We start from the raw sequence: 128,994 nt of genomic DNA, 5'->3' as shown, positions 1-128,994 counted from the left end.
CACATATAGTGATATTACTAGTAGAATATTATCCAATTGATGAGGTTCATTCCACACTTTTGGTCAAATCATTCGGGTCTGTAATCAGGCTCCAGTGACACCTGTCCAATTAATAAAGATTTATTTTAGTTTTAAACGTCTAAAATAAGCCATAACATTTATAAGTGGCTCAATAAGATACATTTTGTGGGAGAAATGCAAGGCCGAATACAGTTGTGGTGATATAGAAATTAAAAGATATTAAAATTAGAAAGGCAAAGTCATTATTGTTATCCCCAAATCCAAAATTGTCTCTCTTTTTAAAGCAGCTCTCTGGTTTCAGGACTAGGCAGTTATCTTACCTACTGTTGGTCTTATGTACGGATGCCCCTCTGACCTGCTGGTTATGGGGCCCACTTACAGCCATCAAAGTTGGCCAACGCAATCTTCAGACTACCTAAACCCACAGTGAATTGGTAGTTATAGACTACCAAGGCACTATAACTGCTCTCTGGTTTGCCAGTATTGCCCACATGACCAGCGCTGGCCAACTAGTGAGCAACGCACAGTGTGCATTAAGTAGCTAGAAAATTGTGGAAGTCAATCTTGGACAGCTGATAATATACCCCACCTTCGGTCCATGGACAGAATTTTGTCCCCAAACCGGGAGGGTAGCTTTAAGTGCTAGTTCCTATAGATGAATAATAGCTCTGTATAACCTCTATGTTGTATGGAGCCATATTATGGCACCCATGGCACTCTATTGGCCATACTGTATCTAAGTATTATCTAAGTTCTATCAGATGTCTTATATTCTATACCACTATACTAGCCAATGCAGCACAATACATGTCAGCTTCACTCTCGCAAGAAATGATTACTCATCATGATCTGTGTTCTCATCACCTTTCCTCGACATAGGAGATTGCTCACCTTTACTCTACTGCAGTTGCATAATCTTGCTTCCTCCTCCATGTATAAACACACAGTCACTAATCCTTCACTTATTTACATAGACTTCTTAACCTGACCGCACTAAGAGATGTTCTATTAGAAGACCTGAACACATAAACATAACTTTTAGTATTTTTGGGGGGTGGGGCAAATGAAAAAAAGAAGAAATTTTTAAATAAAGCAATCACAGCAGTATTTTGTTTTTTTTTTAATTTTAGTTTTTTTAAATTATATATTACTATTTATTACAAAAGTGTGCAAACTTTATTCTTTAATTTGTTACATTTAAATATACAAAATATGTGCATTTTTATCTTTGTTTTCTTTCTGCAAGTGCTATTTTTTGGGAAGAAATGTTTATACCCTGGTCATTATTACAAAAACTAAGTTATAAATGTCGGAATGTGGTGAGGAAAATGGAAAAGTACCCTGTGTCCATAAGACCAACATTAGCTGCATCCATCAAAGTTAATAAATCTTGCCACATCTTTTCCAAATACCCAATTATGATGTTAAAAAATAACACACCAGATACATCCTTCCCTTTTGGTGAGTCTGCATAGCCATTCAATAGAGCACTTCAAAGTTGCCTTGGTTATAAGTAATGGAATTGTCCCTTAAAAGGCTGCGAAGAGTTCATGTCTTATTTGGTCTAGCTGACGTGTTTGTGGATGCAGTTCTGCTTCTTATAGTTTAGCATTTTTTTGTACCATAGTCTATCATTTGCAAAGGTAGCATCTTTGTAAAGGGGGTACAGTTTATCGCTATTTAATAGTATGTTCTTGCTTTCTTTGTAATGGTACTGTCACTTAAAAAGAGGGCAGGAACAGAGCTGAGAAGGAAGAAGAGACAGGAAGTCATTGAGAGAGGTTCTCAGTGCGGGACAGAGGTTGAAGCAGGATTCTCTCCTGGCATATGGCAGTGCCCCAGATACAGTCCTAAGGACTGTTCCCTCTGGGAGAAAGGGATACAGCTATTGAGAAGCTTGAAAAGTGTGTATAGAGCTGCTAAGCCGTGGATAGAAGAAGGAAGTCTCTCCCGGTTTGTGCTACAGGGCTGTAGCAATTATCTTAGCGACTGATTTCCTCTCATGAACAGGAACAGGAGTGCTGAATAGTGAAGTCAGTGCCAAGTGCCTTCTCTATTCCCTCTCCTCCGATGACACTGAACCAGCGTCAGTGGGCCTGGAAGAGAGTCAGCATCGGTCATCTGGGCATAGATTTGTTACAGGAATCCTACGCTATCCTAGACCTAAAGACTATTTTGTAAGACAATTGTCATCTATTGCTGATCCTAGTTAATAGTGCTAGAACTCTGATTAACAACTGTTCATATGGATTCTCACCCCCAAAACTAACTTAACAAGAAAGTTGGTTTTGCGGTGAGTGTGTGGTGACAGATTCTCTATAAGAGATACATTGACTCATTGTTACACAACACCAGCTCTCCATCTTATATTCTGTTGTCTATAACTGAGAACTAGAGATGAGCGAGCACCAAAATGCTCGGGTGCTCGTTACTCGGGACGAACTTTTCGCGATGCTCGAGGGTTCGTTTCGAGTAACGAACCCCATTGAAGTCAATGGGCGACCCGAGCATTTTTGTATATCACCGATGCTCGCTAAGGTTTTCGTTTGTGAAAATCTGGGCAATTCAAGAAAGTGATGGGAACGACACAGCAACAGATAGGGCAGGTGAGGGGCTACATGTTGGGCTGCATCTCAAGTTCCCAGGTCCCACTATTAAGCCACAATAGCGGCAAGAGTGGGCCCCCCCCCCCCGCACTGTCAGCATAAAGATCGTTCTCCTCTGCCATAGCTGTAACAGCTGTGGCAGAGAACAACAATGTTTGCCCATTGAATTCAATGGAGGCAGCAATACAGCAGGTTCCACTGAAAGCAATGGGCTGCCGGCGATCGCAGGATGAATTGTCGGGAAGGGCTTAAATATATAAGCCTTTCCCTGCAATTCATCCAGAAATGTGTTACAATAAAAATATATACCGGCGTATAAGGCGACGGGGCGTATAAGACGACCCCCCAACTGTCACCTTATACGCCGGGAATACAGCGGAGCAAAGAGTAAAAATCATTACTCACTTCTCCTGGCGTTCTGCGGTGCTGCTGCAGGCTGTTGCTCCCTCCTGGTCCCCGGCAGAGCATTGCTTTCTGGACGCAGTGGTTGAAATCCCCACCTCCAGAAACACACGTGCCTTCAGCCAATCACAGCCATTCAATGACATCATTGTCATTGGCTGTGATTGGCTGAAGGCACGTGTGTTTCTGGAGGCGGGGATTTAAAGCCCTTCGTAGAGAAAGCAATGCTCTGCCGGGGACCAGGAGGGAGCGACAGCCTGCAGGAGCGGCACAGAACGCCAGGAGAAGTGAGTAATGATTTTTATTCTTTGCTCCACTGTATTCCTGGCGTATAAGGTGACAGTTGGGGGGTCGTCTTATACGCCCCGTCGCCTTATACGCCGGTATATATTTTTATTGTAACACATTTCTGGATGAATTGCAGGGAAGGGCTTATATATTTAAGCCCTTCCCGACAATTCATCCCGCGATCGCCGGCAGCCCATTGCTTTCAGTTGAACCGGCTGTATTGCCGGCTCCATTGAATTCAATGGGCAAACATCGTTCTTCTCTGCCACAGCTGTTACAGCTGTGGCAGAGAAGAATGATTTGTCTTCTATATGTTCTCAGTGGGGTCGGCGCTGCTGCCGCCGGCCCCATTGAGCGCATATAGAGAAGGGCAGATTTTAATACTCGGGTGACACCTAATCTCGCCAGCCACTCACTGCAGGGGGTTGGTATAGGGCTTGAACGTTGCAGGGGGAAGTTGTAATGCCTTCCCTGCCTTTCTATTGGCCAGAAAAGCGCGCAAATTTCTCAGGGAAGAAAATGAAAGTAACCCGAACACCGCGTGGTACTCGTTACGAGTAACGAGCATCTCGTACACCCTAATACTCGAACGAGTATCAAGCTCGGACGAGTATGCTCGCTCATCTCTACTGAGAACCTAAATGTTTTTTATTATAATTCAGGCTTTATAGCAGGTGTGCTGCTTGTTTTAAAAGCAATGCCGTAAATTTTTCAAAGAACAAATTCTACCAGGTTAACAGAATACCCAAGCTCAGGCCTCCTCCAAGGAAAAGCTATAGAGATACAATTGTCACTTGTGTTTTAGAAAATATTGGTTTAGAAAAATTTAGGAGAAGGAGGAGGAGGTGGATGAGGAAGAAAAATAGGCAGAGTGTGCTCGTCATGGAAACATGAGAGCTATAGCCCCATATTACCATATTGACAGATTTTTCATTTAGGAGGGGGAATAAGAGAACGAAACATAGTGGAAGTAGTAGAACAGCAGCACTGCCACCACTGTCAGCAACAGCACCTTGAGGACATAGTGTTGTCTTTCATATAAATCTATACTCAGTCATATGTGAGTAAAAATTGCCAGCGTGCTAACTAATCAGTGGAATCTGCTATGTGGGTGCACAAATCCATGCCAGGTTCATTTTCATAAACATTAGGAGACCCTCATTGTCTGTGGACAGGCCGATGCCTTATCACATCCCAGCTGTGTTGAACACTCTTTCTGTTAGCACCCTGGTTGCGGGACAGGCAAGCACCTCTAAAGCATGTTGTGCAAGCTCTAGCCACTCAACCAGTTTAAATACCCAGGAGTCAATAGAGCCATGTTTGAGTATATCCATGTGGGAGCCAACGAACTCTTGGACCATCATCTCTAAGTGCTGCCTGTGACTGTCAGTCCTATCCAGAGATTTTACTGTAGCTGCGACGGGCTGATATACCTCAAAGTTGCAAAGGATGACGGCCTACATTCCTTGGTGTCAAGCTTAACATTTTCCTTTAGCTAGTCCCACCATCTACGTAGAATAGATTAAGCTAATGATAAATGGAAACCAAAGTGACCAAGGTGTACCAATCTTCCAGCTGTCTGGCCAGTCCACCATGATTCAACACTGCAGGCACGGTGACTTTGGGCAGGAAAAGTGACGTCTTCTCCAACATGTTTCTCAACCAATGGGAGAAGTATAGAGGAGGAATAAGAGGAGGGGATAATATAGGTCCATAGGCAGGAAAGAGTGCTACACATAGGAAGGAAAGGGGGGTACACAATGTTCGTGTAGCCCCCTTCGCTGCCTATGGACATATATTATCCCCTCCTCTTTTTCCTCCTCTATACTTCTCTGAGTCAGTCAGTCAGTCAGTCAGTGAGGGCTTTCACCTTTATATATACAGGTAGGCACAGTGTAACCAGCAGCAATTTTACAGTTGATCACAGGACAGAGCAGCTGCATCCCGTTTATATGTCTATATAGCCCGTGGCATGTTGTTAACAGGGATAGATATACTACAAAGGATATATTGCTGCTGGATTCAAAGCTTGATTACTGGGGATATATTGCAGGGAACAGAGAAAGCTGAATCATGTTTATATGCCTACTAGAGATGAGCAAGCACCCGCGTTATTCGAGTCGAGCTTTTCGTAAAATTCAAGAGCTCTACTCGAGTAACAAACCCTATTGACTACAATGGGAGACTCAAGCATTTTTGTATGTGGGACGCTGGGTGCCGACCCATTTTTATTTTCCTAGGTCTCTCTCTCGACAAAAAATTTGCCAATGACGTGCCCCGAGGGTGGGGTCGAACACAGTTTGATGCTCGTTCGAGTAACGAGCAGCATCAAGTACGCTAGTATTCGAACGAGCATCAAGCTCAGCAGAGTATGTTCACTCAACTCTAATGCCTACATAACACAAGATCGGTACATTGGGAGAGAGTATATTTTTGCTGCTGTCCACCTGTATAGCAGCAAAGCAGGCAGACAAAATCTGCTTTGGTGCGGGGAATATTGCAGTTCTCTGTTTGTGGCCTCAGATGTCATTCAAAGTCGCCAGTCCAGCCTCTATAAATTATTTTCAAACTCACGCAGTTAGCAGTGGGGTTTCTGGAATTCTGTTATGCTGCGCCAAACAGGGACGGCTCACAAGGATCCAAGAAATACTATGTGGCCTTCTGTTCTCACATATTGCGCCTCCCAGGGACTGCAGCTTATTTACTTGTTGGTGCTTATTTTGTTAACATAAAGCAAAAAGAAAACCAAAAAGAAACCCACTGTGTGGATTCACTGTTTGTCAGCAGCCTCAGACATCATTCAAAGTTGCCAGTCTGCCCATTACAAATTATTTGCAGAGCTCGCCCAGCTAGCAGTGGTTTTCTGCAAAGTACAAAATTAGCTGGCATAAAACTACACCAAAAAGTGGACCAAAAAATATATTTAAAAAAGAAACATGATGAAAGCAAGGGGAAGGAGACGTGTTGGTGATGGTAGAAAAGGGGTCCAGATGGAACATCAAATAGCTCCCACTGAATAAACAGATCCATATTCTGCAGGAGGCGAGGCAAGCTCACTGACATTCCATAAAAGTGGCTCTGCACATGCGTTACATCTGTAGCATGCAGAACAGGTTGTAGAGTGGATGACACAGCATGCCTCAAGTACCACCACCAACTCTTCCTCCCAGTCGCAGGCACATATCATTCAGTCTGTACCAGTTGGCCATGAACATCTTCTCTCTACTTTGCCCTGTGCTAAATCCTCTGCACATTCTGAAGTAGATCGTACAGATCAGGAGCAGTTAGATCATTTGGAGTCATAGATGTCAATGGGGCAGTCCAAACAACCAGAGGGAGATGACCAAGACATTGAATGCACTGATGCTCAACCATTTTTTTTCTCTGAAGAAGAAGATGAGGGTGGGTCAGTGGATGCGGTCAGACCTCCACAGGCAATGTGTACTCGGAGGGCATGCGGAAATAGAGGCGCCAGCTCTTGATGCTCATTGTGACAGAGTCCACTTAAGAAGAGAAGGACAATGAAGAGGAGGTGAAAGGTGCTTGACCCAACATGGAGAAACAGAGATTCCTTATAGCAGCTCGCAGGAGGGAGGGAAGCGGATGTTATGGGGCAGCACCCTGCCAAGGCAGTGAACACGGTGCTTTTCCTTCTACCTCTGTGACTACTATCAAAACTCTCTCCATTAGGCCAAGTACCTCATCCTTTTCCAACTGTCCGTCGTTCTCCTCCTCAATGGACTCTATGTTACAGTGAACACTGGGAGCTGGCACTTCAATTTCCACATCCCTCTGCGTACACATTGCCTGTGGAGACCTGACTTTGTGCACTGGCCCACCCTCATCTTCGTCTGCTGGGAATTTGGCATGGGTTGAAGTAGAGGAAGGATGCTTATGGCCGACTGGTGTAGACTGAAGGCTGTGTGCACTGTGCATTTAAGTGAACTCTATGGGAGACAGAAGATGTGGTGGTATTTGAGGCATGCTGTGTCATCCACTCTTATGATCTGTTCAGCATGCTGCGGATGTAAGGCACGGGCAAAACTACTTCTAAGGAATGGCAGTGGATTTACCTCACCCCCTGCAATTTGTGAAGGAGTTGCTTCAGTGGGTGGAGCTTCCAAATGCCAACTTGGCCCATCCTCTAATACCTCCAACACAAATCACTACTGAAAAATCCTGTTCCCCTTGCTTTCTTCATGTTTTTTTTTATGTAGTTCGTTTTTGTTTACTTTTTTGTTTAGTTTTACGAAACTTTTCAGCTAACACTAACTTGTCGAAAATCACAGGCAGCTGCATAATATTTGCAAATAGTTTGTAGTGACCGGACTTTGAATGTCTGCGGCCACAACACACAATATGTCATTGTGCTGCTTTTCTGTTTGGGTTTCTTTTTCTTTTATATACAGAAAAAAAACACCTACTAACTAAGCCACAATCCCGTAATGAAATGTGAGAACAGAAGGACACACAGTGTATATGGCATATATTTAACTGTCTGTTGTGAACAGCGCAATTTTTTGCTTTACTATGTCCGCTGACAGCAGCAGAAATAGTCAGCAGACCATGTTTTGTGTAGATGCATAAAGTTAACGCAGCTTCTTTTTCTGGTCCCACCACTACTACCAATTTTACCTTCTGTGCCTATGCAGAATTTTTCACACCAGCAGCAATATATCCTATGCACAGTATCTCTCCCAAAGTGCAGACCACGTTTTGTATAGGCATATAAGCTTGATGCAGCTACTTTGTCCTGTGCTCAGATGTAAAATGGGCACTGATAACACTGAGCCTATGTTATATATGGCGAGGTCATGTGATGCAGGCAGCTAATGAAATTGCTGACCATATGCAAAATGAAGGACACATTTAGTGACATCATCAAGGTGCGCTGGCTGCTGACTGGCTGCACTCTGACTTCACTAGGCTTTTGGGGAAATTTAATTTTCCAGCAATTTTCGTCAAAAAATCGGGTTAAACTCACCAGATCTGATTTGGCAAAAATCAGTGCAATTTCACCACCTGGCCGATCATGACGAGCAATACTAATCTGGATTTGAATACAATAGATATGTAACTTTTGTAATGTAAGGCTCAAAAACATATTCTTTTATTAGTCTTGTATTTATTATTTCACTTTTTTTACAAAATTGTGAAGTAGTTCACAGTCACTAAGAAAAATGTCAACATGGACGGATGTGACACAACAGTGTAACAATATGAATAGCTAAAATTACCATATGCAAAATTACAGCATGGGGAAGGTTATTGATGCTATACAGTTGTGCTCAACATTATTGACTCCACCCGCATTCCCTGAATATTAAATCCACCATATCAAATATCTCCTAAAATAAAGTGCTCAGTGAAACTGCTTGGATACATAAAAACTCAGATGTCAGATACAGAACAAGGTCCCAACATAGCAAAATAAAAACTTGGCTAGAAAAAAAAAGAATACAAAATTGAAAACAATGTCAGGACACGATTATCGGCCATGGAGGACAAAACTAGACTAAACTATGATTAATTAGACTTACCGGTCACCACCTTGTCAGTGCTCACATGACTGTAATCAGCCTATCAATGGTGAATTTGATGCTTAAAAAGACCAGTTTTATTCTATGTTCACAACGGCAAACACAAGAGAACTGTTTGATGAGGGCAGAAATCCTACTATTGGGAGCACAAGCAGTCTGAAGGGTACTAACCTATCTCCTAAGACCTCAACATCTCAACTTCAGCAGTTATCAAGAAGCTTGCAATTCGTGGAACAGTAAAAGAACTTTTCAGGATGTGATGGAAAGAGAAGAATTCATGAGAGTCCTATAAAAGTTGACTAAAAATCTGGCAAAGAACCTGCGTCCAACATCTAAAGAACTTCAAGCTGAACTGGAGGCATCTGAAGTGATGGTTTCAATCTGTACCATATGCTGCACACTGAACAAAACAAGGCTTTTTGGGCAAAGACAGACATAGACACAGTACTTAAAGAAAGGCATAGAATGAGCGACTAAGCTTTGCAAAAAAGTTACATAGACAAACCTCAATCCTGCAGAAAATATTCTATGTACAGATGAAACCAAACTAGAGCTCTTTGGCAATGCATTCCAGTGTTAAAGATGAGAAAATGAAGCCTATAAAGAAGAGCGCCCCCTACCTACAGTCAGACATGGTGGGGGAGCCATAACATTGAAGGGCAGCTACGGTGTCTCGGGGATTGGAGGCTTTGTACATGTTACAGGAACAATGAAATCAGAACAGTTTGGAGCAAAATGTCCTCGAAGTGTAAGAAACGTACAGCAGTATAATGTCCCAAAGCACATCCAAAAGTACACAAGAATAGTTAAGAAGGAAAAAACATAGATAACTGGCAGCAATGAATCATGACCTCAATCCAACTGAAAATCTTTGGAGAGTTGAATCTGCTATTGGGAAAATGAACCTGCAAACTTATAAGAGCTTAGAGCATTGTAGTGGAAGAGACAACCAGCAGACGGGTGCAAGAAGCTCACAGATGGCTCCAAAAAATGTTTGGAGGTGTGATTCAACCTGTCCATGTCATATACTAGGTTTGTTCTTTAGTTCTCTTTAGACCGCATGTGACTTTTTTGGTGAATGTATTCTAACAATGCAAAATTAGTACACGTCCAATTAAAATATTTCTGAAGAGATTGGCTTTTTATACTAAACAATTAAAGGTGGCAATAATGCTGACCACAACTGTATATTCACTAGTTGTATGTGTTATTTGCGAGGCATTGCACATATTTCATGAGGTAATGGGGCATTGGTAAATCCTGGGGCGGGGTTGAGCACCAATTCTGCACCAGGCGGAGCCTGGAATATGAAGTTCTGTAGCAGGCTCGTGAAGAAAAGGAAGAGCTCCATTTTTGCCAAGTTCTCTCCGGCACAACTTCTTTTACCTGAATAACATATAAAAAGGTGGCATGAAAAGCTAGACACCCAGTGCGAGCTGTATCTGCTATATTGTTCATGATGGATTATAAAGAAATCAGCTGTGAAACTGGCACCAAATGTCTCTGCAAAATTATATATAATATATATATTATATATAAAGTAAAAGGGTCACAACTCAATTATTCAATGCTAATTGCAAAAGTAAGTGCACCCCTATGTAATGTAACTTCCCAGTGTTGTACAAGTGTGAAATTTGGCACAACAATCTAACTGACCTCTGTGTGCATATACTGAGAAGAATCTACCTCACCTCTATGTGTATATACTGAGAACAATCTAACTGACCCCTTTGTGTATATACTGAGGAGAATATAACTGACCTCTCTGTAAATTCTGAAAGGCCTTAAGTACATAAGGAAGTGCATTTAAGGCTAAGAAAGGTCTGCAACCTCCAGTCTGGTTACATTTGAATAAAAAGGGTGTTACCTTTAAGGGTAAAAAGTGAGGAGAATGGGAGGGATGGCACATTCTGCAGAAGGACATCTGTACATGCAGTCTGAGGAGAATCTAATGCTCCTCTGTGAGTATACATATTTTATTCCTCGGTTCATCAAAAGTAACCAGGACTTCATGAGAATTTTCCATGCGAACAGCAGGTAATCACCTGTACCAAATTAACTCGGGCGATGCCGAGTGTATCAGCTAGTATTCCTATATAGGATATCTGCTTCATGGTAATTTAAAGGAGATTATTTTTACCTAATGAGAAGGGTATGAAGGCCTCATTCTTCTTAAACTTTCCATCTGAATCAAGAAAGTGTTCTGGATAAAACTCTTCTGGCTTCTCAAAATAAGCCTTATCTTTCAGAGCAGAGTGCAGTAATGGGATGACAGTTGTGCCCTAAGGATAATATATAATGTAGAGAGATGAAAAAGGATCAGATTCCACCAGTTATTCCATAGAGCCTTCATAGAGGTACAAGTAAAGGTGTCAGTTGAAGCTTCTGTGCCCCGGTGCAAAACCTGTAACATGGTCCCCAACTATAATGCTTTATTCATAGTACTGGGCTCCCTATATAGAGAAGAGAAGCACTGTGAAATCCCTAAGGCTCCTGGGCTAGGGTGCAACTGCATCCTCTGCATCCCCTATAGCTACGTCCCTGGGTACAAGCAATCCCTGCACTACGGAGTCATAGGCACTTTGTGTGCTGCCATATGGTGCTGCCACACAGATTTATATTCTGGAGTTGTTCCAGACCAGGCATTGTATTAAAATCTTTCAATTCCATATTGCTACATCCATAAAATCAAGCAAACTGATAATACAGCAGGGATGTAAAAGTCATACAGGCAGATTTCAAGGAGAGTCCTGATCAATACGTTTCAGGCCATCTCCTTATTTATGACCATGGCCTGAAATGCACTGACCAGAATTCTCCTTGAATTCTGCAGGTTTTACATCACTGCTGTATTATCAGTTTCCTTGATTTCTTGAATGAAGCAATAAAGAAATGAAAGATTTTAACACAATACCTGGTTCATAATTTCCTTGTTTTCTTTGTTTCTGCTGAGGAGTATTTCATTCCTGGACACCTCTTGGGTGAGCAGGTTACCTGTTTGCGCTGTATTCTGGAGTTGTTCACATGGAACATGACCCCCCCCCCCCCCCCACAAAAAAAAAAAACAAAAAAAAACTAAAACTCTCTATGGTTCCAAAAGTGTGGATCTTAAATATTCTAGGCATCAAATCAAAATCTCTACAAGCTTTTACTTAACAAGTGTAATTCATAGTACTTATCTCCTCATATGGGGCAGAAGGATGTTTTGGCCTCCTTAGGCTTCACTTCCCAGATTTAACTGCTTCTATAGCTACATCGCTGTGCTTATATATGAAATCAAAGGCATATTAAAGGAACAGTAATCCCCCAAAGAGTTCTATATGTACTATATTATGGCTGCAGGTTGTACGAAGCTGTAAGAAATTCAAATTCAGTGATGAATGGGGTCCGACCACTTTCTGCCCAGCTGCCTGGCCTTTGGACCATGCAGCGCTTTTTCTTTTGGCATTTTCAGCTGGGTCTGTGATGGAACCTCTGGAGGGAGGTTCTGACACAGATGTAAAACCAACCCCAAGCAATTCCAAGGCTATTCATTTTATCTTACAACAAAAGTCCTTGTGAAGCAATTAAAAGGGTATACAATTTAAGGCACAGAAAGGTAGCATAACGTTAAAAAGTCAATATAAATGTTGCTAATTTTTGTACAGAACATGATGTTTTTATATCACTTTCTATTGATGAAGCCCCTATATGACACCATGGATGTTTTTAAGGTTATCCTGGACCAGAACCAGGCTGGACTGTAAATGTGACTGCCAACCCCAGAAGGAAATGGTCATTAACATGAAATTGCATAATAGAAATAACAGTCTCTAACTATTATAGTGTAGAAACTAGACTGTACCCGTGAAGACAGGCACACAAGGACTTTAGAGTATACAATACACAAAGACTAACAATCAATAGGTTACAAATAATTCTTAATTTTTTTTAACAAATATCCAAATCCTAAAGACAGTATTGGACTAATGTTCAGCAGAACAAAGCAACTCGTCTCACCTTTGGAAGAAAATAGCCCCTGAATGTGATGTCCTTAGTTGTTGCATGTGGGAGGCTTCCAGGTACAATGTCACCAAACCTCTGAATTTCATGAATGACAGCGTCAGTATACGGCATTTGCTTCCTATGTTCTACTTGTGGCTGAGCAGATCCAATAACACTTTCAATTTCACATTGCACTTTTTCTATTAGGTAAAATGAGACAGATTAGAGGTTATAATTCAGTAATGAGGAAATCACAGTAGAGGTAGTAATAATTAAAGCTAGAACTTTGGCTACAACGCATTTGAAAAACATTTGGATTTAGATTATACTGTGTTATTATGGGGCACTTGTGGTGCCCTTTACGGTACCACAAACTATTGAGTAGTCATTTTCCTATATATTTAGTAATTTAAGTAAACTACTGCCTAGTAGATATATTTTTTTATTTAGAACTGAACTTTGACTATAATGCATTTGGAAAACAGATTTGGATTTATTACTGTAATATATTCTTATGGGGTGCTTAACGTGTTCATTATTGAGTATTCTTTTTTTTTTCTTTACTTCATATTTAGCAATTTATGTACACACATCTAAGCTTTAGTAGGTATATTTTTCTTTTGTTCAGCATGACGTAAAACACATGAACCAAGTACATGATAATGACAAACTTTCTAGAAACATTAAAATAACTTAATACACTCTATGTATGTCACAATTACATCAGTAAAAGCCCATCAGGCTACAAACTGTATAATGTATATGTATATTACAGTTGTGTATAGAAATATGACTGACATGACAAGATGGAATTTAGCAGACCGAGGTCTTACTTTGGATTTCAGGATATTTCATCATTAACAATAGGCCCCATCGCAGTGTGCTTGAGGTGGTCTCCATTCCAGCAGCGAACAGGTTGCTGACCAGGACGCCTAGGTTTTTATTATGGTAATATAGTTCAGATTCTGGTTTTCCCTTTAGGAGATAAATAGAAAATAATTTTAAAGAATACAATTTATCTCTATCACCCAGCTCAATAAAATGCCTATAATTTAAGTAATTATTAGATAGAGGGAACTTTGACACAAGTAATGGTTGTCCAAACGGGACAAACTATTTGAGCGTCTATCATAAAGGCTGCTTATATTCAATGTAATATATAGTGAATGGTCAGTTTATTATAGACACCAGCTATTCCACGGTTGTAGCTTCGCTGTGTATAAATTAGGGTTGTGACCCTGAAGTATAGCATAAAATGATGTGCCAAATTTTCTGTGGATCAGTTTCAGTGCAAATCCATGTAAGATGGGAAAATTCAGTGGTTTTCGTGACTTCCAACGAGGCCTGGTCATCGGTGCTAGACCAGCCGGGGCCAGAATTTCACTGCCAACCTTGTGGTTTTTTTTCATGTAATGTTCTGGAGAGTATACCAAGAATGGTGTGATCAAGGAAAACATCCAGCAAAAGGGGATCCTGCGCACAAAAACAACTAGTCAACGAAAGACTCAGAGTGGCTTGTTAAGAATCCTTCTGACAAACAGGTGCTGCACATTCAAGCAAACTGCAGCACAATACAACATTGGTGCTCCAACTAATGAGCCCAAATTCCCAACTCATTTCTTAACACGGATGGGCTATAACAGCAGGCGACCAGTTCCAGCGCCATTGCTATCTAAGAAGAGCAGAAACAATCTCTACACCCAATGGAACAACGCATTGCTGCAATTCTGAAGGCCAAAGCAGGTCTACGTGCTACTAGATGTTGGTCTCTAATACAGTTACCATTCAGTATATAACATGGGAATACTCTACCTCTTGTTGTTTAGCAAGAAAGGTATCAATGAGGTTCCTCTGATTGTTTATGTCCAATTCTTTCTCCTTTCTTGTGAATGTGTCTCTTACAAAGCTTTGCATCTCTTTATGGTTTTCAAAAATCTTATTGTGTTTTCCTGGTAGCCATCCGATCACCGATGGAAAACTGTTATACAGCTTAATAGAAGAGAAGTAAATTCAAAGTTAATTCAAATTCAGGCAAATGTAAATATACTAACTGAGGAACTAGATATATCAGATGATAGTAATGTAGTTTTATTGTACAGGAATTATGAAAAAAATAAAGGAAAATAAAAATATGTCATAGATATAAATAAAAATAGTAGTGTAATGGTGAAAAAGGAACACAGTTTTTGACTATGTGGTCAAAGTAGGGCCCTTGCTCGCTTTGTCAAAGTTAGCTTTTTTCTTGTAATTCCTAAATCCCTGATTGTTTAGGGGAGTGAAAAGATTAATTTTACAATTCTTCATGGTCTAGGGCAGTGGTGGCGAACCTATGGCACGCGTGCCAGAGACAGCACTCAGAGCCTTCCCAGCTGGCACTCGCCGCCGTCGGCCGCTCACCACATTAGTAAATACCGACAGGGGTGCCGCAGCTGGTATTCACTCAGCAGCGCTGCTAGAGGCGCTAATCCCGGCACACACTGTGATGTCAGTGTGCAGCCGGGATCCTCCTCCCCCCTCCTCTGACGTCTCCTACTTGGGGAGGGGAGGAGGTGTCTGGCAGCACATCACAGTATGCTCCTGGGATCAGTGGCAGCAACAGCGCCAAGCAGAGGAGGGAGGGGGGGCTCTATTACTACAGGGGCCACTGTGGGATGTCGCTATTACTACTGGGGGCCACTGTGGGATGTCACTATTACTACCGGGGATGCTGTGAAGTGTCACTATTACTACTGGGGACCACTGTGGGGTGTCACTATTACCGCTGGGACCACTGAGGGATGTCACTATTACTACTGGGGCCATTGTGGGATGTCACTATTACCACCGAGACCACTATTACTACGGGGGGGGGCCACTGTGGGATGTCACTATTACGACTGAAGCCACGGTGCGGTATCACTATTACTGATGGGGCCGCTGTGCGGGGTGACTATAACCACAAAAGCCGCTCTGGGGGAGTCACTATTGGCGCTGGGGCTGCTCTGGGGGGGGGGGGGGGGTGTTACCCTTACTGCTGGGGCCGCTTTGAAGGGGTGGAGGTCAATATCACTGCTGGGATATGTTTGCACGAGGTGGAAATGCTACAGAATGTCCTCAGCGGAAATTTCCATGGCAAATTCCACAGCATTTCCGCATCCAAAAGAAGTCAAAATCTGCACCCAGTCTATTTTGAAACAGCCTTGTCCTTTTAAGAACGACGGAGGTAAAAATCATACGTCGTGATAAGCCCCGCCCCCTGACATGTTGGCATTTTACAATAAATAAGTGGGTTTTGAGTTGCAGTTTGGGCACTCGGTCTCTAAAAGGTTCGCCATCACTGGTCTAGGGCATAGACACTTCAGTTTGCCTCTGGGTGTCCAGTCCTCAAGGGACCTCCTAAGAAATGGGGACCTTGTGTGACTGACCAGATTGCCACTCCCTAAAAGTGCCTGTGACAAAGGCAGGTGTCAATTCTCTTGACATGTCTAGCTTTGTAAATACTTATATTCTTCGTGAAATAACAAATCTAGAACATCTTTTCTTAAGACTTTGTGTTGTGCCATTTCCCTGCTATTCTCCTGGAAATGTATCAATAAAGGTACAACTGGGTGTTACCATTCCCTTTGCCAGTGTGACATTATCAGACTGTTTAGGACAATACCCTACTGACAACAGGAATGGTGACATCCATTTGTTCAGTTATTCATAAAATTCCACGTGAAATAACGGAGGCATGGCACGATGATGTTGTGGCATTGACAGTCATTGTCCGTGTGTCCTGAGGTACCTGAGATTTGACTGTTCTACCTCAAAGGGGTTGTCCCATTTCTAACTGTTTAGCTGCAGGCCACAGACAATCCCATATATTGCACTGCCCCATTGAAGTGAATCGAACTCACCTGCAGTACCAATTTGAGACACTGCACAATGTACAGCGCTGTCTGCCTCCCGCAGCAAAACAGCTAGATATTGGACAACCCCTTTAATATCTCGTCAAAAAAAAACAACTTACCCTGACCATAATACTTCCTACACTCTTGATATTTTCATTGACTAATCTCATAAGCTTTAGTATTGTAGGATCATCATAGTCAAATCTATGATCCAGCAGGATGGACATGATGATGTTGGCTGCGGCTGCATTCATGATAAATTGATTATCAAAGGGTTTTCCTGAAATAGAAGAAAGATATACGGTATAAGGATATGATTAATACATGAAAACTTACCGACTGTTGGTAAGTTACGTAAATGGGATTAGTGCACCACAGGACAGGCCTATATGTGTATATAGTGGGCTGCATGTGAGCAATTCCTTAACCACTCAAAGACCAAGTACAACTTAGCACTCTTTTTTTAATCAAAAGTGTTTTTGGAAATGAAGACTTTTTGTAGTTGGTTTGTATTAAAAGTTTCTGATTGTTTGATTTCTATGCTTTTATTGTTTTCCATAGCACTATAGGCTGGAGGACTGAAAACTTATGGCCCGTTTACACATAATGATTGTTGCTCAAAATTTGTTCAAATGACCCAAAATGAACGATTATCGTTACGTCTACACACAAGCTAACGACTGAATGACTAAGGAAAATTGTCAACTTCTTGCAAGGTGTTCAGTTTCAGCCAGCATAAACATCATCGTTGGCTTGTTCACTACTCGTTACATTTAAACACTCCCTGCTCAGTGTTTCACATAGAATGTGAAGCACTGAACCAGAAGTGAACGATTCTGAATGATGATCTGCCTGACTAAACAGGCTGCATGGGCGCATACAAATTAGTGGTGATGTCACTCGCTCGTGCACTCGTTCAATCGAGAATCGGTGAGTAAAAGGGGCATTATTATAATCAGTTACAGTAAACTAGCAACTGTTTCTCAGTCCCACCCCTACCCTGCTTTCCTCAACATGCTCTGAGGGGGGCAATTTACACAATGAGGGATTTCTGACAAACGACCACTCAGGGTTTTCTGCAGTGACAGGAAGAAAGCAGCACCATCACCAAACTATACTCCGCTAGTAAATAGTAAAGGAGACAGAATTATAACATTGTGTATTATTAACGGGTGTGGTTATGCTTTACAGCCTTTGAAAGAGGGAAGGAGGAGATGAGCTCATACTCCTTTATGAGAAAGACCAGCTGAGCAGTGCTGGGAACACCCCTCAGCCAGAAACTTGAATGTAAGAGAGTCTGCAACCCAAGTATAAGTCTTTCTAAATGCATGGAAAGGAAAATTCAGTGCAAAAAATAGATGTGCATCATTTTATCTGCAGTAAGTTAGTAAGATATTTGTGTATTGCTTTTTCATGCACAAAGGTTTCCGTAACTCACTAAACTGTCAGGGTCTCCCAATCAACCCCACCGACTGCCTTAACTATATTAACAGAAACAGGACAAAGGGAACCCCTCCCTTCATCCTCACTGCGATTAGTAATGATTGCAGTGCTTTATAGGTTAAACAGCCAAGATTGTAGAATGGATGTTGTACAGGTATATTGGAAACCAATGTCATGCAGGAGATACATTTCTCTGATGACTAACGTACAGGCGCATCAATTTGCAAGGGGTTGACCTTATATACTTCAGTTAGGAAAATGCAATATAAACTAAATTACCTCCGTGGGATCTAAATCTCTGCATTAAGCATTCGCATTCTTCAGTGATCTTATTTTCTATACTCTTCTTCCCCATTCCATAGTCTCGTAATGTTGACAGAGTGAATCTTCTCATCACTTTCCAGTTCTCACCATTTGCACCTAAAATTCCTGCATCAAATCAACACAGGATACGACACCCAAATTGGGTTTTAATTAAAGTTTTTAGTAAAAGTCGACAAAATCACAGCAGTTACAAGCAAAGCAGAAGTCTCCATCATATCCACCCTTCAACCCTGTTTTATCGTAGTCACATGGTTAATTATCCCCTTCCTGCAGCAACCCTGTTTCTGGTTTTTCACTATAATTTTTCCTCACCATTTCCAAATAATCTTAACTTTATTTCTCTGGTGATGTATAGGTACAGGAGGGCTTATTTTTTGTGACACTAGTTACACTTTTCAATGGCATCATCTAATGTATCTTATAGTTTATTGGAAAACGCTTGAAGATTTCTAAGTGGGGTGAAATGTCAAAAAATGCCATTCTTGTCATTTTGTGAGGGGGAAGTGGAGGCAGTTTTTGTTTTACGGTTTCCGATATGGTAGAAATGACGTTATGCTTATTCTACGGGTCAGTACAATTATGTCTATAGTAAATTTAGACAGTTTTGTCGCAAAAAAAAACTTTTAAAAAATGTGTTTTTCTTGCCATCTTTTGACTGCACAACCTTTGCTTTTCTGTTGCTGCAGTTGTGTGGGGGCTTTTTTTAGTGGGGTGACCTATAGTTTTTAGTGGTACATACAAGATTTGATGCCTTTTATTCATTTGTTTTTTTGCCTTGAGACGGGGTGACCAAAAAGTGCAGAATAAATAACGTGATATTTTTATAAACTGGACTTTTGTGGACACAATGCTACCAGCTTTTTAATGTATTTAATTTTTGTTTATGGGATGACTATGAAGGTTTTTTTTGTAATTTTTCATATTTTTACATTTGCTAACAATGGAATAAAACTTTAATTTGGGCCATAGGCAGGACCCTATGACAGGGAGAGCCCCATCCCTCTGTCAGGCAATTTAAAAGCTGCTGTCAGAACTGATAACGGCATCTAAATGGTTAACAGCGGGGATCAGAGTTATGTTAGAACTCTAGTAGTCAGATGTTTGCACAGAGCCCCTGTCTATCAGGTCTACTTAATAGTATGGGCCTTAAAGGGACCAAGTTGTGAAGGTAATCCCATGTTGACACAGTCGGAAGGTAGGTTAGAGCTCTCATCCTATCATATATTTATTTCATAATAACCCCCAAGGAATAAATCGAACACTTACCATACCCCTGTGTTGTTCTGGCACCCATTGCTGTAACCGGCCTTCCAGAAAATTCCTCGGCGTAGTTGATAAGAGCATCTTTTACTGTGTCATAACCACATAGGACAACAAGCTTTTGGGTGCCTAACTGGATGCTGAACACTGTGCCGTAAGTCTTGGCTATCTGAAAGCAGAATACACAGAAGGACCCTCCTCATCACATCATCTTGTTTTTAGGTCTGAGATTCTAAGTAGCATAAGTTTATTATAGAACTTTATAGAGTTCTGAGCTCCATTCTCAAATACAGAGTTATGGCCCCGACCGGCACTTCAATCAGCAGTCGCAGTTGTGGTCGGTGACTATGATTGGAGACATTCTATTCAGTTCTGCTGTTACCGCATCCAGTTCATTCTGCTGTTGGTCTGTAAAGGGAACCTGTCACCTGCCTAAAGTACTATAACTTATGGTGCTGAGTGATGTTAGGTGAGCTGACAGGGAGCTGGGTGATGTATTTTTTATACTCAACTACTTCCCAGTTCCCACTTGTATGGATTGCACTCTGGACGAAAATCTAACTCTTTTCCTATAGACTTGTAGGCAATGCATGTGACTCTAAAAAGAGTCAGATTTTGGCCGGTGCGCAGAGTTTCCACGCAGATACCGCGAATATGAAAGATACAGCACCTGGCTCCCTATCACCTGTGCTAAGAGCACCATAAGTTATTTTATGGCATTTTAGGCAGGTGACCGGTTCCCATTAACTATATTTTCTGGATATATACAGTAGCTTTGGCTATATGCCAGTTTTTGTTTCTTGCCTGTCGTCTTTGGTGCATTATATGCTGATTATCTTCTTGAATTCCTCACCTGACTTGCATTACATTCTTATTCTGGATTTCCCTGGCTTTATCTATATGGATTCTCACTCCAGTTGATTGACTTAGTTGCTGTTATATTGTACTTGTCCTCCTGCAGGTTCTGATCCTGCTCTATATCTGATTTCAGTTCCAGTTTCTCCTTTGGTATTGACATTTTGTCCTGCCTTCCTGGAACTAAAACCTAGCTTGTTCCCTGGCTTTCTTTCCGGTTCATGCCCTCTCTGCTTACTAGGTCAGTAGTCCCTTTGTGGACATAATCAGGAGGCTACATACATCTAAATCCAACCACCCATGCGGGAAGTCAAGGGTGAAGATCGCGAGCCCCGAAAACTCTACTAAACAGAGTTACTAGTCCAACCACTTTGGCCCATTTTCATAGAAGGGTCGGACCTTATTGTTACAGCTATGGGGATGGAAGTTGATGGGGACTGTGCGCTGGGTGCTAGGTACCAGGGGCACCCACCAAAAAGAGACGACCTTGGCCAGGGAAGCTAGGTGCAGGACAGCAAACTGAATGTTTACCCAGGTTGACATAAAGCCAGGCTGGAACTCTGAGCTGCGTAGGGGCTGACAAGCAAAGGGCTCTACTGTCCAATGATGGTGAAGTGTAGTAATGTGAACTATCAGCATATGTGGGGCACCATTTGATAACTTCTAAAGGATACAAGGTCCTCTATGTATTCTATAAAGCCACATACTCTCCTACCCAACATCCTGAGAGTTGAAATCTCAATACACATTACATTTGTACTTGAACCCTCTTTTTACCTCCATAAATGACTTTTGAGGGTTCATTGTGTTGATCAAGTGCAAGTTTCCAATAAGCGGTAAAGCTTTAGGTCCAGGAGGAAAATTGGCGTACTTGTACTTTTTCTGATTTCTAAACACATTGGCCAAAAACAGGATAACAACAGCAGAGAGAAGAAGTGAGATGAGCTCCATCGTGAACGTGATCTCTGTCAAACCTGGAAGTAGAGAATAAAACATGTCTAAGCAAAGAAAAAAAAACAACTACCACAGGTAATCAATAATGATCAATATGTGTTTACTCCTATGGATCTGTCCATCTGGAAGAAATAGACAACTCAATCATGTAGATAATATACAAGAGCTGAGGCAATGTCTTCAGTCAATGTAATGGTACCATACACAATAGACAAAAGTTAACAAAACCCACTGATTTTGGCAAGACTATCTATGGGTGTTTGTAATGTGTATAGTAGATTCTCAACTTTCCCATGACTATGGATATTGGGGAAAGAAAGGATAGGTATGTTGGATCTCAATATCATGATCCTTTAATCCCGCAGGAGATATTGTAAACCATTGGCAGCGGTTTATTCTCCTCCCTTTATTGAAATGAAGGTGCACACTAAGCTGAGCCGAGCATGCAATGTATGTATACGGTATTGTCCCATCAGAGGCAACCCTTTCAGATGCATCCTTCAGGGTGATCAGTCGATCACCAAAGGTCCCGCTCCTAACAGCCCTGGAAAGCAGACGATTTTGCAGAGGAAACATGCAGCCAGCCAGTCTTTTCAGCCTCTGCAGGAAAAATGTAGTCTTACAGGATGGCCATTCTGATGAATGGCCGTCCTCTATTACAAGGACAACTCCAGTCTGCAAAAATAGAAGGCGCTCTTATGGAGAAGCTCTCTGTTTCAGCTCACAGAAGAGATTTCCAAACAGAAAACACCACTCTTTGACTTCCTAATAGAGCATCTGAACAGGGGTTGTGTTCTCGGGACAACCCCTTTAATGGTGGAGTCATTAGGCATATCTGTCATTCAGCAGACAAGTATCTAAAGGACATGTTTAAAGGCCTTTACTTTCCGTATCGAGCTATTTCTCAAGGATTTGTGTACACAGAACAACATTTCTCTGACTTCTATGGGGAAAGTCTGTGTTCCTACAGAGTGCTAAAGCAGCAGAAATGCAGTATTAAGCTCTTGCTCACGACCTAAAGGTTGTGAGTTCAAACCCTGCATGGTTGTGGTAACCGGCTCAAGGTTGCCTTCCATTCTTCTGAGGTCGGTAAAATGAGTACCCAAATGGGGGTAATAAGTTCAAATTACCTGAAAGGGCAGAAGAATAACAAGATTAATTTATTTATTATGGCTGTATTATGGCTTTGTACACAAGTGTACAGAAATGTTTAAGGGTATAGTCAAGAAGCCAGTGCTTCACAAAGACATAACCACAAGCTTTAGGGATCTTTCCCATAGGATGGAATAGGCCGCACAATGCACCGCAAGCTGCAGTAAATTCCACACAAAAGTTTTCAGGCTACCTGTGGATTTTGATGCAGAATTGGAAATAGCTTAAACCCTGCTTGCTATTCTGTAGTTATGCCTGCAAATTTTGGTGTGACATTCTGCAGCTGCGGATTTAGCTGCGTCCTGCGGTGTAATCCCGTGTGAAAGGCCCCTTAGAGTAGTATAAAAGATAAAAAGGATTTAATACAACAGGATGATTTCACTATTAATTTCCAGCCTCATGCATATTCACTACGTGAGCACATTGACTTTAATGGCCTATTTCAGTCCATAGGATGGACCAAAATAGGATATGCAGTGTTTTAACTTTCAGTACAGACCAGTGGGCAATGTCATTTCAACTCCAACCAACAGAGAGCTGCTGTACAGATGGTACTTCACACCATATCATCTGGCCAAATTTTTACCCCACCATTCCAATATTTGATGGAGATGTCAGAAACAAATTGGTTCACTGTTACATATATGGTGGTCATGTGAAATTCTTAAACCACTATGGGATCGAGTACACTTAGCATTGTGTTCAATTTTGCACTCTAACCTTAATTGGAACCCAGGCGTGGCCCTTTTATCATTGGGTAGAGAAAATTGCACCCCTCCCCCCTTCCCGACTTGTCTATTATGTCACATGTGCTGATAATGACTAGATCTTCCATAGCTAAAAAATGGAAACCCCCTGAGGTCCCACGTTGACTGAGATCTTTCTAGGAGCCCAACATAACTGTGTGATGGAACACCTGATTGCAAACAGATTTGGCCAATTGGGAAAATTTAAAAACTACTGGGCAAATTGGCTTCTTTTCTCAGGATACTCATGTCAATCTCCAGCCTCAAAATTGAATCCATTGGGTCCAAAAGAAAATTTATCCTTGGGCATAGCTGTTTAAGGCATAACCTCATTTAAGACCCTTTTAGACACAACGATTATCGCTCAAAATTTGCTCAAAAGCAGTCTTTTGAGTGAAAATCATTGTATCGAGATGAGCCCATCTTTCACTGTTTGGCCGACCGATGGTTTTCAGTTCTGCTTGAAAACCATGGTTAGCAGAACAGGTGATAAGCTGGACCACATGCTGTGTTCTGTCCGCGAAGAGCTGATTACAGCTGGTAACATTGTTACAGCTGTTCTTAGATCTCAGCCCCACCAGCAGAATACCTGATAAGCAGGACTGCAGGCTGTGTCTGTTGTCCAGGGTGCTGAATTCTCCAGGGGGAACTCATTGCTGAACAATGGAGCTAATAACAGAGCTCAGACCTCCTGCTGAATTCAGTAACAGCTCCCAGAGATTCATTTGCATGCAAATGAAGCTGAGAAAGTACTAATAGCAATTAGTGCCTATTAGTACTTTATGCAAAACGATCACTGATTTTTCAATCTTTTGAAAGATATCTGTGTTTATAAAGGGGCCTTTAGGTATTGATTATGATATAATAATGCAGCTGAGTTATTATCCAGGTGGACATCCATGACCGAGTTACCCATTGTTACGGTCCGTATTACTTGTTGTTCCATTTTTCTCTCCTCTCTTCAATACTATTGTCACATTACACTTTGCCCATGTTAGCCCCCGTTCTGCACACGATAATTGATGGGACCAATACAACCCAATATACGCATACTGAGCGAAGGTATGTCCTCCCACCCACTTGGACATGTGCAGGTTCGGATTCTACCACGTTAGCCAGTCAACATCATACCCAGGTCCCATTATATGCTGGAATGTGAACCACATGTTGACTTACTTGATTGTCTATACTAATGTTGTGGGCTATTGCTGTTTAGTCTACTGATCTATTAATACTGTATAATAACAGAAACAGTATATTTTTCATACTATGGTAAGTTACAAAAGTTGTGGAAACACACTATTCTGTTTTTGTAAGCAACTTCAATGTTACATCATTACCGTGTTTCCCCCAAAATAAGACAGTGTCTTATATTAATTTTTGTTCAAAAAAGTTTAACTTTTTTACATGTATAGCTGCCAGGACACTATTTAAATTGACTTTTTAAATTAACTGTTAGCAGGGATTAATTTTGGAGTAGGGCTTATATTTCAAGCATCCTCAAAAAGCCTGAAAAATCATTTTGCATCCTCAAAAATTCTGGAAAATCATGCTATGTCTTATTTTTTGGATATGTCTCATTTTCAGGTAAACAGGGTATGTAATGCCTTTCTTTAACAATTGTGGCAAGTAAAACAAATAAAAAAATACTGTATATTTCAGTGATTAGTATTTATTCCATCTCTCTGGTTATTAATGCCATGTTTTGATTATCCCCATACTGATTTACAGAAAAGTAGGCCGGCACCACACTCTTATGAAAGCTGTCTAAAAGAAAAATCTGCCCAACGCCCATAACAACCAATCACAGCACAGCTTGTATTTTACCTCAGCAGTATAAGAAATAACAACCAATCACAGCACAGCTTTCATGTTACCTCAGCAGTATTAGCAATGAAAGCTGCGCTGTGATTGGTTGCTATGGGGAACAGGCAGATTTTCTTGCAGTCAGCTTTCATGATAACAGTGTGGTGGCGGCCTACCTTTCTGTGGCCGGCCTCGTATAATACGGCTCTCATCTTGTCAGGTCCGGGTAGTATATAACCACTCACTGAGCTGGTTGAGCAGGCAGTTGCTGACTAAAGCTCACTGGTTTCCTTGTGTAACTGCTGTGCTCGGAGCCGGACGACCGCACAAACCAGCTGTACGACTATTATTAACCTCTTCCCTGCTGTGAGGTGCTGATAGTGAGGTGATAAAGCACACAGATTGAAATGGTTAATAAGTTCTAGGTGTGCTCTTTTTCCAGCGGAATTACGCAGTGTTTCACGCATCTCCTTGCATATTTCACACACATTTGTGCACCCCCCCCCCCCATTGACTTCTATGGGGAACTTTGGTGCAGAAACATGTAGAAAGATATGACATGCTCTTTTTTTAACGCCGCCAAAAATATGCACGCAAAATACGTGCATCTAAATTAACCTTTTGAAATCAAAGGGTTCTGTTCACTGCATATTGTGTGCGCAAAAACGCACGCAAATACGTCCATGTGAAGGAGCCCTGAGAGTCTATTTACACCAAACCAACAAGCAAACGATGTCAGCTCATTCATTCCCTCGTTTAAACACTTTTTTGAATGATAATCGTTCCGTGTAAAAGAGCCCCACCTGTAGGGGGCAAAGAAACCGAGAACCTTCGCTGAATAGAAGAGTGTGCGAGTAAATGAGTTTTTCCAGTGCATTCCCCCAGGATTAAGGAAGGGGTCTCCCCCCGACCCAAGGAAGTCCAGCAGCGACTTTGTTCGCGGCCTTCTCCGGTTCATGCGATTTTCAACCGTAAATCACACCGCTTGTGTGAAAGAGACCTCAGACGGATCCGCTCAGCCAGCGGATTCCCCTTTCCTTCTCCCATAACACAGCAGGAAAACCAAACCACTAAAAGGGGATGGGAATATAACCGAGATATATATATATATATATATATATATAGATAGAGATAGAGATAGAGATAGAGATAGAGATAGAGATAGAGATAGAGATAGAGATAGAGATAGAGATAGAGATAGAGATAGAGATAGAGATAGAGATAGAGATAGAGATAGAGATAGAGATAGAGATAGAGATAGAGATAGAGATAGAGATAGAGATAGAGATAGAGATAGAGATAGAGATAGAGATAGAGATAGAGATAGAGATAGAGATAGAGATAGAGATAGAGATAGAGATAGAGATAGAGATAGAGATAGAGATAGAGATAGAGATAGAGATAGAGATAGAGATAGAGATAGAGATAGAGATAGAGATAGAGATAGAGATAGAGATAGAGATAGAGATAGAGATAGAGATAGAGATAGAGATAGAGATAGAGATAGAGATAGAGATAGAGATAGAGATAGAGATAGAGATAGAGATAGAGATAGAGATAGAGATAGAGATAGAGATAGAGATAGAGATAGAGATAGAGATAGAGATAGAGATAGAGATAGAGATAGAGATAGAGATAGAGATAGAGATAGAGATAGAGATAGAGATAGAGATAGAGATAGAGATAGAGATAGAGATAGAGATAGAGATAGAGATAGAGATAGAGATAGAGATAGAGATAGAGATAGAGATAGAGATAGAGATAGAGATAGAGATAGAGATAGAGATAGAGATAGAGATAGAGATAGAGATAGAGATAGAGATAGAGATAGAGATAGAGATAGAGATAGAGATAGAGATAGAGATAGAGATAGAGATAGAGATAGAGATAGAGATAGAGATAGAGAGAGAGATAGAGAGAGAGAGAGAGAGAGAGAGAGAGAGAGAGAGAGAGAGAGAGAGAGAGAGAGAGAGAGAGAGAGAGAGAGAGAGAGAGAGAGAGAGAGAGAGAGAGAGAGAGACCCGTGCACACTACCTCCAGAGCGAAATAGAAGATGATCCCAATGCAGGAGCCCCTGTGGACAACTGTAGATATAGGATTCCTCCGGGAGATGACCAGCAGTAGATCAGGAGATGATGACGGGGAGGTCCTCCAACTTGCACTCTACAGATATGGATACAGTGAGAGATGACTACACTAACACTTCATCCCTAACCAAGAACTAAACTATCATGCATTCTGATCCTCAAACTACCTAACCTGTCTCTATACTACACACTGAGCCCTGAATAAAGCTACTAATACTATTAAACTGAATACACTGTATGCCATATATATGGAACTGCTTAGAACTTCTTATGCAACAGGTCAGGTCGGTGTCATATGCAGAAGATATTACACGACCTGCCAGACATATTTGTATAACAAAGCAAAGTCTACTTACTTGCTCTGCAAGCTGAAGGGAGACCAGCAGTAATACCTGTGCTACACAACTACAGATCACTAGCATCTACTGTATGTAATTATCTATCCCCTCCCTCCTAGCAGTTACTATATGTACATATCTATCCCCTCCCTCCTAGCAGCTACTGTATGTATATATCTATCCCCTCCCTCCCAGCAGCTACTGTATGCATATATCTATCCCCTCCCTCCTAGCAGTTACTATATGTATATATCTATCCCTTCCTTCCTAGCAGCTACTGTATGTATATATATATATATATATATATCCCCTCCCTCCTAGCAGCAACTGTATGTATATATCTATCCCCTCCCTCCTAGCAGCTACTGTATGTATATATATATCCCCTCCCTCCTAGCAGCTACTGTATGTATATATCTATCCCTTCCCTCCTAGCAGCTACTGTATGTATAGATCTATCCCTTCCCTCCTAGCAGCTACTGTATGCATATATCTATCCCCTCCCTCCTAGCAGCTACTCTATGTATATATCTATCCCCTCCCTCCTAGCAGCTACTCTATGTATATATCTATCCCCGCACTCCAGCTGTAGAAGCTTAACAGATCACATGCCTCGTATATGCGAATCCCTGGGGTCTCTGATGTCATCTAGCAGGGACAGAAGCATGGATCATATAAATCAGCTATCCATAGGATGTTGGCCAGGTACAGTGGAATTAAAACAACGACACACCCTTGTTTAAATGCCATGTTGAAAAAATCCGACAAAGATGAATAATTTCAGATTTATTTCCACCTTCGATGTGACCCGTTATCTGTAACTCCACTGTAAAGCAAACTGAAATCTTTTAGGGTGGTACGTAGACGGTTTATATCCACTGTACATTATTTGTTGTTGTAAGACCCATGAAAAAAAGCAGTTCCCTTTATTGCAAGATGCTAATGACTCCCCTCACCCCTCCACCAATCACTCACTTCCTTAGCAACCTAACAAAGCATTCTCCTTCAGTTTGCACTGAAGACTTGGCAGTCAATATTATCTTACAAAGCCCCCCTCCTTCTTTGGAGGAGAATGACCCTCTGTCTCCACTCCCAAGAAGTTAAAGTAGTATAGGGTTAGTGAAATTAAACCTCCCCAACTTAATGTCTGAAGTGGCCCTTGTCCGAATGTCATCGCAATTGGAGCTGCAGAACGTCCTCCAGAGGCCTCAGAGTTGGGGAACTCTAATTTCACTGTATATTGCCTACAGCTTCTCTTCACTGTCGTTCCTCTGATCCATTGTTTCCGACACCCGTTTTCAGCCATCCAAGATGGATAATGCAACCTTCACATCACTTTATCCCCACAGTGCATTGCTAATGTTAGACTACCAATGCACTATATCTGTTCTCTGATTGGCCGGAGATGCTCACATGATCAGCACAGTAGATCGAAAATTGCTGCAGTCATCTTGGGGCATTGAAAATGGGTCTCGGAAAAGGCAGATTTGAGGGGAGGCAGATAAGAAGAACTAAGTAAAATACCCCTTTCCACTCCTTTCCCAAGACAAAATTTTGTCCCAAAACTGGAGGGTCGCTTTAAAGGGTTTTTCTGGGACTCCAATAGTGATGACCTCTCCTAGTGATCGGTCAGCAATATCTGATCATGGGGTTCTACCTCTTGAGAACCCTGCCATTCAGCTCTTTGAAGAGACCGCAGCACATCAGTCAGCCTCTTAGAGCAGCACTGGTGGCGATAGCTCATCAATATTGAATTCCCAGAAAATCCCTTTAAAGGGGTTTAGACCCCTTTAAAATGCAACTGAAGACAGGAAATGGTTAAAGGTATAGTCAAATGAACGATTTATCAGTCCAATTTACGGACAAAAACAAACGGTTCAAATGGATATATTCACATGGGCTTTTTTTTACTCGGATGAACAGTTCGAGTAAAAAAATAAAATCAAATCGCTGCATATCCAATGCATGATAATTGCCCATGGAAGTTTATGGCTGAGTTTAAAAGAATTGGTACATTAGAATGAACCCGCATGATGTGAGCGCTATCTAATTCTGATGTGGGCAACAATGGAAGCCATGAGTAAAAAAAAAAGGAGAACCAAGGTGTAATTTTTTTTCCCTATACAATACGTGTGAAATATGCTCAAACCAAAAAATTACGTGGGAAAAAAAAATAAAAAAAAATTCACAAATGTGCAGGAAAATTGCTTGCAAAATTGGACTGATTTACCAAATTCACAAATGCCCGTATAAGTAAACTCTAAGACACAATCATTGCTCCAACCAGTGCCGCCTCTCCCATTTTTGCTGACCTCCTGCAGCAGTTACGTGGCTGTATACACATGTGACCACTACGGCCTCAAAAACAGAAAGCATGATACCGCTTTATTTCTTTTTTTTAACTATTTCCTACCCTTAGTAAAAAACATTTTTGCCATTTTTTTCAGAAATCCCTTTTAGATAATGTGACAATAAATCTCTGTTTGCTGTCACTCACTAGGAGCATTTATTACTTCCATGGGTAATATAATCTGTCCTGGTTATCCGATGGACACACAGATCATTACAGGACAGTTATTGGAGCTACATCTTGTAACGAACATGTCCATCACAGGAGAGATTTATATCCAGTGGAAGTAAACACTGAAGGTTATCGAACAAGAGCAAGTGGCGATCTTAAAAAATGCGAGCAAATTATGTAGAAAGTATTAAAAAACTTTTCATCATACAAAGAATACCACTTGGAGAATGACATTCACTAATGTGTATGTGGATGATGTTCTCGTACAGAGTTTAGCAACAATCTAGTGATCTAGCCGTTCTTTTAAATATGTAGATTTTTATATTTGTTATATTTTTCAGTGATTTAATATAAATTAAAAATTGACTTTATGATTGTGAGAAGTAGAAACACTCAGTTGCTTACCAAACAGAGTGGAATATCTGCTCAGAACTTCCCTTACCTGTCCTGTCGGTTCTGTGATATACTGCAATAAACTTCACGTCAAACACGGAGAGAATATTTAAAATGTCCTGATCTCACCTGGTGAAATAGGATTCCGATAGGAGGGCAAAACTGGTGTAACGATAAACATAAACCGAGCGACTGCTGACCTATTAATAAGTAATTTTTTCAAAGCAGAGTTATAAAGTGATTAAATAGGTGATGTACAAACATCTCACTTTTATGGAGATTGGAAGTTAAAAGAGCAACTAAACACTGTTTTTAAACAATGGAATTTACATGTAACTATAATATCAGGCACCCTCCCATTTCTAATTCAATAACTCGTCAAGTCTAGACAGTGTAGAGCATTAGTAGGAAAAGAGAATGAGAAAGGAAGGATAAAATCCATTCAGTAAGTCTGAGAGAAGGTGCCAGACATGACACATTATTCTGAGAGCGGTATCTCCAGTCACTAAACTACAGATTCTTGTGAATGTGAATTGGACTGCATTGGACATAACCTTGCTTTACCTGGAACTACAAATTAAAGTGAGTTTTGTCTTTTTGCCCTTATCCCGACTCATGGAGATCCTTCTCACTAAGCAACACCTGCACTCCTCCACATGCGACACCACCCTACAGGAGCAGGGACCCCAACCCCCATCATTGTTCATAGCATGACAGGGTGGAGGTGCAACTATCCAGCTGCCCCTCACTCTGACCTGCTGCAGACTGGTGTCATATATTTCTGGAAATATATCAATATCTGTCACCTCTGAGGAGAGAGAGAAGTGAGGAGTCCGCTGTGCAAAGCTACCTACCAGAAGTCTGAGTGAGTGTTAGAGGAGAGTTGTGTCAGTCCTCTGGAGTGATTCCGAAGTCCCAGAGTGTGTGTTCATGAGCGGAGAACTGTAGATAACTGAGACTACAGGCCTGGGGCCATCCTAAGTTTGCCTCCCTGACCAGTTGCTGTCAAGTTGCCCTTTTCCTGCATGTGCAAGGAAGCTGTATTGTACCAAGTATCTCCAGTAAAGTTCACCGGTCATTGCCCGCTCCCAGTGACAGAGTTCCCAAGTTCCAATGGTGTGGACTATTTAACTGCTGGATAAACTACGGCAAAGGTACGGTGGCGTCACGCGTACAAGGTTTTATACAAGGACTGTATAAGTCTACCACACTTATACAGGTAATCGCTGTCCTAGCATTGCCTAGAAGAGTCCTAGCAGTGCCTTGCCCGAGGTTGTGTGCATCCTTCCGGGGAGGGGTAAAGCCACCGTGACAAGTGCCAACTCTACCCCACCAACTCCTCAGTGTGGGCCTCGTGTCTTGGTTGCTGTTGGTATACCACAGGAGCATCATGGATTGGATATCCCCAACTCCCGTTCGCTACACCCTTGTCTCCTTCTACATTTTAATACAGCCCTTACAGTTTTGTATTACTTTAGAGACTTCCTCTTTTTTTACTTTAGATGATGTCTGGTCTTTAAGCAGCTTGGCAGACCGCAGCTTCTTCCTCTGCAAGACAATCTCTTTTCCTGCAATCATAATCCCTGATGTTCTTTGTCAAACGGGAGGCCAGCTCTATTACTGACTCTCCCTCTTGTCTGTCACTCCACTTTGACAATGCCCGTTTCTTATCTTGTCTATTGCAGGCCTGGCTGGGAGTCACCTTGCTGCTTGTGCTGTCGGATGCAGCTACACTGACAAACTGCAGTGCCATCTTAATGCATGGTCCTGATGGGCACTTGCCCAGGAGCCCCAAAAGTATAGGAGCCCCACACTAATCTATGTATGTTAACATTTAAATGCACCTTGTATCATATATGATAATGTTGTGTGGCAGCATTTGAACTTGGCTCCAAAATACATGTTTTAAACATTACCAAATAAAAGATGCCACCACAAGTAGCTGCACAAAAAAAGTTTAAAGACCACGTCAACTATCTCCTGAAATAAGGTTTTTATTAAAGCTGCTTGGATGTATATAAACATTTGTATCTGACACAGAAAAGCACGAGACACACACACCAAAAAAAAACCAAAACACAATACCTGGACATGATTATGGCACAAAGGGCAAAATCAGAGTAACTTGTGATCAAAAGGGGTATTCCGGGCACGGAGTAACATGTTAATATCTAATGTACATCAAAATAAGGCCATCTTCATACTGGCGATAAAATTGCACGATCCCAGAGGGAATCACAGTGCAAGTTTATGAAACCAATGCTTTCTGATCGTTTCATTTTCATTTAAGATGTTTTCACTCAAGCCAAGTAGTAAAAAAAAAATACATGAAATCGCCCAATGTTTTCATTGGGGACAGCACTATTGAAATCAATGTGAGAAGATCGCAATTCCCTACTGTGGCTCAGTCAGCCATACCAGGGGATTCCTTCAGCCCTGCATGGATGCAGGGGTTTCCACATGTTTTGAATGGGGCGGGTGGCAGCAGAGCGGCAGTATTGAAATAAATGGTAGAAGATCGCGATCCCCTGCTGCAGCAGTGACAGCTGCGGCAGGGATTCCTTCAGCCCTGCAGGGATGCGAGGCTGTTTCCATGTAAAAACGCCTTGCATTCAGGGGTTTTCAGAAGGATTGCGAGGGCGATATCGGGTTTTGAATCACGGCTCAAGATCACCCTCGTCAGTGTGTAAGAGCCCCAAGTCATTTTGTAATAGGTTTTCTGTACCAGATCCACCTTCTTCATTTTTCTATATCATGTAACCCTTTTTCTGACAAATATCTCCACTTCCTCTGATATCAGAGTAGCGGCTCATGTACAGTTCAGAGTGACTGCATGTCTTGTCTGTCTGCTTCAGCTGGCTCTCTGGCACTTTCAGTGAGAGGGAAGTTACAGAACCTGTGAGCTGTGGGCGGAGCTACAGTGCTGGCCGGTACTACAGTACTATCAGTGCTGTAATTTGTAGGTAATGGTCTGTTGCTGTGTTTACTGTGGAAGTGTTGCAAACATTTTTTGATTAGAATCGCAAGCTGGCAAGCGCGATATTGGGACGAGATTCTCAGCCTGATACCGCGCTCGCCCGTGTGAATGTAGCCTAACTCAGATGCAGCTGCTTACGAACGTGATGGGCTATTTGAGCTCTGTAAAACTACTTGCATGAGACCACTGCAGGATGAACCGTTAAGTGTTCATACACCCAAGCAGCAGAAATGGCCTCATCTGCGAGGGATTGCACAGATTTCATGCGGTAATGGGGCACTGGTTATTCCTATAGCAGGAGTGAGGTCCAGCTCTGCACCAGGCGGGGCCTGGAATATGAAGTTCTGTAGCAGGCTCGTGAAGAAAAGGAAGAGCTCCATTTTTGCCAAGTTCTCTCCGGCACAACTTCTTTTACCTGGATAACATAAAAAGGTGATATCAAAAACTGGAAAACTGCCACCAGCTAGATCCGCTATATTATTCATGTACAAGTTGGCTTTCCCAAATCTAGATATACATTTGGGAAGCAGTTTTATAGAGTTGCATCATTCATAGCATTTTATCATGTTTAGTGATATTGTACATGTTTAGAGATATTCTTATATAGGATATCTGCTTCATGCTAATTTAAAGGAGATGATTGTTACCTAATGAGAAGGGTATGAAGGCCTCATTCTTCTTGAACTTTCCATCTGAATCAAGAAAGTGTTCTGGATAAAACTCTTCTGGCTTCTTGAAGTAAGCCTCATCTTTCAGAGCAGAGTGCAGTAATGGGAAGACGATTGTGCCCTAAGGAAAATGTATAATGCAGAAAGATGAAAAAGGGATCAGATTCCACCAGTTATTCCATAGAGCCTGCATAGAGGTACAAGCAATAGACACTCTGTGCTGCTACTAGTACAGGCTTCTCTTACTAGGTGAACGGCCATGGAACCCTTCTGAGGGGGTATGTTGGGGAAGGTAGAGTTCGGCTTCAGTGATTTTTTTCTTCAACAGGTTTTTCCTGTTGGGTCGCCTATTTTCTGACGGCTGATTCATACAAAGAATGTGCAACTGCGAAAACGGGAATTTTTTCTTACCGATAATTCCCTTTCTGGAAGACATCATGACAGCATACGCTGGAGGTTGCTCACCTGCTGACCTGAAGGGACAGGAAGAGGCAGAATATAAAAAGCACCTCCCCTCCACCAACACCAGTGCGTTCCAAATGACCACAGTGACCAGTTACTTAACCAGAAGGTGTGTTTTTATTGACATCACACACCTCAGAAAACAAAGTTAAAGCATACACATTACCTCATGTGTTGGACAAACTAGGGTAACCATGTTGGTAAGGGGGGGAAAAAAGCCCGTATGCTGTCATGATGTCTTCCAGAAAGGGAATTATCGGTAAGAAAAAATTCCCGTTTTCCCCATGACATCATGACAGCATACGCTGGAGGAATACCAAATAAATGGCATGGGCTTTTTAGGGAGGGATTACGGCTTGGAGCACCTTCCTACCGAAGGATGCGTCCTGACTATATTTAAAGTCCAGCCTATAATGTTTGATGAAAGTATGGCCTGAAGTCCATGTGGCTGCGTTACAGATTTGCTCAATCGATGCGTGCGCTCTCTCCGCCCAAGAGGATGCCACCGCTCTCGTTGAGTGGGCCTTCAATCCTTCTGGAGGGGGGATGCCCTTGGCCTTGTAAGCCTCCTGGATGGCTCTCCTGAGCCACCTGGCGATCGCATCTTTAGAAGCGGCCTTTCCTTTGGCCTGCCCCTGAAATTGAACGAAAAGTTTGTCAGACTTCCTGAAACTTTCTGTTGCCTCGAGGTACGCTAGTACCGCTCTTTTGACGTCTATATTATGGAGCTTTTGTTCTTTTGCATTTTTGAAATTTTGGCAAAAGGCTGGAATAACTATTGGTTGGCCCCTGTGGAAATCTGACAATACTTTAGGCTGGAAGGATGGGTCTAAAGAAAAAACTATTTTGTCCGGGTGGATAGTCATATATGGGGCCCTTCGTGAGAGGGCCTGGATTTCCCCCACGCGTCTGGCTGACGTAACTGCCACAAGCAGGGCTACCTTGTATGTCAGCCAGGCGATGGATAGATCCGTAATCGGTTCAAATGGGGGGGTCGCATAAGGCCTGAAGGACTATGGTTAGATCCCAGGGTGGTGCCGTGGCCCGTGTGAATGGATGTAATCTGCTCGCCCCTCTAAGAAATCTCCTAATCCACCTGTGCTCCGCTAGCGCGAGATCGAAGAATGCCCCCAAGGCCGCAATTTGGACTTTGAGCGTATTCGGACTCAAACCTTTATCCAGGCCCGCCTGGAGAAAATCTAAGATTTTCCGGACGTCTGGCTGATCCAGCTGCTGGATGTCCTGGCCTAACCACTCCGAAAATTTTTTCCAGACTTTGGAGTAGATTTTGTGTGTCGAGGGTTTAAGGCTCTCGCTAATGGTGGAAATAACCTTAGGGGAAAGACCCTTTCCTAGGAACTTTACCCGCTCAAGCTCCAGGCCGTAAGCCTGAACTTGTGAACTTCCGGGTAAAGAAGAGGACCCTGCGACAGTAGGTCCGGTCTTGTTGGAAGGTGGAAGGGCTCTCCCACTGACAGGGATCTCAGGAGGGGGAACCACGGTCTTTTGGGCCAATATGGTGCTACAAAAATTACTGTTAGGGTTGACTGCAGTAATTTCCTTAGCAGAAGCGAGATTAGTGGTAGAGGGGGAAAGGCATACGCTAGGTCCCAATCCCAGGGGTGAGAGAGAGCGTCCGTGCCCAGGGCCTGTTTCTCTGCGCCTCTGGAAAAGAAAAGCCGGCATTTGGTGTTTGCGCTTGACGCAAAGAGGTCTACTTCTGGTACCCCCCACTTCTCCACAAGAAGGCTGAACACCTCTGGATGGAGTTCCCACTCTCCTGGGTCCACTTTCCTTCTGCTTAAAAAGTCCGCGGCTGAGTTCTCGGCTCCTCTTATATGAAAGGCCGATAGGGACTTTGTTGTGCCTTCCGCCCATTGAAGGATCCGCCCCGCCAGTCGTTGTAGTGGAGGATTCCTGGTGGTACCCTGGTGGCGAATGAGTGATACTGTTGTCATATTGTCTGAGAAGATCCTCACATGTTTCGCCACTAATCGTGTTTGCAGGCTACGCAGGGATTTCCATACAGCTTTAAGCTCCCTAAAGTTCGATGAGCTAGCTTTCTCGTGAACGTCCCAGGCCCCCTGTACATAACCGCCTTCAAAGTGGGCCCCCTACCCTTTGGCGCTGGCATCGGTCGTGATTATTACGGCCGGGTCCAAATTCCAATCGGATGCCTGAGACAGGTTGTCCGACGACACCCACCAACGGAGTGAAGCTCTGGCTTCCGCAGAAATAGGGATTGTCTGATCAAGCGAAGCCTGCAACTTGTCCCAATTCTGGAGAATTAGTGACTGGAGTCCGCGACTGTGGAATTGGGCCCAGGGGACCACGCCGATGCACGAAGTCATTAGTCCCAGGATCCGCATTGCGTCTCTTATCGTTACCCTATGTTTTTTATATAGGTTGGAACATTCCTCTATGATAAGATGTTTTCTTAGAGGAGGAAGGGACGAATTTTGTAGACTGGAATCCAGGATGACACCCAGGAATTTCTTCCTGGTTTCTGGCTCCATGTTGGATTTTGACTCGTTAACAATCCAGCCAAGCTCCTTAAATAATTGCAATGTGGACTCCAAGTGTGATCTCAGAGCAGACGGGGAATCTGCCACCAACAGGAAGTCGTCTAAGTAGGGGATGATCATGACACCCTGATTTCGTAAGAAGGCCACCATTTCCATCACGACCTTGGAAAAAATTTGCGGAGCCGAGGAGATTCCAAATGGTAGGCAGACGAACTGGAAGTGGCGGATTTCCCCCTCCACCCTCAGCGCAAACCTCAGAAATTTTTGTGAGTTGGCGTAAATAGGGATATGAAAATAGGCATCCTTAAGGTCTATTGTAGCCATTACGTTATCCCTGGCAATTAAAGGGGTTGCAGTTCTAATGGTTTCCATTTTGAATCTCCTATATTCAATGAATTTATTCAGTTGTTTTAAATTGATAATGGTGCGGTGGGAGCCGTCTGGTTTGGGAACCAGAAAGAGGGGGGAATAGAAACCTTTTCCCTGTTCCTTCTTAGGGACTGGGATAATTGCGCCGAGACCCTGCAGGTTCCGTACGCCCTCCAACAGAGCCTGTTCTAGGCCTGGAGACTGGGTTGGGGTTATCATAAACCTGTCCGGGGGGCGGGATAGTAGCTCGATCCTGTACCCCTCCGCCACTAGGTGCAGTACCCACTCATTAGTTGTAATACTACGCCAGCTATTGGCACAGCGAGTCAGTCTACCCCCTACCGGGCCCGAAAGTATGGGCTGAGGGACAAAAGTTAAAGTCTTACCCCTTCCGCCCTTTGGATAAGACCATCTTCCGGTCTTTCCCTTCCCGGCGTACGTAGACGAGGGATGAGGGGTGAAGGGTCTCTTGGGTGGTCTGGTGGCAGGCAGTCCGTGACTCTTGTCAGCTGCTTTCTCCAGCAGACGATCCAGGTCTGGTCCGAATATACGCCCGCCCCGGAACGGTAGGGTACATAGCTTATTTTTGGACGCTGCGTCCCCTGACCACTCTTTCACCCACACTGCCCTTCTGGCGGTGTTCGATAGGGCTGCCATGCGGGCTCCGAGGCGGACTGTTTCCATCGAAGCATCTGCCAGGAACCCTGTTGCCATTCGCAGCAGAGGGATGCCGCTTGCGAACTCCTCCCTAGGGGCTTTTTGGTCGACTAGGGCTGCGAATTGGTCCAACCAGATTGCCATGGAACGAGCCACGGAAGTGGCCGCGATGTTAGCTTTCATGATGAGACCGGAAGTAGACCAGGCTTTACGCATGGATGTGTCCACCTTATGGTCCAACGGGTCCTTTAAGTGGGACGTATCCTCAAAGGGCAATCCGGACTTTCTGGATACCATGGCAATTGCAGTATCGACTTTAGGTATCTCGTCCAAAAAGGACACTTCATCTCCCGGAAATAACAGGCGTTCTTTAAATTCCCTGGGGATTAGCGGAGCCTGATCCACGCTCTCCCACTCATTTAGAATCAGCTGCTTGAGTGTGGCGTTTACGGGGAATGAAGATTTTTGTTGCGGGAGTAACCCCGCGAACATATCCTCCTGGACTGTGCGGGGTTGCTGCACATCTTCCTCCACCTGCATGGTCCTGCGTACTGCTTTTAGCAGTTGATCCATGTCCGCGGTAGAGAAAAGATATTTCTTGTCCTCCTGCGTCACTTCCCCGTCAAAATCCACATTTTCCGCTATGTCGGAGTCAGACTCAGACACCGCCGGAACCGACCTGCGTGTAACCCCGGAAGGCCCAGGTTGGAGGTCTGAGAGGGAGGACTGCACTTCTTCTCGGACAACTGACCGAATTTCGGCCATAAGGGAAGTTTTTTCCTCCTGCATAATTTTCGCGGAGCAGGTAGCGCATAACGTTTTGGTGCAGGAGTCGTCAAGTTTGGTTAGACATACTGGACATTTTTTACTCCTGCGTCTAGCCTCCCTCGGTTTTTGAGTATCCCTGTCCTGTAAGACAAGGGAAACTCTGTTAGTCGGGAAGTGTATGTAGTGCAGGTGTAGGTTGGTCCACTGGACCACTTACAGTTAGGAGGGTCTCTGGGTCCTCTCTGGTCGACATCTTGCGCCTTGCAGGAACGCTTCCTGTGCTTAGGATCGTTCCTTAGCGTGGAGAAACACCACCAGCTGATGCAGGGGCAGCAGATTTTTGAATTTGGCGCCGGCCGCGCCAGGCCACGCCCCCTTTGCGGAGCGTCTGACGTCACCGCGCTGTATCCAAAGCCACGCCCCCTGGAGCGCTCCTGTCGGCCCTGGACCCGGAGATGGCGGCCGCCGCCGTAATGACGGCCGCAGTGGTGCCGGCAGCCCGTACTTGGACCCCGGCCCACCGGAGATGGCGGCTGCCGCCCGAAATGACGGCCGCAGTGGTGCCGGCAACCCGTACTTGGGCCCCGGCCCACGCAGTCCCCGGAAAGCTCCCAGATGGGGTCCTTCCCACTGGGTTTGCCGGGGCTGCCCGAAAGATCCACGCCGCCGCTTCGCCGGTAAGTCCTCCTCCGGCATGGGACAGCGTTGCTGGAGTTCTGCCGCTGCTGTCCTGAAGGGACAGGAAAAACACTGGTGTTGGTGGAGGGGAGGTGCTTTTTATATTCTGCCTCTTCCTGTCCCTTCAGGTCAGCAGGTGAGCAACCTCCAGCGTATGCTGTCATGATGTCATGGGGAAATTTTGTTTCCTTTTCCATTGCTCAAAACACTGAAAAAAAAAAGTTACACAGAGCGAGATTGGGTGGCTATGGAAGGTGAGGCAAGGGTTCATACCATTTTTCATCAGAAATTGCTTAACACTAGAGATGAGCGAATATACTCGTTGCGAATAATTACTCGATCAAGCACCGCGATTTTCGAGTACTTTCGTACTCGGGTGAAAAGATTCGGGGGGCGCCAGGGGGAGGCGTGGCGGAGCGGGGGGTAGCAGCGGGGAACAGGGGGGAGCTCTCTCTCTCCCTCCCCCCCCCCCCCCACTCCCCGCTGCAACCCCCCACTCACGCACGGCACCCCCCGAATCTTTTCACCCAAGTACGGAAGTACTCGAAAATCGCGGCGTGTCCGAAAAAGGGGCGTGTCCGAGTAGGTTCGCTCATCTCTACTAAACACTCATCCCTGTGTGAGCAGATTTGTTGTCATGATGGAAGAACCAGTCATCTGTCTGCCCACACAGTGCTGAGAGTTAAGCAATTTTTATGAAAAACAGCACAACACTCTTATCTCATTTTTTAAGAACGCTTTGAGCAGTGGAAAAGGAAAAACAGAATTTCAGAGTCGCACGTTGTTTGTATGAATGAGTCATTACAAAATAGGCAAAGGATCGAACAACTTATTAAAAGAAAAACATATTTTTGGTATAACTTACCGTAAAATCTCTTTCTCGTCACGTTCATTGGGGGCCACAGCCTAGACCATGGGATATAGCCACTGCCCTAGGAGGCGACACTAAGCAAAAAAGTGTTAGCTCCTCCCCCTGGCTATATCCCCCCTGCAGGCACTCAGCTAATTAGTCTGTCTGCAAGCAGTAGGAACGCCAGTGGGAGTACAATTATACATACTATGTTTTATACATACCCAAATACCATGTTTTGGCATCATTTTCTGCCAAACAATGACCTAAGAACAGAAATTTCCAGCAACCGCTTAAACAAACAAGGGGTGGGTGCTGTGGCCGACGTGACGAGAAAGATTTTACGGTAAGTTATACCAAAAATATCTGTTTCTCGTCCGTATCATTGGGGGCCACAGCCTAGACCATGGGACGTCCACAAGCAGTCCCGAACAAACATACATTGGGTGGGCAATTTACAAGTTTGATCGTGTGGTCAGTGGACTGCCTCCTGCAAAATCTTCCGGCCGAGAGCGGCGTCCGATGATCCAGATATGTGGACCTTATAAAACTTTGAAAACGTGTGTAAGGAGGTCCTGGTGGCTGCCTTACATACCTGAAGCGCCAAGGCTCCGTGACGGATCACCCAGGAGGCCCCTACCGCCCGTGTGGAGTGGGCCGTAACGCGAAATGGTGGTGTGCGTCCTGAGGTGCGATACGCCTCTGTTATCAAGGACCTTATCCACTTAGATATGGTGACTTTTAAGGGCTGCCGAGCCCCTCCGGGCCCCCTCCGGAATCACGAAGAGGGTATCAGTTTTACCGAACTCTTTGGTTCTTTTAACATAAATTTTCAACGCCCTCACCAAGTCCAGACGGTGCAGCGTTTTTTCCCTCGTGTGTACTGGCGTTGGACAGAAGGAAGGCAAGACAATATCTTCGTTGATGTGGAAATCCGAGACTACTTTCGGTAGAAATTCTGGTGATGGTCTCAGTATCACTTTATCTTGGTGGAAAGTCATATAGGGGGTTTGTATAGACAAGACCGCCAGTTCCGAGACCCTACAAATATTCCTGGTCGCTATTACCTCTATTACCTTCCAGGTCAGTAGCCGCATAGGAATCTCTTTCAGTGGTTCAAACGGTTGGTCTGTTATAGCCTCCAATAAGAGATTAAGATCCGATGTTTGAACCGGTGGTTTCAAGGGGGGGTGTCGTATGGGCGACTCCCTGCAGGAATGTTCGCACAGCCATTCTGCTTGCGATTGGTCTCTGAAATAGCACCGTCAGTGCTGATACCTGCCCCTTAGCGAGCCTACCCTTAATCCTATTTCGAGACCCGACTGTAGGAATGCCAGTATTCTGGCCACTAAAAATTGCATCGGCTGGACGCACCGCTCCTCACACCAGGAGAAGAAACGCTTCCAGACTCTGTAGTAAATAGCCGACGAGGCCGGTTTCCTGGCCCGTATCATTGTTTGAATCACTTTCTCCGAATAACCTTTTCTTCTTAACACCTCGGTCTCAACGGTCGTCAAATGTAGAGACCTGGAATCCGGATGTAGCAAAGGCCCTTGGGATAGCAGGTCTTTTCGATCCGGTAGGTGCCATGGTGCGTCTGTCAACATTTCTATGATGCTTGCGTACCAGCTTCTTCTTGGCCAATCTGGCGCTATTAATATCGCTGGTCGCCCTTCCTGCTCGATTTTCCCTAATATCCCTGGTAGGAGAGGGATTGGTGGAAACACGTACAGGAGTTTGTATCCCCCCCACGGGATGGTCAGTGCGTCTGTTGCCGTCGCTTGCGAATCCCGCTCTCGGGCCACAAACGGAAGGATTTTGTAATTCAGTCTGGACACCATGAGGCCCACGTCTGGTGTGCCCCATTTCTGACATATCGTCAGGAATACCTCTGGGTGTAACCCCCATTTGCCGGCATCCACCGTTTCCCGACTTAGATAATCTGCCACCCAGTTGTCTACTCCGGGAATGTAGACTGCTGATATTGAGTTCAGATGATTCTTCGCCCAAGTCAGTATGCGGGCTACCTCGTTCATTACTGACGTGCTCCGTCTGCCCCCCTGATGGTTGACATAGGCCATGGCTGTGGTGTTGTCTGTCTGGATGCGCACATCCTTCTTCTTGAGACTGGACCCGAACTGCCGAAGAGTCAGGTATATGGCTCGTAATTCTAGGATGTTGATGTGTAACATTGTCTCTCTCCGAGACCAAACTCCCTGAACAGACTGTCCCTCCAGTGTCCCGCCCCAGCCCGAGCGGCTGGCGTCGGTCATCAATATTACCCATTGTTTTGGGCCCAACGACCGTCCCAACTGAAGCCTCCCAGGCTCCAACCACCACTTCAATGCATCTTGGACTTGAGGGGTTATCCGGATTCGTTGCTCCAGGGTCAGTGTGGACCTATTCCAGCGGGACAATATTAGGTGTAAATACCCTCGGGGAAGTTGAAAGGCCGAATCGCAGAGCCGTGAATTGAAAATGCCTTCCCTGCGTCTCGAAACGAAGGAATTTCTGGTGTGTTTCCCGAATCGGAATATGGAGGTATGCGTCCTTGATGTCTATCGAGGACAAAAATTCCCCCGGCTGCATGGAGGCTATCACGGATTTGATCGACTCCATACGGAAATGCCTTGTTTTGATGAACTGATTTAGTCTCCTTAAATCCAGTACCGGTCTGACCCTGCCGTCTTTTTTGGGCACTAGAAAGAGATTTGAGTAGAAACCTTGCTTCACTTGCGCCCCTGGCACCGGTTTCACAACCCCCTGTGCCAGCAGGTTTTCTACTGCTAATTGTAGATTGGCTACTCCTTCCGGGGTGGCAGGTACTCTGGACTTGCAAAACGAATCCTGCGGTAGAGTCGCGAACTCGATCGCGTACCCGGAGGCCATGATCTCCCGCACCCACGCGTCGTTCACGCGACTCCACCATATCTCCCGAAACTGGGAGAGTCTGCCCCCCACCCTGGTGACACTGGGTGGGGGCGGAGGCTCATGCTGCGTTCTTTGCTCCCGACGCCTTAGACGTTCCTGGTCGGGGCCGCCATGCCTGTCTCGTCCTGAAGGTTGGGCCTTTCCCTGTGTCCATCGGGGCCCTCCTGGATTGGGACCACTGCCCTGTCCCAGGGCGGGATGAAAAACGCAGAGAGGACCTAAAAGAACGATTTTCTCTTTAATGGCACCTTTTCCTTTCTTGTTGGTATTTGTGGCAATGACGTGCTTTTGCCACCTGTGGCGTCCTTTATCAAGTCATCTAACTTAGACCCGAAGAGCCTATTTCCCTCGAAGGGCAATTTTGTTAGGGCCATTTTGGACGCTGAATCGGCCGACCAGTTCTTCAGCCAAAGCGTTCGCCTTGCCGCGACAGATGCAGCGGACGCTCGAGCCATGAATTTAGCTGCTTCTAGCTCTGCTGCGCATACAAACTTGTTTGCTTGTATGATATTGTCTGTGGCTTCAAGTAGTTCACTAGGTGGAACACCTGCCAAAATGTCTTTCCACAGCTGTTTGGCCCAGGCTACAGAGGCTTTACTGACCCATGCGGCCGCGAAGATCGGTTGCAGGGCGGTGCCCGTGGCCTGAAAAACTGATTTTGTCAATGTATCCAGTTTTCTGTCTTGAGGATAAGTCAGAGTTGCCACTTCGGCTGTTGGCAACGCCGTGCCTCTGGCTAGCAGTGACACCGGTGGATTGCCCACCGGGGGTACCGCCCAACCCTTTTTCAGGCTCCCTGGGAATGGGTATGTAACTTCCCAAGTTTTCCCGGGTTGCCTAAATTTTTTGTCAGGGTTCTGCCATTCTTTATTAAGGATGTCCGCAAAGTCCTGATGGTCTGGAAAGACCTGTCGCGGTCTCCTCTGACATTTAAACGACAGCGTGGATGGAATTGTCTCTGCTGGTTCCTCCGTTACTTGGAGGGTTTCCCTTACAGCTATTACTAGACTGTCCATTAGGCTCGCCAACCGTGAAACCTGTTCGTCGTCCAGATCCGAGGCAGGCGAGAATGCAGATCGTTCGTCGTCTTCTGATCCACTGCTCTCGCCCGCTGTTTGGGCCGTATCCTGAGAGGTCCGGGAGCACGATGCCCGGGGTGAGTCATGGCGGGCCCGGGCCGGTCTTGCAAAGTACCGGGACCGCGAAGAATGCCTCGATCTGTGGTAAGTATGGACGGACTCCCTGGACCCATGAGAGTCCCTGGACCACCTGGACTTGGAGGGTCTAGGCGACCTTCTGGTATGACGAGACTTACGGGAGGTGTCCTCGCTGCTGCGGGACCTCCTTCTTTTGCGTGCCCTGCCGCGCGCATATTCCGAAGAGCAAGCTTCAGAACTGGGTTCTAACCGGCATAAAATCGCCGCAGATGATGTGGCCAGGCCAGAAACGGCATCGGCCAAGGACCCCGCCCATTGGGGTTCGGCCCCTGGCTCCACAGGGGCGTGAGGGGCACCGGGATCCCTGGAACCGCGCGTGCCGTGGTACACTTACTGCAGCGGGGGTCGACTTGACCGCAGGCAAATTTATCGCTGCAAGATGTGCAAGCGTAATGCTTCACCCTCCCCTTGGCCGGGCTGGAACCCTCTGATCTAGGGTCAGACATGGCAAAAAACAGAGAACCTCAGGAGAGAGGGAATGCTACATACTGCCACAGGAGTACCTGCAGGGGAATAGGGGAGGGGGAGGGGAGACACCGCAAAGTGCTGCTTTGGCAGGGCTTACCCGGTCTAGAAGCTGTTTAAGCGGTTCTCCTGATCCAGCTGGAGCCTCTGGTCCTGAAGTTTGAAGACCGTCAGGAGTTGACGTGGGTCCACCACACGGAATAGTAGCGTTGGTGGCCTGGTAGGTTCTTTATGTGGCAGGTAGTTGCTGCAGTGCTGCTACAGCTGCTAGTGCCTGTTACAGAAGGTGTTGCTGCTGTCCGGGTGTTCATTCTGAGACAATAAGCCTGCAGGGCTGTGTAGGCGCTGGGTGCTGTGTGCTGAGGAGTGCGCACAGTGCTGGGCTCAGTAACGCTAGACAAGTGAGCTGTCTTGCTGCTGGGAGCGGCCATTCTTCTATCTGGCTGCTTCTTTTAGCTTTCCCGTGGCTGCATCGCACCGCTGACCGTCCTTGCTGGAAGCGCCGCTGCCTTAAGGTATCTTGCGTCAGGGAAGCCACAACCTGGCCATACGTCGACCTGTCTCTAGCAGTGCTTCCCCCTATGCGTCACTTAGAAAAAGAGTGCGCAACTCCAGGGAGGGGGAGCCCTATGGCTGGCGGGTAACCCACGCCATGCGCATTGCAGGGTTGGGCCCCTTTTTCTTCTCTGGGTGAGACGCTGCAGAAGTGGTGGAGACACCCCCTGCTTGCGTCTCCCCCGGGAGGACGGTAGAGCCAGGGAAAAGCCCCGACTCCCCGGATTCCCGTGTTATCACCACGTCTGCCTCCTAGCAGACACTAAGCTAAAGACTAATTAGCTGAGTGCCTGCAAGGGGGATATAGCCAGGGGGGAGGAGCTAACACTTTTTTGCTTAGTGTCGCCTCCTATGGCAGTGGCTATATCCCATGCTCTAGGCTGTGGCCCCCAATGATACAGACGAGAAATCACTGGAGCCGAACACAACCCTTTGCCATGCAGTTACAAGCGCGGCCACTACACAGGAGTCGGAGTGGAGACTGATGCCTCTTTAGCTCCACCCCCTGTCTTATTGCGGCACTGTCAGTGGGTGCACAATGAGCTGATCTGTCTGGGTCCCCAGAAACCCCTTTTAACACTTTCACTGCAAAGATATCAGATAGGAGGTCTACAACACAAAATAGGATTGGAAAAATAACAAAAATGTATACTTTATTTCAAAGCAACTCATATACCGGAACAAACATGATAAATATATATCCTAAATACAGTGACTATGTGCTAAAGGATGTCATTTATATACAAGGATTTTTATGGATTTATATAGCTACATTTCGGTAATTGACACATATAGGCATTTAGAGAATTATTTATTAATATACTTACTTCAATTACCATTCCATGGGGAGTTTGAGATCCATATCAATATATACAAAAGTGATAATTTACTTCATTTCTTTTATTATCATTTTTTCTATTAATATTTTAATTGAATTTTGATTATTAGATCATACCATCGATTGCTGCACAATTGAAATACTTAGTGATTTGCAAATGATCAGCTACATTTTAACCATTTGCCCGTTGACAGCGCCAACATGATAACGCAGACTGATGTTTTTCTTGTAGCCATGAGTACACACATGGTACGGGTATACATGAGCGTCATTACGCCTCCAGCGTGGTGACGCTGATGCGTCTTATGTCATCACGATCTAATCTGACGCTGTCTGTGCTTCCATTAGGTCTAATACAGAGACGTGGGCATGTCATTACACCCACACCTAGCCTCGTTCTGATGCCAATCGCGTCATCAAACCTGCCCCAATATGGCAGCTTCCTTACACCAGATTTCCCATTGTGACATGTAAGTGCTAATTGTATATAAATGACTGCATTTATGTAACTACCTATGCTTGACAAAGGCTCTAGCAGCCGAAACGCGTTTCATGTTTAATAAAAGAAGCGTATATGATATTTTAAAGAAGAACTCTGTAGTCTATCCCTGGAAGCACTGGAAATTTAAAATGAGGGGATATCCCACATAATTGGTTGAGGAAACTGCCAACCAAGTACGTGGGATTGAAAGCGACACTCTGACTAATAATGAGGGAAGGCCCACAAAACTCAAAGCTAATACGAGAATTCTATTTGTCTCTACATATGGGGCTAATAGCAAGAAGGTCACAAGCATTATTAATAGAGATGAGCGAGCATACTCGCTAAGGACAATTATTCGAGCGAGCATTGTCCTTAGCGAGTACCTGCCCGCTCGGAAGAAAAGATTCAGGTGCCGGCAGGGAGCGGGGAGCTCTCCCTCTCCCCTCCCCCCGCTCCCTTCTGCTCACTCCCGCAACTCACCGCTCACCCGCGCCAGCACCCGAATCTTTTCTTCCGAGCGGGCAGGTACTCGCTAAGGACAATATTCGCTCGAGTAATTGTCCTTAGCGAGTATGCTCGCTCATCTCTAATTACTAACAAACATTGGCCTCTGCTATTGAATGGATGTGACCATGTGGCGGAATTTAAAGAAAGACCAATTATGGCCTATAGAAGGGCATCTAATTTAAAGCATAGATTGGTGAAGCCACTATTTAACCCTGAGAAAGTGATTACACAATCCACTCTAGTCCCTTTGAAAAAAATAAATTATCCTTGCCACAGCTGTTTGTGCTGTGGCAATATGATAAAGGGTGATAGCTTTTGCCATCCCTTTACGGGTCATTGGATTCAAAATCAGACATAGGTACTCCTGCACTTCCAACTTTGTCGTCTACCTAATCACATGCCCATGTGGCATCGGATATGTAGGGGAGACGACACTTGAAGTAAGAACACTTATTACCAAGCATAAAAGTACAATACATAACAATATAACACTTCCGATATCCAAACATTTTGCTGAGAAGAAACATAAGATCAGCCAATTACGATGCTGTGTCATAGATCATGCACCCCCACCCTCTGTAAGGGGAGGCGACCATCAAGCACTCTTGAAGAGATTGATGGATTCAGGATTTAGATGCCTTGTCTCCAAAGGGCATGAATATTGACTAACATTGTATGCCATACATCTAGGACTTATCTCTGCTTCATCTGAGGTTGTAGGATTTATTGCTGCTAAATATGGTGATTATCGGTTTTTGATATTTTATGTTTTTATTATGTTTCAGATGGTGCTTTAGTCCATGTTCCGTCATGATCCCTTTTTTTGCCGGCTATTGTCACTTTTTGACCTTTATATGTGGTTTTGAGAATTTTTAATTTTCCCATACGTCTCTACTAGAGATGAGCGAGCATCTCCCCGCTCGAGAGCAAAGGTTCGGCTGCCGGCGCGGGTGACAGGTGAGATGTGGCCATGAGCGGGGGGAGGGGGGGGGGGGAAGAGATCTCCCCTCCGTTCCTCCCCGCTCTCCCCGCCCACCGCCGGCAGCCGAATCTTTGCTCCCGAGCGGGCAGGTACTCGCTAAGGGCAATGGTCGATCGAGCAATTGCCCTTAGCGAGTATACTCGCCCATCTCTAGTCTCTACCTTTGATGATCAGATGCAACAGTCTCAGTGTGCACATTATGTATAAAATTGCTAATAAAGAATTATATCTAGTTGAAAATCTGGTTTACGTTTTACTTACCCTAGGAGATATAATATTCATCAGCTTAATGATTGATCTGATGCCTAGCAGTTTGGTACTGTTCAATTTGTCCCCACTGACATGGTATGTTTTGAAGGTATGCCAATCATTAATTTAAGCCAATGATGAAGTTATTTATGCGGCAAGTAGATGTTGGGTGATGCGAGCGGTGCATGGGCTCAGATGTCCAATATAGATGGATTGAAACTTGGGCCACAATAGAGACTATGGGGCTATCATGCAATTGCTATTGACATACAACGCATGCGCTCTGACGTATTGGATGTAGCGCATGACGCGCTGATGTCACCAGATCACAATGAGATATTGGGCATGCAATAGAGTTTATGAGGCTATCACGTAATTAACATATAGCGCATGCGTACTGCCATATAGAACGTGCACTGACGTCATTGGATCATACGGCGCATGCGCACTGATCCATGGGATGAGACGTAATGTGCTATGTACCTGTATTGTTTGGTTACCATGTTATTGAGACAACTAATATGCCGGTAGTGATGGAGGGACACCGGAAATGACTCCAAGGATGGGAGGTCCCGCGCCAGACGTGCTGATGGATATGAGCATATATAAATGAGCATTTTGTCAGCATGGGCATCCGGAACATGGATGTACTACAGTGTTCTGTCAGATAGCGGTATGTGACACCATTCTGAGATGTCTTTTAATTATGTGCCTTTATGTTTTTAATACATTTTGTATACATATTGTAAATATATATTTATATGTTATTTGACATTGTCTTTAGGCTTGAGAAAGACTACTCTTGGTCGAAAAGCATGATACAATCACAAGTGCGCTATGTATATAGGAGTCAGCCACCGTGTTGTGGGGGTATCGTGAAGTTGGTTATCATGTTTGTATTTTTAAGTAGTTGAGATAAAGTTTAAATTGCAAGCTTTTTTGGAATTAATATTCTACACTTATACATGACTTGACTTTTTTACATCACTTTAAATTGATAAAGTCCATAGATAAGAAATTACATTTTTAGAACTAATTCACACGCAACGATTATCACTCAAAATTCATTCAAATGATTGCTTTTGAGCGATAATCGGTGTGTAAATGCTTCCATCTTTCACTCTTCAACTGAATGATGATTTTTAAGTGACCCTAAAATCCATCATTCAGCCGGAGAGAGATAGCAGGGTCTACAGGCTGTGTTCTACATGGTAGCAGCTGATTACATTGTATTCAGCTGAAAGCCTGCAGCAGCCTGTGCGCAAACAATGCAGCTGAGTGCAAAGTCCAGACCACATGCTGGGAGTTGCAAACAGGTGCTGTAGGCTCATTTGCATGTAAATAAAGGTAATAAACTGCTCATGGACCTTAGTGTCCATGAGCAGTTTATGCAAAATGATTGCTAAAACTGTCATTCTTTCAATCGTTTGAAAGATTGGTTTAACATGTAAATGGGCCCTTAATGTCTTCTGCTCTTGGTAGAAATTAGCTGTATTATAACTGTGTAACTGCTAACTGACTTAACATATGAAAATAGATTATACAAAATAATAGTTGCCAACTGTTATCTTGTAGAACCTATCCTGCAAAAATAAGCGCAGGAACACAAGGACATTACAGTATATAATAGCATAGAGCTCACAAATAGTGAATTACGGCCAATTCTTAATTTTGTAAACCAATATACAGAAACCCAAAGCACAGTACTGGACTAAAGCTCAGTAAAAACAAAACGAAGTAACTCATCTCACCTTTGGAATACCATAGCCTCTGAATGTAATGTTGCTGGTTGTTGCATGTGGAAGATTTGCAGGTACAATGTCCCCAAATCTTTGAATTTCATGAATGACAGCGTCAGTATACGGCATTTCCCTCCTATGTTCTGCCCGTGGTTGAGCAGATCCAATAACGCTTTCAATTTCATTTTGGACTTTTTCTATTATGCAAAAGGAGACAGATTAGAAGTTATAATTCAATAGCGAGGCAAACATACAAGTGGTAGTGAGAGCAACGTAAGCTAGAACTTTGACTACAATGCATTTAGAAAGCAGATTTTCATTAAGATTGTGTTGAACTATTATGGGGTGCTAATGTGCCCATTACGGTACCACAAACTACTGAGTAGAAAATCATTTTCATTGTGCTACAAACAGAACATTTTCATTGTTATGTACATATAGTGGTATAGTAGGTAATTATTTTAATATTCAGAATATAACTATTACATTTGTGATAGCTCAGTACATATATAATAGTCAGGTCCATCTGTACACCAAAGGGTGTTTATAGAAAAATGTCCAGCACAACAAGATAGGTCTTATATTTGTAGCTTACTTTGGATTTCAGGATATTTAATCATTAACAATAGGCCCCATCGCAGTGTGGTTGAGGTGGTCTCCATGCCAGCAGCGAACAAGTCATTCACCAGGACGCCTAGATTTTTATTATGGAAGTATAATGCAGATTCTGGTTTTCCCTTTAGGAAATAAATAGAAAATGAATCTCATTTAATGAATAGGATTTATCTATATCACCGAGCTTAAAAGAATTGTCTGAGTTTTTCCCCTTGTTTGTTAACAGCCTGCAGTCCTGCTCAGTTTGTGGGACAACAAAGGTGCTGCAGCCAACAACAGAGCTCAGCGATCGATTGCCAAGCTGTGTTATTGGCTGCAGTATCTGTGACGTCCCATAAACAGGCTTGGACAGCCTGTAAATGTGATGTCAGATGGGAGACCTGGAGTGGTGGCAAGGGGCACAGCAAGACCAGGGATAGAGGAGTATAAATGTTAAAGGGGTTGTCCCGAGGCAGCAAGTGGGTCTATACACTTCTGTATGGCCATAATAATGCACTTTGTAATGTACATTGTGCATTAATTATGAGCCATACAGAAGTTATAAAAAGTTTTATACTTACCTGCTCCGTTGCTGGCGTCCTCGTCTCCATGGTGCCGACTAATTTTCGCCCTCCGATGGCCAAATTAGCCGCGCTTGCGCAGTCCGGGTCTTCTCCTCTTCTCTATGGGGCTCCGTGTAGCTCCGTGTAGCTCCGCCCCGTCACGTGCCGATTCCAGCCAATCAGGAGGCTGGAATCGGCAATGGACCGCACAGAAGCCCTGCGGTCCATGAAGACAGAGGATCCCGGCGGCCATCTTCAGCAGGTGAGTATGAAGACGCCGGACCGCCGGGATTCAGGTAAGCGCTGTGCGGGTGGTTTTTTTAACCCCTGCATCGGGGTTGTCTCGCGCCGAACGGGGGGGGGGGGGGGGTTTAAAAAAAAAAAAAACCCGTTTCGGCGCGGGACATCTCCTTTAAGTCTCCTACCTGTGTCTGCAACCCTCTTGCTATTCCAGGCATCACTCTGCTTCTTCTGTTTAAATGTACTTTTTGTTCGATTGTCTACCAGCAACGAAGGAGTTAACCCTTTTTAGTGCTTAAACCCAGCTGCAGCTTAGATAGCAATTACCCTTCTATTTAAGTGATCTGGGGACTCTCCCTCTTTGCCTCAGAATTGATGTGCGTTTGCTTCAGACACCTAGCAAATCTAGGTCACTTGTTTCAGGACTGTCCAGCTGGTATTTGTATCTGTTTATTTTGTATGTTCTTTGCCTAACGCTCTAGCCCATTTGCGTCTGTCCATCTCTGCCCAGTCTGTGCATTGTTCTCATTTCTGTAATAATCAGTCCTTTTCCATGCTTTGTGTACACTGTCCCTGTTAGGGATAGTTAGCCCCAAGATTCCAGAGCGGGGCTGTTCTTAACAGGACACCTACCCTGCTTATAGCCAGGGCTCTTACCATCATCCTGCTAAGCTAAGGGCAAGTTCCCATCTTAGTTTTCCCTGCTTGTGTACCTCTGACCACTAGGGTCAGCTGACAGCTATACTAGATCTGGTCTAAAAGCCAGGTTTGGTTGGTTAGCACAGTGGGTCCATAACCAGAGCAATAAGCTTACCAATAAGCCTTTTTGTTATGTTACTGCAAGGGATTGGGATTTTACACAGGAACTAGAATTCAGACACCACTTTTAAGTGGTCAATACTAGAGATGAGCGAGCACCAAAATGCTCGGGTGCTCGTTACTCGAGACGAACTTTTCGCGATGCTCGAGGGTTCGCTTCGAATAACGAACCCCATTGAAGTCAATGGGCGACCCGAGCATTTTTGTATATTGCCGATGCTCGCTAAGGTTTTCGTTTCTGAAAATCTGGGCAATTCAAGAAAGTGATGGGGACGACACAGCAACAGATAGGGCAGGCGAGGGGCTACATGTTGGGCTGCATTTCAAGTTCCCAGGTCCCACTATTAAGCCACAATAGCGGCAAGAGTGGGCCCACCCCCCCTCCCAACAATTTTTACTTCTGAAAAGCCCTCATTAGCAATGCATACCTTAGCTAAGCACCACACTACCTCCAACAAAGCACAATCACTGCCTGCATGACACTCCGCTGCCACTTCTCCTGGGTTACATGCTGCCCAACCCCCCCCCCATGACCCAGTGTCCACAGCGCACACCAAACTGTCCCTGCCCAGCCTTCAGCTGCCCTCATGCCACGCCACCCTCATGTCTATTTATAAGTGCGTCTGCCATGAGGAGGAACCGCAGGCACACACTGCAGAGGGTTGGCACGGCTAGGCAGCGACCCTCTTTAAAAGGGGCGGGGCAATAGCCCAAAATGCTGTACAGAAGCAATGAAAAATCCAATCCTGTGCCACCTCCATCAGGAGCTGCACACGTGGGCATAGCAATGGGGAACCTATGTGCCACACACTATTCATTCTGTCAAGGTGTCTGCATGCCCCAGTCAGACCGCGTTTTTTATAAATAGTCACAGGCAGGTACAACTCTGCAATGGGAATTCCGTGTGCACCTACAGCATGGGTGGCTCCCTGGAACCCACCGGCTGTACATAAATGTATCCCATTGCAGTTCCCTGGACAGCAGAGCTAACGTCAGATTAAATGCAGGTGGGCTTTGGCCCACACTGCATGCCCCAGTCAGACTGGGGTTCTTTAGAAGTGGACAGATGCAGGTACAACTCCCTGTGGACCCACAGGATGGGTGGGTGCCATGAAGCCACCGGCGGTACATAAATATATCCCATTGCATTGCCCATCACAGCTGAGGTAATAATGTCATGTTTAATGCAGGTGGGCTTCGGCCCACACTGCATGCCCCAGTCAGACTGGGGTTCTTTAGAAGTGGACAGATGCAGTTACAACCCCCTGTGGACCCACAGCATGGGTGGCTCCCTGGAACCCACCGGCGGTACATAAATATATCCCATTGCATTGCCCATCACAGCTGAGGTAATATTGTCATGTTTAATGCAGGTGGGCTTCGGCCCACACTGCATGCCCCAGTAAGACTGGGGTTCTTTAGAAGTGGACGCATGCAGTTACAACTCCCTGTGGACCCACAGCGTGGGTGGGTGCCAGGAAGCCACCAGCGGTACATAAATATATCCCATTGCAGTGCCCAACACAGCTGATGTAACGTCAGCTGTAATGCAGGTGGGCTAAAAATTAATTGGATTACACTGTAGGCGAGGCCCCCCAAAAATTGGTGTACCAACAGTACTAATGTACCTGAGAAAAATTGCCCATGCCCAACCAAGAGGGCAGGTGAAACCCATTAATCGCTTTGGTTAATGTGGCTTAATTGGTAACTAGGCCTGGAGGCAGCCCAGTAAAAATAAAAATTGGTTGAGGTGAAAGTTTCAACGCTTTAATGAGCATTGAAACGTATAAAAATTGTTTAGAAAAATTATATGACTGAGCCTTGTGGGCCTAAGAAAAATTGCCCGTTCGGCGTGATTATGTGAGGTTTCAGGAGGAGGAGGAGGAATATTGTACACAGATTGATGAAGCAAAAAGGTCCCCATTTTGGATGGTGATAGAGAACGATGCTTCCATCCGTGGGTGCAGCCTAAGTATTGTTTACGTATCGCTGCTGTCCGCTGGTGGAGAAGAGAAGTCTGGGGAAATCCAGGCTTTGTTCATCTTGATGAGTGTAAGCCTGTCGGCACTGTCGGTTGACAGGTGGGTACGCTTATCCGTGATGATTCCCCCAGCCACACTAAACACACTCTCTGACAAGACGCTAGCCGCAGGACAAGCAAGCACCTCCAGGGCATACAGCGCGAGTTCAGGCCACGTGTCCAGCTTCGACACCCAGTAGTTGTAGGGGGCAGAGGTGTCACCGAGGACGTTCGTGCGATCGGCTACGTACTCCCTCACCATCCTTTTACAGTGCTCCCGCCAACTCAGCCTTGACTGGGGACCGGTGACAGTCTTGCTGGGGAGCCATAAAGCTGGCAAAGGCCTTGGATAATGTTCCGCTGCCTGCGCTGTACATGCTGCCTGATCTCTGCGCCTCCCCTGCTACCTGGGCCGTTGAGATGCGCCTTCGGCCACTAGCGCTGTCGGATGGGAAGTTTACCATCAGTTTGTCCACCAGCACCCTGTGGTATAGCATCATTCTCAAACCCCTTTCCTCTTCGGGAATGAGAGTGGAAAGGTTCTCCTTATACCGTGGGTCAAGCATTGTGTACACCCAGTAATCCGTAGTGGCCAGAATGCGTGTAACGCGAGGGTCATGAGAAAGGCATCCTAACATGAAGTCAGCCATGTGTGCCAGGGTACCTGTACGCAACACATGGCTGTCCTCACTCGGAAGATCACTTTCAGGATCCTCCTCCTCCTCCTCTGGCCATACATGCTGAAAGGATGACAGGCAAGCAGCATCTGTACCCTCAGCAGTGGGCCAAGCTGTCTCTTCCCCTCCTCCTCATGCTCCTCCCCCTCCTCCTCCTCCTCCTCTGGCCATACACGCTGAAAGGATGACAGGCAAGCAGCATCTGTACCCTCAGCACTGGGCCAAGCTGTGTCTTCCCCCTCCTCCTCATGCTCCTCCCCCTCCTCCTCAACGCGCTGAGATATAGACATGAGGGTGCTCTGACTATCCAGCGACATACTGTCTTCCCCCGCCTCCGTTTCCGTTTGCAAAGCGTCTGCCTTTATGCTTTGCAGGGAACTTCTCAAGAGGCATAGCAGAGGAATGGTGACGCTAATGATTGCAGCATCCCTGCTCAGCATCTGGGTAGACTCCTCAAAGTTTCCAAGGACCTGGCAGATGGCTGCCAACCAGGCCCACTCTTCTGTAAATAATTGAGGAGGCTGACTCCCACTACGCCGCCCATGTTGGAGTTGGTATTCCGCAATAGCTGTACGCTGCTCATAGAGCCTAGCCAACATGTGGAGCGTAGAGTTCCACTGTGTGGGCACGTCGCACAGCAATCGGTGCACTGGCAGATGAAACCGATGTTGCAGGGTCCGCAGGGTGGCAGAGTCCGTCTTGGAGTTGCGGAAATGTGCGCAGAGCTGGCGCACCTTACCGAGCAGGTATGACAAGTGGGGGTAGCTTTTCAGAAAGCGCTGAACCACCAAATTAAACACATGGGCCAGGCATGGCACGTGCGTGAGGCTGCCGAGCTGCAGAGCCGCCACCAGGTTACGGCCGTTGTCACACACGACCATGCCCGGTTGGAAGCTCAGCGGCGCAAGCCAGCGATCGGTCTGCTCTGTCAGACCCTGCAGCAGTTCGTCGGCCGTCTGACTCTTCTCTCCTAAGCTGAGTAGTTTCAGCACGGCCTGCTGACGCTTGCCCACCGCTGTGCTGCCATGCCGCGCGACACCGACTGCTGGCGACGTGCTGCTGCTGACACATCTTGATTGCGAGACAGAGGTTGCGTAGGAGGAGGAGGAGGAGGGTGGTTTAGTGGAGGAAGCATACACCGCCGCAGATACCACCACCGAGCTGGGGCACGCAATTCGGGGGGTGGGTAGGACGTGAGCGGTCCCAGGCTCTGACTCTGTCCCAGCCTGCACTAAATTCACCCAATGTGCCGTCAGGGAGATATAGTGGCCCTGCCCGCCTGTGCTTGTCCACGTTTCTGTTGTTAAGTGGACCTTGGCAGTAACCGCGTTGGTGAGGGCGCGTACAATGTTGCGGGAGACGTGGTCGCGCAGAGCTGGGACGGCACATCGGGAAAAGTAGTGGCGACTGGGAACTGAGTAGCGCGGGGCCGCCGCCATCATGCTTTTGAAAGCCTCCGTTTCCACAAGCCTATACGGCAGCATCTCCAGGCTGATCAATTTGGCAATGTGCACGTTTAACGCTTTAGCGTGCGGGTGCGTGGCGGCGTACTTGCGCTCGCGCTCAAACAGTGGCACTAGACATTGCTGGATGGGGCCGAGGACAGCGGAGGTGAGGGTGTGGGTGCAGGCCAGGAGACGGTAGTGCCTATGTCCTCAGAGGGGGGTTGGATCTCAGTGGCAGGTTGGGGCACAGGGGGAGGCGCTGTGGTGCAAACCGGAGGCGGTGAACGGCCTTCGTCCCACCTTGTGGGGTGCTTGGCCATCATATGCCTGCGCATGCTGGTGGTGGTGCCTCCTCAGCTGATCTTGGCGCGACAAAGGTTGCACACCACTGTTCGTCGGTCGTCAGGCGTCTCTGAAAAACTGCCAGACCTTTGAGCACCTTGACCTCTGCAGGGTGGCATGGCGCGAGGGGGCGCTTTGGGAAACAGTTGGTGGATTATTCGGTCTGGCCCTGCCTCTACCCCTGGCCACCGCACTGGCTCGGCCTGTGCCCACACCCTGACTTGGGCCTCCGCGTCCTCGGCCGCGTCCACGTCCTCTAGGCCTACCCCTACCCCTCAGCATGCTGTATTACCAGTAGTGCAGAAACAGAACGCTGTAATTAAATGTGCTGCTTATTGGCCTGTGGTTGGAGGCTGACTTCGCTTACGGAACGCCAGGAAATAATTTTGCGCAAGCCTGCTGTAACACTTAGCTGGCTGCGTATGAATTTGGAGAACTACTACACCCAGCAGAGACCTAGAACACTGAGGACACTCACAGGCAGCCGAAATAGATTTTTTCCCACAAATTTTTTTACAAAGGCCCACTGCCTATATTCAATCAATAATATGTCTTCTGTCCCTGCCTAAGCACTTCTGGCCCTAGGGTATGTCACAGAACTGCAGAGTGTTGCACTGTGAACTGCAACACAGCGGTGATTTCAGAGCCCAGACAGAGCCAGGAAATAATTTTGCGCAAGCCTGCTGTAACACTTAGCTGGCTGCGTATGAATTTGGAGAACTACTACACCCAGCAGAGACCCAGAACACTGAGGACAGTCACAGGCAGCCCAAATAGATTTTTTTCCCACAAATTTTTTTGCAAGGGCCCACTGCCTATATTCAATCAATAATATGTCTTCTGTCCCTGCCTAAGCACTTCTGGCCCTGGAGTATTACTGCAGGGCGCAATGCTCTGCACGGCCGATATACCAAAAAAAAAAAAGAAAAAAGTGCAACACTGCAAAAAGCAGCCTCCACAGTACTGCACACAGTTAGATGTGGCCCTAAGAAGGACCGTTGGGGTTCTTGAAGCCTAAAATACTCCTAACGCTCTCCCTATAGCAGCTCCAACAAGATCGCACTGTCCCTGATCTCTGTCAGAATGCATCTGTGGCGAGCCGCGGGAGGGGCCGATTTTTATACTCGGGTGACACCTGATCTCGCCAGCCACTCACTGCAGGGGGGTGGTATAGGGCTTGAACGTCACAGGGGGAAGTTGTAATGCCTTCCCTGTCTTTCAATTGGCCAGAAAAGCGCGCTAACGTCTCAGAGATGAAAGTGAAAGTAACTCGAACATCGCGTAGTACTCGTTACGAGTAACGAGCATCCCGAACACGCTAATACTCGAACGAGTATCAAGCTCGGACGAGTACGTTCGCTCATCTCTAGTCAATACCAATAACTTCAATAATTATTAGATAGGAGGAGCTTGAAAAGGGTTAGAGAGGGGTGTCAAAAATCATTCTGCCGAACACGTGGTGCTCTTTCAAGCAAAATGCAGGTGAATGCAATGCCAGCACTTCAACTAATGTGTCCAAATAAACAACTTGTCATTCCATAGCAGGAATGGGTTATAAAAGCAGATGACCAGTTTCAGTGCCATTGCCAAGAGAAACAATAGTGAGACACCAGTGGGCAAAAGAGCAAAATAACTGGAGCATTGAGCAGTGGAATCAAAATTTTTGCTCCCCCATGCTAGTGTCAGAAGGGGGCACAAGCATTATGAACCAATGAACCCCTCTTGTCAGCTGTTTAGAACATGTCAGTACCTCTATTTACTGTGCCTTGCAGCAACTACAGGAAGCTTCCTCTGCATGGACCACTTATTCTGCAAAAAGAATTCAACACCTAGTGGAATCTATAGTATGACAAATTACTTTAATTCTGAAGCCAAAGGAGGTCCAATATGCTACTAGATGGGGGTTTCTAATATTAGCAATGCTGGGTATATTTACTGATACCTGAGGGAGACTGCAATCCGGGATTGAAACCCGTAGTTTTGCATTTTATGTTTTTGTTTCCATTACTGAAGAGTGTACTTTAATTGGAAACCAGTCCGATATCATAATCTTTGCTGCCGAAGTAGTGCCTACTGACGTGGTTTTCGCTTTGCTGCATTAGTGGAATCTATGCAATGATGAGCTGCTGCGGTTCTGAAGGCCAAAGGAAGTCCAACGAGCTACGAGATGGTGGCTTCTAATACAGGTGCCATTCAGTAAATAACATACAAATACTCTACCTCTCGTTGTGTAGCAAGAAAGGCATCAACGAGGTTCCTCTGATTGTTTATGTCCAATTCTTTCTCCTTTCTTGTGAATGTGTCTCTTATAAAGTTCTGCATCTCTTCGTAGTTTTCAAAAATCTTATTATGTTTTCCTGGTAGCCATCCGATCAGCGAAGGAAAACTGTTATACAGCTTAATAGAAGAGAAGTAATATTGTTAATTCTATTTCAGGCAAATGTAAGATTCCTAATTGAGGTCCTAGATGTATCAGATGATCGTAATGTAGTTTTAGTTAGGAAAAAAAAAAAAGAGGAAAAATCTGACCAAGGATACTACAAATAAATATAGTAGCATCCTAGTTTTGTCCATCCAGTGTTCAGGACCCGTTCCATAGAAAATAACATCCTGGAGAACGAACAGAGTTCGGCCTCCTGCTTGATCTTCAAAGTTATTTTTTCTTTCACAATCCCTGGTGAACTCGGGCATAGAAGGGGTCAATATTAACTTCATGTTGTTACTGAGGGTTTGGTACTTTAGAGATCTTTTAGGTGGCAGTGAGTCTCGGGTAATTGACCAGATTGTCTTCCCCTCAAACTGCCATGATAAAACAGATGAAAACTGTTGGTTGTAAACTCTCCGGACGTCTGTTTCAGTAAATGTAGCAAGTGCTACCTTAATTTTTGACACGCTATGCAAGTGTTTTGCAGAACATGGCCATTGCAATTCGAAGCTCGCTGAACCATCGCTAAAGCATCCCTGCGCAATTGCCACATCTGTACTTGCGTTTCCCATTAAATAGCAATTCTGAAGCATCCTTTCTTAGAAATTTGTTGTGCCATTCTTCCACTCTCCCTCCGTTAAATGTATGAATACAATGACAACTGCGTGTTACCATTCCTCTTTCTGCAATGGAATAGAAGAATACTTACCCTGACCATAATACTTCCTAGATTCCTGACATTTTCATTGACTAGTCTCATTAGCTTTAGTATTGTAGGATCTTCATAGTCAAATCTATGATCCAGCAGGATGGACACAATGATGTTGGCTACAGCCGCATTTATGATGGTTTGATTATCAAATGGTTTTCCTGAAAACAGAAAAAGTAGACAATCATTAAAACATAAAACTTACTGGTTTTGGCGAAGTTAAAAAAGATTGGCTTTGGGCATGCTACCAATGTCCATTCAGGAAGGCCCTAGCACTGTGACCAATGTGGCAGTGACCATAGTAAAGTGCCAGTGCCATGCCACTTTGTCTACCATTTAGCTTCTTCAAGGTGGCCTCAAAAATGGTCATTCATAGACCCCTACAGACAGTCTACCTACCAGATATTAGTAGCTTCTTCTAGACCTTTCCCGAACAGGTTGAGTATCATTGTAAAGAATGGGCTTGGGAGCGGAGTCTGATACAGCGGGTCCAGTAATGTGGTTACCCAACTGCAAGAGCTGCAATCAGACTTCACTTCGATTGGGGCTGTTAACCATTTAAATGCTGCTGTTAACTCTGACAGGCATTTGCATGTCTTGACTGGAAGTGAAATTGTTAGGGCGATTTCATAGATCAATTCATTGATATGCTTTTTATTAAGAGTCTACAAACTACTTTGTCTAACGAAATATATTATAGTGAAATCACCAAAAGTACTGCTGAAAGAACTGCTGATTTAACAAGTTTAACTTATAAGAAATTATACTTCTGCTTTACTTCCATCCTGTGACACTGAAAGGCATTTTTGTAAAACATATTTTTCTGTTATTTGAGTAATCGCATTGTCTGTACATTTGTGGTTTTGTGCTAGATGTTTGAATTTGTGTTATAGGCAGAAAGCTCCCTATGCAATGATTGTAAGTTGTATTTTGTCTCTTATCAATGAATTAAACTGCATATGCCATCTGAGCGGGGTCCCTCATTGATAAAGGGCAAAATATTCTTGACAGAAATGTCCCAAACAGCCCCTCGAGAGAAGCCATTTGGGTGTCATGGCAATGCTGATGAAATAAGCATTTCAACAGTTACTTTGATAATAAGGTGTTGTCAAACATACCCGTAAAATGAAGGGTTTAATTTGTCCCATGCTTAATGCAAATCATGAGTGATCTGTCCAGTGCATGGCCCAGACTGGTTGTGGTGGGCTGGTCAGACCATATTTGGAGTCCTGCTTTATGCCCCCAATAACACCCCTCTATCTGCAAATGACATGTAGACATTTTCATATCATCACAGCCATGGTCCAAGTCTTGTGTGGGTGCCGTGATCTCAGAGACCTCCCTGTTGTGGGTTGATTCATCCCATAATGCACCGATCTCATAGGCCATGGAATACACATGAAACTTGGTCTGCAGCTGCATTGGGAAGGAGCTAGTGATATGCCACCAATGTCAGTGGTGATCTAGCACCTACAATCTTTTACTCCCAGAGCACAACTGATTTATATGAACACATTGCATGTTGCATATATGGGGAACTGGGCAGCTGGGCACCCAAATCACTCAAGGACCAGTTGTTTGGACATTGGAGATCTACATCATGACCACGATATACATATATACTGTATCAGTTTGCATTAAGGAGATATTTCATAGATTTCCTTTAAGATCATACAATATGAACAGAATTACCTTCATAGGTTTTACATTTCTGAATTAGGCATTCACATTCTTCAGTGATCTTATTTTCTATACTCTTCTTCCCCATTCCATAATCTCGTAATGTTGACAGAGTGAATCTTCTCATCACTTTCCAGTTATCTCCATTTGCAGATATAATACCTGAATGAAATGAGCACAGGATACGGCACCAGAATTAGGTTTTTTTAATATATTGTACTTCTGGTGAGTTAGGCCTCATTTAGATGAGAGTGTCTGGATCACAAACTACCAAAAAGTGCTCTAAATACTGTTGCTTAGTCCAAACTGTTTTTTGGCAAAATTGAATCTCCTATAATGCCTACTGCAGAGTCAGCGTGCAGCCATATATAACATGCATCACAGAAGGGGAAATAAAAAATTAAAAACAATCACAGAAAATGGCCGTTACTTACTGACTGAGGAGTGCATATAGATGCATCCTCCTCTCACCATGCAGGTAGCTGACTACTAAATGGAGGAGCCAATAACACCTGTGCAGGACACCGATAAGACAACCACTCACACTGCCTCCTGATAATGAGGGGGGTGAATGCTTGGTGTAAACTCCCACACATAGTGGATACAGGGTGCCAGACCATTCTGATACATGTAGTTCACCATGCAGACTAGCAACCTATTAATGACGCCATGATAATTCGGCGGGTCGCCCTGCATATCCATCAGTGAACCACATTGGTACTGCCACCCTGGGCTCCCCCTGGAGTCTTAATGCCACACTGCATGTGAATGATAGATAATAAATGCAAGGCATTGGTTGGATGTTGGCCAAGATACATGAGCCCACTAACCACTTCACGGTTCCTTGTGTTGTAGTGGGTCCCTACACTAATATAAATGCATCACAGAAGGGGAAATAAAAAATTAAAAACAATCACAGAAAATGGCCGTTACTTACTGAGTGAGGAGGGCATATAGATGCATCCTCCTCTCACCATGCAGGTAGTCAGCTACCAAATGGAGGAGCCAATAACACCTGTGCAGGACACCGATAAGACAACCACTCACACTGCCTCCTGATAATGAGGGGGGTGGCTGCTTGGCGTACATATATAACAGTCAAAGTGACAGGACAGAGAAGCTGCATCACATTTATATGCCTATATAATACCGGGTCTGTTAATAGGGACAGATATTCTACAGGGGATATATTGCTGTTCTATTGGAGGGAGCAGAAAAAGTTGCTGCATCACACGTCTATGCCTAAGGCGGGTTTTACACGGCCGAGAGGGGGAAAAAAAAAAAAACAACGCACGAAATTTGTCTGTTGTGAGATGCACAAATATAAAACCCATTCGTGTGAATGGGGTCATATACATGAGTGATGTTTTCCTGCATAGCACCGCGCTATGTGGGAAACATACCGCAGCATGTTCTATCTTCTTGCGATATCGCCCATTGCGGGACAACTCCGCGATTCTCTGCTGCGACTTTGACAGCGACGTCGGGGATGAAGGGAATCCCCACAGTGATGTGAGGCTGTTTTCACATGAAAACGTCTCGCATCACTGGGGCTTTCACATGGACGGTGAGGGTAACATCGGGCCATGATTCATGGCCTGATATCACCCTCGCCTATGTGAAACTAGTCTTAATGAAGTGTGGTCTGTATATTGGGAGAGGGTATATTATTGCTGCTGTTAACATATGTAGCAATGACGCAGACAGACAAAATATGCTCTGGCGTGGGATATGTTGTAGTTCTGTTTGTGGCCCTAGACATTGTTCAAAGTCATCAATACGTCCACTATGAATTATTTTCAGACCTTACGCAACTAGCAGTGGAGTTTGGGGTATTCAATTACGCTGCACTAAACAGGGATAGCTCATAAAGATACAAGCTAATCTCTGTGGCCTTCTGTTCCCACATATTTGGCCTCTCGGGAATTGCAGCTTGCATTTTTGAGCAATGCGAAGAGTACGCAGAATTATAAAACCAATGCTTTTCAATTACTTCATTCCCATTTGTGATGCTTTCTATCATGCAATATTACGAGATTTGCCTTCGTTTTCTAGGTTTTCTGTCTTTTCCCCCTCGCCCATGCGTCCCTATGAATCTTCCGATCTATTGCATTGCCATGCATGAACCTACGATGTTCATGTGATGCGGTCCCTTCTAAGATCATCTTAGAAAGCGTTTAAAATGTGTCAGGAAGGTAAACAACCTGAACACAATGTGTATGAACAATCACATGAATTCCCACCACCCTCTGCCTTGGAGAGCCCACTTGGGCCAGAGGGCAAAGAAAAAGCCTCATCTTGACCCCTCTTCCATTGCATCTTTCTCCTCCTCTCCCTGTTCATTCAGTAGCTCTGAGCACAGAGAGGCAGTTTTGTGTAGGGCAGTAGCAGGGCTAGCTCAGGCCTCTCTACCACAATTGACAATTGGGCTGCAGGCTTCGGAGCCAGAAGTATAAAATGGATTGCGGAAGTTAAGCTGCTCCTGTGCTGCCACTAATGCACAAACCCCTCAAATATTCAGGTGCTCAGATGCCACATATGTACATTTGGAGCCAGGGGTGTACCTTGAAGCTCCTTAACAGTGAAGGAAAATCTTTAATATAGCCCTCCGAAGTATCAGGTATACTTAATAGTATAAGTCTTCTATGGGACAGAGGTGTCTTTTGGATCGCCTCAGGCTCCCAGGCCTATTATTACTCTAATCCCCTACTAGCACAGTTGGGAATTGGGGTTAACCCCAAACATATACAACATACTCATTTCTTAATTACTCTCAATGAATATATGAAATACGTACCATGCCCTTCTGTAGTTCTGTTTCCCAGTGCTGTAACCGGCCTTCCAGCAAATTCTTCTGCGTGATTGATAAGAGCATCTTTTACTGTATCATAACCACATAGGACAACCACCTTCCGCATGCCAAATTGGAGGCCGAACACTGAGCCGTACTTCTTGGACATCTGAAAGTAGAATACACATGAGCACCCAAAGCAAAGAGTTCTTTGTCTCCATTCCCTTTTGAGGGTTCTCTTGCTGCTGACTTTTCAGTGTGCATGTTGTCACTTTCCTTTATACCAAAGCAGTTGAAATTGATTCACAATCGCTTCTGCTTGCTAACTGGACGGATTGGAAATCCCTGAGGTATAAATGACTTGGGGGTTATACTGGGATGCTTAAAGGGGTTGTCTCACTTCTAGTTATTTGCAGGAAGCAGACAGCTCCATACATTGTGTGGTGGTATGGGTTGGTACTGCAAACTGAGTCCTATAGAAAGGAATGGGACCTAGTCTGCAGTACCAACGCAGACCACTGCGCAGTGTGCAGAGCTGTCTGCTTCATGCAGGAAACTAGCGAGAAGCAGTACAAAACCTGTAGGTGTTCCTGAATGTTTTTTAAATTGTGTACAATCTTACCCAAAAAGCTGAGGATTTAAATCTTTTTACCTCCATTAATGACTTTTGAGGGTTCATTATGTTGATCATGTGCAAGTTTCCAATAAGAGGTAAAGCTTTAGGACCTGGAGGAAAATTGGAGTACTTGTAATTGTTCCGATTTCTGAAGACACAGGCCAAAAACAGGATGACAACAAGAGATAGTAGAAGTGAAATGAGCTCCATAGCGAATGTGATCTGTCAAACCTGGAAGTAAAAAGTAAGAGAAGTATGAGCGAACAAAGCAGAGATCACTACTGATCACATATAATGATCTGCCCAAAAAGAGAGGTCAACCATATACATAAGATACAATAGCAGAGTGTTGCGTCCTGACTGGACATGAAGGATAAATAAACGTAAAGAACCACGATCATGCAAAACTACACCAAAGCACCACAGTGCATAACAAACATAACTAAAGGATATCTCTCCCTAAATAAAACCCCTTATCCCAGGAGGGACCCATGCCTAACCCGGCAGGGCGATCGCTCTGATAAGCATGGACCCACACGCATAACTAGGCCACTGATAAATCCCTACCAGGGAGCCCTGAATACCATAAGCACTGCAAGGTAAACAACAGTGTCACTTATCTGTAGCAGCAGAGAAATGGAGCTCCGATGCCAGGCTATGCCCCTAATAGCAGACTCAGGAGCAGACTGAAATTGACCAGCACTGAGGTTACTTCTAGAACAGCTTATATAGGGCAGGGCCACTAGAGACAGGTGAGAACTGACATCACTCACCGAACACCACACCCCTCAGCCCCAGGAAAGGCAGAGACCCTGCTAAACCCTGGTCCGGCCTGAAAGCAAGGGGAAGAGCACCCGAATCTTTTGAGACGAGTGGGCATGTACTTGAAAAAGGCAATACTCGCTCAAGTAATTTGCCTTAGCGAGTATGCTCCCTCATCTCTATTTCCTTTGGAACCCTTCAAATGAACGATTTGTAGCCGAGTCAAAAAATTGCACAAAAAAAGATAGGACATCAGCAGTGGAATTCAGCAACTGAAATTCACTGCTATATAAAAAAATAGGTCTCGATTTATCTTGTTGCAGAAAATCACAGAAGCCTCCATAGATTCCTGTGGGAGACTATGTGAGATGGCCAGCAAAAGGTGCTGGAGGAATTCCCCAAAAGCGGGGAGAGAAGGAGGGATTTCCCCATAGAGATGATTGAGGGGTTCAGGAGAATATCTCCTTCCCCCCTGCAGGGGAACCCCTATCTCTGCTACGGGGAATCCCTCCATCTCCGCTGAGATGAAGGGAGTCCACAGCAATGAAGGAAAGCCCCGCTGGGCTTCCTTTAATCTCTCTCTCTTCCTAGTGCAGCAGTGCTTTTTTAAAGCAACACGCAGCTCCCAATCGTGTGAATGGGTAATTTCATCGTTAATTAAGCTCGGGACTTGATAGCAGGAAATGGTCTATTCACAGGATTTTCTCGCGAGTTAGCCACGATTTCTTTGCACGGCTAATTCCTGCATGATTTTGTAGCCCATGTGAGTGAGCCCTCAGGGTCCTTTTAAGCACGAATGGTAAGTCAACGAGCCAACAATGATTTTTATGCCTGCATAAAATGAACAATGAACAAAAAATGAATGATTGCCGTTCTGCGTTTGGTCGTTGGCTGCATTTAGACCGAAAGATTATCTTTCACTTTTGCTTGTTTGAACGATAAACATTAAGTCTAGGAGTTCCTTAAGATTCTCTATATTGTGGAGGTCCGTGCGCCTGCAGTGCTGTGAGCAGCAGTACTGATGCAGACCTGGGAGGATTGACGATGGGGAGTTATGCTGATGAGTGATAGTGAAAAGACGGAAGGTCTTGTCTATATAGTAAGGAGAGAGAAGACACTTACCATCAAAGAAGTAAAGTTGTGTTTTAAGTGCCACCTCCGCTTGTTACCACCTCTCTATACAGAACATCGCCACCTGCTTAAGTTGTACAGCTTGTTTCATGAATTATTGGCCCAGGGCTAAACAACCCCGGAAACAAGCTGAACGACTAATAGTAACCTTTCACCTATGTGCAAGCAGACATATCTTACTACTGAGGCAGTCGGAGCCGTAGCCCTTTAGACTTTTTTGCTTCATTGATGGTCAATTATTGACCTGCAAGGATTCCCCTCACCCGCTCTGCCAGTCTTTCATTTCCTTAGCAACTGAACAAAGCGTTCTCCTTTGCACCGGAAACTATCGTCCTTTTATTGTACAACGCCCCCTCCCTCTTGGAAGAACACTGAGCCTTTGTCTCCACCTCCTAAGAAGTTGAAATCTCTGCTTAATAAAGTGGTTTCTCCTTGCAGCGAATGGTCCAGGAGCTGCGTACCTAATAGGAGCTTAAAGGGGTTTTCAGTTGTGAAGCAAATTTTTAAAACTTCCAGATATGAAGGGTGTTTGCACCATGTTTGTGCACAGCTAGTTAAACACAGCTGTCTCACCTTTCTGATGTTTCCCTATATCATTATCTTCCATGATGTTTGCTGCATCCCTGCTGATATTCAGCTTCAAACTACAGTACATTCACCACAGTTCCCCTTCCTGTGTGTGCAACGGGCTGGAGAGGGGGGAGGGGGTGGTGGTACGTGCCCAACTTCAGGATGGTGACAGACGGAAAAGTAGGCAGCATCATTTTTTATAAGAATAAAAATTTACTGAACAGAACTAGAATAATGTATCACTCCATGGGAGGGTGCTGGTGATGTAAACCTTGCATGTGTTAAACTGGAATTTCACACTAATAAAATAATATCTTGTATTATACTCTAAAGCTGCGCTCACTATTCTGCTGGTGGAGTCACTGTGTACATACATTACTTATCCTGTACTGTTCCTGAGTTACATCCTGTATTATACTCCAGAGCTGCACTCACTATTCTGCTGCTGGAGTCACTGTGTACATACATTACTTATCCTGTACTGATCCTGAGTTACATCCTGTATTATACTCCAGAGCTGCACTCATTCTGCTGGTGGAGTCACTGTGTACACACATTACTTATCCTGTATGGATCCTGAGTTACATCCTGTATTATACTCCAGAGCTGCACTCACTATTCTGCTGGTGGAGTCACTGTGTACATACATTACTTATCCTGTACTGATCCGGAGTTACACCCTGTATTATACTGCAGAGCTGCACTCGCTATTCTGCTGGTGGAGTCACTGTGTACATACATTACTTATCCTGTACTGATCCTGAGTTACATTCTGTATTATACTGCAGAGCTGCACTCACTATTCTGCTGGTGGAGTCACTGTGTACATACATTACTTATCCTGTACTGATCCTGAGTTACATTCTGTATTATACAGCAGAGCTGCACTCACTATTCTGCTGGTGGAGTCACTGTGTACATACATTACTTATCCTGTACTGATCCTGAGTTACATTCTGTATTATACAGCAGAGCTGCACTCACTATTCTGCTGGTGGAGTCACTGTGTATATACATTACTTATCCTGTACTGATCCTGAGTTACATCCTGTATTATACTCCAGAGCTGCACTCACTATTCTGCTGGTGGAGTCACTGTGTACATACACTACTTATCCTGTACTGATCCTGAGTTACATTCTGTATTATACTGCAGAGCTGCACTCACTATTCTGCTGGTGGAGTCACTGTGTATATACATTACTTACCCTGTACTGATCCTGAGTTACATTCTGTATTATACTGCAGAGCTGCACTTACTATTGTGCTGGTGGAGTCACTGTGTACATACATTACTTATCCTGTACTGCTCCTGAGTTACATCCTGTATTATACTCCAGAGCTGCACTCACTATTCTGCTGCTTGAGTCACTGTAGACATATATTACTTATCCTGTACTGATCCTGAGTTACATCCTGTAGATCTTTTATTATAAAAGTAAAAAACACAACAAAGACAAACTGTAACAATAAGAATAACCATATAAAGCAATATAAGGCCCTTCCCCCACAGTCCGTGATCCATAAACAAAGTAAATGTCCATATCCGGGTTTCCCCCCGCCGTACACACCAACACACATACACACTCAGCATATAACACAATATACAACCATATACCTAAAGTATAAAACTATGTAAACTACACCTCCAGGTCCAGCCGTACCGCACTGTACCCACACAGAACAAATGTAAGCAATAGCATAAATAGCAATAGCATAAATAGCAAGATAAATAACCAAATATAAACAGAAAGACCGAGCCAAACTGGCATAAAAGAACTAACTAAAAATATATGTAATTTTTTTTTTTTTTTTTTTTTGGGTCCCCAGTGCAGCTTGGGGGCCAAGCCTGCTCCATCAGTCCGTGCCCAGAGTTCAGTTCAGGACGTGCCCAGCCACACCAGGGTTTTTTTTTTTTCGTTTTTTTTTTAATAATAATAATAATACCACGCTGTGCCCGCCGCAGCCTGAGGGTCATGCCCGCTCCACCAGTCCGTGCCCAGAGTCCAATGTTCGGGACGTGCCAGGCTACGGCTGAAGGCGTGAGTCCCACTCCCCCCAACTCCCCACCCAACCTACCTACCACCCAAAATGTGAATATATACAATATACAATAACCATAATACACTCCAATACCAACATGCGTAATATATACTATATACATAACCCGAAAGCCTAAGGTCGGCTCTCCTGCAGCCCTACTTTACTCCATCTTGCCCAAACCAAAACAAAAAGCTTCATGGTGCACTCACAGCCCCCCACCGGCATTGGAGGTGATCCGCCGGGCACAGACATCAATGTACTATCCCTTGAATTTAAAAAAGGTCTCCCTATTCTTTCCCTCATTTGCCCTAGACTGTCCTTAGTCTGCCCCTCAGTCTGACCCTTCATAGAAAACCTGTCCCTGCCCTATCCCTCCTCTCTCCCTATCCTGTCCCTATTCTCTCCCTACTCTGCCCCTAGAAAATTAAGAAAACACTGTCCCTAACGAAATACAAGCCCTCTCCATAGGAGAGAAGCCTTAGATGTGTCCAGCCTCTCATACTCCAAGGAACGTAACTTCACCAGGTCACCCAGGATGTTCCTACATACTGTATCCACGGGGAGGACTTTCAGCTCCGTCGAGATTAAACACCGTGCACTCCAGATATGGAACCTGACCACTAGGCTAACTAGAAATTAAGTGCAGCCAAGTCCCAAAACTTCAAGGGGACCAGGGTTGAATTCAGCAAACGTAACCCTCCCTCCAGGTTCCGACTTGGGCAGTCTTTGAGCGCCAGGGGCTTCAGGAAATGGGTCAACAGGACTCTTTCGTCGGGGAGCCTCCTCGTCAGAGTCCTGATCTCCCACATCCCCAGACCCCACCGGCATATCACCTTCAGAACCAAGGTAGCGTAAGCCGGGAGATGTCCGTGCTGTGTGCGAAGGTCCTTCACTCGCCCTCCTGTCTCCCATTCCTGGAAGAAGGGCCGAAACCATCCCCTGCAGGAGTAGACCCATGGAGGAGCCCTCTCCTGCCAGAGGTTGCCTATGTTGATCTTAAAAAAGGTGTCTACAAGAAACACCACGGGGTTGACCATAGATAACCCACTAGTCTCCTCGTGCGGTATGTAACATCTCTCCTGATCAGGTTCAACCTGTTCCCCCACAACATTAGGAAGAACAGGTTGTAGACCCGGGTCCAGAGAGGCTCTGGCAAAATGCATACGCTGCCCAGGTAGATGAATAAAGGGAGCAGGTATGTTTTGATCAGGCTAACTCTTTCCCGAAGGGTTAAAGACCAACCCTTCCACTGATTGACCTTGTGAGTGGCACCGTCCAGCCCGTCTACCCAATTTTGCATGGGGTAATCCCCCTGGCCAAATTTGATGCCAAGAACTTTTGCTGAAGTCTGGGGCACCGGAAAAGTGTCCGGGAGATCAAACACAGGTTCCCCCCTTCCTAACCAGAGACTTTCGCACTTATCCCAGTTGACCCTGGACCCAGATGCCTCTGAGTAGCCATCCACCTCCAACACCACAAACTCTGCCTCCTCCCTTGAGGATACGAAGAGCGCGACATCATCGGTGTATGCCACTGCCCTCAGGGTAGCCTCCGGCACCGCCCGGTCCATCCCGACCCCTGCTATAGGTCCACGATCAACCCTCCTAGGGAAGGGATCTATCGCAAACACATACAACAGGGGACTTAGAGGACAGCCCTGATGGACACCGGACCCCACCTCGAAACGGCGGCCAAGCCAACCGTTCACCAGCGGGAAAGTCTCAGCCCCTGCGTACAATGTTCGCAGCCAATCAACAAACCCCACCGGCAGGCCGTATCTCAGAAGGACTGACCAGAGGTACTCATGGTTAACCCGATCAAACGCTTTGGCCTGATCGAAGGACAGCTAGTACCCCTCCCAGCGACCAGCCCTACCCTGCTCTACTGCCTCCTGGACACCGAGAACAGCACTAAAGGTGCTATGGCCTGGAACAGAGCAATGCTGGGCCCCGAGAGGAGCCGGGGTGAAAACTTGACCAGCCGATTAAACAGCACTTTTGCCAGAACCTTCCTGTCCGTATTGAGAAGCGCTATGGGACGCCAGTTCTCAATACGGCTCGAGTCTTTACCCTTTGACAGAAGGATCAAAGCTGACCTCCTCATTGACTTTGGCAGAGTGCCTGAGGAAAGACACTCATTTAATACCTCCCTCAAGAGGGGACTCAAGAGGTCCTTGAAGGTCTTATAATACTCGGATATTAGGCCATCCGGTCCTGGTGATTTTTTGAGCCGGAGCCCATCAATCACCAGTTTAACTTCCTCTATTCTGATCTCTCCTGTCAAAACATCGAGAGGGGTCTACCCCCGGCTCAGGGACAGTTTCAGCCAGGAAAGCCGACATTACTTCCGAATCTAGATCCCTCTTTTCCAAGAGTTGCGAGTAGTAGGATCTGACGACCTCCAGAATCCCTGATCTGGATCGATTCAGGGACCCCATACTGTCAATCAGTGCAGTGACCACTTTACTATTCACTGACATCCTACAGTTTCTGTACGGGTCGGGCGAGCGGTACTTCCCGAAATCCCTCTCAAAAACCAAGGATGCGTGTCTATCGTACTGGCACTTCTTGAGCAAAGATTTCACTCTGGAAATCTCCTCACGGCTACCTCCAGTCGAAACGAGATGTTCAAGTTTCCTCCTCAGGCCATTGTACAGGCAGTACCTGTCCAGGCATCTGAGGTTGGAGAGCTCTCGGAAGAACCTTGCCGCCCTCCTCTTGAACATCTCCCACCACTCTGACTTACTGCTACAGAGATCCAGTAATGGTACCTGGCTCTGCAGAAAATCCTCAAAAGACTGTCTTATCTCCGCTTCCTCCAGGAGTGATGAATTCAGTCTCCAAAAACCTCTGCCCATCCGGGGGGGGGGGGGGGGTCTCTGCAATATTCAGAGAAAACAATATTAGACAGTGGTCGGAGAATTCAACAATGGACACTGGTGAAGAGATGGCATCCTCCTTCAAATAAAACCTGTCTATTCTAGACCTACTCATACCTCTATAAAAGGTGAATCCCTTGTGGCCTGGGGTGTGCCGGATGTGGACATCCACCAGGCGAGCTTCGCTAGCTACGCTATTCAGTGCGACGCTGTCAAAAGCCAACCGCCCGTCTCCAGAGCCTCCCCTATCACGGGCTCTTGTGACTGTATTGAAGTCACCTCCAAAGACAACTTGGCAGCTGGTAAAAAGGTAGGGCTTGATCCTCATAAAGAGACTCTTCCTGTCCTTTTTTGACTGGGGACCGTAGATGTTGACAAGTCTTAATTATTGTCCCTTCGTGAGGACATCTAAGATCAGGCACCTTCCCATTTCTAATTCAATAACTCGTCGGCATTCAACCACTGCGGTAAAAAGAACCGCCACTCCGCTATACGGCTCGGCCGCAAGAGACCAGTAGGAAGGGCCTGACCTCCACTCCCTTTTTGCCTTATGTATGGCTGCCAAATCAGATAGCCTGGTCTCCTGCAAAAATAAAATGTCGGCTTCAACGCGGCTGAGAAAATCAAAGGCCGCAAATCTAGCCGTATCTGACTTAATGCTGGCAGAGTCAGCAGAGTGGGTGCCGCCATCATGAGTGATTAAATTAGACAGCTTTCTTCCTCACACCCGCTTCCTCGGGGTCAGAGGAAAGCCCCTTGCCTCTTTTTTTGGACACAGATGTGTCCATAGCAGGGGATCCCCCGACCCCGTCGTCCTTGTTTCCAGGTTCCAGAGTAGCCTCCACCCCGGAAGGAACTATGCCTTCATGAGGTGGAGACTCAGCGCCCCCTGTTGAACCTTCCTTTGCCCTAGGAACCTTGCCCTCCGCCTCCCCCTCAGAAGAGGAGGAAGAGATGTCTCGGAGGGCTCGGAACCTATTGGAGAGTCCAACTGGAGGTGAGCAGGCTTTTCCTTCCAGTACTTTGCCCGGGGTGGGAGAAGATCTTGAATCCCCCCTTCGTTTCCTCCTCGTGGCACCTAGCTTACGCCGTTTCTCTAGCCACCTCTTGCCTTCCTCATCCACCCTTTCACAGTGGGAGGAATCTGCAGAGTTGGTCTCCTCCCTCTGGATCCTCCTGTCCTCCTCATCTAAATCACTGTCCCTCAAAGCCTCAGCCGCAAGATTTGCTTCGGGAACAGGGGCCACCATCGACCCACCTGCTGTGGGCACTCCTGTCAGCTCCCTGCTCCGTCTGCGTTTCTCCTGATGCCTCTGCTCCGCAGGCTTCTTTTGCCGCTTCTTCCCTGGCTCCTGAGCTCCTCCACCTCTGCTGGTCCCCCCACCCCCGGAGGCCACATCATGACCCCCATCCGTAGGTGCTGAGACCGCATTGGCAAAGGAGCGCGGACAGCGACTAAATGGGTGACCGAGGTCACCACACAGGTTACACCTAATCTCTGTACAGGAGGCGGCTAGATGACCCAGACCCCCACACAGAGCGCACTTCGAGGTCTTACAAGCGGCACTCAAGTGTGAGGGGTCGCCGCACCTGTGGCTTCGGCTGCCCCTGGTAAAAGGCCAAGATACGATCCCTGCCGAGGAATGCTGCAGATGGTATGTGAGCCACTGAGTTTCCTGAACGCTTCAGCTTGACCATAAACGTCCAGGCCCTAGACCATATGCCGTGCTCATCCCTGTTCTTTTTGGGCATCTCCGTCACCTCTCCGTACCTACTGAGCCACGTCATGATGTCAAAGCAAGAAAGTGACTCGTTACGAGTCAAAACGGTCACCTTCTTGATACCGTTCTGGTGAGACACCACCTGGATGGCAAAGTCTAGCCAGCTGGGCTCGTTTTTCACCAGCTTGTAATTCCCCCAGAAGATTTCCAGGCCCTCTGGGCGAACGAAGCTGCTGTCAAACTCAGACGTGCCGTAAGGATGGATCAGGGCAAAGATGTCAACTGCCCTGAAGCCCATCTTCAGCAGAAGCTCCACTACCCTTGCCCTCGGGGGGCATGCATCATTGCCTCTCCAGCGAAGACGGACCACATTCCTATGACCTACGTCCTGCCCGGGTGTTGGTAGGGACCATACGGTCACCCCCCTTTGCTCTCAGAAGGCACCCAAGCCATGTCTCTCTTTCCAGAGAGATAGATCCACCTCTCTTCCTCCAACTGTGATTGTTCTCTCCCCATTCTGTAAAGCCTCCAGGAGACACTGTTGCAAAACACCCTCCCCAGAGCCTGGAGACAAGGAGGACCCACTACCTCCAGCGGCGACAACAACTGGTAGGAGTTATGCCAGTGGAGGGGCGACTGGAGCCTGTGACCCCTCTGGCCTAACCACTTTATCTCCTGGGCCTCCAGATTCATGGCTGCCAGGGGTACCCGAGGTGCCCGAAGGCCCAGCAACTGCAGAGGAATGAGTACCCATGGCATTGTCCCTCATATCCACCACACGCTCTTGCACATTCATCCCCGGACCCACTACTTTTTTCCTGGATCATGTGGTCCGTGGGTCCTGGCCTCTCCAGAGCTGGATGGTAATGCCTCTGGATTTTTGATTGTGTTTTTGTTCTTACTTTTTACTTTTTTCTTTTTTGCATCACTGGAGGCGCGGGATCCGGCCTGACTTGCTCCCCGATTATGGGAGACCCCAGGTTTTAGGTCCGCAGCCCCCTCCGCATCACAGGCAGCACTTCCTGCATTAGTGGCACCGCTGCCACCCTCCTTGCCGTTACCACGACCTCCAGCTGTACTGGTCTTTACTGCGCCTTTCTTAGTGACCTCCCTGTTCCCATTACCAACTAACACAGGAACAGGGGGTTTAACCAGCTGGGCCCTTTTCTCCCCAACTCCCCGCTCCAAGCCCACCACAGAGTCCGAGCCAGGGGGGTTTTGGGGGTCAGAACTCTGATCCGACTTTGCAGCCAGACCAGAGCTCCCAGGAACGAACACAAGCTTTTCCTGCAGCTTAACCGGTTTCTTTTTCTTTATCACTGCGTCCTCCACTGGCATCTCATTGCCGAACATGAAGCCCCCCGTATGCACCGAGGCTTCTGGCTGTGGGGTCTTCTGTAGCTGCAACCTCCCTGTTCTTCCCTCCACCTCAGATTCCCCTGAGGTAGATGGCAGTGCAATCTCCTCAGGCAACATGTTTCTGAGACTTGCAGTGCCACTAGGAGTTGCTGCTAGTTCTTGTGAACACACCGGCTGCTCCTCCAGGGTCTCCTGCACATCCTTGTATAACTCTTCATCTGAGGCGTCACCATCGCTTGTCTCAGTTTGCTCGTGGCCACTGCGCCTTGCCGCCATCTTGGCAAACTGATCGTCGTTTAATATCTTTTCCTTAAAGGGCCCGCTCTCTTCTAGTATTTTTGCCCTTACTGCTTCCCACATCTTAATGCAGTCCTTGCACTTTTTCATTGCTGACCTGGCTTCTGCCTTTTTATCTTTGGAAGCGGTTTGCTCCGCGACCATCTTGGCATCGCGCAGTTTCCCCTTTTGCATGACCAACATTTTCCCTGCAAAGTTGTAGTCAGTGATATCTTTTGCCAGCTCAATAACAGATTCCTCCTTCTTTTTCTCGCTCCACATTCCTGTGCTTACAGGTGTCTGTGGCTCACCTCCTCTTCTGCGGGTCTGGCTGTGGGTAACAATCTTGCTCCCGGTGCTGTCGGAAGCTGCCGTGCTAACAAACGGTGCCAGGCTGCTGCAGCCACGACCCGGACCCAGCCTCTTCTTACCTCCGTCTGCAGCTCCTGCCTTCCTGCGCGCTGCTGGCTTTCCTGGCACCAGTGGAAAGGTTTTTCCCAAAGTTGCTGATGCCGCCACTGCCAGTACTTCCCTCCCTCCCCCCGAGTGGCCCCGGTGGGAGGAGGTGCAGGACTCCATCTCCAGAGAAGCTCAGAAAGGTGCACCTTCTCTGGGATCCAAGCTCAGCAAAACTTCCTTCTCTGACCACACCCTGGAACTTGCAGAGCTTCACCAGCACACACCTACTCCAGAAGCTGCACTCACTATTCTGCTGCTGGAGTCACTGTAGACATATATTACTTATCCTGTACTGATCCTGAGTTACATTCTGTAGATCTTTTTTTATTATAAAAGTGAAAAACATTACAATAAACAGAACATAAATATCGCTCACTTGGCATAAGACATAAACATAAAACAAAAACAAATTATCACTTGTGTTAACTGGACTTTGCCTTACTGCCGGACAAAGGGGATAAAAGCAAAAGGTCCATCTGGTCCAAACAATACACACAGCACACTACACCAACCTGCACTCCAATACTACACTCACTCATCCTCACCAATACATATACACTACATACTACATATAGCAATATACACACATGTAAGAAAACATATCCCTAACTCACAGGATCCAGCCTGAAATCCCAAAAAAAGAAGAAAGAAAACTTGACTAATAACTGAAAATCCATGCCAAATGAATTATATAATAACAATAATACTTACAACAATACCAAAAGTAATAATAATAACAACCCAATACCCATTTTTTTTATTTTATTTTTTTTTTATTTTTAATATTTTTTTTTTTGTGATGCCCACCACCTAAATAATAAAACCTTACATAATCCTAAACTAACCATATAACCAGACCAAACCACCACCCCCACACACACACACACACACACACACACACACACAAAACCCCTATGGTGCAGCCTGGGAGCCACGCCTGCATCCCAAGTCCGTGCTCAATGTCTATGTCCAGGACGAGCCAAGCTGCACCAGAAAACACGCCCTGCCTGCCGCAGCCTGAGGGCCACGCCCGCACCAACAGTCCGTGCCCAGTGTTCATTGTCCGGGACGTGTCAAGCTACGGCTAAGGCATATATCCCCCCTCCCCCCAATAAACCCCCATCCAACCTATCTATAACCCCTAACCCTATATACAAAACAAAACATAAAACATCTCATATTACATAACTACAAACCAACACTACATATTAATACCTGAAAGCCTAAGGTTCAGTTACCTGCAGCCGTACATACTTCATCTTTGACCGAAAACAAAAACTCTACTAGTGTCACACACAGCCCTCCACCAGGACTGGATATGATAAGCCGGGCACCGACCAAATAGAGAAACACTATCCTTATAGTTAATCTTTCCCTAAAATGTCCCTACTCCTTCCCTAAAAACTTACCCTCAGTGAAAACTGTCCCTACCTCTCCCTATTCTGTCCCTAAAAAGACCCTAGCAATAAGAAAACTGTCTCTAATGAAAGACAAACCCTCTCCATAGGAGAGAGGCCTTAGTCGTGCCCAACCTCTCATAATCCAGAGAGCGCACCTTCACCAGGTCACCCAAGATGTTTCTATTCACCTCATCCGCGGGGAGGATTTTCTCTTCCGTCGACACTAGACACCGTGCATTCCAAGTGTGAAACCTGACCACTAAGCTGACTAGGAATAAAGTGCACCGGTCCCTGCCACCAAGGTCCCTGAATGCCCCATAGACCCATTCCGCATACGAGAGGCGTGCCAACCTGGGCCAACCAATGGAAGCTCCCACCCGATTGTACACCTCTGTATTAAAGGGACACTGAAGCAGGAAATGCTCCATGCTTTCCAGCACGTTGCTGCACTCCTGGCGGGGCAACCCCTATCCACCAGTGGTCTGCTCTTCAAGTTGCCCCTTACATACAGTCTCCCATGGAAACAGCGCCAAGTCAAGTCCCAAAACTTCAAGGGGATCCTGTCAGAATTCAATAAATGTAACCCTCCCTCCAGGTCCCGACTTGGGCAGTCCTTGAGCGCCAGGGGCTTCTGGAAATGGGTCAACAGAACCCTCTTATCGAGGAGTTTCCTCGACAGAGTTCTGATCTCCCACATCCCCAGACCCCACCGGCGTATCACCTTCAGAACCAAGGTAGCGTAAGCCGGAAGATGCCCGTGCAGCGTGCGAAGGTCCTTCACTCACCCTCCTGTCTCCCATTCCTGGAAGAAAGGCCGAAACCATCCCCAACAGAACACCCACGGAGGAGCCCTCTCTTGCCAGAGGTTGCCTATGTTGATCTTAACAAAGGTGTTTATGAGAAACACCACGGGGTTGATCATAGATAACCCCCCTAGTCTCCTCGTGCGGGACGTGACATCTCTCCTAATAAGGTTCAACCTGTTCCCCCCACAACATTAAGAAGAACAGGTTGTAGACCCGGGTTCAGAGAGGCTCTGGCAAAATGCATACGCTGCCCAGGTAGATGAATAAAGAGAGCAGGTATGTTTTGATCAGGTTAACCCTTTCCCGAAGGGTCAAAGACCAACCCTTCCACTGGGCCACCTTCTGAGTGGCACCATCGAGCCTGACCACCCAATTTTGCATGGGGTAATCTCCCCGGCCAAATTCGATGCCGAGAACTTTAGCCGAGTCCTTGGGCACTGGAAGGGTGTCCAGGAGACTAAATGTAGGATCTCCCCTTCCTAACCAGAGACTTTCGCACTTATCCCAGTTGATGCCGGACCCGGATGCTTCCGAGTAGCGATCCACCTCTGCCATCACGTACTCTGCCTCCCCCCTCGAGGACACAAAGACGGTAATGTCATCAGCCTACGCTGCCACCCCGAGGGTGGGTTCCGGCACCGCCCGATCCATCCCGACCCCCGCCATAGGCCCACCATCAATCCTCCTAAGGAAAGGATCAATGGCAAACACGTACAGCAAGGGGCTCAGAGGACAGCCCTGATGGAAGCCAGACCCAACCTCAAATGGGTGGCCGACCCAACCGTTCACAAGCGGGAAAGTCTCAGCCCCTGCGTACAATGTCCTGAGCCAATTGACAAACCCCACTGGCAGGCCATATCTCAGAAGAACCGACCAGAGGTACTCGTGATTAACCCGATCAAACGCTTTGGCCTGATCCAAGGACAGCAGGTACCCCTCCCAGTGACCAGCCCTACCCTGCTCCACTGCCTCCCGGACACCTAGAACAGCACTAAAGGTGCTACGGCCTGGAACAGAGCAATGCTGGGCGCCCGAGAGGAGCCGGGGTGCAAACTTGACCAGCCAATTAAAGAGCACTTTTGCCAGAACCTTCCTGTCCGTATTGAGAAGCGCTATGGGACGCCAGTTCTCAATACGGCTCGAGTCTTTACCCTTTGACAGAAGGATCAAAGCTGACCTCCTCATTGACCTAGGCAGAGTGCCCGAGGAAAGACACTCATTAAATACCTCCGTCAAGAGGGGACTCAAGAGGTCCTTGAAGGTCTTATAATACTCGGATGTTAAGCCATCCGGTCTTTCTCAAAAGGTGCGAGTAGAAGGATCTGATGACTTCCAGAATCCCTCATCTGGACCTGTTCAGAGATCCCGTACCGTCGATCAGTTCAGTGAGAACTTTACGATTCACTAACATCTTGCAGTTTCTGTAGGGGTCGGGCGAGTGGTACTTCCCGAAGTCCCTCTCAAAAACCAAAGATGCGTGCCTATTATACTGGCACCCTTTGAGCAAAGACTTCACTCTGGAGATCTCCTCGCGGCTACCTCCAGTCGAGACAAGATGCTCGAGTTTTCTCCTCAGGCCCTGATAAAGACGGTACTTACTCAGGCTCCTGAGGCTAGAGAGCTGGCGGAAGAACCTCGCCGCCCTGATCTTGAGCATCTCCCATCACTCTGACTAACTGCTACAAAGATCCAGTAATGGTACCTGGCTCTGCAGAAAATCCTCAAAGGACTGTCTTATCTCTGCTTCCTCCAGGAGTGATGAATTCAGCCTCCATAAGCCTCTACCCATCCGGGGGGGTCTCTGCAACATTCAGGGAAAACAAAATCAGACAGTGGTCGGAGAATTCCACCTCAACAACAGAAACTGGTGAAGAGATGGCTTCCTCCTTCAAATAAAACCTATCTATTCTAGACCTGCACTCGCCTCTATAATAGGTGAAACCCGCGTGGCCTGGGGTGTGCCGGATGTGGACATCCACCAGGCGAGCTTCGCTAGCTATGCTATTAAGCGCGACGCTATCATAAGTCAGCTTGCCTAGGGAGCCTCCCCTGTCACGGGTACTCGTGACTGCATTAAAGTCACCCCCAAAGATCACCTGCCGACTGGTAAAAAGGTACGGCTTGATCCTCATAAAGAGATCTTTGCGGCCCCGCTTTGTTTGGGGACCGTAGATGTTGATTAGCCGAAGCTCTTGTCCCTTCATGAGAACATCCAGGATCAGGCACCTCCCTATTTCTAACTCGATAACCCGTCGGCATTCAACCGCTGCGGTAAAAAGTACCGCCACTCCGCTATATGGCTCGGCCGCAAGAGACCAGTAAGATGGACCAGACCTCCATTCCCTCCTTGCCTTATGCACAGCTGCCAAATTTGGCAACCTGGTCTCTTGCAAAAACAAAATGTCGGCTTCAACGCGGCCGAGAAAATCAAAGGCCGCAAATCTAGCCATATCAGATTTAATGCTGGCAACATTAATGGATGCCAGCGTCAACGGAGCGGGTGCCGCCATCATTGGTGATTCAGTTAGATGGCTTTCTTCTTCCCACCCCCCTTCTCATCCGGGTCTGAGGATGACCCCTTGCCACGTTTCTTGGACACTGAAAGGTCCATGGCAAGGGGCTCCTCGACCTCGTCCTCCTTGCCACAGGGCTCTGGGCCAGCCCTCCCCCTGGAGGTCACCAAACCCCCACAAGAGGAAGGCTCAGCACCCCCTGTAGGCCCCACGCTTGTCCTAGGCACCTCTCCCTCTGCCTCCTCTGAGGACGATAGAGCTTGGTACCTGTTGGAGAGCCCAACAAGAGGAGAGTTTGGATTACCTTCCTGCACCTGGCCCGTTGCAGGGGAAGATTTCCCTTCCCTTTTTTTCATTTTCTTGGAGCCCTGCTTCCGCTTTTTCTTTTGCCACTCATCCTTGCCCTCACCCACACTTTCATAGTGGGAAGAATCTGAATAAGTGGCATCCTCTTCCCTTTGGATCCTCCTGACCTCCTCATCCAGCTCCCTGTCCCCTGGAGCCTCAGCCACATGATTTGTGTCCGGAGCAGGGGCCAGGACCCACCTGCCACCTGGGTTTCCACCAGCTCCCTGCCCCTTCCGCGCTTCTCTTGGCGCCTTAGCTTGGCTGCCCCAGCATGTTTGTTCTTCCTTGGCTCCTGGGCTCCATCGCCTCTGCTGGTCCCCTCCCCTGCAGAAGCAACCTCACGACTCTCCTCCGCTGGGGCCATGACCGCATTGGCGAAAGAGCGCTGACAGCGACTGAATGGGTGACCGAGGTCACCACACAGGTGACACCTAATCTCTGTACAAGATGCCGCAAGATGACCTACCTCGCCACACAGAGCGCACTTGATGACGTTACAGGCTGCACTCAAATGTGTGGGGTCGCTGCACTTGTGACAGAGCTTCGGCTGCCCCTGGTAGAAGGCCAAGAGACGATCCCTGCCAAGGAAGGCCGCGGATGGTATGTGGGCCACCGAATTCCCTGAACGCTTAAGTTTTACCATAAGCGTCCAGGCTCCGGACCAGATGCCATGCTCGTCCCGGTTCTTATTGGGCATATCCACCACCTCTCCGTACCGACTTATCCAAGTCATGATATCGTAACAAGAGAGGGACTCGTTACGAGTCAAAACGGTCACTCTCTTGACTCCAGTCTGGCGGGTTACCACTTGTGCAGCGAAACCACGCCAGCCGGGCTCGTCCTTCATCAACTCGTAGTTCCCCCAAAAGAGCTCGAGGCCCTCTGGGCGAACAAAGCTGATGTCGAACTCAGATGTGCCGTAAGGATGGATCAGGGCATAGATGTCATTTGCCCTGAAACCCATCTTCAGCAGAAGCTCCACCACCTTACTCCTGGATGGGCACGCGTCATTGCCTCTCCACTGAAGACGAGCCACATTCCTACCGCCAATGTCCTGCCCGGTTGTCGGCAGGGACCAGACGGTCTCCCCCCTTTGTTCTCGGAAGGCACCAAGACCATGTCTCTCCACCCAGAGAGACAAATCCACAACTCTGCCCCCTACGTTCATCGAGCGCTCCCCCCTCCTCAAGGCCTCCAGGAGGCGCCGTTGCAAAACGCCGTCCCCAGAGCCCAAAGACAAGGAGGATGCATCCCCCCTCCCTCCAGCGGCGACACTGGCATAACTTCTACCAGCTGTTGTCGCCGCTGGAGGGGTGACTGGATCCTGGCCCATCCCCTGACTACTACCCGAAGCCCCACCCTCCTGTACAGCCGATGTCATACCTCCCGGAGGATTGGGGGCATCCGGAGCTCCCGGAGCCTCCACGGGAGCAGGGGCAGCGGTAGCACTGGCAGTTATATCCATCACACCACTCGCACCTTTCTTTCCTTTTGCTGGACCAGGACCTGATTCACTTTTATTTTTAATAGTACACTTTCCAGCGGGCTGAGGCTGGAGACCGACAGAATCAGTCCTAAGTCCCGTATGATTGTCGGTAGGAGCCGTCTCTGCAGCCCTGGCTTCGCCCACTTTCCCAGCCATTCTGGGACTTGTTGTACTTTTTAGTTGCTTAGATGTTACCGCAATACTGTCATGATGGGTGGGAGGATTGACAGGCTTGGCCACCACCCACTGCTCCCCCTCTACACCTGACAGGCGTTTCAGGGACACAGGAGGGACAGCCAAGCCGCCACTGATGGAACCTGACACCGGACTGCCCCCCCCCCCTCCCACTGGGGGGCAGCCATCAGCACCAGCACCTCCGGATTGGCCGCGACCCCTCATTCCATCTTTCCCACGGACCTTCTCTGCCTCCTTATCACCTCCATTCCCACTACTGGCACAAGCAGGAATGGAGTTTTGGGCCGCATTAACCCTCTCTTCCCCAGTCCCCTGCACCGGACCCACTGCAGAGCCCGGGACTAGGGGTATACCAGGGCTAGCACCCCGATCTGACTTTGCAGCCGGACCGGAGTGCTTGGTGACGTACCCAAACCTCTCCTGCACGGTGGTCATCTTTTTTTTTTTGTTTCTTTTTGCCCGCAGATGTTGTTTTAGGCATGTTGTCACCAAAATACATGTTCTGCATCCTTTCTGGGGACTCCTGCAGCATAATTTGCTGCATGATGAGGGCCCCCTCACCGCTGCTGCTGTCACTGTCGTCGTCTGCATCCTCAGCATTAGACTCCTCCGATGTGGGGGGCAGGCTAACCTGCTCTGCAGGAATGCTGCTCCCTGCAGTTCCCCTCTGCTGTAGGGACGGCTGTTCCCCTGAGCATACCGCCATCCCCTCCTGTGCATCCTCTGACTCATCAGAGCTACTGTCGCTGCTCACGTGCGCCATTCCAGAAAATCGCTCATCATTTAAGAGTTTTTCTTTAAATGGGCCGCTGGCTTGCAGTATCCTGTACCTTTCCTCCTTGTAGTAGTCTACTGCCTCCTTGCAGGATTTAACTCTCTCCGCTGCAGTAATTTTCTTCTTTCCCCGTGGGGCCTTATCCAAATCGCTGAGGGCAGTCTGTAGCTCCCTGCGATATTTCTGGAGCTGCCTGTCGACCTCCTTATGGTCTTTTAAACTCACAGCTATCCGAGACGCCATGGCAGTAACGGATTCACCCCTCTTGTGTTCTCCCCAGCTGGCACTTGTAGGTGCCTTTGCAGCACTGACCTTGCTCTTGGTTTGGCTTCTGGTCTTCCTGTGCTCCACGTCCTTCTGGGGAGTCTGGGTGATGCTGCCTGTACCCCGGCTAGATCCTCTCCCCTCCTGGGGTTCATTCCTCCCCCCTCCCGACCGGAGCAGGGGGGGGGGGGGAAGCACGGGACTCCATAGCAGATGAATCCAGAAACAGTGCACTGCTCCTGGGATCCAGCAAGAGCTACACCTGCCTCTTGCGACCACACCCTGGAAACAGCAGAGCTCTCTAACACACGACCTTACTCCAGAGATGCACTCACTATTCTGCTGCTGGAGTCACTGTAGACATATATTACTTATCCTGTACTGATCCTGAGTTACATCCTGTATTATACTGCAGAGCTGCACTCACTATTCTGCTGGTGGAGTCACTGTGTACATACATTACTTATCCTGTACTGATTTTGAGTGTTGGATTATACTGGAATGATTGAGGTCCTGATGAATTCTTATGACCTCAGTCATTCCAGTAATTCTCCCATCACCTTTCCTCTAGAGGCATTATGTTTTTCACCTTTCCTCTAAAGGCAGGACACCACTCACCTTTCCTCTAAAGATATGACGCCACTCACCTTTCCTCTAGAGGCATTATGTTTTTCACCTTTCCTCTAAAGGCAGGACGCCGCTCACCTTTCCTCTATTGCCGTTGCATAATCTTTCCTCCCAGACACTAACCTTTTACTTATTATTTTTATTACAGACATTGCCCGGACACACAGTACGGGAAGCCATTATAAATCATTATTAGGCCGGCTTCACACAGCGGGGAAAAACCCACAGCAAATACATTGGAAATCCACAGTGGGTAGATTCGCACCATCTGGACTCCTTCACACGGGCGTATTTTTCATCAGTATTTTGTGAGCCAAAACCAGGTCCGGGTCCAAAATACGGAAGAAATGCAAATCTTCCCATTCTACTTTCTCTCTGTAAGTTCCGCTCCTGGTTTGAGCTCACAAAATACTGATGAAAAATACACCCCTGTGAAAGAGCCCAGATGGTAAGCATTTCGCAGTGGATATACCGTGGATTCAAGGTTTGACATCCACAGTATAAATACACAAGTCGCTGATTTAGAACTATCAGCATTTTTCAAGAACACTGCAGGTTTCGTATGGAAAATCTGAGCTCCATGTGAAAGATTTTTTTAAATCCTCTCCCCACGTCTTGTACTGTGAATGCTATGGAATTTCCATCGCAAATTCCGCTGTGTAACGTCCGCAGCACTTATGGCCTGTGTGAAGCTGGTCTTGTAGCTCCCCTTCCAAGTATCTGCAGGGCATATCTTCAGCAGCCAAGTGTTGTGTGAAGTCAGTGACTCCCCTCCAATCTAGGCCTGATTGACACTCGTTAACAGGAAACAGTGGATAGTACTGAGATGTCAGTGATGTCAATGAAGCCTAAATGGAAGGGGTTTGACCAAGAAGAAACGCCCAGCGGACACTTAGAAAGTCATTTGCATAAAGTCCAGGAGGTGTAAAACTAGTTTTTCTAAGGTATTTTTTTACTGCTATATGTGTGGACTTTTCTCTCTAGCAATAAAGTGACTTCACACGGGCGAATATCGCCGGAATTATAGCTGAAAACAGTTAATTCTGGCGTTGATTGTTCCGTGTACAAGCGGCCGCCCGCGGGCAGTGACTTGCTTAGGTTTTCACCTAACTAATCCACAGAAGACGCGTAAAACAATTCGTGGCAAAATCAGCTCCATTTAGATGTAGTTAGGCCAGTGCATATTTTCCGCTGCAGAAAGTCACTGCAGATTTGCCATGCCCATGGCCGTACGCGTGAAACGCCGCAGGAGACCCATTTTCACATATTATAGTCCATACGCTCTGCCTGTAGAGAGGCGGTGGAGATGGCATATGGGCTTAGTATGGCACTGCGCATGCCCGCGAATCACACGTAACAGACAAACACTGGTCGTATGCAGTGTATTGTGTATGGACAGTGTATTATATGCAACCCATGGAAGGACAGTGTACGATCCGCAGGGAAATAGAGCATGCTGCAATTTATTTCTCCTGCATATTCCTTGACTTTCATTGCCTCCACTCAGTGAAAACACGGTCATAGAAATGAGCCTTAGGACCAATGTCCACTTGTGGCTTTGATGTGTGGAGATCCACAAATCGAAGCCACCCATACGGATGCATTAGCATTAGAGATGAGCGAACGTACTCGTCCGAGCTTGATATTCGTGCGAATATTAGGGTGTTCGGGATGCTCGTTACTTGTAACGAGTACCACGCGGTGTTCCGGTTACTTTCAGTTTCCTCTCTGAGACGTTAGCGCGCTTTTCTGGCCAATTGAAAGACAGGGAAGGCATTACAACTCCCCCCTGTGACGTTCAAGCCCTATACCACCCCCCTGCTGTGAGTGGCTGGGGCGATCAGATGTCACCCGAGTATAAAAATCGGCCCCTCCCGCGGCTCGCCACACATGCCTTGTGACTTAGCTGAGGGAAAGTGCTGCTGCTGGTGCTGCTGTAGGGAGAGCGTTAGGAGTTAGTGTAGGCTTCAAGAACCCCAACGGCCCTTCTCAGGGCCACATCTATTAGTGTGCAGTACTGTGTTAGCACAGTATTTATTTATTTTTTTGTCCAAAATTGGATCTGCAGAGCATTGCGCCCTGCAATAGGGACAGAAGTGGGGGTTAGGCAGGGAGAGTGTTAGGAGTTAGTGTAGGCTTCAAGAACCCCAACGTTCCTTTCTAGGGCCACTTCTATCCGTGTGCAGTACTGTCCAGGCTGCTGTTAGCAGTGTTGCATATTTTTTTTTTTTTCTCAAAACCGGCTGTGCAGACCATTGCACCCGGCATTAATACTACAGGGATAGAATTGTGTAGGCAGGGCCAGAAGACATTTATTATTCATTGAATACACGCAGTGGGGTCTTCCCTTTGCTAAAAAGGACAAAAAATTATATTTGGCCAGCCTGTGTCAGTCCTAAGGTCTCCGTGTACGTGTGTGCTGCGTGTACAACGTATAAAAATCAGACGCAACCAGCTACGCTTTACTGCAGCCTAGCGCCATTGTCTTTCCTGACTGGCAAATACCTGCTCTGCTAGAGTTAATAACTCTGCTACACTATACTTGTGTGACACTTTTTGAGGGCCACACCACAGATATTAAACTTCTTGTTTTTCATTGAATACACGCAGTGGGGTCTTCCCTAAGCTAAAAAGCAAAAAAATTATATTTGGCCTGCCTGTGTCAGTCCTAAGGTCTCCGTGTACGTGTGTGCTGCATGTACAACGTACAAAAATCAGACGCAACCAGCTACGCTTTACTGCAGCCTAGCGCCATTGTCTTTCCTGACTGGCAAATACCTGCTCTGCTAGAGTTAATAACTCTGCTACACTATAGTTGTGTGACACTTTTTGAGGGCCACACCACAGATATTAAACTTCTTGTTTTTCATTGAATACACGCAGTGGGGTCTTCCCTAAGCTAAAAAGGAAAAAAATTATATTTGGCCTGCCTGTGTCAGTCCTAAGGTCTCCGTCTACGTGTGTGCTGCGTGGACAACGTACAAAAATCAGACGCAACCAGCTACGGTTGAGTGCAGCCTTGCGCCAATTTCTTTCCTGCCTGGGAAATCAAATCACTGGTAATACAGCATGCCGAGGGGTAGGGGTAGGCCTAGAGGATGTGGGCGCGGCCGAGGACGCGGAGGGCCAAGTGAGGGTGTGGGCACAGGCCGAGCCAGTGCGGTGGCCAGGGGTAGAGGCAGGGCCAGACCGAATAATCCACCAACTGTTTCCCAAAGCTCCCCCTCGCGCCATGCCACCCTGCAGAGGTCAAGGTGCTCTACGGTGTGGCAGTTTTTCACAGAGACGCCTGACGACCGACGAACAGTGGTGTGCAACCTTTGTCGCGCCAAGATCAGCTGGGGAGGCACCACCAACAGCATGCGCAGGCATATGATGGCCAAGCACCCCACAAGGTGGGACGATGCCCGTTCACCGCCTCCGGTTTGCACCACTGCCTCTCCCCCTGTGCCCCAACCTGCCACTGAGATCCAACCCCCCTCTGAGGACACAGGCACTACCGTCTCCTGGCCTGCACCCACACCCTCACCTCCGCTGTCCTCGGCCCCATCCAGCAATGTGTCTCAGCGCAGCGTCCAGACGTCGCTAGTGCCACAGTTTGAGCGCAAGCGCAACTACGACGCCACGCACCCGCACGCTCAAGCGTTAAACGTGCACATTGCAAAATTGATCAGCCTAGAGATGCTGCCGTATAGGCTTGTGGAAACAGAGGCTTTCAAAAGCATGATGGCGGCGGTTGCCCCGCGCTACTCGGTTCCCAGTCGCCACTACTTTTCCCGATGTGCCGTCCCAGCCCTGCACAACCACGTCTCCCGCAACATTGTACGCGCCCTCACCAACGCGGTTACTGCCAAGGTCCACTTAACAACGGACACGTGGACAAGCACAGGCGGGCAGGGCCACTATATCTCCCTGACGGCACATTGGGTGAATTTAGTGGAGGCTGGGACAGAGTCAGAGCCTGGGACCGCTCACGTCCTACCCACCTCCAGAATTGCGGGCCACAGCTCGGTGGTGGTATCTGCGGCGGTGTATGCTTCCTCCACTAAAGCACCTTCCTCCTCCTCCTCCTCCTCCAACGCAACCTCTGTCTCGCAATCAAGATGTGTCAGCAGCACGTCGCCAGCAGCACAGCGGCGTGGCAGCACAGCGGTGGGCAAGCGTCAGCAGGCCGTGCTGAAACTACTCAGCTTAGGAGAGAAGAGGCACACGGCCCACGAACTGCTGCAGGGTCTGACAGAGCAGACCGACCACTGGCTTGCGCCGCTGAGCCTCCAACCGGGCATGGTCGTGTGTGACAACGGCCGTAAGCTGGTGGCGGCTCTGCAGCTCGGCAGCCTCACGCACGTGCCATGCCTGGCCCATGTCTTTAATTTGGTGGTTCAGCGCTTTCTGAAAAGCTACCCCCACTTGTCATACCTGCTCGGAAAGGTGCGCCAGCTCTGCGCACATTTCCGCAAATCCCACACGCACGCTGCCACCCTGCGGACACTGCAACATAGGTTTAATCTGCCAGTGCACCGACCGCTGTGCGACGTGCCCACACAGTGGAACTCTACGCTCCACATGTTGGCCAGACTCTATGAGCAGCGTAGAGCTATAGTGGAATACCAACTCCAACTTGCGCGGCGCAGTGGGAGTCAGCCTCCTCAATTATTTACAGAGGAGTGGCCCTGGTTGGCAGCCATCTGCCAGGTCCTTGGAAAATTTGAGGAGTCTACCCAGGTGGTGAGCGGCGATGCTGCAATCATTAGCGTCACCATTCCTCTGCTATGCATCTTGAGAAGTTCCCTGCAAAGCATAAAGGCAGACGCTTTGCGCTCGGAAACAGAGCCGGGGGAAGACAGTATGTCGCTGGATAGTCAGAGCACCCGCCTGTCTATATCTCAGCGCGTTGAGGAGGAGGAGGAGGAGCATGAGGAGGATGAGGAGGAGGGGGAAGAGACAGCTTGGCCCACTGGTGAGGGTACACATGCTGCTGGGCTGTCATCCTTTCAGCGTGTATGGCCTGAGGAGGAGGAAGAGGAGGAGGAGGAGGATCCTGAAAGTGATCTTCCTAGTGAAGACAGCCATGTGTTGCGTACAGGTACCCTGGCACACATGGCTGACTTCATGTTAGGATGCCTTTCTCGTGACCCTCGCGTTACACGCATTCTGGTCACTACGGATTACTGGGTGTACACACTGCTCGACCCACGCTATAAGGAGAACCTTCCCACTCTCATTCCCGAAGAGGAAAGGGGTTCGAGAGTGTTGCTATACCACAGGGCGCTGGTGGACAAACTGATGGTAAACTTCCCATCCGACAGCGCTAGTGGCAGAAGGCGCAGTTCCGAGGGCCAGGTAGCAGGGGAGGCGCAGAGATCAGGCAGCATGTACAGCGCAGGCAGGGGAACATACTCCAAGGCCTTTGCCAGCTTTATGGCTCCCCAGCAAGACTGTGTCACCGCTCCCCAGTCAAGGCTGAGTCGGCGGGAGCACTGTAAAAGGATGGTGAGGGAGTACGTAGCCGATCGCACGACCGTCCTCCGTGACGCCTCTGCCCCCTACAACTACTGGGTGTCGAAGCTGGACACGTGGCCTGAACTCGCGCTGTATGCCCTGGAGGTGCTTGCTTGTCCTGCGGCTAGCGTCTTGTCAGAGAGTGTGTTTAGTGTGGCTGGGGGAATCATCACGGATAAGCGTACCCACCTGTCAAACGACAGTGCCGACAGGCTTACACTCATCAAGATGAACAAAGCCTGGATTTCCCCAGACTTCTCTTCTCCACCAGCGGACAGCAGCGATACGTAAGCAATACGTAGGCTGCACCCGCGGATGGAAGCTACGTTCTCTCTCACCATCCAAAACGGGGACATTTCTGCTTCATCAATCTGTGTCTAATATTCCTCCTCCTCCTCCTGCTCCTCCTCCTGAAACCTCACGTAATCACGCTGAACGGGCAATTTTTCTTAGGGCCACAAGGCTCACTCATAATTTTTCTAAACAATTTTTATATGTTTCAATGCTCTTAAAAGCGTTGAAACTTTAACTTGAACCAATTTTTCGTTAAACTGGGCTGCCTCCAGGCCTAGTTACCACTTAAGCCACATTAACCAAAGCGATTAATGGGTTTCACCTGCCATCTTGGTTGGGCATGGCCAATTTTTTGGATGTACATTAGTACTGTTGATACAGCAATTTTTGTGGGCCCTCGCCTACAGTGTAATCAAATGAATTTTTAGCCCACCTGCATTACAGCTGACGTTACATCCGCTGTGTTGGGCAATGCAATGGGATATTTTTGTGTATCGCCGGTGGGTTCCAGGGAGCCACCCATGCTGTAGGTGCACACGGAGTTTAACCTACATGTGTCCACTTGTAAAGAACCCCAGTCTGACTGGGGCATGCAGTGTGGGCCGAAGCCCACCTGTATTAAGCACGACATTACTACCTCAGCTGTGTTGGGCAATGCAATGGGATATTTTTATGTACCACCGGTGGCTTCCTGGCACCCACCCATGCTGTGGGTCCACAGGGAATTATAAATGCATCTGTTTCCACTTGTAAAGAACCCCAGTCTGACTGGAGCATGCAGTGTGGGCCGAAGCCCACCTGCATTAAGCACGACATTACTACCTCAGCTGTGTTGGGCAATGCAATGGGATATTTTTATGTACCGCCGGTGGGTTCCAGGGAGCCACCCATGCTGTGGGTCCACAGGGACTTCACAATAGGGAGTTGTACCTGCCTGTGTCTATGAATTAAAAACCGCGGTCTGACTGGGGCATGCAGACACCTTGACAGAATGAATAGTGTGTGGCACATAGGTTCCCCATTGCTATGCCCACGTGTGCAGCTCCTGATGGCGGTGGCACAGGATTCTATTTCTCATTGCTTCTGTACAGCATTGTGGGCTATCGCCCCGCCCCTTTTAAAGAGGGTCGCTGCCTAGCCGTGCCAACCCTCTGCAGTGTGTGCCTGCGGTTCCTCGTCATGGCAGACGCACTTCTAAATAGACATGAGGGTGGTGTGGCATGAGGGCAGCTGAAGGCTGCGCAGGGACACTTTGGTGTGCGCTGTGGGGGGGAGGGGGGAGGGGGGGTGGGCAGCATGTAACCCAGGAGAAGTGGCAGTGGAGTGTCATGCAGGCAGTGATTGTGCTTTGTTGGAGGTAGTGTGGTGCTTAGCTAAGGTATGCCATGCTAATGAGGGCTTTTCAGAAGTAAAAGTTTTTGGGAGGGGGGGGGCACTCTTGCCGCTATTGTGGCTTAATAGTGGGACCTGTGAACTTGAGATGCAGCCCAACATGTAGCCCCTCGCCTGCCCTATCCGTTGCTGTGTCGTTCCCATCACTTTCTTGAATTGCCCAGATTTTCACACAAGGAAACCTTAGCGAGCATCGGCGAAATACAAAAATGCTCGGGTCGCCCATTGACTTCAATGGGGTTCGTTACTCGAAACGAACCCTCGAGCATCGCGAAAAGTTCGTCCCGAATAACGAGCACCCGAGCATTTTGGTGCTCGCTCATCTCTAATTAGCATCCGCAAACTATTTAAAAGCATGCGAATGCCATTTTCTTCAGGCGTGCGGATCGCACACTGCGGGGGGAAATTACAGCATGCTCCATTTTGGCCGTGGATTCCGCAGGACGGCTTCCATTAAAGTCAATTTGGTCATTTTGGTTGGACACTTTAAAAAAAATGCATTATACATGCTTCCAGCATGATGCCGGCACGTCCGGGCGCATGCAACGTGCTGAAGAAAGAAGATCCCGCCGGCACAGAGGAGATCTGCGTTTGAGCTGGAGAGGTAAGAAAAACTTTTTTTCTTCCAATGTCCGTGGGCACAGCTGGATTCTGCTGTGGGATTCAGTGGTGGAGTCCGTGTGTCCAAGTGGACTTTGGGCCTTACTCTACCACGACTAACCTTTAGTGAATTCCTAAGGGTGCATTCACAAGGGTGATTTTCCTGCTCGAGTTCCTTCCAACAGCAATATGAACAGAACTCGTACTTGTTAATAACAATTTCAATTAGCTTATTCACATGAGCAATTTTTCACTTGTAGCGATGCTGCAAGATTGACAAATTGCCGCATGTCCTATTTTTGGATGATTTCTCGTAAGGAATCACGCACTATTTCCTATGGGATCTTTTAAAAAAAAACGCATTGCATTCGCAAGCCATGTGATTTGCATGCATTTTTTTTCCCTATGATATCTGTTGAAAAAGCTTGTGATAAATGTAAGGTGATACATTGTTTTAAGCAAAAACGCATCGCTCACATCCAGATTCGCAAGTTTACAAGCACAATATGGGTCTGAGTTTCTCGCCTGTGTTAATTCAGCCTAACGAGACTTGATCTCGTCTTACCTTTCCTCTGCGATCATAAAGGTCTCACCTTTTACCTGCTTGTCTGCATTATGCAGCAGACCGGATCTGTACCTTCTCATCACATGGGCTGTCTGCTGCTGACGGTGTAATATCACTGCTGCATGCTCTCCACATAGCAAATACAACATGCAAACCTATAGATTATAACTCAAGATTTTGTTCTTAAAGGGGATGTCCATGATTCTTCTAAACTGAAAATAGAGAAAATACCAGTCAATTTAATATTGTTCGCCGCTTTGGACAATTCCTACTTCTTGTCTTGACAGTAATCACATCCTGTAAAAATGAATTTGCTTTCTGTCGCCATATTTTGACCTCCAGGGCTTGCTTTTTGTGAGGTGACTGGTAGTTTTATTGACAGTATTTTGGGGTATAGTAAACTTTTTGATCACTTTTTATTCCATTTTTTTCTTGGCGTTATGGTTATGAAAACGCAATTGTGCTGTTGCTTTTTTGTGATGGCTTTCACAGTGTGTGATAGTTAACCATTTGGAATTTTACACATGCAGCAATATCCATTTTAAATGTAATTTTTTAAAAATATAACAGAGATAAAAGTTTTTTTTAACTAAATATTTAAATTTTTTGAATAATAAAAAGTCCTTACTTTGCTTATTGTTTAATTTTTTACACTTTATTTTAGTCCCCACAGGTGACATGAACTTGTGATCATCCGACTGCTTATAGAGTATAATGCAATACCATAATATTGCATTATACTGTATTTCTACTGGCATTCTTTTCAGAAAATGGGCAATCAATCATGGCAGCCCTGGGGGACCCCCAGCTACCATGACACTCAGACGCAGCTATTGCAGGCAGGTGTCAGCTGTCAAGGATGGCCAACCCCTGCTGTGTATGGACCAAGCTCTGCTTTTGAGTCGGCTCCATACCCCCCCCCCCCCCACATGTGCCTTACCTGTACGGGGTTTATCAGCATCTGCCACATGTTGGGCAGGAATTTAAAAGTTTTTTATACAGATTTTACAATATACTGAAATCTTTATGCTTTGTCAGTACTACGTACACTCGCTCCACCTCCGTTTCCTTTCAATTCCTTGTAGGCATATTGAGATAAGTCCCCATGTATCCCCAATAGAGATGAGCGAGCATACTCGCTAAGGGCAATTGCTCAAGCGAGCATCGCCCTTAGCGAGTACCTGCTCGCTTGAGAGAAAAGGTTTGGCTGCCGGCGCGGGTGACAGGTGAGTTGCGGCAGTGAGCAGGGGGAGCTGGGGAGAAGAGAGGGAGAGAGAGATCTCCCCTCCGTTCCTCCCCGCTCTCCCCCGCCGGCTGCCGAACCTTTTCTCTCAAGTGGGCAGGTACTCGCTAAGGGCAATGCTCGCTCGAGCAATTGCCCTTAGCAAGTATGCTCGCTCATCACTAATCCCCAACATAGCAATGTTTGATCGGTAGGAGTCTGACACAGAGACCCCCATTATTGTCCGAATGGAGTCCATTGATACTTTCAGCACACATGTGCCTGGTAATCCCCCTTGAACTCAACGAGGTGGATGGAAGCACTTGCTCGGCTGTCCTTGTCATATCCAATTCATTAATGTGAAAACGATCAGTGGACATCTGTTATAAAGGTCTGCGGTCCATGCGGAATCCAACCAACCAGATATTAAATATAGTTAGAAAACCCCTTTAATGCCTCCCATAAATCAGATGGAGACAGAGGAAGATTTTTTTTTTAGCAAATAAACTTCAGTAGTATCCCGTTTTAGTAATGACATCCCCAGTGCCACTGGTGCCCAATAAAATTCTTCTACGTTGTGCAAACGAACTTTTTGTTACATGATATGAGACAAAATAATTGTAAATAATATCCAAATTAGTTTTAGACTCTACGCAGAACTGATGCATTTATTATGCTTTGAGCATGGCCAAAGGAATATATGGGCACTAGAGAGAGCCACTGTGCCATTGTTTACCCCCCTAGGCTCTGAATGAGCCATAACAGAGTATCTGTTCCTTTAACCAAAGACCCATTTTATTTTCGAGGTATGGCACAAATGTCATATTGTTTGGGGGCATTTGTAGACCCCACCCCAGGGGTAAGATTCAATTCAGTTGCAGGTGGTGGATAGAATGTGGTTTTGGAACAATGTGGTGAAGAATATAAACAGCTTCATTTTCACACAGGCGGATTTGATTTGAGGAACCCGTGGCATGCGATGCATGAGCGCCCGTAGAGCAGCTAGAAGCATGCAGATTTTATATTTTCCTGGCATGTGGATCACACGCACGGGAAAACATCGCGGCATGCTTTATTTTCCTGCGGATCCCACAGGGACGGCTTCTACTGAAGTCAATGGAAGCTGTCCGGTCCGCGGCACACCCGCAGCTGTCACTGCGGACATCCCGCGGATTCGTGGAGAACAAAGGATCTGAGCACAGATAATAGCCTCTGGCTACTAGCTGCTTTCAGAGAAGGCTTCATTTGCACACATAATTGGTATTGAAGTAGCTGAGTAGCTACCTAAATACCAATAATTTTTTATGCAAAATAATCGCTCAAATCTTTGAGCGATTATCTGCTCCTGTAAGTGGGCCTTTAGTGAGACCCTTCCATAATGTTATATGTCTGTATTGTGCCATTGTCTTGTCAGTATTTTTTTTCTAGTGTGCAATTGGTATGTGTGTTGCATCTCTGCAGCACTGAATGAGTTAATGTCTAAGTTATGTCTGAGAATGTACCTTGTTGTGTATCATGTGACCATGTTAGATATATGTGTTTAAAAGAATGCTATGCAAGGCAGTCAGAGTATAACGGAGTCTATAGAAGTTTGTAGTCTAAGTTTGCAAGTGACACAAGTCTGACACGCACACTTCAGTGACCGGCCTGTGTGGGGAGAATGGAGGAAGCTGAGCGATTCCCTCCTGCTTGGTCTGGGATTTGTCTAACTGGGATATGGCAGTGTTACCACTAAACACTGATTAAGAAGAAAGGACCATTGTTTGTTGAGAGAAGGCACAGGAAGTGTGAGTGTTGGCCGGTAGAGTGTTGGAGAGAGAAAGTCACCTGGAGCCGGATAATACAGATCACTAGGACTGTAGATTGCCCGGATTACCCCAAGAGTTCTCCCTGTCACACCCCCTTCTCCTGTTGTATCTGTGCCAATCTTCTGTTGTAATGTGGATGTTATTAAGAGTTGAAGTAAATGGACATAAACTGTTCCCGGTTTGTCCAGAAAGTTTCCCTGTGTGTGGACTAAGTTATTTACTATCATCAAGATTCACCGCAGAGGACGTAAGGGTGGCGTCACTCATGACAAATAACTTTAAGGTAACTCCTGGTTCCTTTTTCCCTGTGATCTCCCCCAGCAGTAACTAGATCTCTACTCCCCCAGCTACGCCCCAGGGGATGTAATGGTAGAGCTACTGTGACAAGGTCCTTATCTACCCCGCCATCTCTTTGGCTGTGAGTCTGCTCCTAGGACGCTGCATAACCATAACATCTCCATGTAAACTCTGTCTTACATACATAAGTTTACCACCACCAAATTCTCCCCGGGTTTACCTGCCCACCCGCCTAAGGCGAGCGACAATCCCCCATTAAATATACTGCAACAACCTTATGGAGGGAGGGATGCTGCTTCCTTTTCAGCTAATGACAGCCCTTGCAGCTCTATGTCTCCATTTATTGCTGCTGATCCTTTCCACATGCTCCTATCACCAGCTGCTGCCATGTCTCCTGACTCTGCCCAACAGCCTCAGGTATGTCCCCACAATTTTCCATCAGCCAATTCACTGCTGTTGCTGGCTTCTTCCATTGCCGGGCATTCCCTGGAATGGAGATCTTTATCCGCTGACCTTACCCAGCTTCGGCACATGGGCCCTTTGCATAATGCACATAATGGTGGACGCATACGCAAAAGTCAAGGATTGTCCAGGAAATTTAAAATGTCCTTGCTCCTGGCTACGAAAGGTACTTGAGAACCTGGAGATTTCACAGAGGGCTGTGGTATGCGATTGCTGGTCACGTGATCACCGTTATCAAATGGATAATGGCGATCACATAAAAGTAAACAAAAAGTTGAAGCTTCATCTCCCCTTAGAGGCCTCCACATTTGAACCCTGATGTGATCATCCTCCACGGACCTTCTCTGGCTTCTACGCATGTGCCTGCCAGCAAAATGCCGGACACATGCGCAGGAGCCGGGGAGCCCAGGAAATTTAAAATCTTCTTGCTCCCGGCAACCAATGGTTGCCAAGAGCCTGGAGCAGTGACCTTGTTGAGCGGTCTCCGGTCACATGATAAAAAGGTAGCGATCTACCTTAGGCTGGTCTCTCATGACCGAATACAAATTGCAGAATCCGCATGCGTTTGATGTGCGGTAATAAGCAGATCAATCGCATTGGATTACACAATTCCACTCACATTAGCGGGTTTGGAATTGCGTAATCCACTCACAGAAATCAGAACGCAGCAGGTTCTATTTTACTGCAGATATCCGCAGCATAGAGCCCATTGTGCTCCATGGTCGCGGATATACCCGCAGTCCAGATGTAATTACATTGTATATGGGCAGGAACCGTGTCATCGCTAAACAGCGTCACGGGAAATGCAAACAAAAAAAGGTGTACTGCGCATGACTGCCTGTGTGAGTATGCAGTTATGCGCAGTACATTACGCAGCCATATGTAGCGCCACGGCCGGGCTCACAGCTGGGATCTGCTGCGGGCCTCCACAAGCGAATCCCACATCTGGCCATGTGAGCCCAGCATTATTCAGACCGCTACCTGTAATATGTAATTTACAAGAAGCCCTGGAAACGCTCGCATTCCAGTAGTTCCAGAAGCAGCTTGTTCAGCGCCTTCTATGTGAGACCGCCGCACCTCAGCGAGCGTACGAAGCCTCACAGAGCGCCAATTTTTACACCCCATCCCTGCGCTGAGGTCAAGAAATACCCCACAAAAAAGAATGGGAGGAGGAGGGATACCCGGTTTTATTGCCCCATGTACCCATCCCAACCAGCCTCTGTAATTACCCCTGTCTTCAAAAATACCACACAGTTAACATTATTACTTTTATCTAAGATTTAGGGAATGCCGAAAAAGGGTGTGGGTGTGTGTGTGGGGGGGGGGGGGATTATTTTTAGGGAGTTAATATTTTTTCTACACAAGTGAGCAATGGGGTCTGGAATTTATTCAGTTGTGCCCTGAAATCCAATGAGTGTTCCCTCCATTATAGGCCTAGCCATGTGTCCTGTAAGTAGATTAGGGCCACAAGGGGTACGGTTCTGAACATGGGACAAATGGGGAAATCCATTTTGGGGTGCAAGTCTTCATTCATGTATGTGTTGCACAAAAAAAACCTCTGTTTTTAAAATGACACAATTGCCAAACAAGTGTAAATCATAATTTTTCCAAAATTTGGCTTGGTCACCAAGGTTCAAACAGGCTTGCTCACTAAGGGGTTAAAACAGTTTTTTTTTCCATTTGCAATACCATGTCTGACCACATACTGCACTCTTAAGTAATGCAACACTGTGTGATTGTCCTCAGCAACAGAAACTAAGTTATCTTGTAGATATGATACCTTTTAATGGCTAACAAAAACACATGATGTTATTAGCCATTGACAGGTATCATATCTACAAGACTATGTGGTTTATCTTGTGGGAACAATCACACTTTGCTCTACTGGCTAACACCGTACCAAACCTTTTTTTTTTGTTAATATAACACTATGATGCCACCTAGTGGTAGAAATTATATTTCCGTAAGGTAAATTTTCTAATTTCCACGTTTGTGAATTGAATGAAGCTTTAAAATATCAAATGCAGGTTTACATACATTCCTGTATGTAGTCTGTCTTTTAATTACAACATTAGAGACACGTTCCTCACCTATAATAGAAAATAACATCATGAGATGCTACATGTGCAACACTAACAGGGGCGATATCACCAAACCTCTGAACCTCATGTATGACGGCATTTGTATTCTATGCCTTATCTGAGGTTAGATGATCCAATCACTTTCAGTTTCATCCTGAATTTTTCTATCAGAGAAAGAGTTATTTAGCTGATGGTTGTAATCAATCATGAATTATGTAAACTTATTAGTGGAAAACTCATGAAAAGAATGAGAATTGAAGGATATTCCTGGATTGATTCAATTAAGCGGAGAGGACTGAAACTTGATTATATTCAAAAAACTTTGTACCAGTGAATTACTATTAAGGACTGACCAGAATACACACAGCAATTTAATGGAGATTAACCCCTTAGTGACCAAGCCTGTTTGCGCCTTAATGGCCAGACCAAATTTTGGAAATCTGACATGTATCAATTTGACATAGAATAACGCCGTAAAGGTTTTGCATATCCTAGTGATTCTGATGTCGTTTTCTCGCCACATGTTGTACTTCATTTATGCACTAAAAATAGTCCGATAGAATTTGTGTATATTTATTAAAAGCACCAAAATTGGGAAAATTTTGAAAAGATTTTCATTTTTTCACATTTTCAACTGCGATATCTCAAATATGTGCAAACATACTGTACAAATTCCTGATAACATATATATTTTCATCTGTTTACTTTATTCTAGACACACATTGGGAAAAGTTCAGTTTTTTTTTAACCATTTAAGAGACGTGTAAATTTAACATTTTGAGGAACATTTTCCTTTCCTACACCAAGCCAAGATTACAAAGGCTCATAGGTGTCAGAATGATAGATACCCCCACAAATGACCCCATTTTAAAAATTACACCCCTTAATGTATTCACTGAGGGGGGTCAGGAGTATTTTTACACCAAAGTTTTTTTTCAGGAATTAATGCAATTCAGAGGAGAAAAAATAAAATGTCATATTTTTGCAAATATGCCATTTAAAAGACGGGAATTTTTTTATATAATGCACATGAAAATGCGTATTTGCACCCAAAATGAATACCCCCATTTGTCCTGTGTTCAGAAACATACCCATTATGGCCCTAATCGTGTGTCCGTATGCACAACAAGGCCCAAACCGAAAAGAGCAGACGGTGACTTTCAGAACAGTCATTTTACTTGAAGGCGATTTCGGCCCCATTGCCCAATTGTAGGGCCCTTGATGGACCAAAACGATGGAAAACACCCACAAATAACCCTATTTTGAAAATTAGACCCCTTAACGAATTTATCTAGGGTTGTGCTGTGCATTTTGACCCCACAGTTTTTGAATGAATCTAAGAAAAGCTGGAGGAAAAAAATTAAGATTTTCATTTTTTTGGCAATTATGTCACATTTAAAACCGTTTTTTTTGTACAGCATACATATCAATGAAGACTTGTACCACAAAATGCATCCCCCTGTTTTTCCCGTGTTCAGAAACATACCCATTGTGGCCCTAAAATTATGTCCGTATTTACAACGGGGCCCAAAACGAAAGGAGCAGCCGGTGGATTTTAGAACAGACATTTTGCTTGAAGGCGTTTTAGGCCCCATTGCAGACTTGTACAGCCCATAAGCGGCGAAAATGACAGAGAACCCCCACAAATGACCCCATTTTGAAAACTAGACCCCTTAACGAATTAATCTAGGGGTGTACTGTATATTTTTACCCCACAGTTTTTAAATAAATCTGAGCAAAGCAGATGGAAAAAATTACAATTTTAATTTCTTTGACAATTGTGTCATTTTTAAAACATTTTTTTGTACAGCGTACATAAGAATGAAGATATTCACCCCAAAATAGATACCCCTGTTTGTCCCGTTTTCAGAGACATACCCAATGTGGCCCTAATATTATGTCTGTATGCACAACGGGGCTAAAAACGAAAGGCGCATCAAACTTCAACTTTCTTAACTTTTACGTAATCGCCATTACCTATTGGATAACGGTGATCACATGACCGGGGACTGCTCACTGCGGCCCTTGGTCACTGATACATGCTCTTGGCTACCGGGCCCTCCACAGCTTTTGCGCTTGCATCCGCCAATTTGCAAATGGGCACATGCGCCAAAGTTGGGGAAAGGTCCGCGGATAAAGATCCTGTCAGGGGACATCACCAGGGGCCTTAGGTAAGTAATTTCACCTCCCCTCACGAATCTGATCCGTGATTGGAGGTGAAACTAACTTTTTTTACTTTTACGTGATCGCCGTTTTTAATTGGAAAACGGCATCACGTGACCAGTAACCGCGTTTTGCGGGCCCTGTGAAATCTTCAGGCTCTCTATGGTAGCCAGGAGCAGGAAGATTTTAAATTACCCTGGCAATCTGTGCCTTTTGCACATGCGTCCGCCATCTTGGCGGCGGGCGCGTGCGCAGAAGCCGTGGTGAAGTCCACGGATAAATGCGGGGCCTTAGGTACATTATTTCATCTCCCCTCACGGATATAATCTGTGAGGGGAGATAAAACTTAAACTTCTTTTTCTTTTTTTTTTTACTTTTTAAAAACTTTTTTTTACATTATTGCTGTTATTCATTGGATAGCAGCGATCATGTGACCGATAACCGCATACAGTGGCTCCTGGTGACATCTCTCTGCTCTCAGCTACACATGGGCGTGTGATGTCTGGCGCGCATGCACAGAAGGCGCCGACGGGACCCGGCAGGCCAGGAAACCGCGAGTCATCACGGAGAAGGCAGGTGAGTACTTTCAGCTGCCCCGATGAATTCGATCGATCGGGGCAGCTGAATCTTTAACTTTTTAAAACTTTTTATTAACTTTTATTTGATAGCCAGCATTCGGTAAATGCTGGTGATCATGTGACCAGGGGAGGGGACCCGCAGCCCGGAATGGCAGCTCCAGGTTGCCGGCTACCTCCGGGAGCCGGCAGCATGGAGCTGGCACGTCCTCAGCTTGCAGGGCCTTAATCCCTGCAGGAAACATGTTTCTACGTCCTCAGCGAATAACGCCCGGCAAGCTAGGACGTGAAAAAGGCAATGGGCTGGTCACTAAGGGGTTAATGTGTACTTCTAAAAAGGGAAATGGAGTCTAAGGGACTATTCATCCTCTTTCATGAGCCCCCTCATTGAGGTACAGTCTCACATTAGGCAGCAAGTCAGAACAAAGTATAAGAACACAATACTTTTGCCAGATGATAGGACCCAAAGGATGCAGAGTGTGGTGTGAATTCCTCCAGGCTAGAGAACAGTGTTGGTGGTGAGCTAAGTAGGCTGTTTGCCATGATGGCCTGGTACTCCATACTATAGCTGTGAATTCTCTGCATGGGTCCTGTGCACAAGACAACTATATTTCACAGCGCCTTGATAGCATCTTTCCAAACCCAATATAAAATGGAAGTGGGAGCAACAGTGAGGTGCTAGCGATGATATCTGACCAATAGGTTTGTGAAACCAATTATAAAAATAATGAAAAAGTGAAGAATAGAACAATTCTAGTGAGTGGCCACTCTATTACAAACCACACCCTTTCACGATTGGGGCTTACCTGTAAAGAAATTATAGCTCTGATCTCAGAGAGCAGCATAAAATCATGTAATAAGTTTTCCGCTAATAAGTTTCAGTGTGAATCCACACTAGAATGGAAAAATCCAGTGATCTGAATAATTATCCCCACGGGGATGAAGGAATCCCCTGCAATAGCTGTCACAGCTGTGGCAGAAGTCCATGATGTACTCCCCATGTTTTCAATGGGGCTGGCACTGCTGCCACCAGCCCCATTGAAAACAATGAGCGATATCGCAGATATTTCTTAGCGCTGCGAGGCTTGAGTGAAAAATCACAAATGAGTATGAAACCATTGAAAATCATTGGTTTCATAATCATGCATTTTCACTCCCTCTCGCATTGCGAGAAAACATATTTCTAGTGGGTAGGAGCCCTTAACTCAGTGTAATCCTGCCTGTGATGTTAGTGAAAGGACTCCCTTAAAGCTTTCGCTACAGAACACAACTATTATTAGGCTCTGTGGTCAGTGTAAAATGCAAGTAAAAGAAATGAAAAAGGAGGGTGGAGCAAGACCCAGTGAGGGTAGTGGAATATTTATGGAGTACACAGAGTTTTCAATGATTGAGTATTTTGAATGGTGGAGGTGCTGCCAACCAGATGACGCTCCACCAGTGTGGGCGTAAGTGTAGCGAAAAGGATGTGAAAAGAACTGGTATGGAGGCGCAACACTCTAAGCTACTAGAAGATGTAGATCAAAGTCCAATGTGTGATGGTGAAAGCACTTCTTTTTTATTATTTTTTCAGAAATTAAAAACCAGCAATGGAATACGCGTTTCGGGGAAGAACCCCTTCGTCAGTTCGGCTGGATAGGACTGTGTGATAAGTACAAATAGATAATGGAGGAGTGATTAACAAAGAAAGGGGAGGAGAGGGGAGAGGAAAAAAAAATTCATATACATAATGAAGTCTCACAAATGTGTCAATAAGAACAATAAATATATGATGAAAACATCGATCTGAACAGTGATAAGATATATATGAGACAAAAAACATAAAAGAATATGAGCATCCGTACATGTAAATTAACATGAGATTTATACAAAACAAATATCTGTTAAAATAGGATGAAGACAATCCTGAGTAAAATACCAATCTTAAAAGTACCAATATGAGAGTGAGGCTTGAGTGAAAAATCACAAATGAGTATGAAACCATTGAAAATCATTGGTTTCATAATCATGCATTTTCACTCCCTCTCGCATTGCGAGAAAACATATTTCTAGTGGGTAGGAGCCCTTAACTCAGTGTAATCCTGCCTGTGATGTTAGTGAAAGGACTCCCTTAAAGCTTTCGCTACAGAACACAACTATTATTAGGCTCTGTGGTCAGTGTAAAATGCAGGACTTTAGGATGTAAAAAAAAAATACAGATTGTGACAGAGAGTTAAAAAAAAAATCGCCCAAAACACAATGTTTAACACAAAAATATGCTTTATATAAAAGATCATTCTCTGATAATGTGTTATCTTCAAGACCCCATACAATGCCCCTGGCTGATGGTTTACCATGGCATAGCAACCCCACCAGACCTGTTTAATGAAAAGTGTCTCATTAAAAGTATACATCTTTTTGCACTAAAAGTTTTGATAAATGCCGTAGAAAGTTCTGTGAAGCGTCATCACAGCAAACATTCAATATCCCTGCACATAGTAAGGAGTAGAAAAAGAAAAACCTCCAAATTTCCCTTTGGCCAAGAAGCTAGTCAGATACGCCTGATGCAGTATTAGGGCAGTCAACCCACCGGCCCCATATCTTAACAAAGTTGGCAGGGCAGCCTTGGGCCATATATGTCAGCTTATATAGAGGGATGACCCCATTCACTTCACGCTGCTAAGCAGCCCTAGTACTTTTTTTGGGATGTTTCCAGTTAAGCAGCATAACTTTTTTATTGTAAAAGAACAGCAATTTATATAATGTGAGCCTTCCTGTGTCAACTGGGATGTCCTTCACAAGGTCAAAGCAACAAATTTTAGGATACAGGATGCACGGGGCCCCTAGTTGTGTCTCCATAAACTCGGGGAAATCATTCCAATAGGTCTGGCATTCCCAAGCCATAGGTATGATGGTGCCCGCACTCATCAAGCATCTTGGGCAGTCTGCATTGGGGATAGTAAACAAACAGGTAGGCGTATAGTAGATTCTGTGTAGGAACTTGACTTGGATCAACCTTTCTCTTGCAGTGATCAAGAGCGGCCCTGAGCTGGCCAAGAGGCCATCTCGGTCGTTCGAGTCTAGGTCCGGTATGTCCAAGCCCCACTTTTCAAGAGCCCTATCCCTCAGCAAGGCAGGACTCCTTGTCAGTTGTCTATAAAAACAGAGAGTGGCTTCAGAATGTTGGTCATCTGTGCCAGCTCTTCTAGCCGGGTCGATGCAAGGGGTATGTTCAGGCCTCCAAATTGGGCTCCAAGCGCATGACGGAGTTGGAAATATCTAAAAAGGAGTTATTAGGGAGGCCGAATTGCATCTGTAGTTGTGAGAAAGTACTATGAACAACATTCTCAACCACAGTCGAGAGGGTAGTTATCGCATGGTGTCTCCAGAAGATAATATCCGGCATTTCTTGTAAGTGTGGGGGGTAAGGATTTCTCCACAAGGGAGTATGAGGGGACCCTTTTGCTTTCTCGTCCTGTATCAAGTGGAAGGCTATACTCCAAACCTTAAGGGTATGCACGAACTAGGGACCCTTAGCAATAATCCTTCCAAACTTTGTTCAGGATTTACTATTCTGCGCTCAAGCCCCACCACTGGGTTATAATCAGTAGAAGACAGCCACCACCCTGCACATACCAGCTGACTAGCAAGGTAGTAGTAGTGAAAGTGGGGGAGGGCTAGTCCCCCTCTTTCCACAGGCAGACAGAGAGTTTCAAGTTTAATTCTCGGGATGGATCCTCGCTACAGTATATGAAAGAGTATCTTTTGGAGAGCCATAAAGAACTTTTTAGGGATCAAAATAGGTGTATTCTAGAATATATAGAGAAATTTGGGCAATAGCTTCATTTTAATTAGGTTTATGTGACCTACTAGCGTCAGTGGGAGTGAAGCCCATCGGGTTGCCATAACTCCTACTGGAGATAGTATAGTGTTTGTATCCATTTATTGAAGCTTGCCCCAAAACCGAACCATGTCATCACCTCCCACAGATATCTCCATTCCACTGAATCAAAGGCCGTAGCTTGGTCAATGAAGACTAGAGTACGCTTTCCATGGTTGGAGTGCGATAGTGCAAGGTTAGTGAAAAGTCGCCTAACATTCATGGTCGCACTCTTGCCCAGCATGAATCCCGATTAATCAGCGTGTATGATTTGGTGAAGGACCCTATTAATACGTATTGACAGTACTTTTGCTAGGATTTTAATATCGTTGTTAAGGAGGGAGATGGGTCAGTATGAGCCACAGTCCCCTGGGTCTTTTCTGGGTTTGCGTATTAAAACTATTAAGGCCTCACACATGGTTGCCTGCAAGATCCCTTCCCGAAGGATATTATTGTATAACTCGAAAAGTTTCGAGGCAATGAATTCCATATTTCTTTTGTACCACTCTATAGAGAGTTAGTTCTGGCCCGGGGATTTTCTATTTGGAAAGGACTGGATAGCCTCTACTATCTCCTCTAGCTGGAAGTTCCCATCTAGCATAGTCACACTACTCTGGGGCAATGTCAGGAATGCAATAGTGTTGAGGTAAGTGCTTACATCTTCTCTGGGGCAATTGAGTTTAGACATATACAGGGTTGTGTAGAAGTTAGTAAATGTACTATTGATAAGCTTAGGGTCAGTGACCATGGCTCCGGACATGTCCTGAACCGCCACAATTGGGGGCATGATATTGTCTTCACTAGCAAGATAAGCAAAAAGTCGACCGTTTTTATCCCCTTGGTCAAAAACACGGTGCTGGGAGCGCAGAAGTTTTTTCTTGCTGTAATCCAGCAGTAGCAGTCTATATTGTCTCCATAGATTATTAAGTGCAGAGTGGTTGGCTTTGGTGGGGCTCATAGTATAGCAAGCCTCTGCCTCACAGAGTTGACGCTCCAAGTCGTCTATCCTGTTGTAGGGCCTTTCTATGGACAGATATAGCTACCACAAAGGAGTCCCTGCTAAAGGCCTTGAAGGCCTCCAAGACCACAGACTCAGGCGACGAAGCAGCATTGACTCCTCCGCTTCCTCATAAGTATAGATGCAGACCTCCTGCACATCCAGCCATAGGGGATTAAGTGTCCACAGGGGATGAGTCCACCCCACCCCACCCCTCAAATTTAGAACTAGCGGAAGTGGTGAGAAACACCTTGGGGCAAGTAAGAAACATCATACACCAAGGGAAGACACTCCGGGGACCCAAAACACAAATCTACATATTCTGGAAAATGAGCCGTGTGACACTGTGTGGCAAGAGTATGCAGTGTCATGGGGGTGTCTCAAACGCCATATGTCCTCCAGTAGGTAAGAGGAGGTCCATGTCAGTAGTAGTCTGGCGAAGACGGTCCTGTACAAGGTCCATAAGTTGATTAAAATCTCCCATCAGTATTAATGGGGCTGCATCCAAGAGCATCACCTTAGCCATGATATCATGCAACACTTGAGTATTAGCTGGGGGAGGTAAATAAACATTAACTATGGTTAGGAGTTGCCCACTGAAGGAACCCTGCAGAATAAGGAACCGGTCATTAGGCTAAATATGTAATCTTTCAAAGGTATCTGGTATGGATTTAGCCACCAGGATTGTCACACTTCTAGCATAATTAAAGTATGTGGCATGGTAGGCTGAGCCGACAAATGTGCATTTAAGTGCCATAACCTTAGAGCCCTGTAAGTGCGTCTCTTGCAGCAAGAGGATATGAGGGGAGTAGTTTTTAAGAAAATTAAACACGAACGCTCTCTTTACTTTAGAGTTAAGGCCTCTGACATTCCATGAAATCAGCTTAAGTTTATCAGCCATTGGGAACCAAGAGAAAATTCAGAAAGGTCACGCCAGCACAAGGCACCTGCGCAACCTTATATAGATTGTCGTATCGTGGGTCAAACCTGAAAATCGACCTGTACATAAACACCAGCTTCTCTCCCCACCCTATCCATCCAACCCAACAGAGGACTGGTTTAAATCCCTGAAGAGAAAAGAGCAAGAGGGAAGAAGGAGGACCGCTCCTCCCCTCAGTCTATGCCCATATCAGTATGGCAGACATAGGCCCGTATGATGCCTAGGATCACATATGCTGCAGTCTGGACGGTGGCCCACTGCAGGGAAAGGGTCTATTCGGCCATGGAGGAAACGTCTCCCCAAAGCCAAAAGCCCCCAACAAAACCACAACATATCGGACTTGCAGGCCTAAATTTTTGTGTGGGATCAACCAGTCAGAAACTCAAGGAGAGAGGAAGAGAGGCGACACATAGCAGCTACATCAATGCAATTATAGGACAAAAATGAATTAGTAGTATAATATGCAATCGATAACATATCCCCCACTCCCAACCAAAGGAGAGTCCATCTCAGCTGATCAGTCCCATTAAAGTGTCATAGGGCACTCAGGATCTATTGGCGCTCTAAGCAGGCGATCACATCCTCTGGTCTATCACAGAAATCTGCTCAGTTGTCTCTGATTACCTTAAGTTTAGCTGGGAACAGCTGTTTGGAACGTGGGAGACGCTTTGCCTCTGTGAACCTCTGACTATGCTTCTGCACCTCTAGAGAATAGTCAGGGAAAATTTTCACATGTTGGCCTTGAACTCTTAGGCCTCCCTCACAGTGGGCATTTTGTACAGCGTTTAACGCTGCCTTTTCAGCCCAGCGCTAAACGCTGTACAGCACTCCCATTCATTTCAATGGGGCTGCTCACACAGGGCTGAAGATGCAGCGCCTCCCAACACTGCACTTTGACAGCGATGCATGTTCTACTTTGGGGGCGTTTTCATCCCTGTGTTGCCCATTAAAATGAATGGGCAGTGGTTTCAGCACTGCTGAAAACGCGGCAACACTTGGTGCCGCGTTTTTGGCAGCGTTAACCGCTCGCCGATTTTCGGTGTCAGGGCTTGTAATAGAAGCCCTACCCCGAAAATCTGTCCCAGCTAGTTAGAGGAAAAAAAGAAAGTAATACTCACCTAGCCGCTTCTGTCCGGGTCGTGGACGCTGGTCTCTGCCGCTCATCCAGGCTTCTCCAACACTCCCAAGTCTATTGCTGTCGGCCAGGTTTGAGAACCCCGCCTCCAGCAATAGAGTGCTGTGATTGGCTGTCAGCGCGCTCGATGTCCAATCACAGCCCTTCATTGACTGTCTCAGCCAATCAGCACCGGCAAGCTCTGATTGGCTGAGACAGTCAATGAAGGGCTGTAATTGGGTATCGAGCCAGCGCTGACAACCAATCACAGCACTCTATTGCTGGAGGCGGGGTTCTCAAACTTGGCCTACGGCAATAGACTTGGGAGTGCCGAGGAAGCCCGAATCAACGGCAGAGACCAGAGGCCGCAACCCGGACTGCAGCGGCTAGGTGAGTATTACCTTTTTTTTTCTTTTCAGCATCCTTGGCTGCGTTTGGGGGTTTAGCTGGAATACGATGTGCACGTTCCACGCAGAAGAGGGTTGAAAAGGGATCAGAGCCATACATGTCACTAAGTAGTGATTCAAGGTAATTGCATAGTTGTTTCCCCTCCACTCCCTCTAGTAGGCCAACCAATCTGATGTTGCATCTGCAGGAGCTATTCTCCAGGTCCTCAATCTTCAGTTGCTGGGCTGAGGTGACAGATTCGAGTGCCTGCACTTGCACCCTGAGTGTGACCGTGATGTTGTAGTAATAATATTTGTATGCTATATATCATTTATTATCTTGTCTTGTGTCTCTTATATCAGTATATATATATATATATATATATATATATATATATATATATATATACTCTTTTAGTAAACGGTAGCAGTTAAATGGTTAAACGTGTTCATATACATGCTTGTACAGAATGTCTTAGGCCCTTGCATCTTCCTCCCCCTCATGTTTCTCACAGAGTAGTTGTACATTCTGATTGGATAAGCTTCTCATTTGCTGATAACATTATATGCCTTCTCCAAATTCTTTTACTTTTGATATTTTACTAACGTGTGAATTATCATATCCGGGGACTAACCAATCCTGTATGAGCACTATGACTCCTATTTTGTGATGTAACGCTTGTCCGTAAAAGCGATTGTATTACTTTGGATGAATCAGAAGCGTACGGGCTTGATACAGGCATTGCGTCAATCTGTTACCTTTTGTGCACAAAACTTCTCAATAACAATTTGGACCGTGCAGTGAACGTAACAGGAGCTCTAATAGCTCCAATAACAGTGTCTTCCAGGTCGGAGACTCCACTGCAGTAGTTCGCTCTCATAGATTGTGGACATCCGACCGCAGCAATCCAAACTCAGATTGTAGGACATCAATTTTCTCTGTTATCACAGATCTACTCTCTGTGATTGTTCTCAGTACATCCACAATCGTTGAAGCTGGAACATTGGGTCCAGGCGGAGACCCTTGAGGTGTACCGGGCATACTAGGTTGGGCATCCTCCATAGCACCAGGTTTTGTGATCTGCTGCACCCTATTAGTGAGTTTGGTTTGCTTTGTAGGGGCTGTGCAGGCTGGAGGTGTATATTAGATATAAAAGAGCGTAGCCAAATGTGAAAGCGTCACCCAATAAGAGCTGCTATAATATAATGGGAGGAGTCTGAGAATTTTATTTATTCGCTACATTTTGGTGCTCTACTACTCTTGCATGCAACCAAGTGCAGATTGCATATAATTATGAGACTGTTACGCTGATTGCACCCTCAGGCTCGAGTCTATAGCAAGGTTATATTGCAGGGTGTAGTAACAGCAAAAGGCCACACGGTGGCAGCAGGTGTCTCACTACCTTAGGTTTACTCCTTCACTGCTCTCCTCACCTGCGGGCTTCAGCTGGTCAGGCAGGTAAGGAGAGGGGGACAGGGGGCAGCCTCACCCCTCTGAACCTGGGGCACTGTGAACCTGGGGGTATTCTGCTGGGTCTGCACTTCTCCTTCTCTCCTCTTCACCACCTTCTCATTCTCAGTCTCCTGCTCCCTCCCCCTCCATGTCTCTCTCCCTCCTCTCCGGAGAGCTCCACAACCTGGGGGCACAGCAGGAGTGATGTAATCCCCTATCCCTGGTTGCAGGAAGTGTAAAATATAAAGCATGGCAGCATAAATGATGTAGACAGCTGTCTACATAAAAAAAAGCCTTTATTATTCCATAGATAGATAGATATGTAGGCAACGTTTTGACCTTTCCGGTCTTTTTCAAGCCACTATCAATAGAAGCAGAATGCAAGGTAGCAAGGTAAATGCCAAAGCAGTGGCTGGACATGAAGTCAAGGAAACAAGCTCTCATCAACACCGCAGCAAGGTCTGAAAGGCCCAGGGTAACTATATAGGGTGGTGATTGAAAAGGTGCATTAGCTGAACAGGAGGCCTGAAGCTGGAAGAGAGTGAATATAAGTTCAGGGAACAGATAGAATGAGCTGAAGCCCATATTTGCCAGACACAGAAGCAGAAGATTGTGTCTGAAGAGTGCACCTAACAACCTCCATTGAAAGTGTCAAAAGTTGTTATAAATTTATATTCCCAAATTCTTCTATGGCTTTGTGACTTGAAACCACCCTTCAATATCATAACTTTCATATCTTCTAAGTTATGTCCCTGACTAGAAAAGTACTCGGCCACGGGTAATTCTGTCTTTCTCTGTTTATTGTATGGCGGTGAGATCTCATCCTGTCTCTCAGTTTTTGTCCTGATTCTCCAACATAAAAGCCCCCAACAGGACATTTACTGCACATGATCAGGTACCAAGCATCAGAGGTGGAACATGTGAATTTCCCCAGGATCTTATAGTATTGCTGTGTGTTGGGGATTTGTATCCTGTCTGTGGTCAGTACATGTCAGCACATGTACTGACCATGGATAGGATAGGAAAGCTAAGTAAGTTCCATAACATAGTCCTCTGTCTTCTGCTCGTATTTTCCTTGGAGGCTCTATGGTAGGCCCTTGACTATAATACGCCAACTATGACCATGAAAAAGCCAAGTGTAGCCAAATATTATGGCACTTTCCCAATGACATTGCCATTTTGTTCTACCAGGGGGCATTACAGTAGTCAGATCACCATCAATTGTACATTGATGACATATGTAACCGATCCTGTCATCAATAAGAGAACCCCTTTGAATATTCTAAATCCATGAAGCTCCTGGGTAGTAAATAGAGATAGCAGTTAAAAATTGCACATTACCTCTACAAATGTTATATATGGCTTTGACATGTTAAAGGGGTTGTCCCGCGGCAGCAAGTGGGTCTATACACTTCTGTATGGCCATATTAATGCACTTTGTAATGTACATTGTGCATTAATTATGAGCCATACAGAAGTTATAAAAAGTTTTATACTTACCTGCTCCGTTGCTAGCGTCCTCGTTCCCATGGAGCCGACTAATTTTCGCCCTCCGATGGCCAAATTAGCCGCGCTTGCGCAGTCCGGGTCTTCTGCTCTCTTCAATGGAGCCGCTCGTGCAGAATGCCGGCTCCGTGTAGCTCCGCCCCGTCACATGCCGATTCCAGCCAATCAGGAGGCTGGAATCGGCAATGGACCGCACAGAAGAGCTGCGGTCCACGGAGGGAGCAGACCCCGGTGGCCATCTTCAGCAGGTAAGTATGAAGACGCCGGACCGCCGGGATTCAGGTAAGCGCTGAGCGGTTTGTTTTTTTAACCCCTGCATCGGGGTTGTCTCGCGCCGAACGGGGGGGGGGGGGGGGGGGGGTTAAAAAAAAAACAAAAAACGTTTCGGCGCGGGACAACCCCTTTAATCTTGAGGACGTTTCCAATGATTGGTAAGAGTTTTGGTCTAGGCGAAAAGTTTTTTTAACATCTCGATTCTGTTTTTTCAAAGAAATGACCAAAAATAGAAAGATGATAAAAAAAAATGAAGAATTGTAATGGGGTCCATGGCAAACATCTGGGAAGGGTAAATGAAAGGGTGATCTATCTTAGATATATGATCAGAGTCCAGTGGTGATTTATGCAAAATAATAATATACGTCTACTTGGTCTAGATCAAAGAGCTGCTGTTATAGGAATATTTATATATAAAATCCACGGTCACTACAGGCAGGTGATGGAAGCCTCACTTATTTGTCTTTTGTGTATATATATGTGTGTGAGAAAGGCTGTTTGATTAGCTGAAATGTGTTGCATTGTTTGCTAGTGTATCCTGAATAAAAAGTTTGCTACTATATTAAGATTAGACATCTATATATCCGCCTGGAATGTGGATTTTATATATCATTGTCAACTTGGATTAGGGCTGTGAAGTAAGTTCTTCACAATTATACCCTGCTGTATTACTATACTTTGTTTCACATACTGGAGCGCTGGGATCTTTTTTAGCTTTGACTGTGTTGTTTGCACCGTAAATATGCTTGTGGGAGCAAGCTCTTAATTGAATTTTTCAGCAAGAAGGGATCTTATTGTTGGAAGCTATCACTCAGGAGAAGGAGACCAAAAAAATTTCCAAGGCATTACATATACCATGCAACACAGTGCAGACTATCAACAAGAAGCGGAGTAAATTTGGCACAAAAGTGACGTTACCAAGAACTGGATGTAGCTCAGAAATCAATGAAAAGAACTGAAAAACATTGGTCTAGGAAGCTGCCAGGAGGTCTACAGCAACATTAAAGGAGCTGCAGGAATTTCTGGCAAATACCGGTGTGCACAGGAAGAGGAGCAGGAGTTTGCTAGGAAGTTTGTTATATATGCGGGCCAAGAAGGTATTGGGGCTGCTGAGGAAACCAGTCTGAGTGTGGTGTTGGAGACTTGTAGGGCTTCCTTAGCTTAGGGTCTCAGTTGTAAATGTGAACCCTATAGGTTTGTACTCCCATTTAACCCTCCTCATTAACCCCTTCCTGCTGCAGACCTTTTTGTTTTTATTTTCATAGACAAACTGGAGCAAGTTCAGAGAAGAGTTACCAAGATGGTGAGCGGTCTGCAAATCATGTCCTATGAGGAATTGTTAAAGGATCTGGGAATGTTTAACTTGCAAAAAAGAAGGCTGAGAGGAGACTTAAAGGGGTTGTCCCGCGAAAGCAAGTGGGTCTATACACTTCTGTATGGCCATATTAATGCACTTTGTAATGTACATTGTGCATTATTTATGAGCCATACAGAAGTTATCAGAAGTTATTCACTTACCTGATCCGTTGCTAGCGTCCTCGTCTCCATGGTGCCGTCTAATTTTCAGCGTCTAATCGCCAGATTAGACACGCTTGCGCAGTCCGGGTCTTCTGCTTTTCTCAATGGGGCCGCTCGTGCCGGAGAGCGGCTCCTTGTAGCTCCGCCCCGTCACGTGCCGATTCCAGGCAACCAGGAGGCTGGAATCGGCAATGGACCGCACAGAAGCCCTGCGGTCCACCGAGGGAGAAGATCCCGGCGGCCATGTTCAGCAGGTAAGTAAGAAGTCACCGGAGCGCGGGGATTCAGGTAGGCGCTGTCCGGTTTTCTTGTTTAACCCCTGCATCGGGGTTGTCTCGCGCCGAACGGGGGGGCTGTTGAAAAAAAAAAAAAAAAACGTTTCGGCGCGGGACAACCCCTTTAATAGCTGTCTACAAATATCTGAAGGGTTGTAACAGTGCAGAGGGATCAGCCCTATTCTCATCTGCACAAGGAAAGACTAGAAGCAATGGGATGAAACTGAAAGTGAGGAGACACAAATTAGATATTAGAAAAAACCCTCTGACAGTGAGTGTGATCAATGAGTGGAATAGGTTACCATGGGAGGTGGTGAGTTCTCCTTCAATGGAAGTCTTCAAACAAAGGCTGGACAAACATCTGTCTGGGATGATTTAGTGAATCCTGCACTGAGCAGGGGGTTGGACCAGATGATCCTGGAGGTCCCTTCCAACTCTACCATTCAATGATCTATGATTCTATGATATCAATGGTAGCATTGGAAATTGCAGAGTACAAACACTAACCATTCTCTGGTGCTCCCATAGAAATGAATAGAGCATCCTCCATTCCATTCAAAATCTCTGTTCTCAGAATCGGTGGGGATCCCGGCAGTCACATCCCCACCGATCATAAAATTATTCCCTATTCCTTGGATAGGCTATAACTAAGCACAACCCCTCTAAGGCCAAAACTGGCTAGGTCCTTCAGGGGTTAATAGTTATTAAAATAGAAATATAGCTACTTGCTCTATTAAAATAGAAAAAATATCACTCCAATGGGAATTATTCTACAGAGTGCTCTTTTTCATTCATATTACCCTTCAGGCTTAAGCTTAAGGGTGGCTTCACATGAGTGTGTTTTTGTGCGTGCATATGTGCACACAAAAACACATGTCTGTTAGAACCAATGCATTCCCTATGGTGTGTTCACAGATCCGTTCTTTATAGGCCTGCGCCTACAAAATTAGGTTATGCGTGAACCATAGTGAATGCATGCATTCTCTTCAATGGAGCCGCGGCTGCTGCCGGCGGCTCCATTGAAGACAATAGTCTGCCGGCACCCCGTAATTGTTATTCAGGGAAGGGCTTTAACTATAAGCCCTTCCCTGAAAAACACGGCAAAGTAGTGTAAAAAAAATTAAAAAAAATATCCTCACCTTCCTTCAGCTGCCGGGGCTCAGCCGCGTCTTCTCTGCGCTATTCCGGCTCTGTTATGCAGTTCTTTGAGCAGGCAGGGATTTAAAATCCCTGCCTGCTGAAACAGCTGCTTCTGCTGCTCTTGCCTGTCATTCATTCAGTGAGAGCTACCTGTGATTGGCTGAGGTGCTCAGCCAATCAGAAGCAGCTGCCTGTGATTGGCTGAGCACCTCAGCCAATCAGAAGCAGCTCTTTTAGCAGGCGGGGATTTTAAATCCCCGCCTGCTCAAAGAACTGCATTAAGGAGCTAGGGACAATGCAGAGAAGACGCGGCTGAGCCCCGGCAGCTGAACGAAAGTTCCACCCTAGGGGTATTTTGTGGTCCTTAAAAATTGTTCATGCAATAGTTACTTTATTTGCAGTCTGCTTGAAGTCCTTCAGAGATGATGATAATTTTAATGTTTCAGCCACATGGCTATATACTCTTCCCCCATATCTAAGGGGCATGCACTGTCTGGTTAATGGCCCTTTTGATAAAGCTATCTCATTTAGCAACACATATTATCAATATTTTTAAACTTGTTTTTTTGGGGGAAACATAAGTCCACATGACCCACATAGGCAAAATACAGCTGCCTCTAGCCAGTCTCCTTTTTCTCCATTGCACAATGGATGTTACTAGTGAGACTCAGCTAATTAGTGTCACAAATTAAGGCCTGTTCATCAATTTCAAAATGTTGAGGCTATGTTGATACTAATGTCTTTTCTCCCCCTTATGTCCTTAGAAGATACAGCAATGTGGCTGAACAATCATGGCAGGAGGATTTTTCAGAGGAGGGCCCCGAGATGGCATCCTCACAATCTCATAGTACCTCATCAAACCTGGATTGGCAGCACCCTGTGTTTGAGAGGCGGCCTCAGTGATTCCCTGAAGGAATCCCCCTAGGCGGACCGCTAGAAGTCCATGAAGGAATCCCCCCTAGGGCTCTCCCTCAGCATCCATGATCACAGCAGCCCCATCATCATCTATCTGGAGATATTGAGCGTACTGTATTGCAATATTTGAAATTCCGGACAGATGATGATTGGGCTGATTTTTTTTCAGTCGTTCGATTGCCAGCTGCTTGCGGCAGCTGCCCAGGAGGCTACAGGGGAGAGTAAGGGTTGCCCTGGAGACGGTGCTAGATGCCGTCCTCGAGGACCAGCCAGCGATGGACGTGTTCTGGTTTATAGACCACCTTAATCTCTACAGCAGGGGGAGGCAACCCTATAGAGCGATCTATGAGAGTTAGCTCTAATATCCGATGGCCGGGGCCCCTGGAAATTACTAACAGCATTCTGGCTGGTGACCCACTTGCAGAGATCATCCCCTCCCCCCATTGCAGAGGAGTATGGATTTCAGTTCGCCTGATCATGGCCATACATCGAGGGGAGACACAAGGAGGCAGGCATCTCCCTCTCAAGTCCCTACCGCTGGGCCTGCCTCTCAAACACAGGGTTCTGCGGGCAGCCCCATACCCCTCTCCTGCAGCCTTCACCCACAGTGAACATGATTTGTTGGCCAGAGAAAGGTGCAGGTTTTTCTGGTGGGCAGAATGACCGTTTGAGGTCCCCTGCTGTTCACCTGCGCCACCAAAGGTATGATATTCCCTCGTCCTCTTTGCCAACCTGCCAACTCACACGAAGTAGAGTTGGAGGCTGATGTGCTGCAACACTCAGCATCGCCACCCTCTTTGGCTCCCATCAGGTGCCGTTGACTTCGGGGAAAAGGCCCATGAAATCCTCCAGGCATAGGACATAATAAATTGTGTTGTGTCCTGTGTTTTTTTAATTTTTTTTAAAATCATATTTATGTAAATGATCTATTTGGCTTTAAATATTCTTTTGCATGGCTCCTTACTAAGCCTTTTTTATGTGTAATAAAAACACATTTTTGATTTAACGTGTTGTATTGCCTATTAAAATTTGTTTAATCTTTAAACTGGTATAAGTAAGCACATATTTTGCTATGCTCAAAGGCAGTTAGTCTTCCCAGCTTGATACAGTGGTTGAAGGAAAGTTCAGGTATTGGTTGCTTTTCATACTCTCAATTGTGTAAGTAAAGTAAAGATAAAGTACCAAGCTGACAATAGCCTCATTCTGAAACTGGAAGATATCTGGCCGAACCTCACCCCTGGGATGGCGCAAAACCAGATGGACCAGCTGGATTATGATGGCAAACATGGGCCATATCTGCACCCCCACAAGCATAAAAAATGGATCTTGAAGATTTGATGGGCATTGGAGTGCAAGTATGGGACTGTGTGCAGCTGGATCCAGTTACAAAAGAGGTGGAGCGACCTCAAATTAAAGAACCCCAGGCACCTGCAGACCATCCAGCGCAAACTTCATCGTCAGGAAAGAGGTAACACAAGTGTGTGTTTTGGTGTGATAGGAAAGTGTTCACAAATATTGATGTTGGACGGGCCAAAAGGCAGAGCTTTATTTCACCTGATCATGTGAATATTTATGGGGTGGCTTATGCGCTTTTAGCCCTAGTGCGACACATAAAGTACACATTAACGACAGTAAAATACTGGAGCAGACTTGCAGATTGAACTCTGTGGCATGGAGCCTGAAGTGTGGGATACCATGGAGTGTGTATGAAGCAAATTATAGAGCCAGAGGTCACACGACTGTCCAATGCCCCTGCGAGTGTATTTAAAATGTATCTAAGGGTTCTTCCTTAAATGTGTAATTTTTTCAGCAGTAAAAACAACGTGGCTTCATGACAGCCTTTGCCGATTTGGGAGAATTTAAAAAAATATCCATGCCACATAGTCTGTGTCCATTATTCATTAGATATTTCAAGGCCTTCCTTCAACGTGTAATTACAGCCATGCTGCTCTTGTGTGAGTTGTGGCTAATTTTGTGTTCACTTTAATGTCCCAACAGAAGAGTCACAAAGTCACAGGGTGGGATCTGGCCAGGCCGGCCCTTCAACACCGTGGCTGGCCCACCAGGCCCCACATCCAGCACAAGCCACTAAAAGGATATTGCTGTGTTTAATTTCTTGATTTTGCCAGGATTTGCTCTCCTTGTCAGCAGAAGGGCCCCCTGACAGTGAACCACATGCAGCAGAGGGTTCCCCTGTTAGGCTGGCTCCTCTGAGGTCCCCACAGCCTCTGGTAGAGCTGGAGAGACCTAACTTTGACCCATCCCACCCTGTGACAGGTAATTGCAATACACTGGTTACACACTGGGGCCTGAACAAATAACCATCTGGGATAATAGTAGGAGAGGCAGCCAAAAGTCTCCTTGAATATTTAGCAGTCACAACGCTGCACAGAGTTGACTTAATAAATGTGATCTCCACCCACAGTGGCAGAGCAAGGGACACATGCCTTTTCTGATGTTTCCTGCTCAGCCTAAATCAAATAATATTAACGACTGAACCAAATATGTATTTGTTGTGTTGTTAGAATGCCTTAGCAATTAATTTATTTTTTTTTTTGGACCCACAGCGTGGCGAGATGTTCTCCTTGAGGAGAAGGTGGCCTGGTTCTTTCACGAGATCTGTCTGTGTCACCAGCTGATCGATGTGCTGCAGAGTGGCCTAGAGTGCCTGGCCAACCTCCATCAGTGGGGAATCCATCACTTCCCAACGATGGAGCAGAGGTCGCTTCACCCACAGTCCCCATCCATGACATTGCCCGTGGATCTTACAATCACCCATTAAATTATGCTTGTGGGGGTGCAGAAAGGGCCCTGTGTTGCCATCTTTCCGGCTGGTCCATCATCTGCAAACATAAGCTGGGTTTGGTGCCGTCCCAGAAGAGGGAAATTTGTTTTAGTCAGATATTGATTTCTATACAAAAAAAACTAAAATAATACATGATTTTGACATTTATTTATTACAATTTTTTAAGATTCCACACAACCGGACCTTTTTTCTAAACATAGTGAAATCTTTTTTTCATATGTCACAAGTAAAATGCTTGCTGCAAGACATCAGCTGAAGTACACATATTTGAGGGGGAGCATATAGGCCCTGGTGAACTACTTTATTTGAAATTCAAAGAAAACAAACAAAAGAATACACAATATGCTGAGTTTCACTCCTGGACACAACTTGACTACCTTACTTGGCCCTTTATTTTTTTCTGGAAAGGCACTATGGCTTTTAACATACACAGTATTTCATGGTGGGTGAGTGCTTAGAGCTGCTATGCATTTTGCCATGGAACAATAATGTACACAGGTCAATACATGGAGTTCACATTGAAATACATACATAGTTTAGAGGGGACACAGGCCATTCATCCAATAGAAGGGCAGCATGTAGGACACAATAGTCACTTTTAACACATGCTTACAATGGTGGTCCAGCCAACAATGCTTGAGCTTCTACATCTGCAAGGTGTGAGTAGTCTTGGCACTTCACTTAGGAGTTACCAATTTTCCTTGCATGGCAAGCATTGATGTTTGAAAAAAGGTGGACAATATCTGTTAAATGTTCCAAATTGTGAACACATGATTTTGGTAAGACAACCAGTAAGCAAATGCAACACACACATTGGACCTATGAAAAAAAACAAGGAAAATATTTGAAAGTCCTCCACCAACAAACATTTCCATCAAATATATCTTTAAAACATATTCTCAGTCAGCGATTATTTGATAAACACTATCGGTAGGACTTACTTTTTTATTGATGTATGTAAATCTTTCAATCAGCCAACATAACTAGAGTGGCAACAGCACCAGATATGCTCATATGTGATTATTTAGGAGGGGTCGGAATCTCTTACAAACACACTGAATTTGTGGCCTATAGAGAATGACTAAATAAAAAGGTTACAACGCTCAGCCATATATCTCTGGCAACACTAAATATACCCTTCAGGGCTTATTTAGATGACCGTATATCGGCTCGGTTTTCACGCCGAGCCGATATACGGTGTCCTTGTCTGCAGGGGGGGGATGTAAGAGCTAGGAGCAGAAACTGAGCTCCCGCCCCTCACCCCAATTTGCAATGGGAGGGGCGGGGCGGAGCGGAGCTAAGCGCCGGCACTTGGCTCCGCTCCCAACTCGCCTCCCTCCTATTGCAAATAGTGGCGAGAGGCGGAGAGGGGGTGGGAGCTCAGTTCCTGCTCCTGGCTCTTCCATCCTCCCCCTGCACACAAGGACACTGTATATCGGCTCGGCGTGAAAACCGAGCCGATATGCGGCCGTCTGAATAAGCCCTCAAGCTGTATAGAATGTAATGTTCGATAAGGTGTGTGGTCACAACGGCAGAACAATCTGCCACCCAATTGTAATTTTGCTTGTAAAAAAAAAACCTATTACAGCCTGCCAAATTTGCACAACATACACACAAATGGTGAGCTTATTTCCTGGGAGAATAGAGGTGACCATACTTAGCATCAAAATGCAACAAGGCCCACAGTTAAAGGAGAAAAACATCACACGTCTCATTTTTAAGGGCAATCCCTTGGATGAGGCCAAAAACAAGGTATTGGTTCACTGCATTGGCCACCTTCTGTTCCTTGCCAAAAGTTTCAAAATAGGCCCCAAGAGGGATATCACACTTGGTAGATCGAGCGGATGTTGGCCAATTTACTACAAGCTCACAACCCACGTCAAGGGCCCTCGTTATTTTTCGAGTCCCTAACTACAAAAAAGTGCCAATAATGATCAACTAAGAAAAAAGGTGGGCACAGCTATATTGAGAAAGCAGCTCATCAGCCTCCTCGCACAGAGTCAAACTGCCATGGAAACGCTCCCTGTGTAAAAAGAAAGTACTCCGCAAAGGGGTCCCTGACTTGGATAGCAGAGCATGCAGGCCTACCATACTGTACAGGCTCCTTCAAAACTTTGCCCCCAAAAGCAGTAGGTAAAGCATCCACAGTATTCAAAACAGTATCATGTTGCTGGCACAAATTGTGTAGAACCACACAGGTGCAAATTACTGCAGACACGTTCTCAGGAACCAGCTGAATGGCACTTAGTAACACTCAACGATTAGCGAAAATCCCAAACGCATACTCCACATAAGGCCGGGCACGTGTGAGGCGGTAATTAAACACCTGCCTCCTGGTGTCAATGTTCCTGCCAGCAAAGGGATGCAGAATATGATTTGACAGGCCAAATGCCTCATCCACCACAAAGACAAATGGGACTTCTGGACCTGACAAGCCAGGAAGGTTCTGGGGCTCAGGCACAGAAAGCTGCTCATCCTTCAGCCGCCTACCCATTCTGGAAGCTCTGAAAGTGCAAGCATCCCCAGCGCTCCAAAAAGACCCAATATCAACCAACAGGAATCAATGGTTGCTGTCAGCAATAGTAAGGAGGACCACCAAAAAGAACTGCCTATAGTTGAAATACTGAGACCCTGAGTTAGGTGTCTTTCAGACACGAATATGCTACCTGTCCAGCGCCCCAATGCAGTTCAAAAACTGTACAGCATGCATAAAACCTGCAGCGACGTCCATCCAATCTTGAAGAGAGGGTGGAGCCATCACCAAAGGTACAAGACACTGCCAAAGGACATCACAGGTCTCCTTGACGATTCCACATATGGTAGAGCAGCCATACGGGAAAGCCAAATGCAGAGAAGCAAAGGAATTCCCAGTAGCCAGAAATCTGAGGAAAGCGGAGATAAAGAAGAGATCTTACAATGAAGGTACAAACCTTGCAGCATAAACTCACACAAACATGGGTAAGCATCAATAACACTATTACACCTGGGACTATATTTGTCTGACCCAAAAAGCAAAATGCCCACAGACACACTTGGCCAAGAACACGACTGTTTGTTGTTCTGGATTAAAAGTTCCCAAAGACTAAATGCTGGCCCCAAGGGATTTCTGGTACCTGATTGGTCTACCACACTGTATTGCCTCACTTTCCAGAGGAAAGAGTTGGGAACTCTTGTCATTTTTATGCCAGCCTGCATTTTTGAATATTGGTGATCAACCTAGGAAATATTAGATCCGCCAAATTAACTAACATTTTACAAATGTTGCTAAGGATGAAATTGAAAGGAACTTAGGGCAGCAAGTGCAACAAAATTTACCCAATGCACGAACAAAACGTTGCTTAAATAAACCATAAGGTGATCAGAGCTCTGCCTTCAGCTCATTTGTCTTCTCACATGCTGAGAATGAATACACATTATTGTGAGCAGGTCAGCTATATTAAAAGTGCCTCACAGTTCAAAAAACGCTGCAAGCGACCTGGGTTTTTAGCAAATCAAAGTCCATGAAAACTTTAGCCAACCATATACGTACAACACCACTTTCCACTGACAAATGAAAAACACACAGTCATGAAAATATCATATGTATATTCATCTTTCAGATTAGATCTGGTGTAACAGACCAGAGTATACCCCCAGTTTGAAATATATCTGGGGTTAAAAGGGCATAGGCTAGATAATACCCCTGGGTTTATTATGGCCCAGGCCAATTCATACCCCCTCAGGTCGGATTATACCCCCAGTAGTGTTGAGTGATATACACAAGAATTACTTATAATGTTTTAACATTTTATTGGAGATTCAGCTTTGTCAAGAAAGTCAAGTGAGAAAGCTAAGTGACTTAAAGGAGTTGTCCGGCCACGTAGGGGGAATTTTTTTAATAATACTAACACTTTCTTTTCACTAAGCATTTTAAAACACAGCATACATGGGTTCAAAACGACAAGCATATCAGCGGTTCTGTTGTTTTCTTACTTTGAAATCTGATGTTGAAAGCAGAGTTCAAAGATGGTGCCATTGTGCTGCAATCTCACAATGCGCTGCACCTCTCCCCTCTGTGTACGCGCTCCCAATGACAGCAGGACACATTGAACAAAAAAACAGTATCTCCTGCCCCGCCCACCTCCATTAAACTTCACTGCAGTCTCTCTTGGCCCAGCCCACTTCCATTAAACTCCTAGACAGTCGGGGCGTGGCCTAACCAGCGGAGCGGGAAGTCGCACTGTGAGTGAGCTCGCTGGAGATTCATCAAAACGGGTGCTTTTAAACACCTTCTCCACTCACCTAAAGCTCCCCCACTGAGAAGACCTCCTGGAGACGGGGGGAGAAGCGGGACCAGAACAGAGACATCTCCGCATTCTAAAAAAGACGCGGCAGGTGAGGCCTATCTACCCGGCCGGAGCCGGGGACTAAATTTTCGGCCGCAAAAGACCGCGAGCCGGCCGCAACCTGACCGAAGCTCCCGGAGTGTCCCTATCAACAAGAACTCACCTCCGCTCCGCTACACACAGCGGCGGAGCCAGAGGAGACAGACAGAAAGGACCGAAAAACGGTGGGCTCCGGAGCCGAGCGGTAAGCCAGCTAACTCAATTAGCATAGAGGCACACGGGGCAGACAATTACAAGCGCCCAAAGTGTCAGAAGTCCCGGCTCCCCTCTCCACATTCACATAGGAGGCGAGTGCCTTCCCTGGGAAGAGATAACATCCACCCGCAAGCTAAGCAGACCTTTGGCTGAGAGCCAAAACGAACACCTGACCAGCAGACAATATAGGGAGAATAGTCTTCAGCTCATACTGCTCCCCCCTGCATGCTGCTTTGAACTGCACAGACCCTCTAACCCAGCAGTGGTGGCCCACGTCCCCCACCACCTAAGTCCTACTTCTCCCATCCTCTTCCTCACACCCTTTCAGGGAAGAACAATATAACAGGATACCTTCCCTCTACCAAAAAAAAAAAAAAAAAAAAGGGAACGCAGAACATCGATGTTTTAAAGCACGCACCAAGATTTTGTGCCCTACGCAGAAGCCCTAGCTCTTAACTAATCGCAAAATGGTCAAGACAGCAAAGGAAAAAGTAATTTCCGCTTCCAGTCAGCAGATGACATCTAAAAGCCAATCTGACCTGCAGCGCTATTTAAAGAAAAGAAGCGCCCATTCACCTGCGGGTTCCTCTAAGAAAAAACCCCCACCAGCAGCAGAAGATGATAACATTTCTGCATCAGACATAGACAGCGAAAATGAAACAGACTTGGGCAGTGCTCATAGATCAAGTATAACCAGGAACTTCCTTAAAAAGGCTCTGGCCCAAGCGCTCCATCCCATCCTAAAAGAATTGACAGAAATAAAAACAGAAATCCAGCAGATTGGTAACAGAGTAGAAGATCTGGAGAACACTTGTACTGATCTCATTGCACAATCAAATGACCTAACTGACCAAATGGACACGCAGAGAGACCAGATAGATAGAGCCGTGGTCCTAATCGAGGACCAAGAAAACAGAAGTCGCAGACGAAACATTAGATTCAAGAACATCCCAGAGTCTATTCTACCTGAAGCCCTGAGAAATATGGCAACAACCATATTTGCTGGCCTGTTAGGCGAAGAGCGAGCCAGACAGATCACCATTGAAAGAATCCATAGAACTCTCAGACCCAAACCGAAAACTGGCGATCCCCCCAGAGACATAATCTGTGGATTACTCTCCTTTGTCGATACACAAGCAATACTAACAGCTTCTCGAGATAGAGATGAAATAAAATGCCAACATCCAACTCTATCAAGACTTGGCGCCTTCCACCCTCGCAAAAAGAAGGCAATTGAAACCCCTCCTCGAGATCCTTAGAGCTAAAAACTTGAAATACTCATGGCTCTTCCCTTTTGGCTTGGCGATCCAAAAAGACGGCAGACGTATTGTTATCCACACACCAGCGGATCTGGAGAGGGCTTGGGGTGCTCTGGATGTCGCACCAATACAGATCCCCTCATGGATGCCTCTGGGAGAAAAAGAGGGCGCCAAGAAATTAGAAAAACAAACCCCATGGAAAGAAGTCTCACGCTCCAAGTCACCCAGGAACAGAAGATCCAGAGCAAGACTCGATTTCCAGCAGTCGCGGCCTTCGGAGACTCCCACACTGCACGATGGTTAGGAAACCACGCGATGCCAGAGTTTGATTAAACAGCAAAAGGACCTGCTTAGGCTCGGCCTGGCGGCCGAGGCGAGTCCCACTTACAGATGATCAGGCGACCCTGACTAACTCTTTTTGCTCTTCACCTCTTTTGCTTACCCCCTTTTTCTTCCTACCTCCAAAGTCATCTCTCCACAGCAGAAGATTATTCCGAATTGCTTTTACAGTGAGATGGACTTATTTCTTGAAGTGAAGACGCTACTGAAATAGGAAGCCTGACCACCTACCGATAAGTACCACCACTATTCACCACCTGTTTTAATTGGTCTGCCCCTCACAACACCTTTACAGAAAGCCAATGGCACACGACGCTGTGTAGGCTTGTTGGTGGCAGTTTTATTGGGCTCTCTTAACGGTCCCACTTGCTGCTCTGCCCTCCTCGGGGGCCGGGGGGTCGGGCCCGTCCTGGGGACACCCGTGTCTCTCGCGGCGCGCCCGGCTCTGCGGCCCTCCTCGGCGGCCAGGCGGTGAGTCGATTGGTTGATGTACTGTTCTTTTTCTTGTTGTTGATTCGGCTGCCCCCCCCCCCTGCCCGCCCCCGTGGGTTGGCGCGGGGGGGGATGGTAGTCTGCCGCATACACCTTTGAATTGCTGCCTAGTTAACAAAACTTGTCGGACATGGAATCCTTGTAGACAGATAGAGTTATATAAGAGTTTTATATGTTAAGAAAAATTATAAGTTGATAACATAATCCTACTGCTTCGAGTAGGGCACATTATTCTCACAATATACTACAGTCTCAGACCTGCAACCTCTTCCTTGTTGGTTTGAGAAGATTTAACACTCAATCCAGGACTTAGTCCCAGGATCTCTTTTTAGTTCTTGTCTATATTTTGTACCCACTTCCCCCTCCCCCCCCCCCCCCTCTCCTACTAACCCGTAACCTATCCTAAACCCTACAAATAGTGCATCTGATCACCCTTGGTGAACCCTACTAAAACACGCAAACCTACATTTAGACCGCAAATGGCGGAAGAGTTCATAATTACCACCCTAAATGCTAAGGGGATAAACGCACCACAAAAAAGAAGCAGAGTAACGTGGCTCCTTAAAAAATTAAATTCATCAATAATTTTCCTTCAGGAGACACACATTAAGGGCGAAAATGCCCCAAAATTCCCCAGAAGGCCATTTGATAAATGGCACTTTAACAATCATCCCTCAAGCGCCTCAAAAGGAGTTGCCATAGCGCTCCATCAGTCAGTACCATTCACTCTTGAGAATACACTTTCAGATACAGAAGGAAGAATGCTCTTCCTAAAGGGCAAAATACATTCAGAAACATACACTCTAGCAAACCTCTACGCCCTCAACCAAAACCAGGTTTCGTGGTTATTAGAAGCCTTAAATAAGCTTAAATTATTCGCGGAGGGCAAGATAATAATAGGAGCTGACCTCAACCTAACTATCAACCCTTCTCTTGACTCATCCTCGGGAAAATCTCAGATTTCTCAGAAAGCGAGGAAAAAATTCCTTAACACACTTCAAGAACTACAAGTCATAGATAGAGATGAGCGAACACCAAAATGTTCGGGTGTTCGTTATTCGGAACGAACTTCCCGTGATGCTCGAGGGTTCGTTTCGAACAACGAACCCCATTGAAGTCAATGGGCGACCAGAACATTTTTGTATTTCGCCGATGCTCGCTAAGGTTTTCATGTGTGAAAATCTGGGCAATTCAGGAAAGTGATGGGAATGACACAGTGACGGATAGGGCAGGCGAGGGGCTACATGTTGGGCTGCATCTCAAGTTCACAGGTCCCACTATTAAGCCACAATAGCGGCAAGAGTGGGCCCCCCCCCCCCCAACAACTTTTACTTCTGAAAAGCCCTCATTAGCATGGCATACCTTTGCTAAGCACCACACTACCTCCAACAAAGCACAATCACTGCCTGCATGACACTCCACTGACACTTCTCCTGTGTTACATGCTGCCCAACCGCACCCCCTCCCCCCCACAGCGCACACCAAACTGTCCCTGCGCAGCCTTCAGCTGCCCTCATGCCACACCACCCTCATGTCTATTTAGAAGTGCGTCTGCCACGACGAGGGACCGCAGGCACACACTGCACAGGGTTGGCACGGCTAGGTAGCGACCCCTTTTTAATAGGGGCGGGGCGATAGCCCACAATGCTGTACAGAAGCAATGAGAAATATAATCCTGTGCCACCGCCATCAGGAGCTGCACACGTGGGCATAGCAATGGGGAACCTATGTGCCACACACTATTCATTCTGTCAAGGTGTCTGCATGCCCCAGTCAGACTGGTTATATGCACCTTAACAGTAACCGCGTTGGTGGTAATGTGGTGGTGACTGCGGACCTAGTACCACGGTTGTATTTTGTTGGTTTTCGGAATGTGGCCAGGATTAAGTGGGCCGTGGCGGGGGGATGGTGGGGGGGCTCTCTTGTAGTGTCGGTAAAGGTGAAATTCTTGGACTGCCACCAGACGAACCAATGCAAAGGCATTTGCCAACAATGTTTTCCCTGTTGGAGGAGGAGGGGGATGTTTTTGAGGCACTACGTGTCCTCTCCACGTGTCCGTGGTTATATGCACCTTAACAGTAACCGCGTTGGTGGTAATGTGGTGGTGACTGCGGACCTAGTACCACGGTTGTATTTTGTTGGTTTTCGGAATGTGGCCAGGATTAAGTGGGCCGTGGCGGGGGGATGGTGGGGGGGCTCTCTTGTAGTGTCGGTAAAGGTGAAATTCTTGGACTGCCACCAGACGAACCAATGCAAAGGCATTTGCCAACAATGTTTTCCCTGTTGGAGGAGGAGGGGGATGTTTTTGAGGCACTACGTGTCCTCTCCACGTGTCCGTTCCATGTAAGCAATAGTAGCACTCAAGACAGGCCCCAGTAACAATTCTGAAGCAGCAGTATAGCGGGAGCGCAGTCTTCGTTCCATGTAAGCAATAGTAGCACTCAAGACAGGCCCCAGTAACAATTCTGAAGCAGCAGTATAGCGGGAGCGCAGTCTTCGTTCCATGTAAGCAATAGTAGCACTCAAGACAGGCCCCAGTAACAATTCTGAAGCAGCAGTATAGCGGGAGCGCAGTCTTCGTTCCATGTAAGCAATAGTAGCAGTCAAGACAGGCCCCAGTAACAATTCTGAAGCAGCAGTATAGCGGGAGCGCAGTCTTCGTTCCATGTAAGCAATAGTAGCACTCAAGACAGGCCCCAGTAACAATTCTGAAGCAGCAGTATAGCGGGAGCGCAGTCTTCGTTCCATTTCAGTAGCCTTAGTATAGCCAAGGCACAAGTGACATTTATGTAGCTAAAGTGTAGGCCAACCCCACACACCTTTCTGTACCATGAGTGCAGGCGAAGAACATAGAAATTACTATGATTACACTGTAGGTGAGGGCCCCAAAAAATTGGTGTACCAACAGTACTAATGTACCTCAGTAAAAATTGGCCATGCCCAACCAAGATGGCAGGTGAATCGCTTTGGTTAATGTGGCTTAAGTGGTAACTAGGCCTGGAGGCAGCCCAGTGTAACGAAAAATTGGTTCAAGTTAAAGTTCCAACGCTTTTAAGCTAATTGAAACTTATAAAAATTGTTCTGAAAAATTATTTGAGTGAGCCTTGTGGCCCTAAGAAAAATTGCCCGTTCAGCGT

At 46.1% G+C, this 128,994-nt stretch overlaps 1 protein-coding gene across 1 annotated transcript; it reads right to left on the bottom strand.

Moving 5' to 3' along the window:
* Window positions 1-8,422: 8,422 nt before the first annotated feature.
* LOC136616986 (uncharacterized) lies at window positions 8,423-67,629 on the bottom strand. Its single transcript, XM_066594228.1, has 20 exons — window positions 67,319-67,629; window positions 65,471-65,665; window positions 64,825-64,987; window positions 62,040-62,189; window positions 60,348-60,508; window positions 59,434-59,610; window positions 51,109-51,250; window positions 50,526-50,710; window positions 34,217-34,358; window positions 33,809-33,984; window positions 30,605-30,665; window positions 21,373-21,569; window positions 19,747-19,909; window positions 18,436-18,585; window positions 16,833-16,993; window positions 14,654-14,830; window positions 13,675-13,816; window positions 12,857-13,041; window positions 10,998-11,139; window positions 8,423-10,243 (listed from the first exon to the last, which is right to left on the bottom strand). Exons 2-20 carry the CDS (start codon window positions 65,642-65,644, stop codon window positions 10,065-10,067), a joined length of 3,027 nt encoding a protein of 1,008 aa, XP_066450325.1. The 5' UTR covers window positions 65,645-65,665; window positions 67,319-67,629; the 3' UTR covers window positions 8,423-10,064.
* Window positions 67,630-128,994: the final 61,365 nt, after the last annotated feature.

The sequence above is a fragment of the Eleutherodactylus coqui genome, chromosome 1, assembly GCF_035609145.1.
Source record: "Eleutherodactylus coqui strain aEleCoq1 chromosome 1, aEleCoq1.hap1, whole genome shotgun sequence".
NCBI lineage: Eukaryota > Metazoa > Chordata > Amphibia > Anura > Eleutherodactylidae > Eleutherodactylus > Eleutherodactylus coqui.
This window is presented reverse-complemented; position numbering and strand designations above follow the sequence as displayed.

Excerpts from the sequence above, each read along its gene's own strand:
- LOC136616986 (XM_066594228.1), bottom strand. The coding sequence starts at position 65,644 with ATGGAGCTCATTTCACTTCTACTATCTCTTGTTGTCATCCTGTTTTTG. Across the intron at positions 59,611-60,347 it reads TAGGAAGTATTATGGTCAGG|CTGTATAACAGTTTTCCTTC; the intron begins GTAAGTATTCTT and ends TCTTCTATTAAG. Across the intron at positions 50,711-51,108 it reads TAAATATCCTGAAATCCAAA|AAAAAGTCCAAAATGAAATT; the intron begins GTAAGCTACAAA and ends TTTGCATAATAG.